General features: G+C 42.5%; 2 protein-coding genes across 3 annotated transcripts; one reads left to right on the top strand and one right to left on the bottom strand.

Moving 5' to 3' along the window:
* Positions 1 to 20,051: 20,051 nt before the first annotated feature.
* On the bottom strand, positions 20,052 to 53,333 carry setd3 (SET domain containing 3, actin histidine methyltransferase). Of its 2 annotated transcripts, none has more exons than XM_034196581.1 (13): positions 53,251 to 53,333; positions 49,770 to 49,889; positions 48,268 to 48,360; positions 47,615 to 47,763; positions 47,440 to 47,512; positions 45,137 to 45,393; positions 31,233 to 31,291; positions 30,077 to 30,191; positions 29,889 to 29,963; positions 25,662 to 25,828; positions 24,171 to 24,256; positions 20,985 to 21,145; positions 20,052 to 20,653 (listed from the first exon to the last, which is right to left on the bottom strand). In XM_034196581.1, exons 2-13 carry the CDS (start codon positions 49,870 to 49,872, stop codon positions 20,207 to 20,209), a joined length of 1,785 nt encoding a protein of 594 aa, XP_034052472.1. In that variant the 5' UTR covers positions 49,873 to 49,889; positions 53,251 to 53,333; the 3' UTR covers positions 20,052 to 20,206. The 2 variants fall into 2 exon arrangements, with proteins under 2 accessions (XP_034052472.1, XP_034052479.1); XM_034196588.1 differs by having other exon boundaries at positions 49,770 to 49,918; positions 53,251 to 53,266.
* Positions 53,334 to 53,756: 423 nt separating this feature from the next.
* On the top strand, positions 53,757 to 74,960 carry LOC117533106 (cyclin-K-like). Its single transcript, XM_034196742.1, has 9 exons — positions 53,757 to 53,768; positions 53,869 to 54,176; positions 60,270 to 60,351; positions 60,478 to 60,609; positions 63,520 to 63,625; positions 63,841 to 63,898; positions 64,948 to 65,117; positions 65,215 to 65,388; positions 74,007 to 74,960. The coding sequence occupies exons 1-9, from the start codon at positions 53,757 to 53,759 to the stop codon at positions 74,438 to 74,440; spliced, it is 1,476 nt and encodes a 491-aa protein (XP_034052633.1). The 3' UTR covers positions 74,441 to 74,960.
* The last annotated feature ends 66,439 nt before the right edge of the window (positions 74,961 to 141,399 follow it).

The raw sequence follows: 141,399 nt of genomic DNA, 5'->3' as shown, positions 1-141,399 counted from the left end.
AAATAAAAATGAGGCAAAGGAAAACTCAGCAGAAAACTCAGCACAGAGAACTGTCAATGCAAGGAAGCTGCATTGTCCATGGTCCTGGAACTACAAATTATAAATGTAACATTTCAGCAATCAGCATTGAAACATGTGGCTATTGTAAATATTTTGCCGATATATTACACTACTTCGTTACCATCTACATAAGTAACTCGTTACTTTACTCGCCGAGCACGTACGAACTGCGCATGCGTGAGTGGCAATAACTTTCCTTACCAGCAGGCGGCCCGATAGTGTGTGTATTTGTCATCAAAACAGGCAACAACCGGAAGACAGAGAAGAAGAACAGACTACGTTATATAAACAAACAACAAATAGCGTGTGCGGTAGCTTCACCTTTAGCATGTGTTTCTTTGCAGGTGCTTGTTGAGGTTTGACGTGATGTTTACAGCAGTGGATAACAGCTTCTGGCCTGGATACAGTTTTGCACCTCACCGTCCACATTCCTGTCTTCTTCGCACAAACTCAAAATAATGGGCATACCTCCACCGCTCGAAAGTTTATCGCTGACTCAGCCATGTTTATGCAGCACTGCACGTGGAGATGTGGACGCACAAGTCGCGCAGATTATGTACATATAAACCTAAAAAGTACTGATATAGTAAATTAAAATGTAATTATTTTTTGTGTAGTTGTATATTGCAATAATAAGGTATGGTTGTCACAAAAATCCACGGCACACCCGGACCTTGCTTCACGGCACACCAGTGTGCCGCGGCACACCGTTTGGGAACCACTGCTCTAGATCAGTGGTTTCTCAAAGTGTGGCCCCCTAGTGGTCCGTGAGTATATGGTAAAATGTACATTTGAAATAAATAAAAGTTTTCCGCACTCTCGTGGTAATATCTCCGCAATGGAGCGAGCTTAAGTTTTTATTGCATGATATAGCCCAGCGCAACATCTTCATCAAACATGTTGCCACTTGTTTGTACCATTTTCAGGCGATTTATAATCTGTTCTAGAAAAACGATGTGTTTTTGGATAATTGTGGAATTAGGTGGTCCGCGAGTGTTTTTCTATTGGTTAAGTGGTCCTTGGTATGAAAAAGTTTGAGAAACACTGCTCTAGATGTACCATGTGGGCTTTCATGTGCCTTTTGCTGAGGAGTGGCTTCCTTCTGGCCACTCTACCATAAAGGCCTGATTGGTGGAGTGCTGCACAGATGGTGGTCCACTGCTCGTATCACTGCCTCATACGTGTGCTTCCTCCTGCAAGTCAAACAAGCCACACAAGGTCTGCTAACGGTTACAGACTAAACAGAGCACCTGTGTCAACCAGCCCATCTTAATAAAGTTCCCCTGTTCCCTCTCTGTAAGGTTCCACATCCAACACAGGACACTTCTTTTGATTCAGACCAGACAAGATATTTTACCATCCTTCTGAAAATCATTTATGGATGCCCTATAAGATTTTCAATCAAACAATGTGGTGTTCGTCCCAGGAACCCCATCACTTGTATTGCAGGGCATCAAACTCAATGCAATACATGGTTCACTGTGGCTGGTCTCTAGCGGTCTTAGCTATTAACTGCTGAGTCTGCCGGAATCCTGGAAGTACCCCTGGGGCGTGTGGATGTGAGGGCCAGGCTAAGTGTTTGCTGCAATCACCAACATTCAGGTGTTGCCTCTCCTTCCATTCATTTGAATGTCTGTGGCCTGTTTTGACTAGATCATAGAAAATGAAGTTGAAACCGAATCAACTTTTACAGAAAGATAACCAGACGTCACGCTGTAAAGACTGAACATGCATCCAGTTAGTCACTCATGTAATCATTCAATCAAATGGGTGTCACACAAATGAGCCATTTAAATGACACTCCCACACCACCACACATTTGGTGTGAATTCAGCCTTAGGCCTGTGCAGGATGGATGCTGCTATTATAAAGCATTAATAAGCAAGGTAAGTGGAGTACTGTAGGACATGGATCCCCCATCCAGTTTACTGCAAGGGCCAACGCAATTTCATAGGGACTATTTCCTCAGTTTAATTTTGGTTGGACTCCAGATGTTTAAGAGGATTTCTGATGAATGCATTTTTTATGAAGAGCTGCAGTAGTCTCCTTGCCATGCCCCAGTAACCGTGCTGCTACCTTCCTCTGAGTGCTGCTGCTATCATTTTTCCTGTTTAAATGTTAAAAAGCAACCAATGTCAGCTGCTTACTTCAAAACCACTTGAGGAGTGTGTTCAGCGGAAGAGGGGGGCCAGCTCTTCCTCCATTCCTCTCCATCTTTATTCACTCCATCTTCTCTGGCGCTCATCTTTATCCCTTTATTCCTCATCTCCTCTGTGATGAAGACCTCTCACGCCAGGCCATCTCTCTCCCATCCACTTACCTCTTCAATAATAAATGGAGGATTCCATTATGAGCTGCTTGTTGAATCAGTCACTAATGCTCTGGAAGGAGGGGGGGCATTGAGGCATTTCCACAGAGAAGTTCATCTGAATGCTAGTGCTACTAGCATGAATGCTCATGTATGATATTTTAGAGTTCAGAAGCTTTCTATTGAGAATTTATGACAGTTAAATAACCATGAGCACATTAGTGAATTTGGGGTACAAGGAAAGGCCATGCAGCTGTATCTGAATGGCTCTAAGACCAGAACAGTATCGCTACATGCTTGTGTTACAGACAGAACACAAGTTAAAATATACAGGTGCTAAATACAGCTGCAGTGACCTTCCTCTGTGTCAGTACAGTTCGGAGGTTTAAACCACATGGGCCATTGTGAAGCAAGTATGTTACTCTTCCGTTAACCTTTATGTAACACTTCCTATTCGTGGACAGCTTGTCACGATCTGTCTGTGTTGTGTTTTTGCCATGTCTAGTTCTGTCTTTGGTTTCCTGTCTCTCTGTTCACCCCCCGTCTTGCCTGTGGCTTCCTGTCTCTGTGTTCCCTCCTACCTGATTACCTGATTGTGTTCACCTGGTGCCCCTGTGTTTTCTCCTCCCTCCTCACCTGTGTCTTGTTTGTGTGATTAGTCTTGTGTGCATTTAGGTTCTGGTTTTTCTGTCTGTCTTTGTGAGATTATTGATGTTGTTGGAAGGTTTTTGTTCAGAGGGATTTTTGTGTTTTGCCTAGCCTAATTTTACTTTGTTGCTAGTTCCGCAATAAAAGTATTTTGGATTTGGATATTCTGCATTTGGGTCCTGTGTACCTTGCCCTCCAGCCGTGACACAGCTGGGCCTGTCATTCACGTGCTAATGCTAAACCACAGTGTGGTTACAGTTAGCTTACTGCAGGCCCTGTTAGGATAGATGGTTTATTACAGAGTTCAAGTGAAGCTCTATGTTAGATGTACATTCACCTGTTCGCTATAACTGCCCTCCTAAGTGGTTTTAGCATGATGTTAATAAGAATCATTCTGGTTTACTTTTTCTTTTCTTTTTATGTCTTAACGAGCTAGGTTTATGCATTATCACTTGGTTTTTTGTCCCCATCAAAATGCTTAAAAGACATCCTCAGTTTGTCTTCTGGGGGACAGAACACTTTTGCCACAAGTGGTTACGAAAGCCCAGTTTGGGTTGGTGATGGCGGGCCGTATGATGCAGCAAGACTTATTGTGCGCAACTGGAAACCAGCTAGAAAACCAGAACTAAAAGAATGGATTCAACTTATGACAGAGACTGCCTCCTTTGAATATTTGATAGCTAAAATGAACAATGGTAAAGGGACATTTAGACAGGTATGGAATCACTTCCTTTTATATTTAAAAGATGTACAACATTGAAAGTGTGTCTGAGAAAACTATAGATTTGCTTACGATTTTGAAAGGTGATGTCTTTAAATGTTTTTGACTGTCTTTGTTAAGGATGTTGACTCACTTTGAGCCATTCCTTTTGGGGGGGTTTCTGTTGTGTCTTTATTTTTTATTTATTTGAAAATGTTTTATTGTAAAAAAAAATGGATTATTGGCGGAAACTATTTCATTATGTATGAAAATAAATTAATAACAACTTAAAGAACAAAAAATAAAATGCTTAAAGGTGGGGTAGGTAAGTTTGAGAAACCGGCTCGAGATACACTTTTTGTTATATTCCATGGAATGCTCTTAACATCCCGATAGCAATGAATATCTGAAGTGCTTTGACAAAAAATCCATTAAAAAATGTCATCTGTGGAAGCCGTAGTAGGCTACTGTAAAAAGCACGACCAATCATCTGAGCCGGCCTGACTAAAATAACTGGATGGCCTACCTGCCTGTCAGCCTTCCATCTGTGCACAAACTTATCTCGTGCCCTCATTGGTCATGTGCGCGTTCGTGTGTGTTGGAGGAGGGGCTCTGTAAGGAAGTGGCAGATTTATTCCGGCTCTGTATTTGCAAATTCTAGCGCACTTGAGCTGGGTCGCGGTCGGTTTAATCCAAAAATCAGCTCCTAACGTCTAATGCTGCGTTCACACCATATACTGTATATATAAATGGACGTAGTGTCCGTGACGTCACCCATAGGATTCTGCAGAGTTGCCGAGAAGCCCTTAGTAGGCGGAGTCGGCCACTAACGGCTCGACAGTGACGTCAGAGTCTAATCCCGCCTGCTCCAAATAAGGGCAAAGAGGCGGAGCCGAGGCGGGACCTTCTGCCTCCGAACTGGAAGTAAACAGAGCTAGCTCAGGCTAAGAAGCTAAGCTAACATGAAATACATGCATACCAAGTTACAGTGTAGTTCCCCTATATAAACGTTACATTCATAATCAAATGAGACAATCTGCAAGAGAATTAGCTATATTTTGTTATTCTTAATGCTTGTCATTCACACGTTGAGAAAAGACGGACTCCACCGCCCGGACCTAACGGAGCCGCAGTGGGCTAGCTCCGGGACGCCGGCTGGAGCTAGCCCCCTGCGGCTCCGGCGGCCACCACTGGGATAATTGGGTCCCCTTTTAACATTTGCTCCCGTTTAGCATTATGGGCGTCATAGCCATAGACTATAAAAGTATTACCCAAGGCTGAATCATAAACTAAAATGTATATGTATTGTAGCGTTCACAAGGTGAGTCGGAAACAGGCTTCTCGTTATTAGGCTTTAATAACTCTTGTTCTTTACAGATGATCACAGGTACATGTACACTTTGTGGGTTCTACCTCACACACCTAACTCCTACCCCTACACATATATATATAGCAGTGTCTACATCACAACTCCCCACCCTCCCCCGTCCGCTCCCCCAACCACAGGCCCGCACCTCAACCAGCATCACTGTGCAGCTCTATGATTGGCAGAGAGACGGGGGATGCCTGAGTGACACCCTGGACATCCTATGCAGGGTCGCTACACTACCCCTCCACTACAAAGTTCCTCGCCCACGAGGAACAAATAAACACAGCACAACACTACATCTACACACTGTACTTTGACTAGGAAGGTCTGGGTGGACTACCATCCCTTCCAGTGAGACCAGGGCGCATTCTTGCCCTCTACAGGAACTGAGGGGTCTCACTATAACTTTACTACCAAACAAAGTCTCTGAAGCGACCCGGGGGTCGTGTCTGCCTTCTCGGCAGGGGGACTGGGGTCAGGAGGACCGGAGTTGCCGGATCTGGCCCAGGCGGCGAAAAAACTCTCAGTCCCTGATGGGGGACTGCTGCTCTGTTCGCCGGGGGGCCTGAGTGGGGATGTCGAGGGGACGGCTGTGGGCCCCGATGTTCCTTGGGTCTGTGCGGAAGCGACTCCTCTGTACGGAGCCAATCTGTCTCTGTGGAGCACCACTTTTCTCCCCTTTGGTGGCAGCTGCACCCTGTAGACCACTTCCCCCACCCTCTCCAGTACTCTGCAGGGACCAACCCACTGACTGTCCAGTTTTGGGCACCGGCCTTTCTTTCGTTGTGGGCTGTACACCCAAACCAGCTCCCTGGCCCGGAAATGCTGCCCTCTGGTCCTGGTGTCGTAGTTCCGCTTCTGTCTCACCGCAGCACTTTTTTGCTGATCGCGGGCAAAGGCGTGAGCGGAATCAAGGCGGTCCTGAAGTCTCCTGGCGTACTCAGGACCTGGAGGCGTGTCTAGGGAATCTGGTGGCCGACCAAACGCCAACACAGCAGGGGTTCGAAGCTCTCTCCCCAACATGAGGAGGGCAGGAGAACAGGCTGAGTACTCCTGGACTGCAGACCGACATGCCATGAGCACAAGGGGCAGATGCTCGTCCCAGTCGCGCTGATGCTGAGACGTGAGGATGGCCAGCTGCTGTCCCATGGTGCGATGGAATCTCTCGACTAGTCCGTCGCTCTGTGGTCGCAAGGGGGAGGTGCGTGTTTTGTGCATGCCCAGTTGTGAGCACATGGAGGCGAACACCCGGGACTCAAAATGTCTCCCCTGGTCACTGTGCAGGGTCTCCGGCACTCCAAAACGGCTGAACATGCGGCCACCAAGGCATCTGCGACTGTCTCTGCTTCTTGATCAGGGAGAGCATACGCCTCCGGCCACTTTGTGAAGTAATCTATGGCCGTGAGAACGTAGCGGTTACCCCTGTTTGACAAGGGTAGAGGCCCCACCACATCAACTGCTACTCTCTCCATCGGGGCCCCGACGGGAAACTGTTGCAGCGGAGCATGGGAACGACCAGGGGGGCCCTTCCGCGCCATACACGGATCACAGTGGCGAAAGAAGTCTTCGACATCCCTCCTGCACTGCCCCCAGTAGCAGCCCTGACGAAGGCGCCGGAGAGTCTTAGTGACGCCAAAGTGCCCAGAGCCTGCCGTTCCATGCATGGCCTTGAGTACGACCTCTTGCAGACCCCTCGGGACCACCACTTGCCACCTCTTCTCCCCCGTTGCTGGCTCCTTCCACGCCCGCTGTAGTACGCCCTGACACAGACGTAGAGTCTCAAACTGAGACCACAGCCCCTTAGTTGCTTTGGAGAGCACTGCCACTTCCTCCCACGGTGGCCGCTGCTGCGACTCAACCCAATGCAGTACAGGCTGTAGAACGGCGTCCCGCTCTTGCTGTTGCTTCCACTCTGTCACATCCACTGTCTGGAGCTCCCGGCAGATAACCTCTTCCACTTGCTGCGCTGCCGCACAGACGATGTCCTCCTCCAGCAGCTCCTTTTCACGAGTCTCTCTCTTCTCGCAGTAGTGGCATCCGCCGGCGGCACACGGGCGGCGGGAGAGAGCGTCTGCATTTGTGTGGTGCACCCCAGCCCGGTGCTCCACCCTGAAGTCGAAAGCTTGGAGCTCTTCTAGCCACCTGGCGACCTGCCCTTCTGGCTCTTTGAACATCATGAGCCACTGTAATGCAGAGTGATCCGTCCTCACCGTGAACGCCTGCCCGCACAGGTAGTACTTAAAGTGCCTGATGGACAGCACCACTGCCAAAAGTTCCCTGCGGGTGACGCAGTATCGTCGCTCCGCTTTGTTGAACGCCCGGCTGAAGTATGCCACCACCCGCTCCCCCTCTGGTGTAGTCTGGGAGAGCACTCCGCCTACCCCAACGCCGCTAGCGTCTGTGTCCAGGGTGAACGGCAGCCTGGGGTTGGCTGGGGCGAGAACCGGGGATTCACTCAAGGCACGCCGAAGGCCGTCAAATGCTGCTTGACATTGCTCAGACCACAGGAAATCCCTGTCCTTCTGCAGCAGCTGGAACAGGGGTGCGGCAGTGCAAGCAAAACCCCGTACAAACTTCCTGTAGTACGAGGCCAGGCCCAGGAAACTCTTCAGCTGTTTCTGGTTGCGAGGATTTGGCCAGCCTGTGACCGCCTGCACTTTCTCGTGCAGGGTGCCGATGCCCTCCCCCCCCACTTTGTGGCCCAGGAAAGTGACCTCTCTCTGCAGGAAATGACACTTATCTGGATGTAGCTTCAAACCAGCGGCTCTGATCCTCTCCAGCACCACTCTCAGAGATCTCAGGGCCGCCTCAAACGAGCTGCCATGCACCAGGATGTCGTCCAGGTAAACCAAACACTGTCGGGGAATCCCAGACAGCACCCTGTCCATCAATCGCACAAAGGTGGCCGGGGCATTACACAGCCCAAAACTGAGGACCTTGAACTGCCATAGTCCCCGGCCGGTGCAGAAAGCCGTTTTTGGTCTGGCCTCTGGGGCAAGAGGGACTTGGTAATACCCGCTGCGGAGGTCCAAGGAAGAGAACCACGACGACCCTGCGACCAGGTCCAGGGACTCATCGATGCGGGGAAGGGGGTATGAATCCTTCTTGGTGACCCCATTCACCGGTCTGTAGTCTGAGCACAGCCACTAGCCACCTGTCTTCTTCGGGACCATGACTACAGGTGCTGCCCGTGCTGTCGGAGGGCTCGATAATGTCTGCCTGCAGCATGCTCTGCACTGCCTCGTCGCAAGCCTGCTGACAAGCCAGGGGAAGTCGGCGCGGGCGACACCTGATGGGACGCGAGTCCCCCGTATCAATCTCGTGTTCCACCAGATGCGTTCGGCCCACCTCCTCCTCCTTCATGGCAAAACCGCCCTGGAACTCTAGCAGAAGCTGCCCCAATTGCTCTTGCTGCTCGGGATTTAGGCCTCCACAGTTCTTCCTCCACACCTCCAATACTGCAGACTGAGCCTCTTCTACCTCCGTCTGGGGTAACTGGGGGGGGGCTGTGCTCGGGTGGCGCAGTCCGGGGGTGACAGGTGGGGAAATGTCCTGAGTGGGCGTCACCGGGGATACCGGAACGGAGGGAGGGTTTTCCTCGGTTTCTAGGGTACTCACGGTGGCTGTAGGGGGTCTCCCCGCAGGCTCAGCAGGGTTGTGGATACGGGTCATAGTAATCACAGGCCCCCCCCGGAAACTCACTGTGCCTGCTTGAAGATCCAGGAGGCAGCCCGTCGCCTTCAAAAAGTCCAAACCCAGAATACACGGTTCCTGTACATCCGCTATCCACACGGGGTGCCGCACTTCAACTCCCCCCACCGACACAGACAGCACGCCTCTTCCTTTCATAGCCGCCAACTCTCCTGTGACTGTGCGTAGACGCACCGATGTCGGCTCGAACATAGTCCCACTGGGCAACACATCTGCTCTCACCAGGGTTACTGTAGAGCCTGTGTCCACCAGTGCAGCGCAGGGCACCCCTTCCACATCGACAGGGACATAGCAGGAGTCCCCACCAGCACGGCCCACCGCGACGACAGGCTCCACGCCTGTGCTGTCATCTTCTTCAGGAGAGCGTAGAGTCTGGCTCCCCCGGCTGTGCTGTCGGGCTCCTTCCTCGGATGTCTGAGTCGGTGGCAATAGAGCTGTGGTTTGGTTGGGGAGTCTTTGGGCTTGGTTCCACATATTCTCCTTTATGCGGGCCCCCCGTCGTTTCCCTGGGCCCGGGGTGCCTTGGGGCAGTCTCTGGCAAAATGTCCTGGCTGACCACACCCCCAGCAGGCCATGGTACTTGGTCTGTGTGTTGGCTGCAGAGAAACAGCCCTTATCATTTCCGTCATCTCGGTAACCCATGCAGGCTTCTCCTCCTCCCTGCAGCTCCTCACAGCCGGTGCTGCCGGCACTCCGCTGCTCCTAGCAGCTCCACTCCACACGTTCTCTCTCTCCACAGCCATCTCCAAGGCCGCCTGCAAGGACTGTGGATGCTGCAGCTATACCTCGACCCTCAAGTCCGCAGGGCGGAGAGCCCTGATGAATTGATCATGTGCCAGCTCACTCTGCACTCCGGGTGGCATGTGTGCATACGCCCGCCGCGTCAGGCTCTCCACGTTGTTAGCCAACGCACACAGCGTCTCTCCACACTCCCTACAGCGGTTACTCAACTCGTTCCGGAGCAGCTCTGGCGGGAAACACTGTCCAAACCGCCTCTTCAAAGCCCCCGCTAACGCTTCATAGCTGAGTCGGTCCACAGGGCTAAGCAGTAGCAGACATGAAAGAGCCTCGTCTGTGATGCACAAAGCTAGCTGTAGTGCTTTAGTCTCTATTGACCACCCCCCGGCATGTGCAAGTATTTCAAATTGGGCATGGAAAGCCTCCCAGTCTGCCTTACCCGAGTATTTGGGTGTTTTCACGGACCCGGCGGCGGCTGCTGCTGGTTGTTGGGCGCCGCCATTGTTGTTTACATCCAGCTTGGAAATGGCGCGAAATGGCGCTGAAGACGGCGACATTCCCGCGTCTCTAGTCATCTTCACCGCCGACTCTCTCAGGCGCTCTCTCGCCTCCCGTGCACTCATGAACTCTCTACTCATGTCCTTCGACCACCCGTATGCTCCATCTTCCTCTTCATCACTACTTTTCTGCTTCACTCCCATCTTGCTGAACTTTTCCATCTCCGCTAGCTTCCCGGCTAGCTCCGTGACGCAGTTACGGACTCCCGTCAGGATAGACGTCCTCCGTTCGAAAAGTCACTTCTGACACCAATGTAGCGTTCACAAGGTGAGTCGGAAACAGGCTTCTCGTTATTAGGCTTTAATAACTCTTGTTCTTTACAGATGATCACAGGTACATGTACACTTTGTGGGTTCTACCTCACACACCTAACTCCTACTCCTACACATATATATATAGCAGTGTCTACGTCACAACTCCCCGCCCTCCCCCGTCCGCTCCCCCAACCACAGGCCCGCAGCTCAACCAGCATCACTGTGCAGCTCTATGATTGGCAGAGAGACGGGGGATGCCTGAGTGACACCCTGGACATCCTATGCAGGGTCGCTACAGTATGTATAAAGGGTTACGTCGTTAGCTGGCTAATAAGTAGCAAGCTAAGCTACCAAGCACACAAACACCTGCGAACGGGGTTAACATGTATAATATTATAATTTTAGACTTCTTGGAAGTTATGTTAGTACATTCAAGCGCACAGCACGACATTTTAATTGTCTGGTATTTGTAACAATATTCCCTAATAGACACAATCACCACGAACACGGCTAAAGGGTCAAGTAACTACAACTAACTAACGTTGTAGCCTCTATGGTTGTAGCCTAGCAGAGTAGACAAGTTGCTGTTAGCTGACAGTGAGGCATGTACGTGTCCATCAAAGTGACCACGCCCTAATTTATGCAAAAGCTTTAAGGCTTAATATTAATTAAACAGATGAGTTGAGAACAAATTCACCCCCCACACAGTAGTCATGAAGGGGGAATCTAACTATACAGAGAATATGTTTTTTTTAACCACGATGTAAACATGTTTATTTCTGCTGTAAAGTTGGGCATTTTAACATGGGGGTCTATGGAAATTGCTCCCTTCTGCAGCGTGCTCCTACTGGCCACTAGATGAACTGCAGTGTGTGGCACTTCCGTATTGGCGTCCCGGCTCTTCTCCAGAGTTTGCCGCTTGGTTCACACCGGACGCGATGCGATGTTTAGGGGCGGCGCGATTACATGTAAAGTCAATGCAGAGACGCGGACAGACGCAAATTTGCTCCGACGGCGAGCATGAAGCGGTGGACGCGGCGCGAATCACGCGATTGAGGCGAATGAACGCGAGAGTTCAATTTTTTCAACTCGAGCGTCAAATTCACGTGACACGTTCTCGCGGAAGCCAATCAGCGGTGAGGATCTCAGCCTGCCGTCACTGACGTTCAACCAGAAAACATCAGCCGTTAGCTGTTAGCACTCAGAGCTCACAGCTCCTCATATCTGTTCAGAAACTAGACAAAAGTTAAACAAGTACAAACCACAGACTGTCTGTGTCATGGCGAATACGCTGGTTTATTTAAGTCTGTAGGCCGTTGTTGTGAGTGTGGACGGAGCATATACAACGTTAGCTTAGCCTGGTCGACCCAATCTCCATTCAGAAAACAAGCATTTTAAAAGGTTTTTCGCCTGCCGTCTTGTCTGCAGACTTAACCGGTATCAGTATGTTATTACTTCGGCATCATTTAGAAACGTGTATTACAATTTAATCGCGGTAAAATATGTTCATTTTGTTGTAGTTAGCTCCCGAGCCAGCGCGTCTTGTTTGAATAATGCGAGTAAACACAGCTGGCAGCCGCGGTGAAACTCGAGCTTTAGAGCGAAGCGAATATTCGCATCGGGTCCGGTGTGAACGCAGCATTAGACTAGAGCGATGCGATAGGAGCGATTAGAGCGAAGCGAATATTCGCATCGCGTCCGGTGTGAACGCAGCATTACCCTATCGTCTATTCCTTGACCTCTGAGTGAAACGTCACGGGGTTAAGTGATAGTGGATAGGAGAATTCAAAAGGACTTAGGAGAAGAGACTGCGGGGTTGCGTTCCGATAATCCAAAAATCAGCTCCTAAGTTCTAACCCTATCTCCTATTCCTTGACCTCTGAGTGAAACGTCACGGGGTTAAGGGAGAGTGGATAGGAGAATTCAAAAGGACTTAGGAGAAGAGACTGCGGTACTTAGAGAATCCGAATGCACTTTCACTATCCCACGTGTTTATGATGCGCCAGCGGACGTCATGAATGTGCGTCTGCTGCTGTGGGGAAACTATGGAAACTACAGTTTTCTATACAGCGGACTACAACATGGATGTTTAATAAGAACGAGGGACTACTGTAAACTCATCTAGAGACTCTGCACCGTGCTCTGATGCTGTTGCTTTATGCTTTATGAACGTGGACAACAGAGAAACATATTCTTCATGACCAAAGTTGTAATTGAAATAAAAAAGGAAAGTGAAACTTATGCTCGTCACCCTCTCCCTCCGGTCCACATTAATACAAATGATCCCAATACGTATGATTGTATGAACAGATCTTAAAATCAATACAAATGTATTTATTATAAACGTTAGTCCTTAACATCTATCACTGTGTATATCACCATTCAAACATCTTTTAAAAGTTGAACAAACCCCACACAGCTCAGTAAAGACTGTGAAATGTTGACTTTATTTGATCATTTCAGTAAAAACTAACATTCATATTTCTCTTTTTGATTATAATACTGATGAACGTTCAAAACAAAGCACTTTGGCAACTTACCACATACGTTTTAAAATGCTTAATAGGCACCGTAACTTTCATGAGATAATTTCTCGGTCATGAACGGCCGAATGTTGTGTGACGGCAAATGCTGCGGATGCAATGCATTGTGGGGCAGCATTTTCTCCTCTCCTTTCGGTTAGGGAGGTCCAGTGGTTCCTAAGCTAAAGGAGGTTATAAAGGAAGTTTGAAACCTCCTTTCCTTTCATTTGGAGAATTGGAACGGCACTTATCATGGCTGCCAGTGACGTACTTCCGGGTCATTTCACTCCGTTAGGAAGGTTCCTAAGCTAAATGGACTATTGGAATGCAACCCAGTACTTTAGAGAATCCGACTGCACTTCCACTATCCCACGTGTTTATGATGCTCCAGCGGACGTCCTGAATGTGCATCTGCTGCTGTGGGGAAACTATGGAAACTACAGTTCTCTATACAGCGGACTACAACATGGATGTTTAATGAGAACGAGGGACTACTGTAAACTCATCTAGAGACTCTGCACCGTGCTCTGATGCTGTTGCGTTATGCTTTATGAACGGGGACAACAGAGAAACATATGCTTCATGACCAATGTAACACCTTGTTATATTTTTGATATATTATTCATGCACTTAAAACTGTTTTTTTCCTAGGAAAGTCTATGACTTTATCAAAAAATATTAAGACTTTACTCTTAAATACATCTAATAGATTATGTTCTGTATATCTGTTTAGACATCTTTGTCACCTTGTAACCTAAACAGTACTGAGACGGTCCTTGATGTTGAAGTCACTTTCTAGGAATCCTGCATATGTGTTAATGCGGTGGACTAGCACAGGCAGAGCAACATAACAATGTGTTTGTCTGTCCATCACGTTCACACACTTCCTTAGATGCTGCTGTCTTTAACATGACCCCCCCCCCCCCCCCCCATCAGCAGCATGGTGCCATAAACATGTGCATGACAATCCACAATGAGCTGCACCCCCCTAGGCCACTGCTATTCTGTATTAATATGGATGGCAGTTTATAATTCATAGGGCAGGATTACTTGGAGCGCTGGTCCCTAACACAGCGAGGACTAACAATACTGGACATGCCTTGCTGCTCATCCCATTGCCCATTATAATAATATATTCAACGATTAAAGGGGTTTTATCTGAGAGCTCAATGAAATATGAATGGGCCATTTCAAAATGTAATTGCCGTGAATTAAATGATTCAAGATAATGTTTATTTTATAAATTGATAATAAGGCCAGGGGCAAGAAAGAGGAAAATACATTAAAATAAACCTTTTTGCCTCCAACAAAAGGAGAACGGAGAGGAATAAGAGACAGTCGATGACCTCCAGTCTCTGGATGAGGAGAGGGCTTGATCCAAAGATTAAGGTTTAGAGCAACACCATACAACAAAAGAGGAGTGGGATGAAGTGTAATCTCCGACAGCTTCAGGCCTGATGTCCTTACTGCACAGGGACCCAGAACGATCCTGCATAAAGTGTGAGGAGGTGACTGCCCAGGAGCTGGTGAGGATCACACACACTCAACACACACAGAAGCAGCAAAAATACATAATGTGTCCAATATTCATACATGATTGAATCCAATATCCACACATTTGTGATGGAAAAGTTCTGGAGCTACGGAAAGACGAACGTGATGTAAATAAAGAGTTTTGCGTTCAAAGTGTCATACACATCGGCATAGTGTCAACGAGAGCTGGTGTTGGACATATTATGTGATGGTTAACTACCACAAACAAGCCTTCAGAACTGACGGGGTTAACTCAGAGCAATTCTGAATTACCAGTCCAAGTTAATGAGCCAAAAGATGCTTTTTTCAAAAGTCAAAAACAACAAGATCTATCTACAAAAGTAGGGGGACCAGGGACAGTTGTAACATTTTTCATATTGTCCAGGATTTCCAAAACCATTTTGAATAGAACTATGGGTCCCGCTTTAACTGAAACACCTCAAATAGTTTGCTATTTTGTTGACTGGCTAATTTATATTTCATTTGAGAAGGAGATGACAAGACTATTACTGCCTTCATGTCTTTGCGTTATTATTATCAACTAAGTGGCACCCTCCTGGGCCTCACAGTGAAGCCCATGCAGAAGGGCAACAAGCTGCAGTTCACGGAGCGGCCACCAGATGCCCATTCTTTTATTAGCAGGGAGCCAAGATAACACCCAGACATTTGTTTGAATAACTCATAGAAATTCAACAAAAATTCATCAGCAAGTTTAAGACAGTTTTGAAGCATAAAGGCCAAACATTAACTTATTTTTTGGTCTTTTGAGCAGTAAAAATAAATTAAATAAAGTCTTGGATTTGAAAAAAAAAATAAAAATAAATGATTAGACGGTCCCCTATTATACTGTTTTCCATCCATATATAATAGTTCTCAGATATATACAAAACATGTCTCTGAAGTGTTTGGCTCTGAATATCAAACAGATCATTGCAGCATCCCATAATCCCCTCTGTTTCAGCCCTGTTTCCAAAGTGCTGATTCTCTGTCTGTTACTTCAGATGAAAATAAGGAGCCCCTCCCCACGCCCCTCTGAGAGACATTTGGTTAGAAATAACTCAATGGTGCTCTAGTAGGAGATTCAGGTGATAAGGGGGGGGGGGGGGGGGGGGGTATTGGCTAATAGAGTGGTGCAGTGACGAGTCCTAAAACCCAGAAGTGAGTTAGCATTTCTCCACTTCCTGTTCCCTCGTCTCAGAGCCAATGGGATTTCTCCATAGGATTTTGGAAAATAGCTGGAAATAAGGTCTGTGGTTGAGACACATTTAAGAGACGGATCACGTTTTGTTCTGCGACATTAAATCCATCAGCAGTGACCCCACTGGTGATTTCTGAAGAGTTGACGTGTCTGAAGAACGATGGTTGTTAACAAGTGGCTGAATAGGACTACAGAAGTTGTCCAGGCCGTTGTGCGTCATTACGCCGAACACGTAAACACTCCTCTAAGTTCGTTTGCCCTGTTCTGCTTGAAAGCAAGTCCCTGCCTCCTGCAAAGTGTTCAAACAAACGCTTCAACTTGTTCCATTTAGAATCTGTATTTTTGAATATGGATCTTAAGTTGGCGTGACGTTGAAGTTGTGCGACCCTGCTGTAGTTCGTTTATAGCATAACGTTAGCATTTTGCTTTTGTTATGATTCGAAAATTATAAAAGTAGGGTAGACATGTGGAGATTATCTGGCTGAACAAAACATGCATTTATCAAACAGGTTCGTTTTCCACAGACCTTATTTCCAGCTATTTTCCAAAATCCTATGGAGAAATCGCATTGCTTTCTGTCGAGGGAACCAGCGGCTTACTTCCGGGTAAATAAGTCATCCCTGCACCACTTAATGGTTACACAAGCCAAAAAATCGTTATGACATCATAAAGTTACCAAAATCTGATCAGCTCATTTTCAGACAGGTTTTTATATAAATGGATCAGGACAAAAAGAGAGAGACTCTTTTTTCGTGAAACTTTCAGAATCTCTTTACAGAGAGGGGACACATGTTGATGTTGAGTAAAAGTAAAAGACATGAAAAAGTGGATTTTACATAATAGGTCCCCTTTAACAATCTGGTCACTGGTTACTGAGCTTTACAGCTGATGGTGAGTGTTTCTTGACTTAATGCACAGACAGGAGATTAATACTGTATAAATCAAATGGTCTCACTCTGTGATACAGCAAATACGCCTAATGCACTTTTCTCAAATGTTGATCTTTGCCTAAAGATATTTTTATAACATATTTCCAAAGTCAAAAGCTGTGTAACCTGAAAAAATACATTTCAACCACATAAAAAAAAAAACAGTTTAGGTAACTGTTTTTGGTGAAAATCCAAAATATAAACAGTTAAACCTGTTCACATCAGGTTTCAGACCCACTCAGCTTTCTGAAGTGTTTCTGATGGAGGAAAACAGCTGAGCCAACTCTCCACTAGAACATCAGCATGGAGTTAAGAGAGCCGACTGTCAACCACTAAACATTATCCGTTCTCTCTGAACAAAGAGATACCATTTACCTTTAATGCCTGCATTTAAGGACGATGAATAGCTAGGCAATGCTTTAGTGACAAGGAAATGATTTGTTAAAATATTAGATATGGCGTTATCTGTGACTTCAATGAAGATTAAGCTTATCCTTTGCATTGCATTTGTTAAATAGGTTTGTGTTTTACCCTACAAGTGTGATACAAATTAATATGAATATGGGATATGAAAATAAATTCATCTGACTGGCTCATGAAAAACTCTTCTAAAGTAACAGTAAAATAAATAGGACCCCAACTAGACAATAATACACAATCTAACTAATAAGGTACAGCATAGAGTGCCACAGTGACGCCTCCTAAAACCCGGAAGTAAACTTCTTCCGGTTCCCTCGACAAAAAAGCAATGCAATTTCTCCATAGGATTTTGGAAATTAGCTCAAAATAAGGTCGGTTGACACACACATTTAAGAGACGGATCACGTTTTGTTCAGTCAGATAATCTCCACATGTCTACCATACCATACTATCGAATCATAAATCTAATCGATAGATTTATGATCGATAGAGCTTACTTCTGCGTTTTAGGACTGTGGCACTCTATAAGGCACGGCACGGGTGTCCAAACATTTTTCAGAGTGCCGGATTTGATAAAGTGAATATGCCTGGGGGCCATTGTCCATTCTGAAAAAAATTTAAACATACAAATAACATACAAATACGCTGTTATATAATAATTTTCATTGTCACAATTATCTTTATTTTCCAAAGGCAGTATAAATAAAAACACTGCCTTTCATTCATATCTGGAGAGTCAGATAACATGGAATACCCTAACTTTGTAGCGGGTTTGACCTATTTTTAATAAAGTGGGTGCTAGTCTGATTCAGGTCTGACATAATCTAAAATATTCAACATAAATTGTTCAGTCCGCTCAGGGCTTTACTGCGGATCCACCCAAGACAAAAATACAGCGTCTTCAACAGCGGCATGAGAACGGCCCCTTAGAGCGGGTGCTGCTGCCATGCGGTGAAAGGAGGAATTACATTTTAAATATTTATTCTGTTTGACAGTGCTACAGGGCCATAAATACTCAATTATGAGAACGGAGCCTACAGTTTGCAGAATTTCCGCATGGGCTTCCTGGCACTGCCCCGGAGTTTGCCGCTTGGCTCCGATAGGCCAGAAGTCGGTTTGATTGCATTCAGGATCGATTGCCTCTATCCTGTCCGGGTAGCCCGGATGTTGCGCCCTCAACATTTTAGATGTCGAATTCGAAGCACCAAATTTGACCATTCAAATTTGTCTTTACTTGAATTTCATCAATCGAATTTGAGCAACCTGAATATATTTTTGTATTACATTTTGAACTTGAATTTTGAGATCTGAATAAATTACATTGAAATTCAGTTTTGGAAATTAAGTACCAAGATATTTCAGATTTTTATTTCACGTAAATTTGGAACAAAAAAATTCAGATACATGGTTTTCAAAGTAAAACATTTCAATTATATAAATTTGGTGGCTGATAACATTCAAATCATTGTCTCTTATTTGCTTCCATAAGTCAGTCCCCTGCTAATCTGCATCAGCCTACATGAGTCTCGTGTTTTCTGGTTTTCAACTGGTAAGAATGGCCAAAACCACTGCAGCGTGTAGTACGGTTTAAGCGTGCCGTGCCAAACCCGACCCGTTTTTTGTTGCGTTTCCACTAGGGGTAGTTCCGGCTAACGGGTACTTTTTCACAGTTTTTCTGGCCCTCCAAAATCGTGGTTCTTTCTGGGCCAACAACCGGGCTGAATGCTAAACTAGTGACGTGAGTGGCTACAAGATGAACATATTTGACCGTGATTTAATTGTAATATACGTTTCTAAATTATGCCGAAGTAACAACATACTGATACCGGTTAGTAAAACCCATGAATTAATGCTTTGACAAGTCTGCAGACAGACGGCAGGCGAAAAACCCTTTTAAAATGCCTGTTTTCTGAATGGAGATCGGCTAAGCTAACGCAGCATTTGTTCCGACCGTCCACTCATAACAACGGCCTATACAGACATAAATAAACCAGCGACTGTATTCGCCATGACACAGGCAGTCTGTGGTTTGTACTTGTTTAACTTTTGTCTAGTTTCTGAACAGATATGAGGAGCTGTGAGCTCTGAGTGCTAAGAGCTAACGGCTGATGTTGGTTTTGTGGTTCGCATTGAAGATGACGTCACAGCTCCACCTACACTACGTTACTATAGTTACTACCCCAGTTCCTAAACTGTAATGGAAACGCAGCATAAAGTGAGCCTGGCCTACCAAGGCCTAACTATACCGTACTAACCGTGCAAGGCCCTGCAGTGGAAATGCGCCATTAGTAAGTTATTATCTTTGTTTCAGTGCACTGAGTTGTTGGGGCCATCCCTGCAGATAACACCAACTACAGAGAGACATCATCTACTGACGGAGTGCGTCCGTGTCTTTCATACAAAGTTTTTCATGTAGAAATTGCCTCATTTTATGGCAGTCAAACTAAAATCTTTCAACAGGAGAACTCTATAATCTGTCCTCTGCTGTCTCAGTGAGTCCCTTCTGGTGACATCAGCAGATCATCACTGCAACATACACCAAGTACACACATAAAGAAACTTCTTAAAAACACAAAATAAAATAAAATTCTTGAATACTGAAACTACATAATTACTGAAATTAACATTTTGATAAAAAAAAAAAGAAGAAATCAAGCAAAAACCATCTTCCATTTTGGCATATCATACCATAACAACTACCATCAATTCAAACAATTGTTCTCAGAGAGACATATGCATGTATGTTTTGCTTGAAATTATTTTAAGCAGGATAAAAGGAGCAGAGGGCAGTGATGGTCTTAACTCAGTAGCACAAAAAGCCCTGGAGAAAACGATTGTCAAATCAAAGCATACAGGACATTTATGGAGACAAACTGCAGTAATAAACCAACCAATTGAGAAGATTAGACATTTTGGCTTTGTGGAAATAACATTCACCTAACTCCTTTTATTATTTTCTCTCACCTAACAATGTGCTGGAACCAGTTTGTGGTGTCCATCCTTCACTTGCTTCATGTGTGCAGGTCTAACACTAGTCACAAGCTGTTCTGCACACAGGGACACACCGGCAGCATTTAAAAAAACGAAGAAAAGCCTCGCTGGATGAACGTGCAATCTGAAAAGTTCTGCAGCTTTGCATTTTTTCAGCTTTAATATTTCAGAGTCATTTAAGAGACACAAAAAAATTATAAATAGCATGGGCTGTGGCAGTAAGTGAAATACATTTATTCACAGTTGTTTTTTGGGACTATCATCAGTTCAACTAGCACTTAGGTTTGCTACCTCCTTTTGGCCCTTCTGGGTTGAACTTCCAATTGAGTCCAAAGCTGAATCAACATCTCCACTGATCCCCTCCAGTGTCAGCCCACCATTAGCCTCTTGATCAAAACCAGCGGCAGCCTTGTCCCCGTTCAGGAAGTGACTGTGCTCCTCCACTTGGATCTCCTGGCCTTCTTCTACCTCCTCCAACTTTCGTAGAATGATCGGAAGCTTTGAATCTGCGTCAGAATTCTCCAGCAAAGCGATATCGCTTTCCTCATATCGAGGCAACGGAGCTCCCTCCTCTAGCTTCTTCTCAAAGTGCAAACGCTTGGCCCGTCCACTGGCCGAAGCCTTCTCCAGGATCTGCTTTTCAGCCAAGCTGAGCTGGACGGCCACGCGAGAATTGAGGGATAGATCTGCTTTCTCAAGCATGGAGCTGTCCTCCTAGAGGAGACACGACCAGGAGGTAATAAGGAAAAGGGGAAGAAAGAAGAATGTGAAGATGACAATACATCATAGGACGGTAAACATTTCTTTTTTAACTTCAAATATTCACTTCCTAAGTGCTTGTCGGACCTTCGTAAAAGCTCCCGCCAAATCTTTATGACCTCAGGATGTGGGGGCAGAATCATCATTCTACCTAACTTGTCAGTGGCCATTCAGAGGTATCGCTGTTTTGAGCCGTCGGACAATCCATTTGGTTTGAAGCATACTTGAACCCTTGACACCTCGTCTATGACAGCTTTTAACAAGACTTAGACACAAGTCCACTGACCTGTGAGGTGGTCTTGTAGGTCTTGAGCAGGAGAGCAGCCCTGGTCTCCAGGAAAGTCCACATCTTGATCTCGTTCTCCCAGCTGACAGGGAACTCGCTGTTGCCCAGGGTGAAGATCTTATTGACGGCACCGTCTCCGAGCAGGTAATCCTTTAGTTCCTCTGAAACCAGAGAGAATAAAAGTGTTCTGATCTCACCTGCACATCTATAACGTTTTCTGAAGTAAATGCAGCCATGGGCATAAAATGAGGAGGTTGAGCAGGAGACAATATTCTTGTGGCCCCCCCATGCTCGGACCATATCAAGTTTCAAACTCAGCCTACATTTGATCTGAACGTTTTTGTGACTGCGTCTTGCAGTGTTGCTATGATGGTAATTTGTCTTGAGGCTGACAGAGAGAAATATAAACAGCTGGCAGAGTTCTCTAAAGCTCCTCTGTGGTACACTTCTGTCTTCTTGATGATACACAGAATCACAAACTCAAAACTATAACAGTACTGCTGTCGAGGCTGGTGAAAGAAACCAAAGCAAAATCACTAGAGAAAAATAGTGAAGGCGATTCTCGGGCTATAAAAGCTAACTTGTGTGTAAGATGTGGAGAAGAACGCAGATAGTTGCTTCTTCCCATAAACAAATCAGTCAAGCCATGTGTTAGTGGAAATGTGTGAGTAGTCAGAGTAGACGTTTCGACATGATTCCAAACCAGACCAATGAAAACACAACCAAAACTGGCACGCAGATATTTACCTTCAAACTAATTAGACCTGGTATGAAGCCGGATGTCCAACAACACCGATTTAAAATAGTTTTAGAAAAAAGGAAATAATAATACCAAAACGCAGTCAATAACAAAGCTCCAGTTACTTTGGAGTCAACACTAAGACTGGCAGCAGCATGATCTCTATCAACAAGAAGCCATAGGATGAAGATTATAAATAGTTCTAAGAATCAATGCACCTCGTATTTCCTCTTAAACATTTTTTAGGAAAAAGGAACAGTACACTTTCAAATGAATCCAAATTTTTTGTTTTATTAAATTGTATCACATTTCAAAAGGAGATGCTGGCTTCCCCTGCTTCTTGTATTTTTGTGAATAATTTGTGAAGTAATACCTCAAGGGCTGGGACAGATGGTTGGATCCCATTTGGATCTGATTCAAAGTAAAAAATATAACCAATAAATGCTTAACTCTTTTGCTAACTAATCTCTCATCCAACATCTCTAATGGCAACATGGAAAACATGCAGGTTGTAGGCTTTCACTTTGTAGTGGGTGTTGACTGTTTGCTCCGGTTCAAATATCAAACACATGCAGGAGAATGGACCGGCTTACTATATAAGGTAGACCCTCCAGAAAAACGCGGGCAAAAATCCTTGATTATGCGATCAAACATGCAGGGTTTTATGTGATTTTATGCGGTGAAATTGCGAAATATGCGGAAAGTTGCGAAATATGCGGAAAAAATAAATATTGGGCTGTCTTATTTATTTATTCTCTCTCACACACAACCTGCCACTAACGTTAAACCCCTTTACTATTCAATTAAACACATTCAATGTTTATTTATTGTAAAAGCAATTGGGCTATTTTTTTTTCACACACACACACACACACACACACACACACACACACACACACACACACACACACACACACACACACACACACACACACACACACACACACACACACACACACACACACACACACACACACACACACACACACACACACACACACACACACACACACACACACACACACACACTTCTCCGCCTCATTATGTTTTCATTTACTTGTTCGTTATCTGACCAGCTTCAATCTTGTAGGCTTCTCACCACGTTTCTTGTAGCCCTCGAAAGGGTTTTGGAGGTTGATGCCTCGGTGAACGTGAGTTGTTTGGCTTTCTTGTCCGCAGCAGCAGAAAGCATTTTCGAATGTTTGAATGAATCAAAGTGGGTCGTCACCGTCGATGTGCTCTTATGCTCCAACACACAGTTGCACGGGGTGCAGAATAGTTTCCCCCCACTTTCGTGCAAGACATCGGGGAACTGCTTTGCCCGGTCTTTAGCAGAAATGTTCGTCGGTAAATGAGATGGATTAGATTTTTTCATCTTGGTGTTTTCTCTCTCGTGTGAGCTCCACACGTTCACTCTACTGTGTTGTTTACCTTCTGTGATGCGCGAGCTGATGACTTCGCGTCATCATCATCATCACTTCACGTCAAGACGAGTTCACTTTTTTTCTCTCAACTTTGTGTGGAAAAATGCAGGGATTATGCGGCCTTTTGATAAATATGCGGCCTTTTAAAAATCTGCGCCATTTTGCTGATTATGCGGTAAATTCTGCGATCGCAGAATTGTGTTTTTCTGGAGGGTCTAATAAGGGCTAACATTAAACATTTAGCTTTTTGCGTTAATGTTCTCTCCATACCTGGACCTAACTGTCTTAGTTTTGGACACATGGAAAGAAACATAGTAATCATCTCATCAGACACTGAAGAACATTAGAATGTGCCGACAATTTATAAAACTATGACTTCTTTTTGTGTCAAAAGGTTGCTAAGGCAGGAATTCCTGACCTTCTAGCAGAGTTGGAGCAGAATGTTGGTGGAGAACAGCAGTTATGCGTGTCATCTAAAATCATTGAGCGTCTTCTCTGCTGCCTCTGATCTACACACTGAAACACAAGTGTTACATGGGGAAGGTGAAAGAAGCTGTTCTTCCCCGGCTGTATGTGCACACTATTCCATCATGTCACATCTGTTAGGACACACACAAGGCACTGGGGCCATTAAAAAAATGAACATGCAGCTAAAGAGTGAATAATATATAAGCGTAATCCTGAAGATGTGTCCCGTGACAGAGCCCTGGTGTGGTCTGGGATTTATGACACCGGTGCCATTGTGCATACATGCTGATGAATATTGTAAATCCTGTGGTGGATCGCTCCCTTCACACATCTGGTGGCCTGCCTTGATCAATTAACCTGCCGAGGAATGGACAGGCCTTGCTCTTCCCTTTTCCTCCACCCCCTCTCCGCCTCTCCCTCTCCACTGATGTACGGAGGAAGCAGTCACTCGACGACCGTCTCCGAGAAGTGGCAGAGACTTTGTGGCTTCCAGGTTCCACAGGGAACGTCCTGCTGGTGTGTGTGTGTGTGTATATGTGTGTGTGTGTTTCTTACGCTCTGTCATGCAGAAGACTCTTAGGAAGGCAAGGAGCTGGGCTGATATCGGGGGTTCATTACAGTGCACTGCAAAGACACAAGATCTGTAAACAACAAACAAAACAAAATATGAATGACAGATCAATAAACGCATAGAATAAGAAATGGAGATTACTTACACATGGAACACGACTGATTCGGTTATAATACTACTTTTATCATGTATACATGTCTCTGCTTCAGTAGTATACATCTTTATCAGGAATATTTGATATTGTGCATTACTTGTGATATATGCCTTTTCTACTGTAGATTTGTTTATATTTGCTGTTTATTTTCTATTTTATTATGTCTATACTTTAATCCACCTTTAACATATTTTAATACCTGAACACACTGCAGCAACACAACAATTTCCAAATTTGGGATCAATAAAAGTACTACCTATCTATCTACTCACATATGTTAAAGAAACATTCTGGGATGGCGTTCCATGCATGCACATTTCCAGAATTGGAGTCAGGACCTGACAGAATCACATTCAACTGCAGTCTTTCTTTTGTCTCTAAACATATATTAATGTTACTATGGAAGTATTCCTCAGGATTCTGAAAGTCAGCAGAGAGGTAGTGTATGATCTAGGACTCAGCTAAATCCATTCACCATCATAACATTACTCTGAGGTTATTTGGAAAGGGACAATATTTCCCCTTATTCCAGCAAAGTGATTGATGTGGTGATCGGTAGCACAGGGTTACATTATTATACTCACAAACACATTAGAGCTGCCTCCCCAACTTATTCAATTATTGCTCTGGCCACCGCTCCAGCAAACAGCACCAGCTCAAGGAAGAAAACTCTTTGTAGGAAATGCTGTGGTCTATTATGCTGTGTGTTTTTGAAGACTTAGGAAAAAGGGCTTATTACAAATTTGCTAATTTAAAGTAAATTGTACTCACTTATTTCCACTTATCAGGCAGGAATGAAGTAGAGCACAGCAGTGATTTCAGAGTGCGAGCAGTGTGCTGATAGCAGCCGCTCAACATCTCTCAGGCCCAACACTCAATCTGCTGCTGCTTCCTTTGAAAATGATCTACGAGCATATCTGTCAGTTTAATGGAACGCCGTGGCAACAACAGGGACCGTTTCATTTAATTTTCACTGTTAAGGTTTAGACTGTCATCAATAAGAGATTAAAAGGAGTCTGATTAAAAATGTCGGGCAGAGAATGCAGCATATTAAGGGGCTAATGATAAACTGATTAAGCTTCTTGGTGATGAAAGTGTTGGGGCGGATGGTAAATTGATACTTGGCTGGATGAGGGGGGGGAGAATTCTCCTGCAACATTTATATAATGTGTTTCTGGATGAAAATATCTACAGTTGGGAGACAAAGAGCACCCAGCTGAGAGGTGCATGGAGTCTGACATGATCCTGAAGCTCTGCTGGAACCACATCGGGAGCTTCAGGAAGTACTCTGTGAAAGAGTAGAGAGAAAAGAGGGACTTACGCAGGAATACCAGCTCGGGCCAGCACCTCGGCCTTCATGGCGTACAGTCGCTCGCTCTTACTGACGCCCAGCTTGATCTTCACTCGGTCGTGGGCGTTGTCTTGAAAGAAGAAGCCATTGTGGATGACAAACTCGGCATTTGATCTCGTGCCATAGAAGATGTAGATCTATAGAAACAGTGAATCATAGGCATTAACACCTTCATCATCTTGTCTGGCAGTGGCTCAGTCAGTAGGGGCTTGGAATGTGAGCCGTAGGGTCACCGGTTCAAGTCCCCGACCAGACCTAAATATGTGTATATGAGTGTGGACTGCTACTTGGCGAGGTCCCAGTTCTCCTGCTGCCCTGCCGTGGTGCCCTTGAGCAAGGCACCGGACATCCCCCTTCCCCCACTCCCATGCTCCCCGGGCGCTGTGCAATAGCTGCTCACTGCTCCTGGTACTAGGATGGGTTAAAGCAGAGAACACATTTCACTGTGTGTGCTGTGTGCTCTGCATGTGTGACCATTAAAGAGGGTTTCATCCCTCTCTATCTGTTTAGATTGTTCTTAATGTATTTGGCTAATACAAATGTCAGAAATGATCATGAAAGCACTGTAAGACATAACATGTTTAAGTTGTTAGTGAATGTCTCTCATATAACAATGTCCGACATTTGGTGGTCAGTTTAACCTCTGGCCCGGGGGCCATTTTTTATTGGCCCGCAGCAAATTATAAAAGTATAATGGAAAATGGCCTGCAACACTCTTAGTAACATAATAATGAAACCCTATGGAGAGCTGTGATGTTTTTTCTGAAATCCTATTCAATTATCAACCAAAATGTACTTACATGACATTTTTCTAACTTATAACTTTATTATTGAACTACAGTACTCTGGGTCAGTCCAACATGTTAATAAACCTCACACCTGAATATATAGGAAAGTAAAAGTGAGGTTTTGGCTTTCTTAGGAGAATATCTATGTGTGCACAATTATTGGGCAACTATTAGTCTGCAGAATTACTATGCAACTAAAGGAAAAACGAACATTTTCCCATTTCACTGGTTTATGTTCCTCTGTGAAAGTGAGAATAATAAACATACAACTCAAAATGTACAGATAAACATGTATAACGTAACAAAAAGACAAGATACCAATATAGCCAGCCCCCCTTCTCTTCAATAACAGTCACAAGCTTTCCATTGATGGAGTCTGTCAGTTTCCACCACAGCCTCCCAGACTCTGTTAAGAGAGGGGTACTGTCTTCCTTTAACGTCAATCTCCAGTTTAAGAAGGGCCCACCAGTTCTCTATAGGGTTTAGGTCAGGTGAGGAAGGGTTTAGGTCAGGTGAGGAAGGGTTTAGGTCAGGTGAGGAAGGGTTTAGGTCAGATGAGGAAGGGTTTAGGTCAGATGAGGAAGGGTTTAGGACAGGTGAGGAAGGGTTTAGGTGAGGTTTAGGTCAGGTGAGGAAGGGTTTAGGTCAGGTGAGGAAGGGTTTAGGTCCGATGAGGAAGGGTTTAGGTCAGGTGAGGAAGGGTTTAGGTCAGATGAGGAAGGGTTTAGGTCAGGTGAGGTTTAGGTCAGGTGAGGTTTAGGTCAGGTGAGGAAGGGTTAAGGTCAGATGAGGAAGGGTTTAGGTCAGGTGAGGTTTAGGTCAGGTGAGGAAGGGTTAAGGTCAGATGAGGAAGGGTTTAGGTCAGGTGAGGAAGGGTTTAGGTCAGGTGAGGAAGGGTTAAGGTCAGGTGAGGAATGGTTTAGGTCAGGTATGGTTTAGGTCAGGTGAGGTTAAGGTCAGGTGACGAAGGGTTTAGGTCAGGTGAGGAAGGGTTTAGGTCAGGTGAGGAAGGGTTAAGGTAAGGAAGGGTTTAGGTCAGGTGAGGAAGGGTTAAGGTCAGGTGAGGAAGGGTTTAGGTCAGGTGAGGAAAGGTTAAGGTCAGGTGAGGAAGGGTTACGGTCAGGTGAGGAAGGGTTTAGGTCAGGTGAGGTTTAGGTCAGATGAGGAAGGGTTTAGGTCAGATGAGGTTTAGGTCAGATGAGGAAGGGTTAAGGTCAGGTGAGGTTTAGGTCAGATGAGGAAGGGTTAAGGTCAGATGAGGAAGGGTTAAGGTCAGATGAGGAAGGGTTTAGGTCAGGTGAGGAAGGGTTTAGGTCAGGTGAGATTTAGGTCAGGTGAGGAAGGGTTTAGGTCAGGTGAGGTTTAGGTCAGGTGAGGAAGGGTTAAGGTCAGGTGAGGAAGGGTTAAGGTCAGGTGAGGAAGGGTTAAGGTCAGGTGAAGGAAGGGTTTAGGGTCAGGTGAGGAAGGGTTAAGGTCAGGTGAGGAAGGGTTTAGGTCAGGTGAGGAAGGGTTAAAGGTCAGGTGAGGAAGGGTTAAGGTCAGGTGAGGAAGGGGTTTAGGGGTCAGGTGAGGAAGGGTTAAGGTCAGGTGAGGAAGGGTTTAGGTCAGGTGAGGAAGGGTTAAGGTCAGGTGAGGAAGGGTTAAGGTCAGGTGAGGAAGGGTTAAGGTGAGGAAGGGTTTAGGTCAGGTGAGGAAGGGTTAAGGTCAGGTGAGGAAGGGTTTAGGTCAGGTGAGGAAGGGTTTAGGTGAGGTTTAGGTCAGGTGAGGAAGGGTTTAGGTCAGGTGAGGAAGGGTTTAGGTCAGGTGAGGAAGGGTTAAGGTCAGATGAGGAAGGGTTTAGGTCAGGTGAGGTTTAGGTCAGGTGAGGAAGGGTTAAGGTCAGATGAGGAAGGGTTTAGGTCAGGTGAGGAAGGGTTTAGGTCAGGTGAGGAAGGGTTAAGGTCAGGTGAGGAATGGTTTAGGTCAGGTATGGTTTAGGTCAGGTGAGGTTAAGGTCAGGTGACGAAGGGTTTAGGTCAGGTGAGGAAGGGTTTAGGTCAGGTGAGGAAGGGTTAAGGTAAGGAAGGGTTTAGGTCAGGTGAGGAAGGGTTAAGGTCAGGTGAGGAAGGGTTTAGGTCAGGTGAGGAAGGGTTAAGGTCAGGTGAGGAAGGGTTAAGGTCAGGTGAGGAAGGGTTAAGGTCAGGTGAGGTTTAGGTCAGATGAGGAAGGGTTTAGGTCAGGTGAGGTTTAGGTCAGATGAGGAAGGGTTAAGGTCAGGTGAGGTTTAGGTCAGATGAGGAAGGGTTAAGGTCAGATGAGGAAGGGTTAAGGTCAGGTGAGGAAGGGTTTAGGTCAGGTGAGGAAGGGTTTAGGTCAGGTGAGGTTTAGGTCAGGTGAGGTTTAGGTCAGGTGAGGAAGGGTTAAGGTCAGGTGAGGAAGGGTTTAGGTCAGGTGAGGAAGGGTTTAGGTCAGGTGAGGAAGGGTTAAGGTCAGGTGAGGAAGGGTTAAGGTCAGGTGAGGAAGGGTTAAGGTGAGGAAGGGTTTAGGTCAGGTGAGGAAGGGTTAAGGTCAGATGAGGAAGGGTTTAGGTTAGGTGAGGTTTAGGTCAGGTGAGGAAGGGTTAAGGTCAGATGAGGAAGGGTTTAGGTCAGGTGAGAAAGGGTTTAGGTCAGGTGAGGAAGGGTTAAGGTCAGGTGAGGAATGGTTTAGGTCAGGTGAGGAAGGGTTAAGGTCAGGTGAGGAAGGGTTAAGGTCAGATGAGGAAGGGTTTAGGTCAGGTGAGGAAGGGTTTAGGTCAGGTGAGGAAGGGTTTAGGTCAGGTGAGGAAGGGTTTAGGTCAGGAAGGGTTTAGGTCAGGTGAGGAAGGGTTTAGGTCAGGTGAGGAAGGGTTAATGTCAGGTGAGGAAGGGTTTAGGTCAGGTGAGGAAGGGTTAAGGTCAGGTGAGGAAGGGTTTAGGTCAGGTGAGGAAGGGTTTAGGTCAGATGAGGAAGGGTTTAGGTCAGGTGAGGAAGGGTTTAGGTCAGGTGAGGTTTAGGTCAGGTGAGGAAGGGTTAAGGTCAGGTGAGGAAGGGTTTAGGTCAGGTGAGGAAGGGTTTAGGTCAGGTGAGGAAGGGTTAAGATCAGGTGAGGAAGGGTTTAGGTCAGGTGAGGAAGGGTTTAGGTCAGGTGAGGAAGGGTTTAGGTCAGGTGAGGAAGGGTCCCAATATCTTAGTCATTTTAAGAGCTCTTAAAATGCAGCTGCATCCCTCTGAAATACTTTTAAAATATGCCACTTACAAGTGAAATACATCATCTGAAAGCTGGGAACCTGAAGATTAACTTGAAATGCAGCTCAGCACTGTGTGTTAACTTTTACAAACATTAACAAATAAACAATTGCATGATTGCATTCCCATGACCAATCAGTCTCATATGTTGCAGTGTGTTCACCTGTTCGTTCTCTTTGTAGTCCTGTAGGGCCACACATTCACAGCGGTCATCCTCAAGGTTGTATCCGGTGGTGATCTGAAGATCAACATCAACTTTTACTCATTCAACCTTTACCAGCGCTCAGTGAAAACATGTTGCTGTTATTTAAAACAACACTGATGTATGGAAGTGTGAGATGAAGACGTTACCAGTCCATTGGTGTGGTTACACATGTCCCACAGGGGGATGAGGGCCAGAGTGATGCGGCCCCCGTCCTCAGTGGGGATCTGGTTCTGCCGTGTCATCACTGAAGACACCGCCCACCTGCACACACATCAACAGTCAGTGTTAAAGGTCAACATTGGTATTGTCAAACAGAGAAGCCTTGCATCAGATGAAGATGGAGAGAAAAGGAGGGAGGATGGAAGGAGAGTGGAGAGTGAACACAATGGAGAAGTAGCAAAACAAGTGGAAGAGAAAAGCAGGAAGGAGGAGAGACTGTGGAAATCTGAGTCAAGCTTACAGTGGAGGCAGTTTATATAAACATGGAGCGGGGGGGAAATCATTCAATTAAGAATCAACATTTTAAATAATAATAATAATAATGCATTAAAAATTGTTATTAGAGCGCTTTTACAGGTGCTCAAAGCGCTTTACAAGTACACATTACACATATTAGACATGTAAGAGTCATTACTGCGGACATTACCCACAGGAGCAAAATGCGAATGCGAAATGAAATGATCTGCACTACGTTGATGGAACACTAAAGGACATCGTACCGCAGGAATTTGAATCCGTTAGTTGTAAACTGTTCCAAAGACGTCCACATGTACAATTTAAAGTATCCTTTTATTTCATTCATCTTTGACAGTAAGAAGACTAACATGTTTCCATATGATTGCGGTTATCTTTTGAAATCAAAAGTGGTGTACTATGCTTTAGCAAGCAGGTTGTGTTATCAGTTGTGTTTACTGCCTGAAGATTGTAGGCCCTTTTAAGAAATGAATTATACCATGAGCAATCAAAATCTAAATCTGTCACTAAGATCATCATCCTAAACTTAATCCTGATTTTGGAGTAAGACTTCATATGGGACATGTCAGTAGTGATCCCTCTGAGTGTACACAAATACAGAGAATAATATGACGTTTATATTTTACTGTTTGCGGTCAGTTTCTCTTCGAAAAAAGTTTGACTTCTTTTTTGTTATGACCAATAGGAATGATGGCCAAACCTATGAATAAAATACCCATGTTATATTCTTCACAGCGACAGATTTGTAGAAACACATGAAGATATAGTCAATGATAAGACCATGTAGAAACAGACTCATTCTGCACACACACTTCTAAACACACTGACCTGTAGTCATCAAACGTGAAGCTGTCCTTCAGGGGCAGCTTGCTGGCAGCAGGGTGAGTCTGGGGAGGGAGGAGAGGGAAAAGGGGGAGAAAGGGAAAAACACAAATCAGAATGAGGAATATTATTAAACAGGTATGATGGGGGGGGGGGGGGGGGGGGGGGCTGCCTGACAGGGACGCCTAACAAGGAGGACTGGGAGTAAGGGTCCAGCACTGTGTGTGTAGTGTGACACTGGCCCCCTCACATAAATCAGTCAACTTAAAGGTCCCATGTCATGGCCATTTCCACTGATCATAATTCCATTGTTGAGGTCTACTAGAATAGATTTATATTGCGCAATGTTCCAAACTCACATTGGTTTCTCAAACAGCATCTATGTAAAGTATGTGTATTCACTGAATTTCACTCTCTGCCTTTAACGGCTCGTTGTAGCTCCAATAGCTCCAGCCCCACCCTCCCTGTGAGCACAGTGTGCTCTGATTGGTCGGGACGTTGTGAATCGCGCTGAGCTCCGTGGAGGTGTGGTTTCCTTGTTTAGCGATACACAGCGAAACACAGCCAAACTCATCCTGAACACACACAAAGTCACAGCCGAAGTAAAAACAATAAGTGTGGCTTGATATTGAGTAAGAAAAAGGTTGATAAACGCTGTGAGAATGGGTCTGCAGAGAGAATGGGTCTGCAGAGAGAATTTCGCCGCGATCCCAACTGTCTGTGATCAGCCTGCAGCCAGGGAGGAGAGATCAGCAGAGCTGCCTGCACTGTGTGTGTGTGTGTGAGGAAGTCCGTGGATTGGTCAATTTGGACCAATTAGCGGGGGCATAACGTAACGGCTCCACGGATTGGTCCATTTGGTTCCGGGTAACGCATGACCGTATCGCGTCATAGCTCTGGGCGAGGCAACTGGCCATTCCTACGTCACAATACCCAGGAAGTAAACAATGGACAATGACGTATCTTCAACGAGGCGTTTTGGGGAGGTATTTTCTGTGTTAGAGTTTTACTCGCTACAGCAGTGACCACCAACTGGCGGCCCGCGGGCCACATCCGGCCCGCCAGACATTCTCATCCGGCCCGCACGACGGGGGTGACTGCGGCGTGGTTACTGCGTTCGCAGTAACCACTGTGTGCAGTACCGGAGTCCAACAGAGAGGCAGCAGCTGCGGGGCAGCAGCTGCGGGACAGTAGACTGCGTACTGCAAAACCTTCCCTGCCTTGAAGAAGAAGTGATCCTTCGTTGTGAAGAGTCTGCTTTGTGCGCTCCGCACCACAGCAGCAGCCCCGCAGCGACAGAGTCCAACAGAGAGGCAGGAGCTGCGGGACAGTAGCCTAGAAGCAGGGTTGGGTTGTAACGGAATACATGTAACGGCGTTACGTAATCAGAATACAACAATCAAGTAGGCTAACTGTATTCAGCTGGCGTTACATTTGAAAAACGAGTAATCTGATTACAGTTACTTTCGTAAACCTGAAGTGAATACATTTTGGAATACTTATTGGAATTATTGGTGGAAAAGTTTCCTCACAAAATGTAATATTCATTACCGGCAGAACTGTGTGCACACTGCACGGCGCTGCAGCATGTCTGTGAACGAGAGAGAGATGCAGCGCGTCTGTGAGGCCCCGCCCCCGCACGCAGATGAGAGAGATCTCTTTTAAAATATATTGAAAGTTAGAAACGGAGATGGTTAGATAAAATGTGCAAGATAACGTTTATGAAGCATTTCTTTATTGTCGAAATGATGACATTTCATAACGGGATCAAATCAAAGTGAATGGCCTGCTGCTGCTGAATGCCTGGGCAAGTGACTGGAAAAAGTTTTAAAAGTTATAACATCATTTCAGATAATAAATAATAATGATAATTCATTCTATTTAGGGGCGCCTTTCAAAGCACCCAAGGACACCTTACAATTCATAACATATTCTAAGGAAAGGTTTTAAGACAGTACAAAGAATGCAGTCCGGGTGGTGTTTTTTATGTGTGGTGCAGATGAGAGGGAGCTGTCCAGAATGACACCAAGATGTTGTGTTTGAGTTCTTGATAAGCCATTAAAACAGTAAAATACGTGTCTCCTGTTCACCAAAACATACCCATCTGTTATGGAAAAAGAAAGTATTCCAAAAGTATTCTAAAAGTAATCTGAATACGTTAAAGTAGACCCGATTCCAACGTTTAAGACACGTAACTGTAACTGTATTCTGATTACTTTCAGAGCCATGTATTCAGTATTTAGTAACTGATTACAGAACACTCAATACCCCCCCCCCCCCCCCCCCCCGGTCCACAACTTCAAAATTCTGGACTATATAAAAATCGCTGGCCCGCGATAGTGTCTATTGGATACATTTTGGCCCTTGGACAAATGTAGTTGGTGATCCCTGCGCTACAGGGTGTACTTGGGTTTTGCACACTGTTTACATGCATAAAAACCTTCATAACACACAAGGGGAGCCAGCAGCCGTCATAAATCTGCCTAATCAATTTAGCCTGAAACAGGTGTGTGTGTGTGTGTGTGTGTGTGTGTGTGTGTGTGTATATATGAGTGTGTGAGTTGGAGAGTGTATTTTTGTCAATGCCACCAGTTTCTCCATTTAAAGCCACAGCCAACACCTACCACAGTTCAGTGGATACATAATGAAGAAAAGGCGGAGAGGAGGGAAATGAAATGGAAGGAAGGAAAAAGAGTTCAAGAGAGAAAAGCAGAGAAATGACAGAGTAGAAGAGAGTGTGAGAGGAAGAGCACAAGCTGTTATTCAGTGTTAGTCAATCAAAGGAAGTGATAATGTGATGTTGATATTGTGATTATATTCCTCAAATGTCAATACATCTGAAAGGGGCTTGTGTTAAGCCCTTCATGTACACATTGTGTTAGCTTTACAATGCTGCCGAGCACCTCTTACCTGAACAATACGTTTTAGAATAAAGGAATTCCTTTTGGAGAGTTGCTCCTTTTTTTGAGTCAGATGTAGAGTTTTGCAATTTATCAGAATAGTTTAAATAATCTTGTGATTTTGCAAACATGTGAAATTGTGAACATTTTGAAAATCAAGTTATAACAATGCACCAATACATTTATTTTAAGTTTAACTTGAACATAAATCATATGTGGCTCTGATGGTAATACTGACTCCCCCAGGTTAGAGCTGACACAGATCTCTGTCCCTCTGAGGGCCAGGGACAGTTCGTGAGGACTAGTGCTGGGGGGAAACGATTATTTTGAAAACCGATTAATCGGGCGATTATTTGATCGATTAGTCGACTAATCTAACGATTATTTTTCTGTTGTTCAATTCATAAAAAACGTAATGTAAAAAAAAATTGTTTCACGATACTGTGTCTCAGGGGATCTTAATATTTAAGAACCTATTAATGTGTTATACCAGATTAACGGAAATAATCTCAGCTAATTGACGATACAAACCATGTTTACCAAAACAAAACACAAGTCTCATAAGAAGCATCTAAATGACCCCTGAGCGAAAAATGCTAACGGACATTGGCACAGAACTCAAGATAAAAGTACCCTTATTACTTATCGTAGCTGCACATACAATATATCCGATTAAAGCTGAGACTCCACAGATTATGTAGGTATATAGTATCATCACTGAGTGATCCGGACTCGCGACAGGGGAAGCAAATACAGTCATCACAACACGTACCTTCACAGAGCTTCTAGGGAGATCGTCTCACCACCGTAATCTGATCAAAAGACGTGTTCAATGGCAATAAAATGAGAAAAAACGCGGCTGAATCGGTTAATCCATAGGTTCTTAACGTCTATGTATAAAAAAATGATTGAATTTATAATCCATAATTCAATTTTATGTAAAAAATCGGAGAGCAAATGCTAGCTGCTAATGGTAGCCACCACAGCTAGCTGCTGCTTCTGCAGCAGTCTCAGTGAGATATACATATATAAATATCTTTGCGTTTTGGACTAACTTTAAAATATTCCCATGCTTTTGAAGACCTAGGGCGAGATGTTTTCGTTTGGGGGCTTCGTGCGCAATCCTGTGAGGAGGAGGTGGTAGCCGTTTCAGTTTCCATTGTGTTTGAAGTGCGATTGCGAACTGCTTGTTGCTTTGGGTGACCCACGTGTGTGTAGCGACGCGTCGACGCGGAAATATGTCGTCGACGATATTTTGAAGTCACAGCACTAGTGAGGACATGGATAGACTAGTCCACACTTCAAAAACTCACCCATTAACACAACATAACATTGTCTGTTTTATCTGTGCATAAATACAAACATTTATTTTAGTCTAGGGGGAATTACATTAATACATCCTCCCAGCAATGATGTGCTCACCACAATAATGTGAAGAAGTGAGCTTCTTAAAAGATTATATTCAAAAAAAGGTCCCCTCTATAAGTGCATATATATATATATATATATTTCAAGGTTCAAGGTTCTTTGAACATATATATGTGTGTGTGTGTGTGTGTGTGTATATATATTATACACAGGGCATCCAGCAGTGACGCTGATAGGAGCCTACAGGTTGTCAGGTTAAACAAAGTGACCAGTGATGGTGAATGTGAGGCGAACTGCCTCAACAATGCTGTGATGCTGTTCATTGGTTTGTTTGTCAGTCTATCTGCTCAACAAAACATTAACAACTATTGGCCCGAGAATGATTTCTAGATGTGGAGTTCCGAAAAGGGAGGAGAGGTTTGTTTTTAACACTCTTATTTCCATTTCAGTTATCTTTTTGATATTTTATGTTATTCAACCGTGGAAGATTCCTGGATAATCCAACAATACCATTAGTTGAAGTCAAGTATTTCTTATCTGTTAGTAAAGACCAGAGATGGGGTCGTTACTAAAAAAATGTAATATATTATATATTACTTTTTAAAAAAGTAATATATGACACTACTTTGTTACTCTCTACATAAAGTAACTCGTTACTTTACTCGCAGGGCCGGCCCGCCCCTCCCTGCAGGCAGATCACGCAGACTGCTAAAGTTTCAAATGTTCTCTTTAGTTCAGTTTCCATTGTCGCATAAGACTGATCCAGATCCTGAATGTTTTCCTATCTGACCGTGGCTGTCCTCGGTCTCCTGATATCTGTATTTTGCGCAGTATATCTCTGCTCACGCTGTTGCGTCGGCGTGTTCTCCTGCGTCTTGCCATGTGTCGCACTGGAACACACCGCAAAGACTTCAGCCGAGCACGTACGAACTGCGCATGCGTGAGTGGCAATTAATAGTGATGTGTCGGTCGCGAACGAGCCGGCTCAAAGAGCCGGCTCTTTTAAGTGAACGACAGGAGCCGGCTCGCACCCGCAAACGATTATGCAATGTGCACATTATCCCGCTTATTACATGGCCACATTCTAAACAAAGTAACGACATGACTCCCAATATTAATTGAAATGCTTTTATCGATTTAGAAAATGCTTTTATTGATTAAAAAAATAGTTGTATGTATTTATAATTGACATGCATCCGCTAAGAAAAATAGTCCGTTGTTACTGTTTGAACTAACGTAGCAACGGCAGGAACTGCTTCGATAGTGTTTTTGAGGAGCTTTTTGATTACAGATTTGAAAACATCGTTGCTTGCTTTAAAAGTAGCACACTTCATGATGTCAGACCTTGGGAAGTATCTAGATATCCCTGCCCTAATGCTAAAGTAACTGCCAACTGAATATGTGTCGCCGTTTGATGTCTATGTCTGGACCGCTGCGTAAAAAGGAGGGTTTCTGCCCCATTACTTCTCTTCTTACTTCTATAAGAATAAAACACGGAGGACGAAGATCTCTTTTTCTCCCCCTCTTCTGAGAGCCCATCAGCTGATCTCAGAGCACCTCCCCTCTCATGCAGTTTTTATGGGTGTTGCTATCTGTTTTGTGTAGCGTGGTTCTACAAGCAAGTCAATGTATTCATTGGGTGGTATCAGAGAGTTACAAGGGTCTGTAAATGCATTGAAAACATTTGGCCACAGCAAATCATTTATATTAAAGGTCAAATGCAAAGCTTCCAAATATGCTACATTTTTATAGAAATGTTTTTAAGACTGCCTGTATTTTTTATTTTATTTAAATCGAGATAATACACCCGAAAAAAAGCTTTTTATTGATACAAAACTCGACCCAAAGCCGTCTGAATTTCTGACATGTCATTCCCAGCAGCCTCCGCGCCCGTGACGTCATTGTGGCCAAACAGTCTCTGGGCCAAATAACCCGACTCGGCAGTCTCGTGCGCTGTTCACATGTCAGCGGTGTTTTTCGCTCATGACTGGTGCAGAAAACTCTGAATTATATCCGCGAAATCACGCAAAACATGGGTTATTGTTGTGCTTTCGGATGTACGAACGGTGCGGGATCTGGGAGAATTTTTCATTCATTTCCCCAAGACAAAATCATCCGCCGAAACTGGATTATTTTAGTGAATCGTGTTGGCTGGCAGCCGACAAAATGGAGCAAGTTGTGCTCTGACCACTTCGCGTCTGATGCATACGATGTTGATCCTGCCATCGTCAAGACTGTTGGTGGAGAAGCATTTAAAGTACATCGGAGGCTGAAACCCGGAGCCGTCCCCTCCATATTTGAGCACAAAAAACAACCGAAAGAACGAAAGAGCCGGGCAATGCAGAAATGCCAAAGAATTGAGGTAAACAAATTTTGATTTGATTTCAAAGCGCACGGAGCACAGAGCGGACAGCAGATAACGGAATTGCAGTTTATTGCTTATAGATTATCAGAACATTTCAAGGGGACACAGCCCCATTGGATATTAACCTATGGATTAACTACATCATCGTTTTTATCGTTTTAATGCCATTTTAGACCAGACAAAGAGGAAGGTAAGCCTAGCTCATGTTTAGTACCTAGCGCCACTTGTTTTGATGTACGTTTTTTGTTGATAACCTCGCGAGTTTGTATCTTTCAGTGTTGAGGTGGGCACCGTTAGATTCTGTGTCTTTACGATCATAAACAATGTGTTGGATGTGGAGCTAGGATAAGTAATAAGGGAGCTAGGAGTGATTTTCGGTGCAGTAATAGGTTAGCATTTTTCGCTCGGGGCTAATTCAGAGGCTCACTGTTAGCATTGTGTTTTTGTTTTTTTAAATAAATGAAAAAGATCAGTTAAATGAGTTTTTTCCCGTTATATGGATATAAAATATTCATAGTTTATTAAATATTAAGGTTCCTTAGACGTCGTTTCCTGCAAATGACGCGATTTCGGGTCCGTGGGGCTAAGAGGATAACAGAGTATGTTTTTGGTTTTTTTCACAACAGTTGTATTTGGATGGAATGAATACCTATAGTGATAATTCAAAGTAATAAAATGATTTTTACAGTGAAAAAGTTCAAATGGAACTGATGGTTCCCAAATTACCCAGAGGTCGCCTGGACTTTATTTTTCTAAACCTCTCTAAAAAGGTCAAATTTCACTTGTTTTGCATCAATCTTGATACAGGGTACTTATTATATGTTATAGTTTGGATTCCTAAAGCTTTTAGTCTATAGTCTACTCAGAATCAGACATGATAACGAAACTAAGTTGTACTATCGGCGGAAGCAGCTGTGAGCGATAAGCCAGGTGGAAATATGTTTGGCCACTCTGACGTCACGCGACGCCATCTTGCGGAGACGAGCGGCTGAGAAATAAATCGTCGGACTTGGTGTTGAACAAAATAAATATTGCACATTGCCAGACGCATATTATCTCCGATTTTAATACTGCAATATCTTAGATAGTGTTGTAGCTATATGATTTCAATTTTACTGGCAATTATAAAAAAAATCTTTGCATTTGATCATTTGTAATTTTCACTTTTGAATACTTCAGTACAAAGGATGTATTGAATAATTTAAGTGATATGTGTACACATATACATCATTAATTAGTCAAAACAGGGCTACATTTGATTTAATTAAAAGGTATAATATGTGGTAAACTGAAGAGCCGTTTGGGAGCCGAAAGAGCCGGCTCTTCTTGGTGAGCCGAGCCAAACGATCCGGCTCACCAAGAAGAGCCGGAATTCCCATCACTATATAACTCTCCTTACCAGCAGGCGGCGGTAGTGTGTATTCGTCATTCAAAACAGGCAACAACCGGAAGACAGAGAAGAAGAACAGACTACGTGATATAAACAAACAACAAATAGCGTGTGTGGTAGCTTCACCTTAGCATGTGTTCTTTGCAGGAGCTTGTTGAGGTTTGACGTGGTGTTTCCAGCAGTGGATAACAGCTTCTGGCCTGGACACAGTTTGCACCTCACCGTCACATTCCTGTCTATTCTTCGGACCAACTCAAAATAATGGGCATACCTCCACCCCTCGAAAGTTATCGCTTACTCAGCCATGTTTATGCAGCACTGCACGTGGAGATGTGGACGCGCGCGCAGATTACGTACATATAAACCTGCGGCGGAAACCCCTCTTGTCTGTCAGTGTGATGATTATGACTGATTTTAGTAAGTAACGAAGTAACGCGTTTCGGGCAATGTTAGTAACTGTAGTGTGATTACTGAATTATAAAAGTAGCGCGTTCCACTACTCCGTTACCGACAAAAGTAATATTATTACAGTAACCCGTTACACCCAACTCTGGTAAAGACGGATGGCTCTAAGGGTGATATCAGAATCTGGGTCATTGCTACGTTGTTTTGCTCTGATATATTTGGAATTATTTAGACATACAGAATGAATATTGATTTTGAAATTGAAGAGATACATGTTATGTAACTGCAAATATTTAATGTAATACAATCATTACATTTCGGCAGGAATGTGAAATAATATATATTAAAAAGGGATGTGCAAATGTTCAAAGTTAGGAAGGGCCACAAAGTACAGACTTTCAAAACTCAAACAATGTATGTATTCAGTTTCGGAATGAATTAGATTCCTCACAATCCTGGTTATAGGAACTCAAGTCTCAGACTCAGAAACCCCTGGTCTGAGCAGAAAGTCACTTTTATCCAGAACCCAGCTAAAGCAACTTGTTCTACCCTGAGTGGTCACAAACACCCCCCCACCACATCTCTGTGTTGGGGGGAATGCAGGAAGTGGCTGTAGCTGTCTGTGTTCATCAACATATACCAGTCTGCGGCTGATCATACATTCCACACACCGGACCGACAGGACAGAGGACAGGGAGGGGAGGGGAGGGGGGGTCTCGAGGAAGGTACATTCAGGTCAATTCAATTCAAAGCCAATGTGACAAGCTAATTTTCCAGCCCGGTCATCTGGAGCGAGGGATACACCAGGAGGGAAGAGAAAGTGTGTGTGTGCGTGGGTTAAGAAAGGAGATGTACCAGAGATGAGGGGACAGGACACACACACACCTCCATGAGCCCTTCTTGCTCAGTCTCCATCTCAAGCAAAGCGCAACATAAAGCTGTGCGTGCGTGCACACTGTTAGTGTGATTACTACGAGTCCAGGTTTTACAACAATGATTTCCATACATTCATTTATTTGTGCCAGACTGCCTCAATACCAACATTAGGCACCAAATATTGATCTTCTATAGTGGATATACTAATTCTAAAAATTAAAATCCTATTTCAATGTAGAGATGCTCGGTGCAATTTATTTGCTTTGCCCCTCCTTGCCCCGCTCTACAGACCGGCCTGTGAACAACACCCACTCTCCTTCCACACATTAAGTTACCATTAGTATTCAGCTCCAAAAGTCAAACCATCTATATGTATAGATAATGGCACACACAAGATCTGAGAACATGTTAGAAAAACCTCTTGATAAAATCTGTATCCATCAATATGCCTATTCATTAGGGGTGTAGAGGTATCCATGTTCGTCCCGAACCATGACTGTTTGCCAGCCGCCCTTAAACAACAAATGAAGAACAAGAAGAAAACACAACAAAACGAACAAAATACAAGAAGAAGAAAAGTTAGTATGGCGATTTCAGATAACACACAGGAGCTAGAACCCACCTGCTTCTTTTAAATCAGCTGTGTGGGAACATTTCGGGTTCCCTGTGGACTACAACAGCGATGGAGTGCGAGTGGTGGATCGGACGAGGACGGTGTGTCGGCGCTGTTCTACAGCGGTGCGGTATGCTAATGGTAACACACGCCAAACATGCTAAATCATATCAGAAGGCATCACCCAGATTTGCCAATCACCGGAGCCCGGCAAAAGACAACAGCAGTTCAGCAGCTGATCCCCGCTGTTTTAAAGAAGCCAATAGACATGAGAGCCGTGAGACCAAAATAAATAACGGAAGCTTTTGGCATATGTTTTTCAACGGCTATGCGCTCTTGAAATACTTTCTTATTATTTATGATGTAATATTTTCAAGACATTCTTTTTAGTTTTACAGCTTGATGAAACCTTTTTGTTATAGCCATAATAGATAATCTGGCCATCTGAGTGTGTGTGGTACTGTTTGTGGTTTGTTTTTAACTGTGTAATACAGTTAATTATTCAAAATGTTGGTTCCTTATTTTTAAACTGAATTGCACTACTGTTCAACAATAAATAACAACAAACCTGGAATTATGCATTTGGGACTTTTTTTTAGCTTTTTCTTGTTGTACCGACCCCGTACCGAACCGTGACCCCCAAACCGAGGTATGTACCGAACCATGAATTCTGTGAACCGTTACACCCCTACTATTCATTAACATCATTAATGGTTTCTGCAGGATGTCCGCTGTGTATGATATGATGTCACAGCTGTGGGTCACTGAGGTCAGCTCCTATAGTTCATTCACATGAGACGCCAAGAAAATATGGGACAGTATGTGACACCCTTCAGGACCATAACACAACATTCAGACCATGCCACAGTGTGTGTGTGTGTGTGTGTGTGTGTGTGTGTGTGTGTGTGTGTGTGTGTGTGTGTGTGTGTGTGTGTGTGTGTGTGTGCTAACACTGCAATCAACATCAATTCGATGGACAGCAGTAGAGCATTTGAACCTGGAGCAGCACTCTTCCTCAGATCTCAGTGAGAGCAATTAATCAGGAACACAACATTGCCACCTAGTGAAGTCCACTCACATCGCATGGTAAAGTCATCTTCAAATAAAATGAGTCTCTAAAAAGCCTAACACGAAATCTGCCCTGATAACTTGTCAGGCAACACATCAATTCCCCTGCCAGTTCATCATCAAATTAAAACAAACACCTTGCAAATAAAAAGCATTGTTATATTAATTTCAGTGCTTTTGTTAACTAGTTAAGCCCGAAGGTCCCCCCAGTGGACCCCTCCCACAGTTTTTTGTTTCTCACATGTCTCAGGGCTTCTTAACATTTATGAAACTATTAATGTTTCAAACCCTTTTAAAAAGGTAAGAAACTCCGCTAACTGACAATAAGAACAATTGTTAGCTAAAAAAAACAAGTGTAATTCCAAGCCTTTGAATTAGCATTGAGCGAAAAAATGCTAACTAATGCTAACGATTTTTTACACAGAACTCACGGTAGAAATGCCCTTATTACTATCTTAACTGCACAAACAAGATATACGATTTAAAGCTGAGACTCCACAGATTCCACACATGTAATGTCATCACTGTACGACCTCGAATTCCTGGAGCTATCAGCCAGAAAAGAGAAAGTAAACAACATCCGGTTCCAAAAATATTACAATAATTACGTCTTACCTTTTTTGATTTGTGATCAAAAGTTGTGTACAATGGAATAAAAATGCATCTCAAGGTTAATCCAATGTCTTTGTGTCACGTAGAATTTTTTACTGATAATCAATCATCATATTTATGGCAATATACTCGGTATAAAGTATTGCCGTCCAGGCTTGCACTTTCAGATATGCTTCGTTTGCTTCTCTATTACGTCCGCTATGGTAATGTTTACGTAGATTTGGGAACTGCCCATCGATTCTATTGGTTCTGATGGTTAAGAAAAAGGTGTAAATCACACGAATCGACCAATGGGTTCCAGAGATATGGTCCTGCGTAAAGTATAAAGAATGCCAGCCAGCTTAAGTACATTACGCAGCCGACTTCATTTATTGTTTACAACGTAACGAAGCAGGAAATGCAGCAGGACCCAGAGCGCACGGAGCACAGAGCGGACAGCAGATAACGGAATTGCAGTTGTATTGCTTATAGATGATCAGAACATTTCAAAGGGGACACATCCCCATTGGATATTAATCTATGGATTAACTACATAATCGTTTTTATCGTTGTAATGCCATTGAAGACCAGTTTAGACCAGACAACGAGGAAGGTAAGTCATTGTTAGCCTAGCGCATGTTAGTACCACTTGTTTTGATGTACGTTTTTGTTGATAACGTCGCGAGTTTGTATCTTTCAGTGTTGAGGTGGGCACCGTTAGATTCTGTGTCTCCTTGCGATCATAAACAATGTGTTGGATGTGCAGCTAGGATAAGTAATAAGGGAGCGAGGAGTGATTTTCGGTGCAGTAATAGGTTAGCATTTTTCGCTCGGGGCTAATTCAGAGGATAACAGAGTAGGCCTATGTTTATTTTATTTTTTATTTTTTTCACAACAGTTGTATTTGGATTAAATGAATACCTATAGTGATAATTCAAAGTAATAAAATGATTTTTACGGTGAAAAAGTTCAAATGGAACCGATGGTTCCCAAATTACCCAGAGGTGAGTCCGCTTGGACTTTATTTTTCTAAATCTCTCTAAAAAGGTCAAATTTAACTTGTTTTGCATCAATCTTGATACAGGGTACTTATTATATGTTATAGTTTGGATTCCTAAAGCTTTTAGTCTACTAACCCATCATTCAAGGGTGGTTTTCACTATAAGTAAAGGGCTTTTTTTAGGTGGACATTATAATTTACATGTTTTTACTATGTTCCATCTGAATTTACTTTAAAATAAAAACATCTATATTGATTCTGACACTTCTACATCCAACTCACAGATGTAACCTTGCTTTGAGAAAAATAATTATTAATTTACCCCTTTTAGAAGTGAAGATATATAATTTGTTGTGTTAGTGGCATTTTCGAGCCTGAAACCTGAAAAACAGGCTCAGGGCTTAACTGGTTAACAGGGCGTCAGAAAATGGAGTTCTGATCAAAGTGGAGCTGTCATTTTACCATGCTGCAGTTTAATAATTGGGACATTAGCATATTTTGAGATTATTATCCCACTATCTGTTGTCTGGTCCTGGTAACCAGTATTTCATCACATACCATAATCACTGTCTTCAGATCTCCATTGTGATGTGTGTCTTTGTTTGATCATGTGAGAAGTTCACAAACTAAATCAAACTGCTGATCTTGATTATGTAAATAGTTTCTCATACATTAAATTAAAATGTTCATATGCCGGGCAAAATCTAAGCAGAGGAAAGATACTGTATCAGTGACCACCATCCTCAGTTTAACAATAACAATATATCAGAGCATCTGTTCAGCTGTGCTCTGCCTCTTCTCCCTTTCTACAACTGAACCTTGCTTTTTTTCACATGTATTATTCCTGTTTCAATGGCCCCCCCCTGGACATGATGGAGAATTTAAGGCACGAGAGAGTACTATTCTCCATCTGTGCTGCTACATAAATGCGGGAGATTAAAGTCCAGGAGATCGCCCTCTACACTGAATCGGTACAATCCGCAACGGCAACCCAATTCAGTGAGGAGGGTGTAGGCCAGCGATGTACCCTGCGGGGTGGATGTAGCTTACACACCCTTTTGTTGTAGTTCGAGATCTAGAGCAACGTAGAGTAGTTCTGGATGTTGATAATAAAACCCAAATATTAGTGCCAGTAACACCCGTGCCAGGGAAAATTGTACTTATATAGTAGCTGGGGTAACAGGACGGCGTATGAACTGCTTATTGTCTTCTTTTGAATATCTCTTTCTGTCAGCTTATTTTCTGGGCTTCCATATGAATGCTCACCCAATAATTGGCTTATATTTCTATTTGATATCATCAAATGACTGAATTTACAGTATTCATGTGCCCACCTGTACCAGTTTGTAGAAGTAGGCGTATTGGCGCGCAGTGTTTTTATACTGGCTCAGGACGTCCTGCACCGCCTGTGTGCCCAGCAGCAGCTGCACCTCGTCCTGCTGGTAGAACAACGGGGTGTCGTACTCCTGAGGAAGACTCCGAATGTATGGCAGCCAGAATGAGTCCGAGTTGGCCCGCTCACACAGCAGGTGGAAGGCCAGCGTCACGTTGCCCATGGCCTGCAGGATCCGGTCCTGGCTATAGAGAGGACCTGAGGCAGAGAGATACAAATCAGTTCCAGGATACACTTTTCTCCAGAGTGCCGTGGTTCATTGTTTATTAATGTGGTTCAGCGGCATTTACCGACCGCTGCAGTGCTGCTCGTCCACGGGAGTTTAGTCTCCCGTTAACTCACGGCAGAGTTTAGTCTCCCGTTAACTCACGGCAGAGTTTAGTCTCCCGTTCACTCACGGCAGAGTTTAGTCTACAGTTAACTCACGTCAGAGTTTAGTCTCCCGTTAACTCACGGCAGAGTTTAGTCTCCCGTTCACTCACGGCAGAGTTTAGTCTCCCGTTCACTCACGGCAGAGTTTAGTCTCCCGTTAACTCACGGCAGAGTTTAGTCTCCCGTTCACTCACGGCAGAGTTTAGTCTACAGTTAACTCACGTCAGAGTTTAGTCTCCCGTTAACTCACGGCAGAGTTTAGTCTCCCGTTCACTCACGGCAGAGTTTAGTCTCCCGTTCACTCACGGCAGAGTTTAGTCTCCCGTTCACTCACGGCAGAGTTTAGTCTCCCGTTCACTCACGGCAGAGTTTATTCTGCCGTTAACTCACGGCAGCGGCCGCTGTAAAGTATTCACTGTCTGACTGTCACACAAGCAGCTGATAAATATCCCCCATCCCCATAAGTGAATTTGTTTCAGTCTGAATTGATGCTGTTTGGCATCACAACGCTGTTATGAAAGTTTCTCTGGTATGAGATGGGTGATGTTAGCATAGCAACCGAAGCTAATCTGACTATCTTGACTACTTGTTGCTATCCTATTGTGCCATAAGCCGTTTTCTACAGGCACATTTTACCTGCGTATTTTTCATTATGATTCTACTTGTGACATGACAACCTGTGAAGCCCATGTATTGATTGATGGCGTAAACGGTGATGTCATGACGCAGCACCAGTCAGGCTCTGGGCGGTTGAAACACAACTTGGGCTAAAAAGAAGAACCGGTTCAGAACCGGAAGAGCCTGAAGCTAGAACTGGAACTGGTTTGGAAAAGGGGCACGAGTGGGGCCAGCTAAGAACCGGTTTACGATGCTTAGAGCCAGCTACACTGCGGTGGAAAAGGGGCCTGTTCCGGGCTAGAGCCTGATTAAGCTCTGGTTCTTCCTGTTTCCATCGCAGCGGAGCCGGGAGGCTGTGGCTCAGTGGTTAGTGCGCTGAACTTGGAATCAGGGGGTAACAAGTTCGAGTCCCACTGCAGTCAGCATGTCGTTGTGTCCCTGGGCAAGACACTTCACCCCAAATTGCTCCTGTGGGGGTCGCCCACAGTACTGAATGTATGTCGCTTTGGATAAAAGCGTCTAACAAGTGAAATGTAATGTGAAATGTATGCAAACCGGTTCTTAGCTGGCCCCACTCGGGTTCCCGGCAAAAACCAAGAACCAATACGTCACGCTTACGTCGGAGGGGGCGAGATTAACCTGAGCAATAAAAGTTCATGACGAGTACGGCAAATAAAAGTTGCAACAAGCAGTAGCGCTGAGCAAAGTGACTAGAACGTGACCACACACTTATAAAAAACACACTTTATAAAGTCAGGCAACACTAACCAGGCTTCGTGTGATTCTGTTTATCTTTACCTTACTTTAATAACCATCCGTTCGCTGTTATTGATCATTGTGCATCAGCACACTGCCTCTTACGTTTTCCTGTTGTTTTGTATTATATTTTGTATTTTAGTGTGTACAGAAGGAAATCTGCACACACTAGAACAACTTTCTTCCTATCTCACAAAACATCTGTACAAGTCATTTGAGCCTCCTACTGGCTACTGTTGTCAAGATGTGCTACAGTAAAATTCCCTGTGTGGTTAGGAGAGTCTTACATTTGAAATATTTACTCAAATGTAGTTATATAAAATGTACCAGTCTAAGATAGTATGTTACAATCATCACAAAATACATCCTTTCATGAAATGTAATCATTATTTTCTTTTGGAGAAGCTATTTTCCCAGTTTTTTCGCTCTGCTTTAAATGGTTTATTTATGGGAGCCAAAATGTTTAGGTTTTCTAATTTAATCATCTCACACGCTTACCCATCACAGAGTTCTGGGCTGACTCCACAGTCATCAGCATCTTCCTGGGAATCCAAAGGAATAGTTCCTCTGCCTGCAACAAACACACACTCTTTATAGTAATGAACTGGTATTTGATGAAGTGTTTGGAGTGCTGGAGAATCTTGAAAAGGTAACCCCACTGAGTGGAGCTCACCTTGATGTCTCTGGTGGCCCGCAGGCCGTAGCCTTCTGTTCCAAAGTTGGCCACTGTGAAACCGTCACAGGACGCCCCGCTCTCCTGAGCCCAGGACATCAAGTCTGGGAAGTAGTCATCTCTGCTGCCGTCAAAGAGTATAGACATACCTGAACACAAACACACAGCAAGGGACAAATTATCTCTTTTTCATTTTCATCACCTCACTGATACATTACTTCAAATTAGGGCTGCCCTCGAATAAAGGTTTTTCTAGTCGACCAATAGTCATAAATTCAGGCGATTAGTCGACTAATCGTTGCGCGTTTATGATATATTATGACCTCAAAATGGTTTCAGTTTCATTGGCTAAGAAAGAAAACATTTTTAACATCATGGTACGTTGTGCTTCAAATCCAATCAAACTGTAATAAGGAACCTTTGAAATATCATCCCTTACACACTCAGAAAGATCCCTTCTGAGGAAAAATGTGTCAAGTAGGTTTTTCAGCCGACTAACGTTTAGTCGACTATTTGGGGGCAGCCCTACTTTAAATGACTTGAAATATAATATTGCTGATTACTTAATATTGATAAAATCCTGTGGAATAAGGTTTTCAAAACATTCATTTGAAATAAATAGTGTGTGCACAGCTGCATGCACATGTTCTCACCCTTCTGTTTCTTGCGGATCTTCTCCACCAGGCCTCTGATCTGGGTGTACTCCTCCCACTCTTTACCAGCAGAGGGGGCTGCACTGCTGCATTCTGGGGAATTAACAAAACAACTGCATGTTTAAATTAATAGTACAGCCAACACACATCTTAACAAGGACATGTAAACATGAAAATACCGTACATAATGTATCCAAACCATGATAACGTTAGGAGCAAATCAATACTAAATCATAAACTGTACAGATTTACACTGGCTCTGGTTTGTATGGGCCTCTGGTGAAAGTCGTCTCACTGTGATGAAACCTCAGCTGTACTGTTTAAGAAGACTGATGCACAACACCTGGATATGACCGCTGACTGCGAAACTACGTTTAGGGTACAAAACTACGGCACAATTCCAAACCGCCACCTACCCACTTCCACTCGGTGACGGAGTGAACTCCAGCTGTCGGGACACTCACAGCTAAACGAGGCACCATTATTTCAGAAATCTTTGGAACAAACTCCCCTCCCTCTGGCAGAAACAGGAATAATTTATCAAATAATATAATAATTTATAAAAAGGAAACGCCATTTGAATTATTCTGAATAAAAATTTGAAATTAGAAATGTTTTGAAAAAATCTTAAATGGTGTTTCCTTTTTGTAAACCTCTTTCTATTTTTTTTTTTTTTTTTTTAAATCTGATAAGCTGCTTGTTTTTTTTAATCAGTCTGTAAATATACAAAACGTTAGTATCAAATACACACCTTTACCTTTTTTCTAGACTAGACAAGGGGATATGATTTAAAGTAAAACAAATAAAAGTTATCCATCAGGTTGTTTACATCTGTATGACGATATTAAATGTCTATCTGGTTTCGCGGATTACCAGTAAATGTTTGTTGGAACTGTTTGTAACGGCGTGTTTCCTGACGGACACACACAGCGTGGGTCGGTCAGGTAGGACTGATGCAGATCCTTTGAGGGCTTGATAACCCACTCCCCCTCCCCAATAGTTGAATTGGAACGGCAATTAATGTGGCGGACCCTCCACGCGTACGTGGAGTGGAAGTGTGGAGGGGTAGGGTGCAAGAGGTAGTTTGGAATTGGGCCTTTGTTTAGGTGAGTGTGCTTTCAGCTGCCAATATCTTTACGGGCCTCCTTGCAAACTGCCTCCCTGATTTCTGTGCGACAGGTCATTTCTGGTGCAGACTGTCACTTTGGACCTGAGCAGCTGATTGACCAGTCAAATGGATGGATTCCTATCCCCACTGCGCCCGTACACATGAATCACTGAAAAAAGTAAACCACATATATAATTGAAACCAGAAACGTTATTATTATGTGGGTGTGCAGGAACATAATCCAAAATAGAACAAATTGTGTTATTGAGTAAGATTACAATCTACTCGAAGAAAAATTGGTGTAACTTAATGTTCCATATGTGCTGACTTTTTATTTTATTTTATATGATCAGAGTGAAAGAAAAGAAGGTTTCCTGGATGCAGGAGAACATACTCTGCAGCAGTTCAGCGATCAGGTTCATCATCTCCTTGGGGGTCACCACCGGGGTGGCTCCTGAGCCCGACTTCTGAATCTTCACTCGACTCTTCTTTCCCATGGTGCTGATGTACTGGTCTGAAAAGACACACCATCATTACTGTTGGCTGTGAACATGAGAAAGTAGATACAGGCTGAGAGGAAATCAACTAGGTATATAGCACACAGAAAAGTAAACACAGAAGCTCACTTTTTTCTAAATCATTTTTTGTGCCAAATACTATTTTTCATGGTTTCCCCTTATTAACTATGATACACCCACGCAGGTTATACTGTCCCCGTTATGTAGCTACAGGTACCGCCTGCCTTTACCTGTGTGACCTGACGCTACCTCTCTCATGTGAAGTGCTACACTCCCAGCCCTCAACATTTATTTTTTCTCTTGATTTATTTTTGAAGAACCAGGTGTGTCCAGGGGAAAAGTGTTGGAGTTTTATTTGAGTTATTAATTTACATTTTTTGTCTAAGAGATGCTGATTTGAAACCGTTGTTACATACAGTTACGGCATTTCCTGTTTCTGCCGGAGAGAGGGGAGGCCGTCCCAAAGCTTGCTGCTGTATTTACTCCCTCCATCTGACGGGAGGGAGCCTCGTTGAGCTGCGAGTGTGGCTACAGACGGAGTTCACTCCGTCACGGAGGGGTAGGGTCGAGGGAGTGGTTTGGGATTGGGCCGAAAAGTCATTTCTTGACTGGCAGCAAAAACAACCAATCACAGCAGTGCTTCTCTGGCTGGCTCTGTCCAATCACAAACAAGAAGTGTTCTCCCTAAAGGAATACCCTTTCCGTCCAATGTGAAATGCTGTGGTGTTTTCTGAAATGCTGAAGAGTTTTCTGAAATGCTGTGGTGTCTTGCACTTCAGGGCCACCGTAATTATCATTTATATTTATCTGCAACAATGGATATCAGGAAGTGGTTCATGAACAAAAAGAGCTCACAAAAGGAATATGGCAACTCAGCGCTAGATGCAGGCACATTAGAAGAAATCAGTTACGTTACCAACAAGCTAGCAAGCCAGCCAGGGACAAGGGAGGCTGGCAATCAATTCTATTTTGAAGAGAAATTGACTCTCAAGTCCTCTCTCACAAACTCCTGCTCTGTGCGCAAGCAGACCGCTGTACACGTTCTCTCCCTCGCTCAATCTCTCTCTCCCTTTCTCTCCATCGCTTAACCTCTCTCTTTCTCTCTCTCATCTCTGATAATAAGACCGTCAACAGCATGGCAACCTAAAACCCCTCTTTTTCCGTAACAACAATTCACGAGCGCCTCCCCACACCCATTGACAAATCACGAGCGTCTAACTACTTCTGATTGATTCTGATAAAACAACAGTAAACAGTGAAAAAGCGTTTAGCCCCTGAATATAATTATTGCGCCGATTTAGACTCCTTAGCACTAGAGTTCACTCACTACTACCGCATGGCTGTTAACTGCAAATGAATCACTCTACATTAGCATATTATTACCTTATTGTATTCCTATTGTTATGGTGAGCAAATAAACACAAAGGCTGGCCACAAAGATTGTCCAATCTTTTGGTCCCTGAACAGGACTGTCACCAACATCACACAGAGAATTCTGACAGTAACAGCATACAAGGCATGTGACCTAATGTAATGGCTGGATCAATAACCAATATCAGGTGGATGTTGGTTTAGTGTACTCAATGAGTTCTGTTACATTTTGGTAGTATTGCTTGCTGCTCTATTTGGCACAAATAATACAAAAACTGATATTTTTGCTAGCAAGTGTACACAGCTCTGGGATACTACATCAAGTGTGTCTAATATCATCACCTTTGACCTTTTAAACAACACATAATGACCCTTTTTCTTTCTTTAAACCAGATAAGTCATTCTTCAACTGTTGAACATAAAGTAGGCTACAGCAAGAAGGAACAGTGTGCTGATGAGGTCGGACCCAGGAACAGCCTACTGCCAGCACAGTGTTCTCATACGGGTTGATGGGGATGTAAATATTGATAGGTAGGTATATTGTTAAATATTGATAGGTAGGTATATTGTTAAATATTGATAGGTAGGTATATTGTTAAATGTGTTGGTATTAAATGTGTTGGTATTAAATATTGATAGGTAGGTATATTGTTAAATGTGTTGGTATTTTGTATTAACAGCGTGTTTCCTGACGGACACACACAGTATTGGTCGGTCAGGTAGGGCAGCAGGTGAAGTCAGGACTGATGCAGATCCTTTTGGAGGGCTTGATAACCCACTCCCCTCCCCAATAGTTGAATTGGAACGGCACTTTATGTGGCAGACCCTCCACACATACGTGGAGTGGAAGTGTGGAGGGTTAGGGTGCAAGAGGCAGTTTGGCTGGCTGTTTCTTTGTAAGACACTTTAACAGAAAGAAAATGCAATAGTGCAAAGTAATTTGATTTGGTGACAGTAAAATAATCTAAGTGTATTTCACTCTGAGAAGCTGCCTCTGATTCAGATTGAGAACAAAGATTGCCGGACATAAAACTAAAGAGCTAAAGGGGCTAAAAAGCTCCACTTCCACCTTTAAGATTGCACTTAAATATTCAAACTATAGCTAATATGAAAATGTTGATACATGCAGCTTTACCTATTTTTATGCAAAATGAATTCCGTCTGAGTAAAAGCTGGAAAACCCAAACGGTGGCAGTATGGAGTAATTAAAGATAACAATGTTAGTACTATTTTGTATTAATTATCAGGCAAATCCGCAATGAGGCAATACGTTTTTAGAAGACAGCCATGGATATATTGCAAAACCATCTTTATTTGTTTCTGAAAACTGTAAAATCATATAAGCAAATACAAATAATGTCTTTAGACTGTTTTGTTATTGTCGTGTGTTCCAGTACAAGACTCAGCTAGACAAAAGAGCTAAATATTGATAGACTTGCGGGACAAACAGCAGTACAGCTCTCAGACCTCCTCCATGACACCGTTACAGCCTCACATAGCTAACTTCACATGTCAGCAAACTAACAACTTAAGCAAAGTAACGCCTTTTGTCAGGCCTTTATTTCGGACGTAGCATAGGTAATGGATTACCATGGTTTATCCTCCAATTTAGAGTTAGGTTTACTAACGTTACAAGTTAGCACCTCGGGTCATTTATAGCTTTTCTACTAGGCCAGCAGCTAGCATTAGCATTGAGGAATCACGCCCATCCGAGCAGAGCCGCAATTGGAGCGCAGAGCGAGGCGGGTACCGTACACTGGCTGTCTGAAGCAGGCTAGCTGTTAGCTGCTCAGCTGTCAAGTGATACAAGGATCAGCCTGAGTTTTAGAAGGGGCTAATCTACTGGATTGGCTGGCTAGTTAGTCATGTCTGCTCAAATACAACTGCCTCCATACAATATGCACGCGTCATTACAGAATAACACTCAACACCAAGTCTGGACTATACTTAACCAAACCAAAAGCTATTTCTAAAATTCAGTCATACCTTTTTTTAAGTGACAGCAGTAGTTCCTCTGTTCCTGCAATGAACCCAACCTTGATTATATCGCGCGTGTGATTGGAGTAGTGTAAACTACGCCCACATTCACGTCAGAGCATTCTGGGATTCTCATTGGTTGTAGGGTAAGTAATGTAAGGAAGCAACTCGCGGAACATGGCATTGACTGGTTGAAATGCTGATCTATGTAAATGTTTTGCTATTTCCCTCTCCCTGCGCATTATACAATTGGACGAATACTTTTAGACTGATTAAAATGACCATAAATGGTCATGTTTGAGCTTCGATGATTGGTTGAAAGACGTGTCAATCACTAATCTTTCTCAGTGTATTCCGCTGGTCTTTGTTTGGATGGATTGGTTCGCTTGCATCAGAACTAAACCCACAAAGGAATAAGGTCGGATATTCAACTTTTTATACAACAATGGGATTTCTCTGGTAGACATTTCACACGTGTTTACTACTGTCATTATTGTGTAAAGGCAGCAGCCATTATGTTCAACACAGTGGGTCGTGTTATGAGTAATAGGTTCGGTACTTCCATTGCCGTACAGTGGATGTGTTATCAGCAGCTTCTAGCATCTGTCGTCCGCCAACTGGCCATAGTTGTGGCTAGCTAGGTTAGATGCTGTTTTCTCTCACACAATTACAAGAAGAATATTCAATCCGAGCCTAAAGTCCTGCAGTGAGCGGGACCGAAAGGATCTGTCCACCCTGGACCTCTTCACGCCCCTGTTATTCTGGGACAGGAATGACCCGGACACCCTGGAACACATCAAACCATGCTGGTACTGGGACAAGAAGGACTTAGCCCACACCCCGTCCCAGTCCGACGGGCTGGACCCTGCTACTGATGCCCGGTACCGCAGAGAGGGGGCTCGCTACATCTTTGATGTGGGCACACGGCTCGGACTGTATCCTTATGTGGCAAATATAGTTAAAGTAGGAGAACCTAGCACCTACTAAATAGACAGATACGAGTTGTTTAAATCATACCATCAGCTGTATACTATTACTCAGTATTTCACATGCATTTCATTGGGTGGTTCAGGCCCGGCTCCAGGATGAAATGACTGAGGGGGCTGTTAACAAATCAGAGGGGGCCATTTTTTTTTCACAACAACGAAAAATACTGGCAATTTAATGAATTGACACACCGAGCTTTTTTCCTTCTCACTGCTCTACAATCTCTTTGCTTCTTTATTTTTATTCTGGATTTACCCCTCTCGTTCCGTTCTTTTCCTCTGATCTTTAATAATATATAGTAGATAGTTGATAGATAGATGGCTGCACTTTGGTTAACAGACTAACATTGATTTCCTCAATTTATAAATGGATAGGCTCTGTAATTATACCATAACCTTTTCTCCTCTATCCCTTAACTCGTCTTCCTATACAGATTTACTTACCTCTAGTTAAAGAAACATTAATCTGGTTGATTTTTTATTTCCAGGATTGAATGTTCAAATCAAGGCCTAAAACCTGGCATTTCATAAGAAAGTGACTAATATATAAACCAAATGTAATATTGGATCAAATACTACACCAAATGGACAGACACAGATTAAAAATAAAGTCCCCTGGTTTGTCTCTAGAGTCTAACTGCCATGAGAAAAAATCAAATCAATGTTCCAAAATCCGTCACTAGATGTCGCTCATTGTACCAATACGGTTGATATAATACATAACATTATTATTCTAGTAAAAGGGCTCGCTTTGGCAAAAACCTGATCCATACAGGCAGCCCTAAATAATAACAAGTAACCATCATGTGTGGTGCTATCTGTAGTTGTCGGTCTTATTTTTTGTTGATGTCATATTGTGTTCACAGTGCTGTGAAAATGAATTTCCCCCTGGGGACAAATCAATGTTCCAAAATCCGTCACTAGATATCGCTCATTGTACCAATACGGTTTATATAATACAGATTACCACAACAGTGCTGTGGAAATGAATTCCCCCCTGGGGACAATAAATCTAATCTAAACTAATTTAATATTAAATCCCACACTTAGCGATTGAGAACATACATTCGTAACTTACCTCGTTTAAAGCACTTTTGCTGTAATACTATGGATTTAGTTGACACTACTAGCCGAGTTTCTTTTGTCCAATATTTCGCGGGCAGGTACATTGAATTAGAAGTAGAAGAAGTAGAAGAAGAAGTTACAAGAACTAAAGAAAGTGAAGACATTTACATTTCTGGGAATATGGTTGGACGAGAGAGTCACATGGAGTACTCTCATTGATAAAGTAGTAGATGAATGTAAAAAGGTTTTAAATGTTATGAGGTGCTAAGTGGGGGGCTGATAAAGCTGCTTTGAGGAACGTATACACAGCCTTAATTAGATCAGTCATAGAATACGGACTAATAGTGTATGGTTCAGCTGCATACTCTTCTCTTCAAAAATTAGATAGAGTCCAGGCACAAGCACTAAGGATATGCTGTGGGGCAGTCAGATCTACACCAGTGTCGGCACTTCAGGTAGAAGTCGGAGAAATACCAATTTATTTTAGGAGAAAACAGTTCATTGTTCATTACTGGGCAAATCTACAGGGCCAGAAAGATGCTCACCCTACCAAACAAACTGTACAAACAAGTTGGGAAAGTAACAAAATTAAAAAAGAACGTTTTTGTGTTTGTGTTTCAGAAATATGTAAGGAATTCAAAGTTAAAGAATAGAATATTAGTCTGACAGTGTTGTTATCAGCTGTTCCACCATGGTTGCTACCTCAACCTATAGTAGATTTATCCTTATTGAAACGGTTACATTCAATGAAAAGTCAAATCAATGTGCAGGCTTACGTGAACAATATGGGCAGTTTATACAAATATTTACTGATGGATCCAAAAATCCAGAAAATGGTCAAACTAGTTGTGCATTTTATGTTCCTGAATTAAAGGTCAAAGTGGGAAAGCGTGCGAGTGATCACATTGCAGTATATACAGTAGAGATGATGGCTATCTCACTAGCACTTCAGTGGGTAGAGGAAACACAGCCAATGTGAGTGGTCATTTGCTCTGACTCCAGCGCAGCTCTGGAGAGTATAAACAACTTCTCTTCAGAATGTCGTCATGTTTAGGTTAGTTCATTTGGGAATTGTTGTTCAATTTGTGTGGGTTCCAGCGCATGTGGATATTAGAGGGAATGAAGCAGTGGATCAACTGGCAAAATGTGGTTTGAAAGCAAACCAGATTGATATAATTGTACCCATCAGTCGAGCAGAAGTCAAATCTGTTACAAAAGTTGTTATCAAGCAACAATGGCAAAAGTTATGGGACAGTAACATCAAAGGAAGACATTTATACCAGATACAAAGGGAAGTAGGAACGGGAAGCACTTGGGGGAGTAGTAGAAGAGAACCGAACATTAACAGCAGGATAACATTGGGTCACTCTGGATTAAATTCAACACTGCATCTGATTGGAAAACATCCAAATGGCAATTGTGATGGTTGCCAACAACCAGAGACAATACATCATGTATTTTTTAGCTGCCGGGATTATAACAGACAAAGACTCATTCTGAAAACTGCACTGGAACAACATAACATCAAGGACATGGATTTCAAGTCAATATACGAAAGTAAATCAAGAAATGAAGTAAACAAGCTGATCTTCAAGTTCCTAAAAAACACTGGTCTGAGGACGAGCATTTAATATAAACATTTAATAAATCAACAGTAGATGGCGATATATGCTCCAAGTGGAAGCGATTCGCCATTAAAGAAGAAGAAGTAGTAGAAGAAGAAATACGCTAACGCTACAAACAGGCACAACACTGTTACTCTGTTTTTACTGACATATAACATTTGATTTCACCTTGCTCTATTTTTTTTAATGCACGTTCAAAAATGGGAACATATTCGGGAGTTTCAACCGGGTACCAGCCACTGAAAATGGGGACGTTTTGGTCACCCACCCGACCGTGTTTACAGCTAAGCACACACGCTAACATTAAGACTACAAGCTCACTTGGGGTTGAGGCTTTTTTACACGTTGCTTGACTGCCTGCCCCAACATATCTGATCTAAACATAGTAACGTGTATTGGGGAAAATAATTATTTAAAGTTATTTAATAATTGTGACATTTATTGTACTTTTTTGATGGATGAATGATGCTCAAAGTGAGGGGGCAAAGAATACAACTGAGGGGGCAATGCCCCCTTTTGCCCCCTCGTGGCGCCGGGCCCGGGGTGGTTCTTGATACTGGCTTGCATTGTGCTTACAGTTTGTGGCTTTCAATACACACATTCTACGGCCCGTCCACACAGCGGCGTGCGTTGAAGCTTGCCGGTGGGCGTGTCTGAAACTCGACCAACAACCAATCACATTTTTGATTGGCTAGAGCTTATACTGGCATATGATTAGATTGGCTGACGCTTCTGCCGAGGCTTCAAAAGTTGAACATTGCTCAACTTTTGCAGCGAGCCACGCCAGCAAAGCTCCGCGTCGCTTCCCACAATGCAGTTCGGCAAAAAGTGACGTCACCCCATTCAAAGTGAATGGTGAAGCTTTCAACGCACGCCACTGTGTGGACAGGCGTTAGTCCTGCATTCAAAATGTTACTCAAGAAAAGTAGAAAAGTATTAGCATCAAAATATAGTGAAAGTTGCGACAGTAAAAGTAGTCATTGTGCAGATTGTTCCATTTCAGAATAATATATATGATATGTTTTATAATGATTGATCATGAAAGTGTTCTCAAAGCTGGTAAAGGTGCAGCTAGTTTGAATGACTTTGTATACTGCAGGGTAGGGCTGGGCGATATATCGATTAACTCGAGTGTGTAGTTCACGTCGACTTGTTAAAATGAAAATCGGTTTTCTCTTCAACTTCCGCCAACTTTTCCCTCTGGGCTCCCGTAGTTCGCCTCAGCCCTCCCCCCGCACAGTGCGCGCATTTACCAAATAGAGTGATACACATTACACAAACAACATGACAACGAGCAGGTAAGAACTTGTTCCAAAGAAAGGCACGGTGTCATCCGTTATTTGGAATTGGTTTGCGTTCGCGAGGTCAGATTTAGACCAGACAACACCCCGCTGCAAAGTATGTTTGAAGTCTGTTGCTAGCAAAGGCAGCAGTACGACACATTTACTGCAGCACCTCAAACAAAAGCATCCTGCTGAATGGGAGAAATGTTCCGCGCAGCGGAATGAAAAATACCGCGGCACTACAAGCACCTCACGCACAGCCGCCAAAATACAGTCTACCGTAACACAGACATTTTCAAACTGCATCCCATATAGTGCTGCGTACCGGTACGCCGAACCGGTACTGGACTTGTAAAAGGTTTCGGTTCAAGTCCGGTTAAAACCGGAACGTCGGGAACCGGTACTTGGACTCGCAAAAAAAACTAGCACTTACGTATATTCTGGTGTCTGTGGTTATTTAAACATTCCCTGATAAACGTTATTCAGCGTCAATAAATGAGTGCTAATCCCAGTGTGCTCAGTGTACAACATCACATGTCATTTCACCTTCGATTCACGGTTTGAAGACGTAGCATTTTACCACATGCTAATGCTAACCGGAAGTGAATAATATTCAGAATAAAAGTATTAAATTAATAGTGTCAACTTCCGGTTTTTTTCAGAATAAAACTGATTTAAATTAAATAGTGTATTTAATTCAAAATTACGCCATATCAACATTGATTTTAATTTCTAAAAGCATGTATGTACATCACTATGTATGTAGTATACACTGTATAATGTACACATGTAGAGTTGTAGATAATACATGGTGTACAGACAGTACAGTACACTCTGACTGTACAGTCAGTCACTACAGTGTAGCCTATACTGTATAGTAGGTGTGTAACAGTGTAATGCGTATAGTCTACTCTACACTACCTTTCAGCAACGTTTTAGGGATTTAGGCTCAGTCAGCTCAGGGACTGTTTGGTTACTTTAGTTTGGTAAATGAAATAAATGTTTGAACTTTGTAGTAGTTGCTGTCATAAGTCATTTGTAGACTAAGTGGCAAAAAGTGTTTTTTTTACATTTGTACTTTGTAGAGAAATGTAGACACAAGTTGGAAGGGAGCACAATAAACCTGATGAGTTCGAATTTGAGTTCATTTTTAATTGATAATTAGCTCACAATAAGTTCATTTTAGTTACTCACACAACTTGACACAAGCCATGGGTTCAGGTCCGGATTTATAAGTCCGGACCTGAACCTGAACCTCTGGACTTGAGTCCGGACCTGAACCTGAATGTGAGTCCTGTCCAGGTACGCAGCACTAATCCCATATGACAAGAATTCGGCCCGCTTGAAAGCCATTACAGATGCGGTCGGTATGTATATAGCAAAGGATATGGTGCCAATATATCCTCCTGGGACCCAGCCCATTGAAAATGTCCACTGTAGTGGACATTTTGTTAACATGCATCTCCTTTTACTCTTTTGAGCTACTCTATCAATCCCTGATGTGCTGTACAGAAGACATCCTGGTCTTTCCAGTGATATGTCATTGGTTAAAATTGGAACAATTACTTTCATCTGCATATGAATTGGGGGGGGGGGGAGAAAATCAATTTAAATCGGATTTCTTGTGAAAAAATCGGGGATTTCTTTTTTTTGGCCATATCGCCCAGCCCTACTGCAGGGTAGCTTGTGGATTTACTCCAGGTGGAACTAAAGTCTGATTTAACGCTTGATTATATTTCACATCATTCATCCACATCTGTGAAGTAACTAAAGGTATTACATACATGTAGTGGAGGAGAAGTACACCATGTACCTCTGAATTGTAGTGCAGTAGAAGAACCACATAGCAAAACATTTAAATTCTCAGGTAAAGTACAAGTATCTCAAAATTGTACTTAAGTACAGTACTTGAGTAAATGTACTCAGTTACTTTACACCACTGGTGTGGGGTTGGGGGCTCTGTTAAACACCTGTCCACATGTGAACCTCCCTTCTTCACTGACTGATGAATAACAACTGTTCAAATGTTGAAACTCCTCCGTCAGACTTCTTAACCTCTACGGTTACAGGCACTATGACACACTGGCTACTGGGATTGTTTACTTCCACCGCTTCTACATGTTCCACTCCTTCAAGCAGTTTCCTAGATATGTAAGTATGGAATTCCTGGTGGGTGTATGGTGAAATATCTCCATATTCATGTTATTAAGTCTTCCATAGCATCATTTGTACATGTGTTGTACAGCTTGGTTCCTAACCTGGTGCACGTGCCTGCAGGTGACGGGAGGATGCTGTCTTTTCCTGGCAGGCAAAGTGGAGGAAACTCCAAAGAAGTGCAAAGACATCATCAAGACCGCTCGCAGCCTGCTAAATGACATCCAGTTTGCACAGTTTGGAGATGATCCCAAGGTCTGTCCAAGTAAATGCTTTTATTAGCAGTCTTTTCTCTAAAAGTGCTGACAAATAACCTGCTATGAGTTTTATTCATTTTTCTGGGCTCTATTTTTCTCAAGCCTTTCAACTTAGAGGTGGACAGTATTTTGTTAGTCAAATTGGACAAATCTTAAATGAGTACATCCATCCATCAGTGTCTTAATGTCTTAGGCCCAATCCCAAACCACTCCCTCGACCCTACCCCTCCGTGACGGAGTGAACTCCGTCTGTAGCCACACTCGCAGCTCAACGAGGCTCCCTCCTGTCAGATGGAGGGAGTAAATACAGCAGCAAGCTTTGGGACAAACTCCCCTCTCTCCGGCAGAAACAGGAAGTGCCGTAACTGTATGTAACAACGGTTTCAAATCAGCATCTCTTAGACAAAAAATATAAATTAATAACTCAAATAAAACTCCAAACATCTTTCATTGTGTTTCAAAGCTCTTTTAGTTTTAAACCTGATGTTTATAAGCTTCTTAGTTTTTGAAACAGTCTGTAAATATACACAACTTTATAATAAAATGCACACATTTACCTTTTTCAAGACTAAACACAGGTACGATCCTAAGTTAAAACATATGAGGTTATCATGAGGTTGTTAACATGCAGTTTATCAGTGGATGTTTGCTGGAACTACTTGTAAACAGTACCTGACGGACACACACAGCGTTGAGACCGGTCAGGTAGAGACCGGTCTCAAGTCAGCACCGCTGCAGACTCGCTGTTTGAGGGCTTGATAGCCCACTCCCCCTCCACACCGCTCCACACTCGTTGGTTTGGAACAGCACTTAAAATAGCGGACCCTCCGCGCGAACGGAGGGGTAGTGTGTAGGGGGCGGTTTGGGATTGGGCCTGAGTGTCTTAATGTTACTGTCCATGGTGCTGGAAACATTTTGTTGGCGCAACTAGCTCATTTACACTAACTGTGTGCAGCCTTGGTCTATGTGGAATAAGGATACACGTACACAACAAAACATGACCAATTTATTTAAGTAACATTAAAACAAAAAGTCTTTTCTTGCATGAGGTTTCCTTCTTGGTTCTATTATTTGAGGATCATTTATAAACATTAATTAACGTGAGTTAATATAGTGAATCTATAATCTGTAATATGGTGTCAGATTCCAGCCAATAAAGTTAGATTATATTAGTCCCCTCTTTCTACCCCAATGTAAACAATGTTTGAAAAAAAAAAACGAAAAACAACCAAACAAATTTGAGCACAAGAGTGGATTTGTAAACCAGCAGTCTAAAGTTTAAATTGGACCTATCATGCTATATTTGAAACTTTGTCGAGAATGTGGCCGTGTAATAAGCGGGATAATGTGCACATTGCATAATGTGCCTTCATGCCGATCTAGATCCCTCCGCTTGGCATCGGGCTCCTGATCAGCCTGTCGGTGTTCTTTTCCCCATAATGACCGCGTCGCTGCACATTATCCCTTACATATGATTATATAGAGTCATTATTCATTTGTTTTAAAGCAGCAGGCGCAAACGCTTGCCTCGGGGAGGGAGAAAAAGAGCCACAGCGGAGAATAAACAGAAGGGCAACCATGGCAACCATGCAAGGGAAGTCTTCTTCGCTGCTTTTGTGGCACACTACAGCGCCACTTACAGGCGTGGCATATGTACTACAGCGTCTCCAGCGCTTTCCAGCAGCAATGGCCGGCCGTGGCCCAACCTCTCATTCCCCTGATAGGTGGAGAATTGACCAATAGCTGTAGCATCACCGTCCTGACGTCAGGACAGTGTTCAAATCTGGATCAGTCTGTATCAGATCCGTTGCAGCCCCGTTTTTAGAGATTTGGCTAAGGAGGAAAAGAGAGAGGGTTGTGTTTTCTGACACTTGGTGAGTTCCCTGGAACACCGGGGACACATATTCATGTATAAAAGACGTACAAAAGTGCATTTTGCATGATAGGTCCCCTTTAAAGTCCTTGGACATTTACATAAATAGTCAGTGGTCACGATGAAATCACAAAACGTCAAAGCGCTATAAACCTTATAAAACAGCTTGGTCAGCAGGTTTTATAATAGGCGCGTTCACACCGGAGTACTTTTCCCCGTACTTTTCCCGTTTAGTTCTGTTAGTACCCCTTATGTCGCATTCACACCAAAAAGAGTACTTAGTGCCGGGAACTTTTACCCCAATTTTAAGTGCCTGCTGAGGCTGAAAAAAAGTGCCCCAGTTCTGATTGGCTGGGCGAATTGCAAACCACGCCCCGTAAAACTCTGAAATGTTTTGTGAAGCCGCCATTTGATTATCCTTGCATTAGCATTATTAGCATTAGCATTCGCCCAGCGCACAATAGCAGAGAGACTAACTTATGGCAACACAAAAGAAAACATGGGAGCGGTGGAGATGAGGAGGTGTCGGCGTTCTGGCGATTTACTCGGAAGGCTTCAGTAGAAGCTGCTGGGAGTCCCAGCAGCTTCTACTGAAGCCAGTCCCCAACTCTGGGGAGTTCAAGTGGCAGTATACGCCGTGAAGTAGTTTGCGGCCTGACAGTAAACCCAAAGCAGAAGAAGAAGAAGTGACGTCAGCGGCTTCATTTGCGTAATCTTCCCTCAGGGAACTTATTCCGGTGTGAACGCGATCGGCTCTTAGTTCCATGGCGGGAACTAAGTGCTGGAAACTAAGTACGGCAAAGTACTTGGTGTGAACGCGGCTAATGAGTTTGATATTATTTGACTTGCAGTGCTTTGGGGAAACAGGCACCCCTATCTGCATTTCAAGCTTTCACACTACAGACCTGTTCTTCCTCATTCTACGTTTTGGCTGACAACCTGCAGAATGTAACTCTTCTTATCCTTTGAGTGCTGGATAGCTATTTCTTATAAAGTGTTTCACCATTTTCTTAAGGAAGAATCATTTTCTAACAGGAGGAGGTGATGGTGTTGGAGCGCATTCTGCTGCAGACCATCAAGTTCGACCTGCAGGTGGAGCACCCCTACCAGTTCCTGCTGCGCTATGCCAAGCAGCTGAAAGGTACCTATGTTTCCCTTTGCCTCTTTAGGTTTTTTTCACAAAGACTAAATAAAGACAAATATATTGAGAAGAGTTGTTGGACCAGAAATTGAAATGAGAACTTGACTGTAGTGTGTGGTTAGAAAAAAGTCAGTCATTGAGGAAGTGCCTGATGGGGTGTCCGGGAGGGCTGGGGGTTGTAAGAAGCTGATGTTAATAATTCCTGTGTTGTTCAGGGGACAAAAACAAGGTGCAGAAGCTGGTTCAGATGGCCTGGACCTTTGTGAACGACAGGTGAGCCCACAGACGGTGACTTAAGTGAATAAGGAATAATAGGTTGACAAAGGTAAAGATATTTGTTTCAATATTTATTATATAATTACTGTTTCAAGGGTATGGAAGCAGGCCAAAATGATTAACACAATTATGTTTAATCAATATTGAACTCACAATTATTTATCATGTTTATTCATTTATTTTAGCATCAGTGTTTTTTTGCATTTTAACATCTTAATAAAAGAGTGCTGTCACTTCCATGTTGTGCTATATTGTAATATACCATACTGTATATTGCAATATACAAACATCTATATTCTATAGACTACAATTTAAAGTTAAATGCATACATCTGGTGCAAGAACCAAAGTAGGAGGCCAGATAAACATAAAACACTTAATTTAACCAAAGCAATCTACAATACGTGCAGTTAACCATCAGGACACAAACTCATTCAATACATGACATGTCAGTGTTCTTCACCTGTAACACAACCTATAGTATTCTGTTTCTAATTTGTTTAATTAAAGGGGAAAAGCCCTAAAAGAAAGGTGCTCACACAAACAATGTTGTACTCTAGTAAACAATTTAAATATGAAAACAATGGTTCTATAGATTTGATGGTGATAGGTGAAAACACAGCAAAAAAGGAATTGCCATTAAAAATGGATTCATTCTGCAGCTGTGAAAAAGCCTCGATATTTAGCACATCTAAGGATCAGGTAGCATTGTAAGACACCTAACTTTGACCCTAACCTTTAATCGATCCTAACTAGCTACGCTCCTTTCTGATGACTTATTTTAAAAGAGGGGCCTCTTCTTCCTTCCTCCATCACATTATCATGCTCTGATTTAAGAGAGCGCATGTTTGTAAGATACAGTGCGGGGCCTCAGCCAATCAACGTGCTGCTCACAGCTCTACAATAAATTACAATTTTTAACCATTTTAATTGAAAGAAGAAATAGAAAATCAATATGTGACTGTCAATTATGTTATTATGGTGGCCCGCCATAAATCATTTTAATCAATACTAGGCAGTCATGAATACTCTTCATGCGGCCCCCAGCCTGTGCACCATGGTGGCCCTGCAGTGGGAGCCGCAGATCATCGCCGTGGCCGTTATGTATCTGGCTGGACGCCTCTCTAAGTTTGACGTCCAGGACTGGACCTCCAAGCAGTTGTCCCGGCGCTGGTGGGAGCAGTTTGTCCACGATGTGCCTGTTGAGGTGCTTGAAGGTGAAGAGAACTATCACACTATCCACAGTACATCAAACATATATATTAATAATCCGTTTTCCTCCACTGATCTCTCATGCTGTCCTCCATCACAAAGATATCTGCCACCAGATCCTGGACCTGTATTCTCAGGCCAAGCAGAACATTCCTGATGGAGGGATAGGGACAGCTGGAACCCCCCCCCAGCTTTCCCTCCTATCCCCCCCCTGCCCCACCGCAGGCCAAGAAGGCCTCCCCTCAGACCAGCCCCCGATTACCAAGACCAGCCCAGGTGAGTGGGTGTGTTACATCTCATTTTATGCCCAACATGTTTTTCTGACTCAGACTGAGACTGTACTTTTGTATTTTAGCCCTCGCCAAAAGATGATGGCAAGCCCAGCAGTGAGTACAAACCCAGACCTAACCCTGAGCTCCATCTATTTTCATTTTACATTGTTTTTCTTTATCGGCACCTTTTGTTTTCCAGAGCTGTCAAATCTAGAACCTCCCCCCCCCTCCTCCTCCAGTCTCCATAAACCCAGGTCAGTGTCTTCTGCTCTTATCCTCCTTTGACACCATTAGTTTTAAAACTGGAATCAATTGCATGAAATAAGAGGTTCACCACAGTATTAACATTTTGCAACCATATTCCTGTTTATTCTTCCTTAATTCAATTCAAAACCTTTATTTATCCAGGTGAAATCCCATTGAGATCAATGATCTCTTTTTCAAGGGAGACCTACTCTTGCATGGTAATAAAGGGGGTCATTTGTATTCTTGTGACAGTAAAACGGCTTCACCCTTCACCATGTGTCTTGTGAGGATGAGGAAATAGAGAGCTGCCTTTTTTAAGTAGCATTTAACTCGACTCAAAAGTAACAGCATTATTATTATTTTACCAATTACTATATAAGAAAACATTATTAGTTACAAGGGAAAGTTAATTATGTTGTAGTTATTATTATTATTTTTCATTTGTATTTTTAAAATTATTATTTGAAGAATCTTAACATACCTTAATGTGTTACTTATGTCACTTAGTTGTTTGTTTTTAAACTGCTGCTACTAATTTTAAAGGTGGGGTAGGTCATTTTGGAGAAACCAGCTTGAGTGCGCTAGAATTTGAAAATACACAACCGGAACAAATCTGCCACTTCCTCACAGAGCCCCTCCTCCAACACACACGAACGCGCACATGACCAATGAGGGCATGAGATACGTTTGTGCACAGATGGAAGGCTGACAGGCAGGTAGGCCATCCAGTTACTTTAGCCGGGCCGGCTAACATGATTGGTCGTGCTTTTTACAGCGCCACGGCTTCCACAGATGACATTTTTTTATGGATTTTTTGTCAAAGCACTTAAAGGTTCCATGTCATGGCCATTTCTACTGATCATTGTTCAGGTCTACTAAAATAGATTTATACTGTGCAATTTTCCAAACCCAATTGGTTTCTCATACAGCATCTCTGTAAAGTATGTGCATTCACCGGTATTCACTCTCTGTCCTAAACGGCTTGTTGGAGCTCCTGCCCCCCCCCCCCCCCGTGAGCCCAGTGCTCTGATTGGTCTCTGACTGGAGGCTCGTCTGTCTGCTGATCAGACAGGCTTCCGTGTCTGCGATACACAGAGAACAAGCGAAACTCATCCTGAGCACACACAAACACTCACAGTATTGAGTAAGAAAGAGGTTTATAACGCTGTGAGCATGGGTCTGCGTAGAGCATTTCTCCGCGATCCCAACGTAGTAGTCCGAAAAACGTTGACCCATTTAAACAGTCGTGGTAGATACCTTGTTTGTTTTAAACATCATAAATACACAAACAACAATGAATACTGTTGGAGATTTAAAGGGATATCTGATCCGCTTTTCAAATCTCCGCGCGTTCCTATGAAGCTGGTTATAATACAGGAAGGAATCCATATCTACAAAGTAACCGTTAACAATAATCTACTTTAATGGCAATATGACAATGCAATACAATCATTACAATACAACATGATATATTACAGTTATATTGTAATGCTTAAGGAGTAATGCCGGCTTACTCCTGCCCTGGTCCGCATACTGCAGAGCTACTTTCACCCGAGGGCAGCATGTGAAGAAGAGGCCGAACGCCAGGGATCCACCGGATATATACCAGAGTAAGAAGGAGGGGTTTGGTGTTAGGTCAGCTGGTCATCTTTTCAGGTCATCTCATTGGGAGACGCAACGCAGCAGGAAACGCAGCAGGAAACCAAACAAGCTCACTTTCCAACAAAAGGTCTCAAGGCCTGCATACCTACACCTCCCCCACAGAGCAATAAAACCCTGTTTACTCCAACCAGCCCAGAATGTTTATAGCCATTTGTAGTCCTTACATTTATGAAAGGATAAAACAGAGAAATCAATATAAAACACAAACACAGGTATTGTTTGAACAGTATTCACTTAACTGCTACTGTTGATAAGCACCAGAGAAACCCAAGAGACCTCTCTTAATAGCACAACCACTGTAGCTCGTTCTAAGTTGAATGCAAATCAGGACATGCTCTCACCTTCCCCCATCTTCCTTTGTCCTCAAAAACACATGTCAACAGGCCCCAAATGCAGCTCACAGTTTTACCCAAATTATTCTCATTTTAAGCTTATCCATAGTTTGCTAACATGAATAAATACAAATATAACTCTACAAATCCCCCTTTTTATCTCCTTCTCCAGAGATAAACTTAGACAAGGCATTTTGAAATATACCCACTGTCATTATTTTCTACTGTGTCCGTAAATCCATCCGAAGCTGGTATTTAGAGCACTTGAAACCTTCATGGAGACCGAACACCACTTTCCATGGCAGTGAAGGAACCATGAGGGGGTAGCTGAGTGCTAGAATCATCAGCCCCCCCCCCCGAGGAATAGCCCACAAGGACAGCTAATAGGGAGGGGGAGATGCAGCTTGCCCTTCACGGGTAGAACTGATCAGAGCAAAGTAGACTCCTCTGCTGCGCCGTCCCGGCTTGCCGTGTCTTTGTCTCCCAATCCGCTGACAGCAGCTTCTGGGCTGCCTGCTAGAGAGATGTCTTCCTCCTCCTCGTCCTCCGGCCCGCTGATGGCGGCTTCCGGGTCGATGCTGTAGAGATGTCTCCAGGGTCCTCCTTCTCCGGCCCGCTGATGATGCCTCCCGGGTCGTCTGCTGTAAGGATGTCTCCAGGGTCCTGCTCCTCCAGTCTGCTGCTTCCGAGTAGTCCACGTCTGCCCGGGCCACGTCCGTCCTGATGTCGTCCCCTGGTCCTAGTAGGTGGTTTCCCCGCCGCACACTGGCTCCCGTGGTACGAGCTGTCCCCCTTTTCTCCCAGGCAGACGGCATAAGAGGTCCGCTGGGTCACTCGGTCGGGGTCGGAGAGCCTGGGGTTGAGCCACTTTGTCCTCGTGCTTCTCGGGTCCCCCTTTTGGCGCCAGTGACCTGTGTGGAGAAATCTGATACAACTCCCTCAAGCCTACGCTCAGCTGTTTTGACCCACTTGGAGCCTCTTGGTGGGGTGTCTTGAAACAACAGCCGTCTGTGAACAGGTTTTCCAAATTAATTGTAGACCTCCTATCTGCCAGTGCAGCTTCAGAATCTTAATACTTGGATTGTGCCAACTAAATAAGAACCCCAACATCTTTAGGTAAACTAAATAACATATTTCAATAGCTCTGAATTTCTGACAAGCATCTGTGTTTATCTTTAAATGAAATCCTATTTAAAATCCAAATATAATATGAACTGCTAATGTTTCTGGTAAAGAAACACACTAATGTTATGGATTCAAAAACAACCAAAATCACGATGCTAACAAAGTGAATGATTTCCTGGTGATTCTGCTTTTACCTGTCAGTGCAAATGTCTTTCTATTATAAATTTAGATGAAATGTATATCCCTATAATGACCTAAACAATAAAGTCTATGGCTTTTACTCCTCTACCAGGCTAGTTACATGATGTTGTCTAAATTAAATTCTGTCTCAATACACTACTATGTTTTAGCTTTAACTGTAATATGTTCTTTCTACATTTCAAACCTCAGTTACTCTAATGTCTGTTAAAATATTACAAAATTGTTTAAATGTAAATTGTGAATTTTACAGCCATGTTGACATTTATACATTATACTCACTCCCCCCTTTTACACATGAAATAATGTGTAACAAAAGCCTGTAATGGGAGGGGAACAAAAACTGTCAGGTAATTGGTTAGGGACATAACGAACATTATTATCATTATTTCCACAGTGAACACTTCAGTGAAAAGAAGTGTTCCTCTCCGTCCTTCAGGCCTAAAAGAAACAGAATCTTCAGCTTTTACATTTGCAAACCGCCAACTCATGTGAGAGGAAAATATCACATGTGCGGTTTCCCCTTTTTGTGGAATTTTTAGGAAACCTCTCGTTTCCCTTGGAGCTCCAAAATAATATGTTAGTCCAAAAACATGCTTGGTTAGTTATTGTTTTAGAATCATGCAGTTACACTGATCACATGCCGGCATACATTCACACTCACACTGTCTGGTTGTCATGTCAAGTTTGGTCAGGTTCACCCCAGAGTCAGTCATCCACAGTGCCTTGTCAAGTTACACTGTCGGTCAGGGTCAAAGGTCAGTTGGTCTCCGTCTTTTTTGGCCATGTGTCGTGCTCTGCAGAGACTTTGACATTTCAGCATAGGCCAGTATCCTTTGTCTACAAAAATATGTCACGATTTCAACTATAATTTTCAAGATGATTCTCACTTGTCATTGGGACTTCCGCCTCCCACTTTTCCTGAAACTTGGTACAAAACTCACTTCCTTCGAGTACCACTACTAATTAAAATGTCTAATGATCTATTTCAGAAACTTTTGTACAATAACTATTATCTTGAGTCAAAACATTACTAGGATCTGTGTCGCTCTGCATTTCATAGCTCATTATAATTCTGGTCTACTTAAAAAACGATGTTAAACTCTTTAGCAGTGTGTGGAACCTTGGGTGTCCGAACATGCAACAATTACTCCCTCCTTTATCAAGGATTTAAAACCGAAGTCTGGTAATAACTATGCCACAATGGTGAAATCAACACTTTAGATTGGAATTTAATATGTGGCTTGGCACTAGCCATTAATACAAACAAAGATTTGTCCTATAGAGTGGTTCCTAAAACTATCCTTTTAATGGTGATCAATATTGTAACCAATGAGACCGCTACTTTATTCACACGTGAATAAAAATGTCTTAAAGAATGAATTGTTAACATGATGAAAATATTGAAGAATATGGTTCTACTCTGTCAGTGTGTTTTAGGATGATTATCATTTTACTTTAATAGTTTCCTCTTTACTGCTATTTTTAATTTACCAAATGATTAATAAATCTTTCTGTCTTTACGTATTTATGAAGTTAATTCAAGTTATTTAAATGTGCGTTTCGTGAATAAGTGTGTTTATGTGTAACTCACTCATTCCCGTTCTCCTTTTCTCCTCCCCTGGTTTTCTCAAGCCGTGACCCCGGCCTCCTCACTTCTAATCGACCATGCCAACTCCTCTGATTCTGTCTTCTCTTCAGTCCATCAGCTGTTGAATCCATCCGCTGTAACTTTTGTAGGCAGCCATTGGCCCAGTCACATCTGCAGCCCCATCATGCCACTGTTGTTGCACTCCTCCTTTACAGTCTCTCTGCTGTTTTTATGGAGGGCGGATTCTGCTCTCATGTCTATTGTGCCAAATCTCGCGGCGCAGTTTGGAACTTCATGTCCTGTTTGAGGGACCGATGAGAGTTTGCCTCTTTGTCAGCATGCTGGTTTGGTTCTGGATGCCACAGGTGGAGATAGTTCTGGCTGCAGTCTTGATGTAGTCTTGTTGTTGTTGTTGGTTCAGCTCTGGTTCTCTGTCTGTACGATGGAGAAGGAGGAGTCTCCTGTTGGGTTAGGTCTTTTATCTGCTTGGAGGGTCGGGATCAAAGCCTTTCTAACTCAGAGGGGGAGTCCAGGTCCCGGTACACATTACCTATAAGAAGTCTAGCCCACTGATGTTAAATAAATCCAACCCTTTCCACTCTGTCTCTTTCTAATCATACTATCTGTCTTAGTTGTTAAATGCCATGTAATCAACATAATTAATGTCTACTTATGATATTACAAAAACTCACTCCAAAAATTGTTTCATCCATTGCTACATATTTACCCAACACAACTCTGAAATACTTACATGTTTCCAGCATCACATATTCCACACACTATGAAAGAACATCTCCATATCTTCTCTCATTTTACATCCCACTGTTACTTCGAACAATAGTAAACCTGCAGAGCACACCAATCGGATCACAGTAATGAAATTTGAATCAAGTGTAGGCCTATGTCTTCTTTCTGAACATTTATTTATATTGTCTAAATTTGCAAACAGTTCGAGTGTAAAATGTGTTTTGCACAATGTATTTACACTCTACAGATTCTTGAGTTTACTCATCTCCTGGTGCTGTCGTTGTAAAAAATGTTCAATCCCTTATTGTTTTGTACCAGTTTACCAAAATCAGTTATAATATACTGGGAACGTGCTTCCCGTCTTCAATACCGGCCAGCAATGTAATGATTAAACTCTAAGCTCGCATAAGTTTCAAGGGTGTGATACCCCCTTTCAGCCACTAGATGGCAGCAGCAGAAGTTTCAAGGGTGTGATACCCCCTTTCAGCCACTAGATGGCAGCAGCAGAAGTTTCCAGACAAAGGGAAACGCTCTACCTTGGTTTAATATATAACAGACCTCTGGCTTTAAGCTTTTAGCATTGGTCTGTTATTTAAACCCCAGTTTTAAACGGCGACTCGATCTGATTTATCGAGTTTCCAGGTTTTGTCGTGCAGGAATCAAACCTCGCATAACAAACTGCACCATCTCTACGCCACTCAGGAATAATCTACCTGCAGATCCGCGCCAAACTGCTCTATTTTACGTCACGCAGGACTTTCGTCTACCTGTCGATCAACGTTTACGTTTTGTATATAACTTTCCTAACATAGTAAAATATGCATTGTATATTCCATTTAAACTATAAAAACACTGTGAAACGCCTACAGACAATCCTAAAGTTTTAGCGTATCCAATTACAGACAGGCGACTTTCATCGTCTGCTTACCTTATTTGCAAAGTTGCAGAGTCCTGCTGATTGTCTGAGATGTTTGAAAGCGTCTGAATTCTTCCTCAGCTTCGTTATAGACGTCGGGTCACCATTTTGTTGGAGATTTAAAGGGATATCTGATCCGCTTTTCAAATCTCCGCGCGTTCCTATGAAGCTGGTTATAATACAGGAAGGAATCCATATCTACAAAGTAACCGTTAACAATAATCTACTTTAATGGCAATATGACAATGCAATACAATCATTACAATACAACATGATATATTACAGTTATATTGTAATGCTTAAGGAGTAATGCCGGCTTACTCCTGCCCTAGTCCGCATACTGCAGAGCTACTTTCACCCGAGGGCAGCATGTGAAGAAGAGGCCGAACGCCAGGGATCCACCGGATATATACCAGAGTAAGAAGGAGGGGTTTGGTGTTAGGTCAGCTGGTCATCTTTTCAGGTCATCTCATTGGGAGACGCAACGCAGCAGGAAACGCAGCAGGAAACCAAACAGGCTCACTTTCCAACAAAAGGTCTCAAGGCCTGCATACCTACACCTCCCCCACAGAGCAATAAAACCCTGTTTACTCCAACCAGCCCAGAATGTTTATAGCCATTTGTAGTCCTTACATTTATGAAAGGATAAAACAGAGAAATCAATATAAAACACAAACACAGGTATTGTTTGAACAGTATTCACTTAACTGCTACTGTTGATAAGCACCAGAGAACCCAAGAGACCTCTCTTAATAGCACAACCACTGTAGCTCGTTCTAAGTTGAATGCAAATCAGGACATGCTCTCACCTTCCCCCATCTTCCTTTGTCCTCAAAAAACACATGTCAACAGGCCCCAAATGCAGCTCACAGTTTTACCCAAATTATTCTCATTTTAAGCTTATCCATAGTTTGCTAACATGAATAAATACAAATATAACTCTACAATACTTACAGGTTGTGTACCTGAATCTCCCGCTGGTCCGAACAAAGTAGGAACAGCATCGCTCTTCAGTGCCCTACGCTGTGCATATCCGGCATGAATCCTGAAAGGTTTGGGAAGCTTTGTTCCGTGAAAGGCTGGCAGAGGGTGCGGCCATAGCTCTGGGCGTGGCTACTGGGTATCTCTACGTAGTGATACCCAGGAAGTAAATGAGAAATCTCCAACGAGGTGTTTTGGGGAGGTATTTTCTGTGTTAGATTTGTACTCGCTACATGGTGTACTTTGAGGGTTTTTGACTCTGCAGACCGTTACATGCATAAAAAGCTACATAACACACAAGGGGACGGGTAATAACCGGAAAAGCATGACATGGGACCTTTAAGATATTCATTGCTATCAGGATGTTAAGAGCATTTCATGGAATATAACAAAAAGTGTATCTTGACTCGAGCCGGTTTCTCTAACTTACCTACCCCACCTTTAAGCCATGGTTGTGTACTTATTTGTCTTAATTTTGTAATTTCGATACTGTGATTTTCTTCTCTATATTTAACAAGTTAGCTTACTTTTTGTATTGCTTGCCTTTCTTACTGCTCTGCCACTCTTGCTGTAACGCTGTACATTTTCCCGGTGTGGATTAATTAAGGGATTTTGATTCTGATAATAACTGAAGTTGTATCTTGTTATTTGTGATTCCGCTCCGTCTCCTCTCTGGTTGTTTTTCCACAGCCACCCTGTATTACTTTACTAATTTGGTTCCTCCCTTTTTGTCTTGCATTGTGCTAACAAAGGTCATTCCTCCACGCGTTGTACAAACCTTTTTGATGTATTGACATTCACTTCATCTCTTTTCTCTTTTACAGACCATAAACCCCCTTCCTCCTATCCACCAGCCTCAGATCTCTCATCCAGACCACCCCCCCCACCTTTACCCCATTGCCCACCACCACATCATCCTCCTCCCATGGACCTCCCCACCTCCAGCTCCCTGCTGTCCAGTGAAGGCTATCAGAAGCTCCAGTCCATGATGAGGACAGAGGCCTCCTGTTACACCACTGCCCCCCCGGCCTGTGGTCCACCACTGGGCTTCCACCACTTCCCCCCTGGCACCACCCCCTTCCACACCCCCCCACTCTCAGCCTATAGCTACCTGCTGGCTCCTCCTCCCTCAGTCATTGGGATGGCACCTATTTTAAATAGTGGGTACCCCCCCCCACCAACAACTGCTGGACACAATCAGCTGCCTCCTGGGATGCCCCCAGTCAGTGGGCTGAGTCGGGGTACCTGGATGAGATGAGGATCACTAAAATCCCTGTAAAGGCAGCTTTAGTGATATGAATGCTCTGTGTTAAACAAGACATGGAGGATTGTAAAATACATGTGTTGCTTTAGCTCTCTTTTTTGAACATTATGTCATTACATTCTGTCATGTTTTAATGTAGACAGTTTACACATCTGTTTTATCTTCTAAAATGTCTATAATCGCCTGGTGTCCTATTGACATATTTTGGATGTTCAATAGCACAAGACTTTCACTGTTATCTTTCCATACGCCTAATTAAGAGAACGCAGTACTGTAACAACAGCTTTCCCCCTATGTTCTGTCTGTAAACGGCTTTGCATTTAACAACTGCCAATTCAATTCAAACAGATTAGTTTCCTTTGTCAAATATCTTTCTACTGGTATATGATGAAAAGGAAACTCTGGAAAAGATAATTTTTGTAAGGATGTAATGTTGTGAATACATAGGCACACTTTTTCGAAAATGCTTCTATTTAAACTTGTTTTTTGTTCATAATAAAAACCTGAAAAACCAGTAGCTGAAGATACAATATTTTTTTTAAAAATCCTGTTAATGTAGTAGATATATATGATGTAGTCTCTATAGGTCAGTTATATATAGGGATGGGTATCGTTTGAAATTTATCGATTCCGGTTCTGCTTATGGATTCCAGTTCTTATCGATTCCCCGTTTAAATTGTAAAAGAAAGAGGTCAAACGTTTAGATAACAAAAATATCTTTATTCTTTTAAGCTTTAACTGACATTTTTACAAATAAAAAAAAATACATCCAATACAAATGTATTGCATAATAGCTGTGCTTTATTTTAACTGAGCTATGCCTGTGGCAAGCAATTAGCAGGCATTACACTGTGCCTTGTCTTTTTCTTTTTTAGTGTAGTGGAGCCTCACTTCAGAGCGTTTACCGCGACCCATCTTTGGTGTTATGAAGTGACTGAGCTCGTGAACTGTCTACGGGAGGGCGGGGGAGCCTCGCTGCAGGGGCGGGGCAACTGTGGACCTCTGTCGCTGATGCCGTTTAAAAAAATTAAGGGTGGTGCCGGCGTCAGCGTATCGAGCCGGCTGTCAACGGCCCGCTGACGACCGGCCGTTCTGTGATTCTCTGAACCCAGGGCTCGCTACAATACTGTATACACAAACTATACAAAAACGCCTTTACGCTTTGGAGCTTGTTTATCCATCTGTAAGCAACTGCCAGCTAGGTCTCTCAGTCACTCACTCCTGATCGTACACTGCACAGTGACAGCTGCTACGGGCCTGATGTGTGAAAGTGAAACTATCTGATAGATAGAACATAGGTAGCCTATCAAAACGGCCCAGCCCATGGGGTGTGGGCCACACCCCTCCAGGGAGTGTGGAGTAACACTTACAAATGTGGGCCAGTAGGATTTAGGCAAAGAAAAAAAAAAAACATTTTTTTTTTTGGCCCTCCGGCCCACGCACAGCACCGGCCCACCGGGAAAACTCCCGGTATTCCCAATGGCCAGTCCGCCCCTGCTCCATCCCATATACCTCCTTTAATTTGAGTTTCCATTGTGCCAGTGTAGGTGGTTGTGGCTTCCTCCAGTTCAATGTGACAATTTTCCTAGCAGTCATCAGGAGTAGATGCAACAGGTAGCCTACTTCTGGTTTCTATTACATACATCCTCTGCAACCAGATCAAGTATTTAAAGTGACTAGGGTTGAGCGGTAGATCAATTCCCATAATTCTGTCTATCTCCTCCTTTACCCCATGCCAGAAAGAGACCATCTTTGGGCAGTCCCAGAGAGAGGGGTCTGCCTTCAGACCTTCACTCTCAGGACAGTTCCGGTGCAGACCTCCACTCAGGACACCTCCACTCTCAGGACAGGAAGTGCACGCTAAGAATTCCAAAATAAAATCACCACTATCAGTACAGTGCCACTTTCCAAACAAGAAATGCACGCAAATACAAAATAAAATCGGATCGTGACGGATCGTGACACTTATTATATACATATGTATATATATATAGATATATACGGACACCTTGTATTGTTGTTACTATCAGTACAGCCGCAGCGCCACTTTCCGAACAGGAAATGCACGCAAATACAAAATAAAATCCTACTGACACTTATTATCTATATATATATATATATATAATTTATATATATTAGGGGTGTAACGGTTCACAGAAGTCACGGTTCGGTTCGTACCTCGGTTTGGGGGTCACGGTTCGGTACGGTTCGGTACAACAAGAAAAAGCAAAAAAAAAGTCCCAAATGCATAATTCCAGGTTTGTTGTTATTTATGTTTGAACAGTAGTGCAAGTTTCAGTTGTTTTTTTTAAATAACTCTTTTTTGAATAATTAACTGTATTAAACAGTTAAAAACAAACCTTACACAGTACACTCAGATGGCCATATTATCTATAATGGCTGATGTCAAACAAAAAGGTTTCATCAAGCTGTAAAGCTAAAAATAATGTCTTGAAAATATGACATCATAAATAATAAGAAAGTGTTTCAAGAGTGCAAAGTCGTTGAAAAACATATGCCAAAAGCTTCCGTTATTTATTTTTGGTCTCATGGCGGGGATCAGCTGTTGAACTGCTGCTGTCACTGTAGAACAACGGCGACACACCGTCCTCGTCCGATCCACCACTCGCACACTTCATCCTTATTGTAGTCCACAGGGAACCCGAAATGTTCCCACACAGCTGATTTAAAAGAAGCAGGTGGGTTCTAGCTCCTGTGTGTTTTCTGAAATCGCCATACTAACTTTTCTTCTTCTTGTATTTTGTTCGTTTTGTTGTTGTGTTTCTTCTTGTTCTTCATTTGTTGTTTAAGGGCGGCTGGCAAACAGCTTTTAGGCGCAATACCGCCCCCTGGACTATAAATAGTGTAGTGGATACTGCCCTGAATGATGCTTTTTTCCCACTCGTAAAAAAAATGCGTATTCGTCGTGTGACTGTGTGTGCCGAACCGTGACGTCCGAACCGTGACGGTACGGGACGAATACGGATACCGTTACACCCCTAATATATATATATATAAATACATCTTGTATTTTAGTTACACCCGCTAGACAACAGTGGAAGGTTCGAGAAACAACCGTGTTTGCCGGGTGCACCGCGGCGGAGGTTCCAGCTGGGAACCTCCACCCCGCTGCGGGACCCCTGGACGGTGCGTCTTGATCACGCTTCATATCGGCCGGCCCGGGAAGGAAGAGACACGCAGAGTGGGGGAAGTCCCCCACCCCAACGCAGCACACCCTCCCGTTCATCAGAGTCGAACCCGCAGTTCGGAGGACCCGACCGCCAGAGCACCGGCACTAGGCCGGGCCGGCGTGGAGGCCCTCCGACAGTGGGTCGCGTTTGCCTTTCGACCAGTGAGAGGAGAGGAGAAATATGCAACAAAAATTGTCAAAATCCGTTAATATATGGATGAGTGGGGGGGGGCTAGACACAGGCCATGGGGGGACACCCGAGACCAGGCAATGTCCCCGGTAGAAACCGGGTGAAATAGCCAAAGAAATAATAAAACCGGGGAAAAGTGAAAAAAAGTGTCCGAAAATAGGCACTCGTGAGGCGGGCAGAGTCCCCTGTCAACTCCCGTTACATTCCTCCATGGTGTTATTTGAGCGGGGGGGTCAAAAGGGCTTGACCAAGGCCGACCCAAAGTGCACGGTGGGCGGACTCATCACCTCCGTGATGAGTCTCCAATAGCCGCTTTCACACCGCAGGACTTGCCGTACTTTAGTGCCGGCACTAAAGTACCACAGCACTGAATCCGCCAGGGGGCTAGTGCCAATCGCATTCACACCGCAGTACTTTCCCTGAGGCAAGATTACGCTGACGTCACTTCGTCTTCTTCTTCTCTGGGTTTACTGGCAGGCCACAAAACCACTTCACGGCGAGTACAAAAAAAAACGAGAGAAGAAGAACTACACGGGGGAGGGGGTATAAAGCCCACCCGCTGTATGAGGCGTTTGTTTACTTTCCGACCTCAGACATGATGGAGTTCATAAGGGTAATTTACAAATAAAATACCCCATTATAACAATGGACTTTATCTTTATGTATTTATTATATATTACCCCCTCAGGCTGATTTTGGAAAAGGACATTAACACTTGTTTGGTGTTTTCCCCTTATTTATCTAAAACAAATGACATGATAAATTACTTGTGTTTATGTGTGTAAGACTTGTGTTTCTGCCCCTGCCATTGCTGCACAAGGTTGCAACATTGTAGATACATTCAACCACAGACACCTGTCTGCTCTCACATTCTTCTATTCTGCAAATTTGGGGTGGGACACAATAAATAAAGCTTCGCCAGTTTGTTTGTTTTATTGCACAGTCAAGACATAACAATAACGGCATCACGCTGTTCCAGGTGTGTCGTATGCATGTAAATTGAAGTTAAATAAAAGTGTGAAATGTAAAATAAAGTGTAAGTAGTTTCAAAACAATGTAACAGTGGCAATATATATATATATATATATATATATATATATATATATATATATATAATAACAATAGAAAATCGTTACCACTCTTATTATTGTGGTCTTTAATTTTGTTATAGTCCTGCCTGAGTTTCTTTATTTTTACCCGGCATCCGTGTGCACTGTGCACGATTCCCAGCTCAAGTAGCTTTTGCGAACATCGCTCAAAACATTTGGAGTTGGGAACTGCTTTCTGTAGAAGCTGCTGCATCCCGTCCTCAGAGTAAATTGCCAGAAGCGCCGACGCTTCCTCATCATTCCACCGCTCCGGTGTTGCAGTACGTGTGGTCATAACTGCTTTATAGTACAAAAAAACTACTCGCTCAGGTGTGGATGTGGTTTTGTAGCGAGGAAAAAAATGGCTGCCTAACAAAAAAAATTCAGAGTCTAACGGGGCGTGGTTTGCAATTCGCCCAGCCAATAGAAATAGAATAGAAATTGGCACTCTTTTATCACCAGGTTCGTACCACCTCTCTAGCAGGGACTGAAAATGGCCAAAAGAGTTCCCGGCACTGAGTAGTCCCGGCAGTGTGAACTCGACATTATTGGTACTAACGGAACTAAAGAACGAAAGTACCAGGGAAAGTCCTGCGGTGTGAATGCGGCTATTGTGATTTGAAAACTTCCATCAAACGAGTCCTTCGGTGGGCGGGAAAGAAAACGCGACAGAATCGTCACTTCCTGTCCTGAGAGTGGAGGTCTGCAGGCAGGCTCCCATGGTCCCAGAATATGTGTTAAAGTAAACCGATATTGTTCTAAACTGTATTAAAGTAAACGGGTATTATCTTGAACTGTATTGAAGTAAACATGTATTATTTTGGACTGTTTTAACTAATCCTATATATATATAACCTTCTCACTTACACTCAATGACCCAGATACCAGCACACACACACATACACCTCCTCCCACCAGCACACACACATATTCTTTTCAAGGTTCTTTCTGGGGCAAATATAATCTCAAGAACCAATATATCTGTGTACAATGTTTGATTGTCTCGGAAGGAATAGTTTGTGTGAAATATTCCTTGGGAAAGTAAAGGAGTGAAGTCAGGTGCAAGATAAAGATTGACTCTGTTCTTGTCTACTCACGCTCTGTTCAGAAGTAATGCACCAATATATCTGTGTACAATGTTTGATTTGTCTGGGAAATAATAGAGTTTGTGTGAAATATTCCTTGGGAAAGTAAAGGAGTGAACCCAGGTGTAAGATAAAAAGTGACTCTGTCCTTGTTTACTTCCGAGGCTCTCACGCTCTGTTCAGAAGAAAAATACTTTTTCCCAGACCTCTGATTCGCTGTATTGGGCCCGACCCAAAGTGAATCCAACCAGTAAGAACACCTAGGGGAGTGAGCAACCAACCCAACTCCTCCCCACGGACTCTCTGATTCGCTTAGGAGTAAAATGGGACGGAAGAGCCGACAAACATCTCCGCCCCAAATATGTCTATATATACTGTTGTTTATTCATGCAAAATGCCCCCTGTTTCTGACTGGCTGGTCCCGATATATGTATCGCACGGCAGTAGAGCGGGGAGCCTGGAGTGCTCTGTTACAGGGCACTCTGTATTTCGTATTGTGTTTTTTACCATTAAAATAAGATTATTGTTATAACTTTTATGCCGGTGTTTTGAACTCCTTCTTTTATTAATCTGACCAGGCTCAACTAACGGACGGCGCGGAGCAGAGGTGGGCTTTAAGCCACCACTACTGTGTTTGCTCCTACAGTGTGAGTGGTCACCAATCAGGCCGCACTCCCTCCAGCAATACTTTGCTGTGGGGGTGTCTACAAATCTGGAAATTATCAAGGGTGTCCTAAATAACCGTGTCTTTGTCTTCCAGTCAAACTCCTTCCACGTATTACTGTTTATACCTTTGTGATATGGGGGTTATTCCCTATCTTTATTCAAGAGCGTAGTATTTAAATTTGAGAGCATACTTTATGTATTTATTTCCCTCAAACCTTGTCCTCGCACTCAAATAGTGCCTGCTTGCACTTAGATTTGCTCTGCTTCTGCTCAAACTGTACGCTTGCACTCAGATATATTGCTGTTTACAGATTTGTTCTGCTCTCAGATTTATTCTGTGTGCGCTCGAAACTTTTGTGCAACAATCCTGTCAAAATCCCTCAACCAATAGGAGGCCAGGTGTCCTTGCGGGTGCGTTCGCTTTACTTATTACAGCGTCCCGTAAGGGCGGTTACTCTTTGGTTTATAAACTACCGCCCTCCACGGCTTTATAACATAGCATGTACTGCACTTGTTTGATTTACAACTACCTTACATAATAGCTACGTTCAGTGGCGGACTGGGACTAAAAATCAGCCCGGGAATAAAATAAAGTAGGCCAATAACCTACTACTCGCTTACCCATTTCATAATACTTTATTTTTACAAATCTAAGCGCTCCCTCTGCCTTATAGGTAAGTAGATAATCTAATTTTTGTTTTTCATGTTTTAACAAATCCAGTGTGATCCTGTCCCTCGATACTTTGTGTTCCCTTTCAAGTCTAGTTATGTCAGTCTCTAATTTAACTTGCCTCTCTTTGTTTTTTTAATCTAGAGGAAATTTGAATGATTTTTCCCCTCATTACAGCTTTATAACCATCCCATAAAATAGAAGGAGTAACCTCACCATTATCATTTATATCAATATACTCCTTTAGGCCGTCACGTAATTCCTGTTGGATCAGGGGATCATTTAATATTTTTGTTTTGTTTTGTTTGTATACCCCCCCTCCCAAATGTAAAGCGTCTTTGGGTCCAGAAAAGCGCTATATAAAATTAATATATTATTATTATTATTAATATTGAGACATTAAGCCTCCAATGTCTGAATTGTCTATCCTGACCTAGATTCATTTTCATTGTGATGGGGCCATGGTCAGACAGTGTAATTGGTTCTATCTTACATTAAGTTACTCTATGCTTAGATATCCAAAACATGTCTATTCTAGAGTAACTCCCATGAACTAGAGATCTGTATACTGTATAATCTTTATCTTTGGGATGGAGACATCGCCAGACATCTACCAAACCCAGTCCATCTACCAAACCCAGTCCATCTACCAAACCCAGTCCATCTACCAAACCCAGTCCATCTACCAAACCCAGTCCATCTACCAAACCCAGTCCATCTAACATCCCCAGGGCAGTGGTTGTTTTCCTAGATCCGAGTCCCTTCTTAGCAGGCAATCTGTCCATGCTCGAATTTAATACACAACTGAAGTCCCCCCCTATCACAATAGTTCCCTCCCCCTCCTCTGCCAATTTTGAAGCAATTTTCTTGAAAAAATAAGGACAGTCCTCATTCGGGGCATATACATTTAGAAATGTGAATTTATCTTCCCCAATCGTGCCTATCACCATGACATATCTGCCTTCCTCGTTCTGAATTACTCTTTCACTGGTAAAGAACACAGACCTACTGAATAAGATCGCAACCCCCCTCTTCCTCCCATCCTTATACGATGCACTGTAAACCCGTTACACCCAGTCTCTCCTCAACTTTAAATGCTCAACGTCAGACATATGGGTCTCTTGTAACATCGCAATTGAACATTTCAAAACCTTAAGCTGAGAAAGTATTTGTTTCCTCTTAATAGGATTTCCCAATCCCTTAATGTTGTAACTAACTACAGTTATACTATCCAATATAGGTCTACCTTTAGTCCTTGCTGTCATTGCAGGGCCTTCTAATTAAACTGAAGATGTGAAGTGCAGGGTCATACATTGTAACGGTCCTATCAGCTGTAAAGGAGTAAAGAGTAACAAAAACGATAAACACAGTGTTAGAAACAAAACACTTCAAACTGGCTTCCAATTCCTCAACTGGCCTATGCAAAGCGACCAGTCCCCGTGTGGAACTGGGCAGAGAGTGGCGGCATCTCTCTGGGATAAACACACAACGTGTAAGTGCAGCAGACCCAGCGCGTTGGCTATACTGCTGCGGCCGTAGGGCTGAGTGTGAGTCACTCATTTTGTTAGTCAGTCGCAACTGCGGATCCTAACCCAAACGATCATTATGCTAGTAACGTAACATTCTTTACTCGGCAAAATTCAAACATAGACATAGTGTAGGCTAATGTAAAATAAAAATAAATGAAACATATATAATGAGCCCTTCAAGAAAACGTTATTCAGAAATGTTCATCTCTGACTGAATTATCAATATTACTTCATTGTGCCTGTCAGCCGTTTCCAGGGAAGAAAACCCTACAGTCCTCCTCCGACAGCAAGTTCCCATTTTTCCCTCTGCGGTTGTCCTGTCTCTCCCATCGGCGCCTGGTCAGCTCACTCTGAAGTTTGTCCCGCTCATCAACTCGGATATGAATGTTCATTTTCTGAAGCGCCGGAGCGGCTTCCATCAGTGTCGGAAATGTTTTTTCCACCGAGCCCACCATCATCCTCAGCCGAGCTGGGTATAGGCACTTCGCTTTGACATTCTTCTGCTTGAGTTCTTTGATGACATATCTAACCTGGGCACGTTTTCTCTGCAGTTCAGGTGAGTAGTCATTGTCGAAGTAAGTTTGCCTGTCACCCATCTTCACTTGGCCCTGTGTCCAGGCCTGCCGTATAGGATCTGTTCCTTTACTGTGTAGTCAGCTAATCCTACCAAAATGGGGCGAGCGGGGTCATTCTCTTTCGATCTCGGGGTAAGTGTCCTATGGGCACGGTCAATTCTGATGTCATCTTCCTTCAGCGGTAGTGAGGGCAACACGGTTGGAAGTAGCTTCTTAATAAAGGCCACCATATCCCTTCCCTCCGAGCCTTCGGGGATCTGATATAGTCGCAGATTTTGTCTTCTCGCCCGGTTCTGGAGGTCCTCACATCTTTCCATGAGCTCAGCTTCTTATTGCAGTAGAAAGCTAATGGCTCTGCCATGGGTCGCGGCCTTCTCCTCCATGGCACCGATATGCCCTTCCGCGTCAACAACCCTCTTCTCCAGTTTTGTTAGCTGTGTACTTAGACCGCCGACCGATGTTTCCAGTCTATTAAATGACTCACTAATTTGACCTTTGAATTATTTTACATCTTCTCTCATCAGTTGAATTTCCCCTCGTATTTCTTGGTTCGATTTCTCTAATGATCGTAAAATGTCCTCCATGCTTGTCCCAGCAGCACCCTCTGCTTTGCTTGCTACGACAGATGCTAGGCACGCTAATGCTAGCGGCAGTTGTTTTCACTGATTTATTCTCGTTTTTAGATGATTTCTGATTTCTAGTTGTTCTTTCACTAGGGCTCATGCTCAGAGTGTAGTTGGGCGTTCATTTGCCGAGTTTTGATACATATATCGTTTGGTAGGGCACTAAAGCACAAAACCTTGCGTTTTACGTGGGCATGGTGCCACCGGAAGTCTCCGGCACCAGATTTTTAAGAGTCAGATCCAATGATAAGGTCCGCTCCCTCCCTTATTCCACAAAGTTGGATACAGTGAGGGGGGCGGAGGACTTCAGAGTTCTGCACAATCGCCAGGTTCCTGTCTGCAGGTTGTGTATCAAGCCTGGTCACATTTTCAGAGTGCCCGGAATTTAAGTGCTTTAAGTATGGCGAGAGACAGGACACTATGTCAGAGAGTGCAGGTTTGGGGCGGAGAGAGAGGAGGAAGAGGAAGACGAGGAGGAAGATGAGGAGGAAGACGAGGAGGAAGGCAAGGAGGACGAGGAAGAGGTGGAGGGAGCAAAGAAAAGACCCTTTGAGGAGGTCAGTGGTGGAGATGGAGGGCCGAGTGGTGGAGGAGTGGCGGGAGGTGGGGATGGAGCTAAGAGAAGTGCCAAGCGGAGCAGCAGAGACGCCGAAGGAAGCAGCATAGGTGCCGATGGGAGCAGCGGCGGGGGGGGGGGAAAGCACCAGAGTCCTGGAGTGGTGGAAGACATCTCGGAGGCTTCAGAGATGGAGGAGGGAGAGCCTGACGTGGGGGAGGGTCCTATGGGCGCCATGGGTCTTTGGGTGCTCTAATGGAAAGCCGAGGGGCCCGGGGCATGAGGAGAGGCAGAGATGAGGAGAAGAGGACCTCATCAGAGAACGCCAGGCTGACTGTGAAACGCAAAGCGGACAAGGAGAGGGAGACAGAGAAAAGGAGTGAGTTCAACAGAAGGGGAGGTCGGAAAATACATCAGTTGAAGGTAATGATCCAAAGGACTGTTATATTAATAACATCCCTTTTAATGGCAACTATTTCCTCCTTTATTGGCCATGGTCTCAAAAGTAAGATCAAAAGAGACCGGGCGCTAATTTGATGTGAGGCCAGTATCATATTGTCAAGATCTGTCTTTGGTTTTCTGTCTGTGTTGTGTTTTGTCTTGTCTATATCTGTCTTTGGTTTTCTGTCTGCGTTGTGTTTTGTCTTGTTTAGATCTGTCTTTGGTTTCCTGTCTGTGTGTTCCCTCCTACCTATTCCCTCCTGTTTTCCTGATTGTGTTCACCTGGTGCCCCTGTGTTTTCTCCTCCCTCCTCACCTGTCTCTTGTTTCCTTGATTAGTCCTGTGTGTATTTTAGTTCTGGTTTTTCTGTCTGTCTTTGTTAGATCGTTGTTTGTCTGTGACTGTGTTCACAGGGTAGTGTTCTGTTTTGTTACCTAAACCTTGAAATAAAGGTATGTTTCTGTTCAATCTGCATTTGGGTCCTGCCTGCTTCACTCACCCTAACAGAACAATCTAACCAAAGATGGGCCCAGCAGATCCATTTGAGGTGGATTTATTTAATTTTACTTTTTCATTGGCTTGCTGCTATGTTAGGTGGAGGGGAGCGTCCAGTGTTCTGCAGAAAGAGGCTGCTCTGGCAGAGGCTCACAAGGTGGAAAGAGTGGATCCATGTTTAGTGAAGTTCTTACCTGATTTTGGACTTCCTGTAGACATGTGATTCCCGGCCTGCTAGCCCCAGGCATGCTAGCCCCCTGCCTCCCAATTCCCAACCTGACACCATACGTCTCGGTGTGTTCCGTCCGGAGTCAACCCCTGCTTCTTCCCCATTTCCTGCTCCTGTCCAGGAGCCGTTCTCGGGTACTCGTCTTGCTTTTGGAGGTCCACGGAGCCTCCAAAAGGCTCCTAAGAGAAGGAGTCGCAAGCCCAGGCTAGCAGCCCGAGCCCCAGAAGCCATGTTTTGGGCTCCAGTACAGGCCCCAGCAGCCATGGTTCCGGCTCCAGTACCGGCCCACACAGCCATGGTTCCGGCTCCAGTACTGGCCCACACAGCCATGGTTCCGGCTCCAGAACCGGACCACACAGCCATGGTTCCAGCCCCAGTTCTGGCCCCAGCAGCCATGGTTCCGGCCCCAGTTCTGGCTGCAGCAGCCATGTTTCCAGCCCCAGTTCTGGCCCCAGCAGCCAAGGTTCCGGCCCCAGCAGCCATGGTTCCAGCCCCAGTTCTGGTCCCAGCAGCCATGGTTCCAGCCCCAGTTCTGGCCCCGGCAGCCATGGTTCAGGCTCCAGAACCGGCCCACAAAGCCCCCTCTCCAGTCCCTACTCAAGTCCCTTCTCTTGTCCCTACTCAAGTCCCTACTCAAGTGCCGTTGGAGGTTCCGCTGGAGGTCCTGCCAACTCGATGTCCTGTCCCGTTGGGGGTCCCGCCGACTGCTCTTCTGCCGGGGGTCCTGCCAACCCTGTGTCATGTGCCGTTGATTGATTGATTGTTGGGGGTCTTGCCGACTACTCTTCTGCCGGGGGTCCTGCCAACCCTGTGTCCTGTGCCGTTGGAGGCCCCGCCGACTACTCTTCTGCCGGGGGTCCTGCCAACTCCATGTCCTGTCCCGTTGGAGGTCCAGCCGACACCTGTTACGTCAGGGGTCCTGCCAACTCCATGTCCTGTCCCATTGGGGGTCCCGCCGACTACTCTTCTGCCGGGGGTCCTTCCAACCCTATGTCCTGTCCCGTTGGGGGTCACGCCGACTACTCTTCTGCCGGGGGTCCTGCCAACCCTATGTCCTGTCCCGTTGGGGGTCCCGCCGACTGCTCTTCTGCCGGGGGTCCTGCCAACCCTATGTCCTGTCCCGTTGGGGTTCCCGCCGACTGCTCTTCTGCCAGGGGTCCTGCCAACCCTGTCCTGTGCCGTTGGAGGCCCCGCCGACTACTCTTCTGCCGGGGGTCCTGCCAACTCCATGTCCTGTCCCGTTGGGGGTCCCGCCGCCGACTCTTCTGCCGGGGGTCCTGCCAACCCTATGTCCTGTGCCGTTGGAGGTTCCGCTGGGGATCCTGCCAACTCCATGTCCTGTCCCGTTGGGGGTCCCGCTGACTATTCTTCTGTCGGGGGTCCTGCCAACCCTATGTCCTGTGCCGTTTGGAGGTTGGAGGGGTTTCGTTGGGAGTCCTGCCTGTAAGGGAAACTTCTGCAGCAATGGAGAGTTAGGACTCAGAGAGACACGAGGATAATTGGATCTTTGATGTCAAACACGGATCTTTAATACTATGGGATTAGTTTTGTATCATAAAGATAAAGCAACACTTTTTCAGAATAAAGCAAAACTATGAGTTTAAAAGAAAAAAAAACTGAGTCAAGCAAAATAACATTAATTTCAAAAATAAAACTATAAGTTGCAAACAAATACTTTGTGTAATCATGTAAACTATAAGTCTTTTTTCTTTGTTTTAACATAGGTTTTTGTTTGCAGTTGTTGTTTCTTCTTTCTCAATGTTCAGACTTTTGCTCTGGCTGCAGCTTTCTCTTTGGCGCTCCCTCATTTTTTGTTTGAGATTCTGACACAAACCTCCCAGGTGGGCGGGACTTTCAAGGGTGCATCCCCATTGGCTACTCAGTTTATAGAGATAAATTGATACTGATTGATACTCACAGGATATAGAATGAAACAACACCAGTTTTATCCATTGTGTATGAATGCTTCAGCTCTTCAGACCAACATAGTAGCTTAAGATGTGAGCATGTTCCTAATTGTGTTGGTATGCAGCCTAGGTCTGGTCTGTTTAATAAAGCAAATCTGCCACTTTTATATTGCAGAATTTGTTCAATTAAAGCAGTCTTTAATTGTTTGTCCTAAACATAGCAATATATGCTTTTGAAATGTAACATGTCTTTGAAAAATAATAGTAGGCCTATACAGTTTATATTGTGTATTGTAGTGCCGTGAAAAGAGAGTCGGAGGCGGTGTATTAAGAATGGAGTTCCAATCTTTATTATCCATTACTTTCAGAGAGGTTAACACATGCACTGCTCTGCCTGATGAGCTAGCAGGAATGGCAGCTAAAGCTACAGGTGTTCCCCACTAAAGGGTCCGTGTGGCAACACAATAAGCAAGGTGAATTATGTCCAATAACGTGTCACCACACAAGCCCCCCCAGAATTCACACATAAACAAAATCAGCATGGCGGGGAGGAACGACACGCCGACCCCCACGACTCCTGAGCACGGGAGTCGGAAAAGTGACTCCCGCCTGTGCGGCCCCCGGAAGGGGAGGGACCGGAACAACAGGTCTTAAACCCGTGACAGGGGACGAGGCCGGGGGGCGGCCCCGTCGCAGAGGTCGAGCCAGCACCACAGGCTGGTCCAAGTCCAGGTGAGCAGCCTTCACCCGGTCTACCGAGACGTGCTCGGCCTTGCCACCCAGGTTGACCACCAGGTGCTTGTCCCCGTGCTCCAAGACCCGGAAAGGCCCATCATAAGGGGGCTGCAGGGGGCCTCTGTGCGCATCGTGCCGGATGAACACGTGCTCCGCCAAACGGAGCTCTGCGGGAACCTGGGACACCTGAGTACCGTGCTGAGTAGTAGGGATCGGAACAAAGGCCTCAGCGGCGTCACGCAGGAAAGCCCGCTGGGCCGACGCCGACCAGGGAGCCGATGCATTTGGGAGGAAATCCCCCGGAACTCTCAGCGGCTGACCGTAGACCATCTCCGCTGTAGAACACTGCAGATCTTCCTTAGGTGCGGTCCTCAGGCCCAGCATCACCCAGGGCAGCTTGTCGACCCAGTTACCGTCCGTAAGGCCGGCCTTGAGGGCCGCCTTCATGGAGCGATGAAAGCGCTCGCAGAGACCGTTAGCCTGAGGGTGGTAAGCGGTAGTCCTGTGCAGCTTAACCCCCAAACCGCCTGCCACAGCGTTCCAGAGCTCGGACGTGAACTGAGAGCCCCTGTCTGAGGAAATGTCTGACGGGGTGCCAAAACGACACACCCACGTTGCAATGAAGGCCCGGGCAACGTCTGCGGCTGATGTCGAAACGAGCGGAACCGCCTCCGGCCAACGGGTCGTCCTGTCCACCATGGTGAGGAGGTAGGAAAACCCCTGAGAGGAAGGCAACGGACCAACCAGGTCAATGTTGACGTGATCAAACCTCCTCTCAGGCACCAGGAAACGCTCCAACGGGGCCTTCGTGTGGCGGTGCACCTTAGCGCGTTGACAAGCCACGCACTCCCTGGCCCAAGTCCTCACGTCCCTTTTCAGTCCTTGCCAAACGAACTTCGCCGCTACCAAACGGACCGAAGGTTTAACGCCGGGGTGTGACAGGCCGTGCACAGCCTCGAACACAGGACGCCTCCAGCTGGCAGGGACGACAGGCCGCGCCAGGCCCGTAGAGACGTCACACAGGAGAGTAATGCCCGCGTCGCCGAACACCACGTCCTCCAAGCGCAGCCCCGCGCTCTCCACCTTCAGGGCCTGGACGCCGGGATCTGTGACCTGGTCTGCCGCCATGCGAGTATAGTCCAGGCCCAACTGGACGGCACCGATGACGACCCTGGAGAGGCAATCAGCAACCAGGTTCGACTTGCCAGCCACGTGCTTAATGTCCGTAGTGAACTCCGATATGTAGGACAGCTGCCGCTGCTGACGCGCCGACCAAGGCTCCGCCACTTTTGACATGGCAAAGGTGAGCGGCTTGTGGTCGACAAACGCCGTAAATTCACGGCCTTCCAGCATGAAACGGAAGTGCCGCACGGCCAAATAAAGTCCGAGGAGCTCCCGGTCAAAGGCGCTGTATTTGCGTTCTCTAGGCGTCAGCTGGCGGCTGAAAAAAGGCGAGCGGCTGCCAAGCGCCCTCCACCCACTGCTCGTGCACTGCGCCAACCGCGTAGTCTGACGCGTCCGTGGTGATGGAGATGGGAGCCGTAGATGATGGGTGTGCCAGCAAAGCCGCCTGAGCCAACGCGGTCTTGACCTCAGCAAAAGCGCCGTCCGCCTCTGCTGTCCAGTCGATCTCCTGGACGGGGGTCTTGCCTTTCAACGCTTCATACAGCGGCCGCATGATGTGTGCGGCCCGGGCGATGAAACGGTGGTAGAAAGTCACCATCCCCAGAAACTCACGGAGCGACCGGGCTGTGAGCGGGCGGAGGAAACGCCGCAACAGCCTCCACCTTCGCTGGCAGAGGTGTCGCACCGCCCTTGGTGACGCGGTGCCCCAGGAAATCGATGTCCGACACCCCGAACTGGCACTTTGCAGGATTGATGATTAATCCGTGTTCGTTGAGCCGTGTGAAAAGGGCTCGGAGGTGGGACAGGTGCTCCTGCACTGAAGCGCTGGCGACGAGTATGTCGTCGAGGTAAACAAACACAAACGGCAGGTCCCGCAGCACCGAATCCATCAGGCGCTGGAACGTCTGAGCGGCATTCTTGAGTCCAAAAGGCATCCGCAGGAACTCAAAAAGTCCAAAAGGCGTTATCACTGCTGTCTTGGGAATGTCCAGGGGGTGCATGGGCACCTGGTGGTATCCACGCACCAGGTCCACCTTGGAAAACACCCCCGTACCGGCCAGATGCGCCGAAAAGTCCTGAATGTGCGGCACCGGATAGCGGTCAGGCGTAGTGGCGTCGTTGAGTCGGCGGTAATCCCCGCACGGGCGGAACCCGCCGTTCGATTTGGGAACGACGTGCAGGGGGGAAACCCAAGGACTGTCGGAGCGGCGGACAATGCCCAGGCGCTCCATGGTTGCGAACTCCGCCCTCGCTACAGCCAGCTTAGAAGGGTTCAACCGCCGGGCCCTGGCGTAGACAGGAGGCCCTCCGGTAGTGACGTGGTGTTCCACGCCATGCTTAGTGGTAAGCGCAGAGAAGGTGGGTAGCGACAGGTCTGGAAACTCGGCCAACAGTCTGAGAAACGTGTCTGCACCTGACAGCGAGCCTGACAGCCCGTCGTACGCTGCGCTGCCAAGTGTGCACACGGGGGAAGAAAACGTTAAGGCATCAACCAAACGCCTATTCTTAACGTCCACTAAGAGTCCATGAGCACACAAAAAATCCGCTCCGAGGAGGGGAAAAGAAATGTCCGCTGTCACAAAATCCCAGCTGAAACGCTGTCCTCCGATGCACAAACACATAGGCCTCACGCCGTACGTGCGAATGGGACTGCCGTTAGCCGTCGTCAATCGCGGTCCGTGCGCCCCACGGGCGACGTCTTCACTCGACGCTGGAACTACGCTCCGTTGAGCGCCCGTGTCACACAGAAACAGGCTCCCCGAAACGCTGTCGCTGACGAAGAGGAGCCTGCACGTGCCGCCGACGCTCAGAGCCACTACTGAGCGCCGGCCCCCTCCGTTTCCCGGGGGTTTGTAGCTGCACGGAGCGATGCATCTCTTCGCCCTTGTCCCGAAACGTGCGTGGTAAACGCACTCTCCGGCGTCTCCACGCCGGCTAGCCACAGCCGTGTCCGGCCTCCGCCACGCTTTCTTGACTGCCGGTGGGCCGCTGAGCGTCGCGGCTAACGTCTCTGCCCCGGGCTGTTGCGTAGCCAGGAAAAAAAACGATCCGCTTCCTCAGCCAAAGCACGGGGCTCCGTGACAGGCGTGTTGGCCAGTGCCGTCTGTACCCGGGGAGGCAAGTGACGCAGGAAAATCTCCGTGAATAAAATACGGGGATCTTCCCCCCCTAGCAGATTTAGCATTTTCTCCATTAGCTGGGATGGCTTGCTGTCTCCTAGGCCTTGAATGTCAAGTATCTGGCGGGCCCTCTCCTTAGCAGATAAGCTAATGTCTTAAGGAGAAGGGCCTTAATCGCCTCATATTTGCCATGATGTGGGGGGGGCTGCGATGAATCCCACCAACCTGGACGACGTGGAGCTCCCCAGCGCTGCTACCACATGGTAGTATTTTAGGTCCCCGTCACGGACCTGTCGGCAGGCGAAATGTGCCTCCACGTGTGCGAACCATGCCTCCGCGGTGTGCTCCCAGAATTCCGGCAGCTTTATGAAAACATCGCGCTCAGCCATGTTCGTTAATTTTCCGGAAACTTTCTCGGAAAAGTCAGGGTCACCAGTGTAGTGCCGTGAAAAGAGAGTCGGAGGCGGTGTATTAAGAATGGAGTTCCAATCTTTATTTTCCATTACTTTCAGAGAGGTTAACACATGCACTGCTCTGCCTGATGAGCTAGCAGGAATGGCAGCTAAAGCTACAGGTGTTCCCCACTAAAGGGTCCGTGTGGCAACACAATAAGCAAGGTGAATTATGTCCAATAACGTGTCACCACAGTATCACCTTTAGCTTAAAAATAATGTATGTGTTTTTTTAATCTAAAATAAATAGACAGACACTTTATCAATCCCAAATTGGGAAATTATTTAACAGCAGCAGTGTGTTCAGGTATTAAAATATTTAAAGTTGGAATAAAGTATAAACTACACATCACAAGTATAAAGCAGAGCAATCCATAACATAAGTCCGATATGATCATGAAAACTCCCCAGGAGACACCGACACTAACGTGGCCGAGTGGACTCCGGAATTTGCTGCATGAGTTGCACTGTATGATCTGTGGTGTAGTGGGCTGTCACTCAAAAGCTGAGTAGCCAATGGGGACACACCCCTGAAAGTCCCGCCCACCTGGGATGTTTGTCAAAATCTCAAACAAAAAATGAGGGAGCGCAAAAGAGAGAGCTGCAGCGAGAGCAAAAGTCTGATCATTGAGAAAGAAGAAACAAGAACTGCAAACAAAAACCTATGTTAAAACAAAGAAAAAAGACTTATAGTTTACATGATTACACAAATGATTTGTTTGCAACTTATAGTTTTATTTTTGAAATTTATTTTATTTTGCTTGACTTAGATTTTTTCTTCTTTTAAACTCATAGTTTTGCTTTATTCTGAGAAAGTGTTGCTTTATCTTTATGATACAAAATTAATCCCATATAATACAAGCATCGGCCAGAGAGATTCACATCACTAGTCACACAGTCAAAGGTTCCGACTGCACGGGTGGGTTGTCATGTCAAATTTGCCCAGTATCTCTCTCGATAGACCATTTAACTAGTTTACAGAGAGTTAAACCACATATTGGGGGATGGGGCGTTAACACCTGGAGACACTGAATCATTTATCTGACTCTTAGGCTCTGTGACCGAGAGTTGACCGGTCATAAAACTGAGACTGACCCCCTAATCCCACCAGGAGCGTCTGCGCTGCGTTGCGCTGCGTTGCGCTGCGTTGCGCTGCGTTGCGCTGCGTTGCGCTGCGTTGCGCTGCGTTGCGCTGCGTTGCGCTGCGTTGCGCTGCGTTGCGCTGCGTTGCGCTGCGTTGCGCTGCGTTGCGCTGCGTTGCGCTGCGTTGCGCTGCGGCGTTTTTAGCGATCGCGGCCACTTTAGCCAATGGGTGCTATTCCACCAGACCTGCTGCGCCGCGCTGCGCCGCGGCTCGAAGCGTCCCAGAAGCTCCTCGCCACAGCGCAGGCAAGAAGTGGAACGTTCATCCAACAACTGCGAGGCTGCACACATGACGCTCCGCTTCCGCAACGTTTTGAAACGCGCCTGGTGGGTTATGACGCAGGAGGAGGTCGCAGGAGGAGGTCGCAGGAGGAGGTCGCAGCGCGACGCAGCCGCAGCGCAGACGCTTCCGGTGGGATCAGGGGGTGAGTGCTGGAGCACATTCCTTAAAGCTGGCGTCACAGATCAGGGTTAGTCGTAAACGTCAACAGGCAATAAGGTTAAATATCTAAAGTAAAGACAGAAATATTCTTTGACAGTTTCTCCCTTTTTATCATCTTTGATAACCTGAAAACATTAGTAATAATAATTTGGTCAATACTTAAATCAATAGGCGTCTTCAGATTTGAGTGTGGTCTCATCGTACATCAATTACATCACAAAGTAGAATAAGATTGAAACATTCAACCACAATGATTGATACAGACAACCACAATAGAAAAATCATCTCCTCAATGTTTGATCATCTTTTGTCAAAAGCACAATAATGAACACACATAAAACACAGATGCATAATAGCAAAAACATCTACTTTAAAATAATATGTTTTAACATTTACTTATTAGTTAATCTCACTTATCAAACTATAAAATCAAAACCAGCTTGCAGTTTAAAGATTTACTTTAAGGCAATTACTAGTCAAAAGCATTTAAACTCAGGATCATAAGAGATCCAGCTAAGGCAGGGGTAGCCAACACGGTGCCCGCGGGCACTCAGTCGCCCGCAGGGGCAACGTGAGTCGCCCGTGGAGCATGTTCTAAAAATAGCTCGCCAAGCAAATCCAAAATGTATAAAATACACAAAACAAAAAAGGAAATGTAATTAAAAGAATCTACCCTATGCATAAACAAAACCTAAATCATAGCGAACTCTATCTACTGACTACAACTCTATATCTATCTAACACCCCTCCTCCCCCACAATGAATATCGACCTATCACATTCTTGCTTGATTTGCGGGACCAGCGTCAGCCCCATTGAACACAGCCTAGTCATGCCAGCCTATACTGCACATGAGGGGCAGAGTTTTACTCTGTGTGTTGTAACTTGCATATATATATTTATTGCACTTGGCGCACACACACGCATGGTGTAATCTCGACTGGGGACATGTCCCCAGCACTTTTCGAAATCCCGTTTGTGTCCCCCAACTTTACAAATATGTTTATTATTATTTTTTAACACAAGCCGCCATCTCCACGGAGGAGCACACAGCCTCTGTGAGCGAGCGAGACAGAGGAAGAGAGAGAGAGAGAGCGAGGGAGCTAGGGAGAGAGGGAGAGAGAGCGAGAGAGGTAGGGAAAGCACACTTTTATCTATTTAATATAAAGTAAGAAATCATTCCAATGTGTACTATAGGACAGTACAAAAAACAGTTTAAAAGTGATCAGTAAAATATGCATAAAGAAAAAGATAGAATGCTAACTAGGTAACAAGATAAGAATAAACAAGTTTAAATGATTTGTTATTGGTTGTGATCATATTCTAAAGATGTTTGGATTATTGAAAAGTATACAGCTCCCTTTCATCTGAGAGTTGAGAGCTGTATCCATAAATTCATTTTGTGCTCAAAGTGCACCAGATTGATGCATTTCACTTCAACATTTAAAAAAACATCTTCCAGGACCCCCCTAGAGGAGGTGAGGACCCCCCTAGAGGATGTGAGGTCCCCCCTAGAGGATGTGAGCCCCCCCCCCTCCCAAATAAAGCAGGTTAAAATAATTAAATTGCATACATGTTATTTGAGTAAACACTAAAAACGGGTCCCACAGACCCAAACAGCACACACAGGTTAAAGGCATATAATAATGTTAAAATGTGCTAAATATATACACTGAAAAAAAAATGAAAAAAAGAGGAGTAAAAGTAGCCCCCGACTTGTTTTATTTTTTTAAAGTAGCCCTCATCCTAAAAAAGGTTGGTGACCCCTGAGCTAAGGTATACCAACCCAGTCTCATAAAAAAACGTGTAATAACTACGTTGGTCCACAACGTAGGACGTAGTATTTCTACAAAAACGCCTCTGAAATTGCAAGATCCCTACGTTTTTTTCACCATTCATTCCAATGGCTGGCGTCTATGTCACGTGATCTTCACATTTCTCCCTGCAGAAAAAAAAAACATGGCCGAACTTCGTTTTATTCTCGGTGTAAAATGCCTATTTTAAAGTTAGTTTGGCCATTAAAATGCGTTTTGATGTCATTTGATGCGAGAGATATGAGTTGTTATTTCAGATTATGTGTGCAGTTGATGCACATGAACTTTAGTTTGCTAGTTATTACGAAGATTACTTCAGGAAATTGTGTCGATACAACGTTTTCATTGTTACCAAGGTGGTTGCTAGGGACGCTGCTATCGATATTATTTCTGTTATGTTGTGAACTGTTTGATGGTGTAATCTTTATTGCTACCCCCTTCCCCGTCAATGTATAGTGTTGGTCCACAGCGCAAACGTATTAGTTTAACAAAATCCGCATCTAAAATTGTGGCATAGATACGTTATTTTCCCCTGTGCAATTCCAGTCTCACATCTCACATCACATCGTCATAAACAAATACCGGAAACAGACCGAAAACACTTTATTCCGAGTGCGCTTGCTTTTCTCTTTGGAGGTCATCACATAACGGCATTGTAATACACGGTTCGGCTGCATTACATATTACATATCTGCCGTAGTTCTCTATTTATAGAGCCCTGATGAGAAGACTTCTAGACAAACATGAGGAACTGCCGCCAACACTGAAAACATGACATGGATCATAAATATATCAGCCATTAAACAACATCTTACATTTATTTTCATACAATACGTCTCCTTGCAGTATCAACACTAATTCGGCTGACTTTTATATTTGATCCAATTGGTAGATAGGCTGTATTTACACCATAAAGGTGCACAGCTGATAAAAGGGACACCTAGTGTTTAAAGTATGTTATTGAATTTCATTATTTTTATTATTAGATATTAATAGGATTCCTATAAGTATATTCATTACTCGTTATTCTCTACTAATAGTTAATTAAAGACTGTATATAATGACTATTTTGCACATCCCTTTCAAGATTTCAAGATTTTCTAAGGTTTATTGACATCATATACACAACTACGGTGTAGTTACAGTATGCAATGAATGAAAAACTTTGTGTATACCTCCAGCAATGTTAACTATGTTGAAGCACTTATTTTAACTGATATTATACATATGCATTAAACTCTTATATAAGATGTATGTAGATAGTATAAGAAATGTGCAGAATACGACAGTTTAATGGTGGAGGTACACACATATTGATAGATGTCTTGTAATGCACTGTTGAGGAACCTGCGACCAAAGTTTTTCAGGTATTGAACATTCAATAAATAAAGAACACAGAATTATTAAATATAAAACACAGAATTTGTGTGATTATACTAAATGATTTACAAATAAACACCACTGCATATTTACAACTGTTACACATGCTGATGTAACGCAAATGTTTCCAACTTGGGATCAATAAAGTATATCTTATCTTAAGATGATCGATGGCTACTGCCATATTTGCAAAATGTGCCTCTGAACCTTGACAAGTGCATGTTTCAGGCTTATCAATGAACAACAGGAGGGGTCACAGACATAAGACCAGCTGTTAAATAAAGCTCTTCTGACCTTAGCTGGCATGTGGGTAATGCTACCCATTATGGGCACAAGCAATTTTCACCCATTTATTAATTATATGTTTTACATTTGAGTGTTTCCTATCCCCTAAACCTCCAGGGATGTACACAGTTTAATACTGGCCACTTCTTATTATGGGAAATACGAAAACGTCTTTTAAAACTACAACTCCCAGTAGAGACGTGCCATAGAACATGTTGCGAACGGTTGTGAAACACAATAGCCAGCATGTGTAGTTCTGGGGACGGGGAGGGCGAGGGGGGGGACGGGGTGGGCCCGTTCAAATCCAGTTTTGGACAGTCTGCCGTGGTTCCATCCCATTTCAAGTACTGTTCGACGCTCGGCACACTCTCCAATCACAGAGCTTGAGGACTATCACGGGGTTTGTCAAGTGAAGCGGAGAGAATACTTACTTCCGGGTGTAATATTCTGTAAAGCAAATGAGCTGCTCCGACCCTCGGTCCTGACGGACTCCAACTTGTGTTTATTAATCAAACAAATAAATAAACACAAGGATAATTATGTGTTATTGTTGAGTAAATGGAGAATTGCACAGGGGAAAATAACGTATCTATGCCACAATTTTAGATGCGGATTTTGTTAATACAAAATATAAATATATGCTAATACGTTTGCGCTGTGGACCAACACTATACATTGACGGGGAAGGGGGTAGCAATAAAGATAACACCATTAAACAGTTACACAACATAACAGAAATAATATCGATAGCAGCATCCCTAGCAACCACCTTGGTGACAATGAAAACGTTGTATAGACACAATTTCCTGAAGTAATCTTCGTAATAACTAGCAAACTAAAGATCATGTACATCCACTGCACACATAATCTGAAATAACAACTCATATTTCTCGCATCAAATGACATCAAAACGCATTTTAATGGCCAAACTAACTTTAAAATAGGCATTTTACACAGAGAATAAAACGAAGTTCGGCCATGTTTTTTTTTTCTGCAGGGAGAAATGTGAAGATCACGTGACATAGACGCCTACCATTGGAATGAATGGTGAACGTTTTTGTAGAAATACTACGTCCTACGTTGTGGACCAACGTAGTTATTACACGTTTTTTTGTGAGACTGGGTTGGGTATACACTTCACAGTTGTGATTTGATCAATCTGGAATCTGCAACATTGCAGTGTCTTCAATTTTAGGATTACTTTACGTTTACTTCATCACATATTAAATCGAAATACTATGGCATGATAACATAATTACATTACTTCAACTATCAATCATTATGTCATTTCAAAATCTGAAGGGAAAATCAAACAATTCTCAAAATGTTTAACAATCTGAAAAGGAAAAGTTAGGCAAATATTCAAAGACTTTTGTAAAAACCTGGAAAGGAAGGATTAAACATTGTTAATACTTGAAACATCATTTTAGGTCTGTCTGTGCATGGGTAACACGTTGAAGAGTAGTGTTGATTGCTGGACAATTAAGGATATTAACATTATCTGTTATAATATTAGAAATATCTTATTATTCAATACTGTTAGAAATTAAAATCAATGTTTTGATGGCATAATGTACCTTAAATGTACCTTTAGTTTAAATGCTGTTTTATACTGAAAAACCAGAAGTTCTTGTGCACAACCAGTTAGACTTTTATTCTGAAAATCCTTCACCTCCGGTTAGCATTTAGCATGAGGCTAATATACCATTTCCTATAGAGGTGAATTTAGCAGCGATATGATATGATGTTGCACACCGAAACCTACTCATTTCAACACTACAACTATAGACGTCGAGATATTATTATTGTTGGATATTAAATGAAGGTACAGTTTATTTGAGTAAGTTATCGTTTACAGATGTGGGTAGCATGTCACAACATTCGGAGCGACCGGAAATCGAATTGCTGTGAAGGATTTCCTGTATTTTTTGGAGTGTTGATTACAGCGTTTGGAATGTGTTGAATGGAAAGTCATAAAAGAGTTAAGGAGGAGAAAAGGAGTGTTTAGATATATATTGAATGTACAATGTCTGTATACTGTGATATGTGTAACAACGGACATTAAATAGTCGGAGAGCCGGCCCCCAGGGAGGAGCCAGGAGAGGCTATATAAACAACGAAACCTGAGCGGTTCGGCCTCTTTTCTCTGCTAGCGAGGGCCAGAGGCAGCTGCTTTTCTGTCTGACAATATCCTGTTTGTGACTTTACCGCGCCTTTTTTATTAATTAAAGTACCAATTTGAAAACATCTCAGAGACTCCATTTAGTCTCCTTTTTAAGCTTCTCTTTCCTGGACGCGAGAATAACCATCACAGTTAACAATTGGAATGACCCCGACGTGATTCTCGTTGCACCGGGAGAGACTATACACGCGGCTGTTCTCCGGAGCCGCTGGCAAACCCGTTCGACACACATAGAGCTCAAACTACGGTAAAGAAGAAGCCTGTTACGTCAAAATTCTTCAATAGTTTATGCAGAACAATCTTAGGACTGTGTGTTGGACGGCTGCTTCCGGTTCCTGAAAATAGCTGGGAAATTAATGTTAAAACAAACCAAATTTATAACAATAACAATCATAACACGTGGCGTTGCATTTTCACAAGTAGGGTGAGTTCAAATGACTTATTTGTCTTATATTTAACCCTGCATGCGATTTGTTTGTCTGTTATTACATGTCGGCGAGGCTAATCATTTCAATTGTTTCTTGTTACGTCTCAATTTAAACGTGAATGGTTTTAGGCCATTAATCAGTGAGGGACTGGTTGAGACAAGAACAAAGTGGAGTGAGTGTTTGTGTTAAGGACAGTGTGAGGCTGTTTTTACTTTTTACAAGTTCTTTGTGTGATGATGGCAATCATTTAAAGTGTTTCTTGTTACGTCCTAATTTAAACGTGAATGGTTCTAGGCCATTAATCAGTGAGGGACTGGTTGAGACAAGAACACAGTTGAGTGAGTGTTTTAATTACAGCAAGGGGCTTTCTTATTAAAAAAGTCCTTTTTGAGGAAAAGGCCTGAAAAGTTTGAAGCTTTAAGTGGTTGTTTTTTCTGTTTTCTAACAGACATTGCGCGTGGATTACGACGAGGGATGCGACATTCGTGCGTTAGACAGACGATATTCTCCTGATTGTGTTTGTTTGGCGCCTTACTTTGTCCCATGATGGCGTGTTTAAACAGAGGAGATAACCATACTGGCTCTTAAAGTCAAAACATTACGTACACAGGTTGAAGGCTGTGACGTAAGGGTATAAGGCCCATTTATAATTGTAAATTACATAGAAATGTTATTTTAAACTGCAGTGTTGTTTTGTGTTGAGAATTAAAAGATCACCCTCATTATTTCAACTCGGCTCTGAGAGCCACGAGGTGTTTTCAAATCCCTTTGTTCTTCAGGTCAAAGGTTGGAAAATCAGTTGCCATCTTGTCTTGTCCTCGTATTTACAATGAGCAATGGCAGTCGCCATTTCGTGAAATGCTAATTTGAAAGTACTCAGTCCTACTCACATGAGCCTAGGCACTCCATCTTGAGAAGGACAAATCATATTTCTTGGCAGAGTTGGAACTATAAAATAGACAGGTTATCTTACCGTGGGAAGTTTGGTATTTGTAGGAGTCTGTATTTGAGATATTCTTGTTTGCAAGTGCGTATTGGCGGTTTATTTGAGATATTCTTGTATGCAAATGTGTTTTGGCGGTTATGTGCTGTGTTGTTTAACCATATTCTAATTTTCTTCCCATTTTTAAGGAAATAAGCTTCTCCTTGTTAAAAAGAGGTCAGTTTTGCAACAGCTATCCCTAGTGGATTGAGCTGGAAATTACAACAGCGCACTCTGCTGGTAATACAGAATTATTACAAAGATACTATAACATTTTGAAGCTTGATTTTGAGTATTATGAATGAACACATGCGCAAATTGCCAGGACAGAATTACAAAGTGGTTTCTAATTAAAAGATGAGAAACTTTCAAACTAGGCTGTAGAATATTCAAACACCAATTGATTAAAGCTAACACAAATTATGACATTTACATAATTTCATGCACTGTACACAGTAGATTTAGATTTTCACCAGATTTCTAATTTTCATATTTTAAAGTCAAAACCATACACTGTACAATTTTTATTTTTATCATTTCAGATTTTAAAATTTGCATAATTTGTATCTTTTAATTAACTTTATTATTTAAAAAAAAAAATCATATAAAATAAAAAATCTATAAAAAAAAAAACTTAAAAAGCCCAGATTTAAAGTTAGGTTCGGATGACATAGGATATTACTGATCAGGAACGACGGTGCTAGTCAGAAGATTGGTGCTTAATCTTTGATAACTTAATAATATTCATTCGAATAGGAAGAGAGCATGTCACCAAAACAAACTAAACTGGGACTAGACGCAGAGCCAGGCTCAACTGCAGATATCAAGGAAAGGGTAATAATCTGATCAGATGCTTTAACCTTTCCAATTAAAAGAACTATATGGAGTGAAGATGAAGAAAGATTTATAAGAGTTACAAGTCTGATACTCCATCTGGAATATGCCAGCCTATTGGCACACAGCATAAATGTGGTCCGAGTAGCAGACCTGCCAGTGAGGGAAGACATAGCAGAAAAAACAAGACACCGTAGCTTGTAGGAACAAGACAAGGAGAAGGGAGGGGAAACTTCCAGAGAAGGCAGGGCAGACACCTCCAACAATTCAAGCTCAGGAAGAACCAGAGAATGCAGGGCAGACACCTCAAACTGTTAAATCTCAGATAGTGCCAGAAAATCAGAAGCAGAACCAACAACCAGGAGGTTTCCATGATGACAACGGAGGCAGGGGGTCTCAGGGATGTCAAAGACGAACAGCATTGCCAAACATGACCCAAATGCCACTGACACCCTGGTATCAACCACAACAACGAGGAAGCTCAGAGGGCCAGACCACCAGGTGATGCATCTTCAGCACAAGGGTATTTTGAAATCCAGCTACATTGAGCCATATCTGTCACCACAGAAGGGAGAGGTTTAATGTTTAATGTAAAAACAAAATCGAGAGTAGCATTTGCATTTACACATAAAGCATCCACAGAATAGAACATTTAGCAGACTATTTTTGTAATTATGAGAAGGAAAGAGATTACGAGTGATGTTGTTCCCCCACACAGAAAACTATTGTGTCCACACAGCTAGTGAGGTCAAGACAACGGGTTTCCACCCAAAAATATGAAGACGGAAGCCTAGTACTCGCCCAAGACGGAGGATCCATACCAAATCCTCCTGTTTACACCGACTGCAGTTCAAGGGGCGGTGATACACCTGACGTGGAGCTGTTGAGACCTAAAAACAGAAACTCGATTCTGCTGTGGTGAAGTCTGGCTACAAAGGGAGGTGTCCGATAGGGTCGCTTGTCTCAAACCAGTGAAGAAGTCAACAAGAACCCAGCAGAACTAGAGAGTGACTGTTAGCGGGAGAACAGTGACGGAGCGACAGAGACTGGCACAACATTTTCCAGCCAGTACATAGATAGACCCCGTCAGAAGACCGGGGCTGTGTTTAAAGGGGAACTTCATTTATTGTTAGTGGAAGTGTAGTTTTTTAGTCAAACAATTATGTGATTTATGGATTCAGATTACATTTTTCTCATAAACACCATTTTATAATCGGTCTGAAGTATCTGTTTTAAGGCAATGAGCTGCAGATTAAATAACCTAACACTGATTGAGAGCTTGGATGAAGAAGTTGTAGGGTTTTAACAACAGTTTCAAGAATCAGTTTTTATTTATTTATTCTTGAGTAATTTTACTGATTTATAATGTAGTGCGTAAGGCACTATCTCATTTTGAGTGAGGGGCACCAGCCCTTCATGCATGTCACCCTCTGTGAGAATGGTTCGTATGTTTCCCTCTAGTTTAGATATACATTATTTTATTATATCTTTGTACAGCAGTATCAAACAATCCTCTAATCCTAGAATTATTGAGACGCATTAGCGACACCAGGGGTATTGTTTTTCGCAGCAACAATGATGCATAATACCAGGACAAAAGCCATTATTGCAACAAGTAAACCATTTTTTGTGCTAATGGCAGATTTTAGTGAATATGTTTTTATACCATCAGAAAGCCATACATCATACGATATTTTGTACGCCTTATGGGTACACGGAGAAGTTATATTTATTTAATGCAACGTTATGGGTTTTACATGTCCTGTTCAGAATAGGGTAATCATTGCAATATTAATTGAGCATGTTCTGCTCAAAGGAGGGAGTGTCATGATTATACAGATATGTTGATTTCAGTGACGTTGTAGTTAGTAAATAATAACATGTAGTTCATAATAGGTCTCATACCGACAAAAGGTATGCCAAAGCTTGGGCCTCCTCCAAGGAGGGAGTGGTCCAGTTTTGGATATTAGACGAATAAAAGTAATGAATATGTCAGAACGCTGAGTAATATTATCCAAGTTTTGTCTACACAGGCTAAGAAAGCTACAGAGATACAAGACGAGACACCAGAAGAGACTCCTGTTCGGCCAGGTGATTGGGTGAGGGTGAAAGTTCACAAAAGACAGTGAGCTGATCCCCGGTGGACGGAACAGTGAGAAGTTGTAACGAACTTCACACGCGCTCCGGTTTAAAGGTAAAGAAAAAGGAGCAAATTGACACCACCTCACACATTGTCACCCTTCACTGGCAACTTCCAGAACATTATTGGGAGTTAGGACTGATTTGGCAGAGCTGGAACAAAACAATAAATATAAATAAGATAAAGATAGAAACAGCTCAAAAGACGAATTGTCTTTAGATTTTTATAGATAGTACACTAAAGTGAAAACCTATTTTTGTTTTACATCTGAAAAAGAGTCCAATTTTTGTATACGTTATTATAGTACTCATTATTTAAATTCTGTAACTGACACCAAGGGAGAAAATAGAGATGATGTCAAGAACAAAGCCAAAGCAATTGTGGGGTCCCCTAGGGATAAGAGTCAGAATAGCATTGTTGATTGTGCTCATTACACCTGGCACCTTTCTGGTTGGATGGGGAGTACAATATCAAGTAAGATATGGATCCATTAGTCCACTCATAGAGAATGCCCACATCACTAACAAAACTCCAGCTGTGTTTCAGAGAGTTTCACTTATCCCTAGAGCCAAAAGATCAGCTGAGCAACAAGAGGAGGAGTTAGAAATATTCGGTCCCAAAGGTGAGGAGATTACAATCAAGATGATTCACCCCCCATATATGCAGTTCTTGTATCAAATGATGAGATGGGTTTAAGTGATTGGGATATGTAGGTGATGGGAATTTACAGATTAGGGGAATCTAAAAATACACTGGATCCATGTTTTAGTCTGTGCCAGAAACACCCCTGTTAAGTTTATGGACAACCAACCGGTGACCTGAGCACAGTTATTGAAAATGATTAAACAGGCTACTAACCCACAAGTACAGCTTTGTACGTACAAACTCTATGAACAAAATTCCCCAGCAGATTGTGGCGACATTGCAGATATGTCCAGTCACAAAAGTTACTTATGTTCTAAATAACAGTAAGATTTAAAGTGATGGAGAAAATATGGGGACGTTCTTTTATAGTGTGTGAAATATGTGGTGCTTGAAACATGTAGGTATTTTTAATTTATAGAAGAAAATGGTTTCCTGAAAGAGTTATTTGGAGTAGTCATGTTAACAGTGGGTGGAAACAATGTTTAGGGATATGGCACAACCATTAGTAGACATTAATTGGGTTTAGATGACATTTAACATCTAAGACAGATAGTAAGATTAGGAAAATAGAGTGGAAAGGATTGGATATATTTTACCTCAGTGTGTTAGAATTAACTATAGGTAATGCGGCCCGAGATCTCTCTCTCTCTCTCTGCCTGTCAGAATGCTACGACCCCATCTTCAGACAAATGACCTCACCACAGGAGACTCCTCCTCCTCCGGTTTAAAGACAGACAACCCGAGCTGAACCAACAACGACCTGAGGCATCCAGAACCATCTCCACCTGAGGCATCCAGAACCAAACCAGCATGCTGACAAAGAGGCAAACTCTCATCGGTCCCTCAAACAGGACATGAAGTTCCAAACTGAGCCGCGACATTTGGCACAATAGCAGAGTGTGGGACATGAGACCAGAATACACCACTCCATGCAACAGCGTAGAGACTGAAAAGGAGGAGATGAAATGCAAAGCAGTTGGGCCACTGAAAGAATTACAGCGGGAAGATCCAAGTGCGGATGGACTGAGGAGAAGACAGGACGGAGGAGAAGACAGAACCAGAGGAGTTTGCATGGGTCAGCAGAACGTGAGGGGGTCGTGGCTTGACGACCAGAGGGGGAGAGAAGGAACACAGGAGTGAGTGAGTTTACACATAAACACACTTATTAGAAAATAATCCTAAAAACACACTGAGGGTGGAACATATTATTCAATATTTTCATAATATAAACAAATTATTCTTATAGAGATTCTTATTCATGTGAGAATTTGGGGAAGATTTAATTTGTTACAATATAGATAGCAGGCAAATCTTTATTTGAATGGAAAATGTTAAAGGTAGAGCTGGAACCAAGCCAAAGAAAGTATTCCAATCTAGAGTATTGTTTTCACCATTGTAGCATGGTTATTACCATAGGAGAACTGTTAAGGTGGAAACAACATTTGTTTGTCGTCCAAGATGTAGAGTTTTAAAAAGACACTAGGCAAAGAGCGATTGAAGATTTTAATTTTGAAAAAACTAGTACAATTGGGAGTAATACATGCGGGGCCTTGGATCACTCATTTTAATGGTGCATATTTTCAGCAACAAATATCGTTCAGGGAGAAGGGGTTGCTCAACCCACCCTGCAGATGTTTTAAATCTTACTTACAACTTCAGAGGGAGCGCACGGCACCAGAGTATGAGTTTTAAAAGACAAGTGCCACCACCTCCTAATGCTCCTCCATTTAATCAGTGATGACCTGACATTTAGAGATGTTATTTAAAAGGAGAAACATATCTGCCATGAGTGAAAATTCCTGAATTGAACTACAAACCATTAATGAAATGACTTCTGTTTTTGAAGTCCTTGTTAAAGCACCCAAGGTTCCACACACTGTTTAAAGGGGGTTAGCATAGTTATTTAAGTAGACCAGAAATGAAAATAAATTAGTATAATGAGTTATTGATATTCCACCGGTTTTCACACCATTTCAGGGACTTTATCACTGTATTAGAACAGACCACCCCAAAGCCAGTAGGGCTAAGAGACCAGTCCCAGGGGGAGTTTAGGCTCCAGGGTACAAGGATAGCATAGGGGCGCCCAGGGGAGGCCTAGATGTTGCACTAATTCCATGTCCTAAAATACCGATTGATCACGACGGCCTCTTCTAGAGAACATATTACTTTCATACCTTAAATGATATGAAAGGAGGGAGGGTACATTTCTCATGAGGAGACAGTTACAAATGCTAGTAGAACAAGACGGCCCACCCCAATACAGATGTTGATGAAAATGATGAGTTAGTTTGAATGATGTTAAACGATATGGATGTTCAGAGATGAGGTTGTTCAATGAATGTCCAGCCGATGTGATTCTTTAAATGATGAAATCATGTGAAGAAGTGAGCAAAATAAAATGCTAAAATGGAGTGAATCCATTTCAATTTACTTATACTATTACAAGATAGTGTATTTTTATTTCAATTTACTCTATACTATTCCAAGATAGTTTATTTCATTTTTATTATTTTTCACTGTTCTATATGGTAGATTTAATGTATTTTCGAATCATTGCTATTCTAAAATGGGTAGTTTATTTTCACTTTGTAAAAACAAGTGCCTTAACACTGAGCGTGGTATGAGAACGGTTTCTGTGAAAGGAGGGAGGAAGAAATGTTCTGATACCAAGCCATTGCTGCTATTTTGAAGAACCATATTGAATGTTAACACTAGAAGTTAAGCACAAGGGAAAACTTTTATGTTTGAACACAGTCAAAGTATTTTTGTATTTTTGTAAAGTTGAGGATATTCGAACTATTCCATTTTGATTGTATGTTTTTGATATGAGTTATGTACTATGCAGAGTTCAGATGAATAACTCATTGATTTCAGTATTATACACACCTTTTAGGTGTGTAAGGAGGGACTGTTAGAAATTAAAATCAATGTTTTGATGGCATAATGTACCTTAAATGTACCTTTAGTTTAAATGCTGTTTTATACTGAAAAACCAGAAGTTCTTGTGCACAACCAGTTAGACTTTTATTCTGAAAATCCTTCACCTCCGGTTAGCATTTAGCATGAGGCTAATATACCATTTCCTATAGAGGTGAATTTAGCAGCGATATGATATGATGTTGCACACCGAAACCTACTCATTTCAACACTACAACTATAGACGTTGAGATATTATTATTGTTGGATATTAAATGAAGGTACAGTTTATTTGAGTAAGTTATCGTTTACAGATGTGGGTAGCATGTCACAACATTCGGAGCGACCGGAAATCGAATTGCTGTGAAGGATTTCCTGTATTTTTTGGAGTGTTGATTACAGCGTTTGGAATGTGTTGAATGGAAAGTCATGAAAGAGTTAAGGAGGAGAAAAGGAGTGTTTAGATATATATTGAATGTACAATGTCTGTATACTGTGATATGGGGAACAATGGACATTAAATAGTCGGAGAGCCGGCCCCCAGGGAGGAGCCAGGAGAGGCTATATAAACAACGAAACCTGAGCGGTTCGGCCTCTTTTCTCTGCTAGCGAGGGCCAGAGGCAGCTGCTTTTCTGTCGGACAATATCCTGTTTGTGACTTTACCGCGCCTTTTTTATTAATTAAAGTACCAATTTGAAAACATCTCAGAGACTCCATTTAGTCTCCTTTTTAAGCTTCTCTTTCCTGAACGCGAGAATAACCATCACAGTTAACAATACCTTATAATCTGAAAATATCAATTTATTTATTTAGTTTAGTGTGAAAGTGTAATCTGGTCTGACAAAATATATTTATCACCACTATTTAACACATGTCTGTTCATTGGAAATATAAAAACAATCATTAATTGTACATCTGTAAACATCTGGTCATTCAATTCAAATGTTATCTTTGTACGAGAGCTGGAAAAACATGTCCTCCTGACTCGTTCTCCTCCTCTCTTTATGACACAGAGTGTCTGGTGTGTAAAGGCATCCTGATACTGTAGAGTAGCACTGAGGTGCTGATTGGCTCAAACTCTTCTTCATCAGAGCGCCATATTTCAACCCCCCCCCGCCCCCCCAATTGCTCTGCTTTTGTGTGGCTCATTCAGTGAGCACTGTAGTTGATCCCCCAAGTGAAATGGAGGCTCATCTGCCTGCATTCCTTATGCTATCTGTTTGAGAGCAGTGCAACTGCGTATTCCAAGTGGCGCATCCAGGTGTCCCCCCCCCCCCCCGTGATGGGAGAGGTTAGGAAGACATCTGCTCCTCCAAGAAACATGGAACTAGTGTTAATTTCGTTGACTAAAACTATGACGAAATATGTTCGTCAACGACCTTTTTTTCCATGACGAAAACGAAACGATGACGAGACGGCACCGACGGCAGTAAACAATAACTGTAACGAAATCATCATGCAATATCGTTGACGAAAAGTGACGAGACGAAAATGTAAATGTAAATAAAGACTATGCCAAAATCTCTCTTTACTTTCGTTGACGAAAAATGAGGAAACGAAATATTATCAAAGATAACGTTACATCTCTGATAGTCGGTTTTTCTCCCAGCAGTTCCATTTCCGGTGCTGCGGCAGGGCAGCAGCTGTGTGTCTGCGGTGCACGTGGCAGTAGAGTGTTTGATAAATTGTGCACTCGACGGATAATAATGGATTATGACGGAAATGTTATGATCCTGTCCGTCAAAATTACTGACAACGAAAAAGTCTAAAGCCACCACTGCTTGGGAGAAAGAAACAATGTGATATTTGGGCCCATTTTCGCTTCAATGAGGCGGAGAAAAAAAGCGAATGCATTGTTTTATCAGAAGGGAAGCAATGTGGCCATAACACAGCTGGTAAAAACACCAGATACTCTCTTCAAAGCTTCTTAATCATTCAACCTGTGGTTTTCATCAAATAAGGACAAGATATAATCTTATTGTGAAATACGTTTGACTAAAATCACAAATTATTGGTTTTGGCTAGACTAGTTTGACTGAAATGTTCTATATAATCTGATGACTAAAAAAGACTCAACAGTTTTCATTGACAAAAAGTAGACTAAAATAATTAGTTTTCTTTGACTAAAATAAGACTAAAATGCTCAGACTTTTAGTCGACTAAATCTTGACTAAAATGTTTACTGTTTTAGTCGACTAAAATAAGACTAAAATGCTCAGACTTTTAGTCGACTAAAACTTGACTAAATAAAAACAGGATGAAGGTGACTAAATATGACTAAAACTAAAAAGGAAATTTAACACAGGACTAAGACTTAAAAAAAAAAAAAATAGCTGACGAAATTAACACTACATGGAACCTTGTATTATAGAAGCCTCTGAAACCCTCGCTCGTCCTGCAGGGTTGTCTGCTTGAGCCCAGCGAGCAGAAAGATGAAGAAGCATCCCATCTCCTCAGAAAGTTGAAGATTAGAATCCTCATCTCGAACGACCTCGTGCCTCTTTGCCCGTGGCTGGGGTGCCCTCTGCAGCCGGAGAGTGTGACCCTCTCTCTCTGACCCTTGGCCTTCAGAGCTGTCCTAGTTATTGGGTTAACACCTGATAGGGATGTTTTCCTGAGTGAAGACAACTCAAGGTAATGAATTAGCACATTATCATTTAATTACAAAAATAGGATAGGCCCCTCAGAATTATTTGGGAGCCTTCCTGACACATGCACATGCATAAATGTAAGGTTTGTGTTAGTCATTTAACATGCAAGAATCATATACTCATCAGTCCAAAGCAGAGAAATGTTATTTTAAGTTAAATGTGAGCTAGTCCCTGTGGATATCACCCTTTCTCAATGATTCTAAATGTTATATTAATTCACTATTTACCGTTTGATAAAATATTAGTTTATCAGAAATACATTTCTTCTTCCATAAAACATAGGTTTGAGAAATAAATGTTCCAATATGAAATCAATTACTCAATATAATTGACTCTCCCCTCCCTTTTCTTATTATGTCACATATGTAATAATAATTTAGGAGTCTATTCCTCATCTCTCTCTTTTCTCACTTCCCCATCTCTTTCTTCTCTCACTTCCCCATCTCTCTCTCTTCTCACTTTCCCAACTGTCTCTCTCTTCCTCATCTCTCTCTCATCCTCTTCTCCCTCTTTCCTCACTTCCCCATCTCCGTCTTCTCTCACTTCCACATCCCACATATGAAAACAATGAAACAATAACGTAGGAGTCTATTTAAGCATGGTATAGTTTACAATCTATCAATCGAGAAGACTCCGTATAAGATTTGCAGCTTACAAAAAAAACAATTGTGAGAAACATATTATGCAGGAAATGCATACCTTTGTTGAAAAACAAAGCATATCAGATTTGGGAGGAAAAGCTTCATCCCCTTAACATCTGAGTCACTACTGATGGCATAGCATGAATGCTAGTGGGTGTCTGAGGGTGCCATTACTGAGAAATGTCAAACAAACTCAAAACCTCACATTTGAAAACAGGTTTGCATTCCTCCACTTAAGGTGACGATATCATTGGAAACAATAAAAACTAATTGTTTTGATGTAGAATCTATAAATTAAATTGTTAGAGCAGAACAGAACGGTTGTATTGTAGCCTGAGTTTCGTGCAGCCTCTAGTTTTACCAGGTGGAAACATTGTCCATATAATGTGAATACATGCAGAATTAGACAGTAAGAGGCCCCTGACATTAGGCCTATACTAAAATAGTAGGGGCTTTTAACAGCTTGCCAACTTACAGGCATCCTCTGCATAGCAGTATGAATAGCCTTAAAAAATAAAAATAAAACACTCTGTGGTAACGAGAGTCATGTATCTGACCCAAATGCCCCAAGTGAAGCCGTTAGTCTCATCTGACTGACCCAAGGGTTGGTCCTGATGTGACAGGGAGGCTTCCAAGTGTTCAAAGCAGATGTCAAGCTTTCAGTTCATGGCTCGGTGGGGGGGAGCAGACCCACGTGAGACAGTATATATTAGGGATCGACCGATATGGCTTTTTCAAGGCCGATACGGATACCGATTATTAGTAATCAAGGAGACCGATAACCGATATTTGGAACCGATATACATTGCAGTAAAATCAGAAAATCTTGGTGTCAAAATGTAGAATAACACAAACTCCAACACAACTCAACACAACTTCTTTGAAATGCATTTAAGCATATATTATGTTTAATTAACTTTTAAACATCTAACAACTGGTTTCCCTCTCTGTGCCCTTTTCTTAGTGCACTGCAGTCAGGGGCGGACTGGCCATTGGGAATACCGGGAGTTTCCCCGGTGGGCCGGTGCTGTGTGTGTTTTTTTTGCCTAAATCCTACCGGCCCACATTTGTAAGTGTTCCGGCCACTCCCCTTTTTTTTTTTGCTTACCTAAATCCTACCGGCCCACATTTGTAAGTGTTCCGGCCCAGCCCAGCCTAGTGGGGTGTGGCCAGGGTTGGGTTGTAACGGAATACAGGTAACGGTGTTACTTAATCAGAATACAAAACTCAAGTAACTGTATTCAGCTCGTGTTACATTTGAAAAACGAGTAATCTGATTACAGTTACTTTCGTAAACCTGAAGTGAATACATTTTGGATTACTTATTGGAATTATTGGTGGAAAGATTTCCTCTCAACATTTAATATTCATTACTAAAGGTACAGCCGAATCATCACAGCACACAAAACCGCGCAGATGGACCAAAAAGGGGAGCGTTTGAAAAAAATGTGCGGGTCCGCTCAGTGAAACAATAACAACGTAACATGGAGGAACAAAAGTCTGCGTTTAAATCGTGTGTGTGTGTGTGTGTGTGTGTGTAGAGGTGTGTGTGGTTAAAACACATCAGCCACACCGCTCTTTAGCCTTTCTAATGATTCTGAAGGTAAACACAGTGAAGGCGGTGCGTGAAAGGCGGTGCGTGAAAGGCACTGCGCGCTCCTCTTCTCAGAGGCTGAGTTAACCCTCCCGCTGCCTCCTGGTGCTGCAGAGATTTCATGAAGTGAAGGAGGTGTTCCTTCTATAAAACAGCTGTGGGCAGCAGATACTGTGAGAGTCACAGACATGAATACATAGATCAAGGCAGACTGGTGCACACACTCTCCTGTTTTGCCAATCCGGTGCTTAAACAAATATAGCTCTACACCCCTGGCCGACATGTCCTTAAAATGAAGTCCGAGTTCGACATTTTAATTCATGTCCTGCCAACACTGGCAGGACAGAAGGCGACACGCCCTTTCTAAGCCATGTCCTCACATCCCAAGCTGCATCCCCAAAACGTTTATTATGTTGTTACAACAGGGTTCAGGGGGAGTGGCTGTACGGCTGCTGTACCCGTAGGATAGAAAAGGGGGAAGTGACGTCTGACTCAGAGGTCGCGCGGCTGTGGAGAAGAACGTGTTGCCCACATTCTGTTACTGAGTTTAGGCTAGTTAGCTAGCAGGTTTATTGGTAACACTTTATTTTGATAGTCCATAGTTAACAATCTATAAGTCATCAGTTGACATTCAACAACACTGTTTCAACAGACAACTAACATGCATTCAACTAACTGCCAGTAGAATATACATTAAGCATTAGTTGATGATCAACAGATAAGCAACTAAAGTTCAGTTGACTATTACATTAAGCATTAGTTGATGATCAACAGATAAGCAACTTTAGAGTTTAGTTGACTATTACATTAAGCATTAGTTGATGATCAACAGATAAGCAACTAAAGTTCAGTTGACTATTACATTAAGCATTAGTTGATGATCAACAGATAAGCAACTAGAGTTTAGTTGACTATTACATTAAGCATTAGTTGATGATCAACAGATAAGCAACTAAAGTTTAGTTGACTATTACATTAAGCATTAGTTGATGATCAACAGATAAGTAACTAAAGTTTAGTTGACTATTACATTAAGCATTAGTTGATGATCAACAGATAAGCAACTAAAGTTTAGTTGACTATTACATTAAGCATTAGTTGATGATCAACAGATAAGTAACTAAAGTTTAGTTGACTATTACATTAAGCATTAGTTGATGATCAACAGATAAGCAACTTTAGAGTTTAGTTGACTATTACATTAAGCATTAGTTGATGATCAACAGATAAGCAACTTTAGAGTTTAGTTGACTATTACATTAAGCATTAGTTGATGATCAACAGATAAGCAACTAAAGTTTAGTTGACTATTACATTAAGCATTAGTTGATGATCAACAGATAATTAACTAAAGTTTAGTTGACTATTACATTAAGCATTAGTTGATGATCAACAGATAAGCAACTAAAGTTCAGTTGACTATTACATTAAGCATTAGTTGATGATCAACAGATAAGCAACTAGAGTTTAGTTGACTATTACATTAAGCATTAGTTGATGATCAACAGATAAGCAACTAAAGTTTAGTTGACTATTACATTAAGCATTAGTTGATGATCAACAGATAAGCAACTAAAGTTTAGTTGACTATTACATTAAGCATTAGTTGATGATCAACAGATAAGCAACTAAAGTTCAGTTGACTATTACATTAAGCATTAGTTGATGATCAACAGATAAGCAACTAAAGTTTAGTTGACTATTACATTAAGCATTAGTTGATGATCAACAGATAAGGCAACTAAAGTTCAGTTGACTATTACATTAAGCATTAGTTGATGATCAACAGATAATTAACTAAAGTTTAGTTGACTATTACATTAAGCATTAGTTGATGATCAACAGATAAGCAACTAAAGTTCAGTTGACTATTACATTAAGCATTAGTTGATGATCAACAGATAAGCAACTAAAGTTTAGTTGACTATTACATTAAGCATTAGTTGATGATCAACAGATAAGCAACTAAAGTTTAGTTGACTATTACATTAAGCATTAGTTGATGATCAACAGATAAGTAACTAAAGTTTAGTTGACTATTACATTAAGCATTAGTTGATGATCAACAGATAAGCAACTAAAGTTTAGTTGACTATTACATTAAGGCATTAGTTGATGATCAACAGATAAGCAACTAAAGTTCAGTTGACTATTACATTAAGCATTAGTTGATGATCAACAGATAAGCAACTAAAGTTTAGTTGACTATTACATTAAGCATTAGTTGATGATCAACAGATAAGCAACTAAAGTTCAGTTGACTATTACATTAAGCATTAGTTGATGATCAACAGATAAGCAACTAAAGTTTAGTTGACTATTACATTAAGCATTAGTTGATGATCAACAGATAAGTAACTAAAGTTCAGTTGACTATTACATTAAGCATTAGTTGATGATCAACAGATAAGCAACTTTAGAGTTTAGTTGACTATTACATTAAGCATTAGTTGATGATCAACAGATAATTAACTAAAGTTTAGTTGACTATTACATTAAGCATTAGTTGATGATCAACAGATAAGTAACTAAAGTTTAGTTGACTATTACATTAAGCATTAGTTGATGATCAACAGATAAGCAACTAAAGTTCAGTTGACTATTACATTAAGCATTAGTTGATGATCAACAGATAGCAACTAAAGTTTAGTTGACTATTACATTAAGCATTAGTTGATGATCAACAGATAAGGCAACTAAAGTTTAGTGACTATTACATTAAGCATTAGTTGATGATCAACAGATCAGTAACTAAAGTTAGTTGACTATTACATTAAGCATTAGTTGATGATCAACAGATAAGCAACTAAAGTTTAGTTGACTATTACATTAAGCATTAGTTGATGATCAACAGATAATTAACTAAAGTTTAGTTGACTATTACATTAAGCATTAGTTGATGATCAACAGATAAGTAACTAAAGAGTTTAGTTGACTATTACATTAAGCATTAGTTGATGATCAACAGATAAGTAACTAAAGTTTAGTTGACTATTACATTAAGCATTAGTTGATGATCAACAGATAAGCAACTAAAGTTCAGTTGACTATTACATTAAGCATTAGTTGATGATCAACAGATAAGCAACTAAAGTTTAGTTGACTATTACATTAAGCATTAGTTGATGATCAACAGATAAGCAACTAAAGTTTAGTTGACTATTACAATTAAGCATTAGTTGATGATACAACAGATAATTAACTAAAGTTTAGTTGACTATTACATTAAGCATTAGTTGATGATCAACAGATAAGTAACTGAAAGTTCAGTTGACTATTACATTAAGCATTAGTTGATGATCAACAGATAAGCAACTAAAGTTTAGTTGACTATTACATTAAGCATTAGTTGATGATCAACAGATAAGCAACTAAAGTTTAGTTGACTATTACATTAAGCATTAGTTGATGATCAACAGATAATTAACTAAAGTTTAGTTGACTATTACATTAAGCATTAGTTGATGATCAACAGATAAGTAACTAAAGTTCAGTTGACTATTACATTAAGCATTAGTTGATGATCAACAGATAAGCAACTAAAGTTTAGTTGACTATTACATTAAGCATTAGGTTGATGATCAACAGATAAGCAACTAAAGTTCAGTTGACTATTACATTAAGCATTAGTTGAATGAATCAAACAGATAAGCAACTAAAGTTTAGTTGACTATTACATTAAGCATTAGTTGATGATCAACAGATAATTAACTAAAGTTTAGTTGACTATTACATTAAGCATTAGTTGATGATCACAGATAAGCAACTAAAGTTTAGTTGACTATTACATTAAGCATTAGTTGATGATCAACAGATAAGCAACTAAAGTTAGTTGACTATTACATTAAGCATTAGTTGATGATCAACAGATAAGTAACTAAAGTTTAGTTGACTATTACATTAAGCATTAGTTGATGATCAACAGATAAGTAACTAAAGTTCAGTTGACTATTACATTAAGCATTAGTTGATGATCAACAGATAAGTAGACTAAAGTTTAGTTGACTATTACATTAAGCATTAGTTGATGATCAACAATAAGTAACTAAAGTTTAGTTGACTATTACATTAAGCATTAGTTGATGATCACAGATAAGTAACTAAAGTTCAGTTGACTATTACATTAAGCTTAGTTGATGATCAACAGATAAGTAACTAGAGTTTAGTTGACTATTACATTAAGCATTAGTTATGATCAACAGATAAGTAACTAAAGTTTCAGTTGACTATTACATTAAGCATTAGTTGATGATCAACAGATAAGTAACTAAAGTTTATTGACTAAATTACATTAAGCATTAGTTGATGATCAACAGATAAGTAACTAAAGTTTAGTTGACTATTACATTAAGCATTAGTTGATGATCAACAGATAAGTAACTAAAGTTTCAGTTGACTATTACATTAAGCATTAGTTGATGATCAACAGATAAGCAACTAAAGTTTAGTTGACTATTACATTAAAGCATTAGTTGATGATCAACAGATAAGTAACTAAAGTTTAGTTGACTATTACTTAAGCATTATGTGATGATCAACAGATAAGTCAACTAAAGTTTAGTTGACTATTACATTAAGCATTAGTTGATGATCAACAGATAAGTAACTAAAGTTTAGTTGACTATTACATTAAGCATTAGTTGATGATCAACAGATAAGTAACTAAAGTTCAGTTGACTATTACATTAAGCATTAGTTGATGATCAACAGATAAGTAACTAAAGTTTAGTTGACTATTACATTAAGCATTAGTTGATGATCAACAGATAAGTAACTAAGTTTAGTTGACTATTACATTAAGCATTAGTTGATGATCAACAGATAAGCAACTAAGTTTAGTTGACTATTACATTAAGCATTAGTTGATGATCAACAGATAAGCAACTAAAGTTTAGTTGACTATTACATTAAGCATTAGTTGATGATCAACAGATAAGCAACTAAAGTTTAGTTGACTATTACATTAAGCATTAGTTGATGATCAACAGATAAGCAACTAAAGTTTAGTTGACTATTACATTAAGCATTAGTTGATGATCAACAGATAAGTAACTAAAGTTTAGTTGACTATTACATTAAGCATTAGTTGATGATCAACAGATAAGCAACTAAAGTTTAGTTGACTATTACATTAAGCATTAGTTGATGATCAACAGATAAGTAACTAACGTTTAGTTGACTATTACATTAAGCATTAGTTGATGATCAACAGATAAGTAACTAAAGTTTATTGACTATTACATTAAGCATTAGTTGATGATCAACAGATAAGTAACTAAAGTTTAGTTGACTATTACATTAAGCATTAGTTGATGATCAACAGATAAGCAACTAAAGTTTAGTTGACTATTACATTAAGCATTAGTTGATGATCAACAGATAAGCAATCTAAAGTTCAGTTGACTATTACATTATTAGCATTAGTTGATGATCAACAGATAAGCAAAAACTAGACGTTCAGGTTGACTATTACATTAAGCATTAGTTGATGATCAACAGATAAGGCAACTAACGTTTAGTTGACTATATACAGTAAGCATTAGTTTGATGATCAACATATAAAGCAACTAAAACGTTCAGTTGACTATTACATTAAAGCAGTACGTTGATGATCAACAGATTAGCAACTAAAGTTTAGGTTGCACTATTACATTAAGCATTAGTTGATGATCAACAGATAAGTAACTAAAGTTCAGTTGACTATTACATTAAAGCATGAGTTGATGATCAACAGATAACAAGCAACTAAAGTTCAGTTGACTATTACATTAATAGCATTAGTTGATGATCCAACAGATAAGCAACTTTAGAGTTTAGTTGACTATCTGTTGATCGTCAACTAATCTAGAGTTGACTATTATATACTTTTAGTAGGTTCTCCACTAAGTCGTTTGTAGGCATGTGTTAGGACTATCCAATTAAAGTGAAAAAACAGTTGAGAACAGTAGAAAGTCTATAACCTATCAACAGAACACATACATTCATCCACTAATTATATGCAACAGACATGGGGAATAAAGCGAAATGTTTTGCACAACTGATCACGAACACTGGATAACTGAAGTCAATACCAGGTTATAAAGCACAGTAGAACAAACACTATACACAGCATATCAGAGAAAGAAAGCTTTTTTATTTTAATAATATACTACAAGTAAAAGCACTGAACAGTTGTGAAATGGTAAAAAAATAAAGTTTGAAACACATTATCTACCAGCTGGTAGTCAATACCAGGCAAACGGGAAAAAATCACTACACTGCAGATTTGTACAGTTTAATAACTATAAATACAATTTTATTTTGCTGTGTTCAGGACGTTTATGGGCGTCAGCAAAGAGCCTTTGGGCCCAATGTGTGGGTCTAACCCCCTGCTAATTACCAGGGTGTGCAGCTCGATCAGTTAACAACAATAATCTGCCTACAGAAAGGTCCTAAACTTATCTGTGGTTAGCATTCCTTATGTCCTTGATAAGTCTTCCAAGTACACCATGTTTATAGGTTCTTGCTAACCAGTAGGTCCACTCTATGAAGGAGAGCTGTTTTTTTACAGTTTTCTCAGAACGATTCCCCCGCATACGCCAAACTTCCCTCTTGTATGTCTGCCATGCTCTCTCAATATTTTGTGTATGTAGTCCTGTTTGTGGATCAACATAATTCTGGCTGTGGTTGACCCTGACATGCCTGTAGCCCTCCTGGGAAAGACTGGCATATGCTCTCCACTCATCACTCACAACAAGACTTTGAGGCTTGACATGCTTCTTGATGATGGGAACAAGGGTCTCCTTGTTTCTTCTCTTTACAAGGCGAAGAACGTGACGTCTGCTTGCAGCTTTGATCTCTAGTATACCAAACACCCAAGATCTCTTTCTTCTCCAGGTGTTACCAAAGCGTCCTCTTCCATACTACCAAAAAACAGTATAAAAAAGTTTTTTTTAAAACAGTGTGAACATTATTACAACATGAATTTGTGCTTTTATTTTTGTCACTATGACCACATTAGGAACCAGAAAATCTTGACTGAAATTGATTGAAAACAATTACCAAATCTTGTGACACTGCAATGCAATTCAATCAATCAATCAATCAATGTTTATTTATATAGCCCAATATCACAAATGTTACATTTGTCTAAGTGGACTTCACAGTTTGTACAGAATATCAGTATGACAATACGACACCCTCTGTCCTTAGACCCTCACATCGTACAAGGAAACACTTCCAGAGAAAACCCACAATTTAGTCTTGACTCTGGCTTTGTGTGAATATTGAATTATTTATTCATTATGTATGTAATGTTTGAGTTAGGAACACCTGTTCCTGTTTTATTTGACTAATATATAAGATAAATACAGAAGCCTAATGCATTCACCCGAGAAAAAGAGGTTTTTCACGAGAACTTTTCCTGGAATTCTGAGATAATAATCTTGTAAATTAATAAAAACAGAAACATTTTATTTCTCACGTGTATGCATTACGCTTCCGTATATAAACCTTCTTTAGGTTAAACAAATACAATAAAATAAACTTTCCTAAAATGAGTATTTCACATAATCACATTTTTCATCAATGTTTTTTATTAACTGATTGACAACTTTAGGGAGAGTGATATTCATTTCTGCCATTTATTTTGTATATCCCATCTATGACTCTCCCCTCCCACCCACTCTCTATATCTATCCTAATGATTCACATAATGATGTAAGCTCTTTGAGGTTATAGAAAATGTAACACATTTAGTCAAGTGTATTGCACATTTAAATTATATGCGTTTGTGGCAGAATTTGCTCTCATCAATGTGGACAAGGACATTAACTCCACCGACTTTCTGCTTCTTTTTCTTTGGTGCTTTCCCAGGCTTTTTACACAGATTCTTCTGAGTTTCTTTGACATCATGGAAAGTGTTGCTGAGCTCTTTGCAATGCCATCTTGAAGCATGTCAACTTGCCGTAGATGCAAACCCTGGGCAAATCTATCAAGGATTAACACAAATAATGAAATAAGGACAGTGCATTTCCAAAAGAAGAAAACATTTATTTGATCAAGCTATAAGTCACGAAGCATCATTTATACCGAGTATATTGTATTTGGGCCATTAGTTTTTTAACTAGCATCAATAACAAGCCAGCCTGTCAATCAACCATCCTGTACATGGCTGACTAAAACTGATGCTCATTGCAACACAGTGTCACATCTGGTTGTATAGATATAATCACCACCATACTCTTCTGTCAGAAGCCCAAACTTATGATTTATAAGAAATCCTAATGCTTGAAAGCAGAACAAAATAATACTTAAGAGCAGAAAAACTAAATATGGTCAACTTACAACATGATGAAATTAGCAAGAGCCAAAAGTAACGTCAGAGAGTTTTTTTGTTACTGTAACATATCTGGCCAATCAAGGCAGGTTATATGACAGGATATGCTCTTGTAATATTCTTTCAGATTGACCATAAATCCATGCCACCATAAATTATGATAACAGCAATCTATCAAATACTGTAATAAGATAATACCTTTGCATTGCTTACCTATGGATGTACTTCATCCATGCGAATAAACTGCTGTGTGATTGTGAGAAAAGTGACTTTGTCCTAACACTTCTCCTCAAACGTCCACATATTTTACGTCGGCATTCCCTGTAAATTGCAGGACATCAAATTGTATGATAAACTGAACATTTTCTATGTGTGTGTTACGCACACATACACACACTAAATTGGATATATAATGTATTCAAATAACAGCAGATGATGTAAAAACCATGATGTTTATGCAAGTAAGCCTAGTTCATGTCAGTGTCATTATCTATACTATACGCTGAAATAAATATGTTGTAACATTAGCTAGCTGGCTACTTGTCTAAATTGTATCTTGCCTCCATGGGTAGCTGAGGGAGAGAGAACAAAACTGTACATCCTAGAGGCCTCCTCACACTTGATATCTTCATTTTGTCCATACACAATCCCCACATGTTACTATTTGGTATTACAAGCACTTGAAGTTAATTGACAAGGGCATTGACATTTGTGCATATTTCTTGTAGGTGTGTTACAAAATAACAAACATGTGCCAAGAAAACAACGTACCGTCATAGACATTAATTTGTGAATTGCTTATCCAGGCCTTCTGGTTCCTTCCTATAGCAATCCATGGTTCTGTGTGAACATGCCCTCTAGTTAAGCTAACTTAATGCTTAATATTAGCAAACAATGTAGCAGAAGAATGTCCTATTCCTACCTACAGCAGATTGCATAACAAAATATGGGGCCCTTTAGTTTGCAAGCATTTATTCTTACCAGATGTGATGGTCCTTGGTCTGGGAGGAGACCATCTTCATTTTGTGGCGGCAGTTTTTGCATTTCAATTTGCGTTTCATCAAGCCAATTGTTTGCAATCATTTTATTAATTTTAAAGTTGATTTTTTTGTTTCTTTAACATAAACTGTTCTCATAAGTTTTCTCTCCAGTGAAGCCATCGGACCGAGCTAGTCAATGTATATATTTATCTACCAGACATCCCAAAAATGCAAAACTGGCGCACTTTAATTTCATTGGCTGGAGAACTTATGGGATACGCTTGATTTATATATAAACACCTCCCGGGACCAGCGTTATATGTATAGTCTATCTATGGTGTTGGCAGAGTTGACACGTGACTAAATTATATTCACCAAGCACTTCTACCAGCGCCATACTTCTACTGCCTGATTGGTCTACTGCGCAAGTGCGCCCTTGGATTTCAGATGTTTTGGTCGTCGAGATGGTAAGTGTCAACTTCCTTAACATTGTCCTTTTTTAGAAAGCATTCCTTATTACTTGCATGTGAACCAATATTGCTATCTCACTTTTATTTTCAGCATCGACATGGCATTTTTGCTCAGGTGCATTCAGTAACCCGCCCCTCATCTGACAACGGGAGCAGTGCCGTTGGTCCCGTGCATTGTACCCGCGCAAAGTCACGGAGAGAGATTAATGAGGCAGTAGAAGGAGGCGATACCATACAGGAAAGTGGTAATAGTTGGGTTTATAAATGTGAAAGTAGTTGACGTTTGTGTGCTAACTTCACACTCTAGATATGCGAACTATCCTGACAAACTACCACTAACTTTATTAGCTATGTTAAATAACCGATATGCATGTTTAAGTTAACATGCATATCGGTAAGGTTAACATTGTTAACCTTTCCTACCAGCAAAGCTAACGACGTATAGCCATAGACACGGTCTTAGGAAAAAGCTAATATAACAACTAAAGTTATCCTTACTGGAGCAGCAGGGCTAGCGGTTCATATAGAAGGTTCCTTGGTAGCTCAAACAGAATGCTAGCTAAAATGCTTAGTTTGAATCTTCTCCTTAATGAGACCCGCAGGATCGCGGCCGACTTTACTGTCTTTAAGCGGCTGTACCGGGCTCGGTTTTGAAGATGGTAATGATGATATCATATGAAAGTAGATGACCTAATGGCATACAATGGTACCAACCACGTGATGCTAGCTTGTCGGCAATGGGGCTAAAAAACATTCTACATTTTGGAGTGAAAAACTGACATGGCAATTTCCACAGGGGTTTCCTTGACATCTAACTTCAAGATACCTGTATGAAAATGGGTTCTGTGAGTACCAACGAGTCTCCCCTTTACAGACATAGGCCTACCCACTTTATGATAATCACATGCAGTTTTGGGCAAAAAACGTTTTTTACATGCAGTATAATGTGTTAATTACGCCTTTTCATAATGGTGTATTTCAATATTTCTGCATATTGGGGGCCCTATACAGTCTTGGAATTGCATTAATTGGGTTAGACTGTAAAGCGGAGACTCTTGTGGATCCAATGAGCTCAATTGTATGAATGTGTGATGATGTTAGTCCCCATACTAGTCATTTCATAGTGAGACTATGTTTTGAAACTTGACATCAATGTATAAAATGAGATGTTGTGACATCTAGGATAATCACAGCCTCATGAAACTGTTCAACCACGAACTAGAGACATTTAGAGAATGTGTAGCTTTCCTAGGTATATTGACAATAAGGGGGTTTCTGAGCAGTTCCAGAACAGAAGTACTCAAACATGTGAAACGTTTTTCATATCAAATCATCCCCTTAGCCTTCTGACATGTATTCCTAATTTCTCATGTCCTATTTTGCAGCTGGTAACGTGGAAAGTAGTATGCCTGTCAAGCAGCATATTGCATGGAGAAAGAAGGCTGAGATGCTCCAGTCTCGGGTGGATGAGCTAGAGGAGGAAAATGGCATACTCAAGCAGCAGCTTGAGGACAATAACTAGAGCAAGGTTTGTACAGGTGGAGCAAAGTTTTACATTAGGGCTCTCCAGAACCTGTGTGGCTTCAAAAATAATTATGGCGCAGTATACCACAACAGTATTTCAGCTATTATTGAATATTATTGGCAGCCTTTCAATATTATTTTTTCTCAAGTAACTATTTTTGATTTGGCCTTATATTTTTACATTTAGTGCATGTAGATATTTAGCTGGACAATGTGTAGGATCACTAATGGCATATAGCGTTTTTCACTGAAAGAAAACTGCTGGCAGGGCGCTTGGGAGCACTTCATTTGTTTTTATGACAGTATCTTGACAGCATATCATCGCCCCTTTGCTTTTACCTATTTGGGCTACTATCAATTGCATTTAAAACTGTATAGCCTCCTATTGGCTGCTGCTTTATGTGCATATTTTGAATTGCAAACAAAAATGGCTGCCAAGCCATCTATTTATTTATTTATTTATCAGGGACAGTGCACATTGATAAACATTACTGTAAATATGCCAGAGTTAGCCAAGAGGCTATTTTTCATCCGTAGTCCCTGGACATGTACTTTCTACATTTATAGGTCTCTGCTCAGTGTTATACAAAGGGGTTTGTAGTTTGTTCTTGATATTCAGGCAGAGTACTGCAAATGTATTTTGCGTTATAAATCATACTCTTGAAATGTTCAACAAAAATATTAAAAACAATTTAACAGAGAAAATAAAAATTCCCAGGGAATTCAAGTCTCTTATTTAAATATGTATTAAAATATTTACAATATTTCAGCTATTGTTGTCATTTTTAAGGAATTCCTTTAGGAATTTAATTAACTTCACTTGTGTATAGGCTGTTGACTGCTGCCTTGTCATAGCATATTGGCTCTCCATTTAAAGATGAATTGGCTTAGACCACATGAGCACTAATTGATTGGAATTCATGGGAATACACTAATAGTGATAGAAACATTCTACACAATGCAGTTTGAAAGTAGCATTTTCTCATACACAACTCCTTTTTGTATATATAAAACATAAGACATCCCATCTAAAGTTTTGTGCACATTATTTGTACTTCTGCAATGTTTCTTCATACCCAATCTAACCTCCACCGCATCAATTAGTATGCACTTCATGTACAACCTCAAACCACCTTAGGTTATCAGTTGCTCAAGCTCAGTCACACCAATGTAATTCTGTAATGTTGTATATTGTGATAAAAGCAGACTCCTCTGGGCTTTAGGCAAATCCTTTGTGGGGACTCACACTTAAAGTTTATTTCTGTTTGTCATTTATCGTTCATCAACAGATGGGAACTTGGAAGTAATAGCCACTGGAGATAAGGAGCCGGAGCCCATGAGGTTGGACTCCAGCACGGATTCCAGCAACAATTCCAGCACTGACTCCAGCACTGACTCAAGCTCTGACTCAAGCTCTACCTCTGACTCTTCTGATGAGGGAAAGAAGAAAAAGAAGCAGAAGAAGAAAGGCAAGAAGAGAAGCAAAAAAGGGAAGAAGGAAAGCAAAAAAAGGAAGAAGGAAAACAAAAAGGCGAAGACTTCAAAAGGAAAAGGAGAGCGAGGTATAATAAACTAAGACACCTGCTGAATGTATTTAGGTGTTAGGTAATTAGGTTATTATTGTGAGCTTAGTGCTTTATACTGGGTTTGGGTTGGGGCATACAATCCCATTGACCAATCATCATCACTCTTATCACCAATGTACTCTTCATCGTGCCGGAGTGGTTGGGGTGTAGGTTGAATGAACTAAAATAGAGACACACCACACGCTTACTAGAGGTGTGAATCTTCACTGGCCTCACGATTCGATGTGAATACGATTCACCTGTCAACGATTCAAATTCCCAACGATCCTCGATGCATCTCAATGTATTGCATCCTCAATTTTCTATATTACTGCACATAGCAAAACATGTTATCAATTAATACAAGCAGTCAGATAAATCTGAACTCCCTTTTTTATTTAGAACGTGCTTTCAAAGATCTGACTGTACAGACTTTAATATAAAAGCTTCTTTTCAATACCAGTATCTGTGTGAGCCACCTCACATAAACTTAATAAAAACAAAACTTAAATAATTCTACAGTGCATTACAAGAGTGCTGTAATCTACAAAAATAAGGTTTTCACATAGAAGCTCAGTGTTTCCCTAGGCTGACTGCTTTGGGGGGGTGAATGGGCAGGGAGATAACTGTTCAGATTATTCCGACATCATGTGAATGCAGCACAAAGTCGATGGCATTTACACTGCCTAGCAGCTACGGACCTTCCCTTACTCATAGTTCTTCTACTATGCGATATCTATGAGCGCACAGCGGACGTTTGATTCTGCGAGGAAGTGCAACCAAACAAAAAGTTGGGGATATTTAAACTTTTAGTGGCGAAGCGCAGCCAGAGAGTACCCGCAGCCAATCAGTAAACAGAGTCCTGACATGTTGACCTATGTTATAAAGAATTTCTTGTCGCCTGAAACTAGTGTTGTCACGATACCAACATTTTGGTTTCGATACCGATACCAAGTCAAGAATTGCGATTCCGATTATTTTTCGATACTTTTCTTTAAAAAAGGAAAACAGTCTTAAATGTAATTATTGTGCTTTATTTCACACCAGAACCATAACCATAACACACACTTTTAAACAATGAGAACAATAAACAAAATAAATGACAATAATTCGCATTAAATAAAATTAAGCATCATCTCAAACAACTGTTTTGTTTTATAAAATATAATTTGTTTTATATTTTATTAATATGTACAGTAATATAAATAATTATTGACAAAATGTATATTGCAGATGTTATCATTGCCATTAATTGCCTCGTTTGTCACAAAACAAATTACACTGGTTTGACTTAGATTTGAGGGCATGGGCATATTACACATTCGCTAACCTGTCTGTCTTTAAATTCTTTAAACAGCTCTGGATTCCGGTCGGCGGGTGCTTAGCCAAGTCTGATGTGTTGGCTCCCTTGGTTTGCAGGGATCTAAAACATGTCTCACAAACAGTCCTCGTGGTGTCCGTAGGCTTGCCCTCACTGTCAGAGAGATAGCTAAAATACTTCCAAATTTCGCTTCTGGCGTCTTTTTTGTCAACAAGCCGAGGCGCAGCGGCAGTTGCACTCCCACTTGCAGCCATGCTTCTAGTTTTCTCACTTGCTCTGGCAGCTAGCGCGTGGCCGCGTGCACGAGAGAGGGGAGGGACTTAGAACGTGTTTGAGAGGGGCGGGACTGCACGGCAGTGCAGGGAGTGGAAGCAGAGCGCTGAACACACACGGCTCTTATTAAAACGGCGCTTTCTCACCGGAGTACTTTTCCCCATCATTCTTAAAGTACCGATACTAATGAAACGGAGGAATCGTACCGTTTTTAATGGCAGGGTATCGCGGTACCTTTCAAGTATCGGTACACCGTGCAACACTACCTGAAACACATGAACACGCCTCAGAAAAATGTCATCATTGTGGCGATCTGCTCTTCGCAGCTGCCTGATGTGAATTTGGCATAACAGAGCAGCTGTTATTGGTAGTGAGAGCAACAAGTTAGTGGACTGCAGATCCTTTGAATGCCGCCTCACACCTCCGCACACACAGACACCCCGTGTGTGCGGAGGTGAGAGGCGGCATTCAAAGTGTAAAGCTCTGCCCTCGTTAAAACAGAGATCAGAGGAGAGGAGAGAAAATAGCGCAACAGAAAATGACAGCAGAACGCTGTAAGACTCTCACTAAACTGATATGAAACCAAACTCCTGATTATGTTCCGTCACTGCATCGATGCAGAATTGTACATCGCGATGCATCTTATAAATGGAGAAATGTCCACACCTCTAATGCTCATCTACTATGGCTGTTTGAGCTGAACCTGTAATGAATAATGAAATATAAATTATGTTCTCACCAGTTTTTACCACCAATATGTTTTTTATCAATAAATAGCCAATTATCTAACTAGATTTGCACACTGCACATACAGGCACACTACCTAGTACCTACTATAAAATACAACACATGTTCTAAAACAAACAATAAGTCACACACATTCATCCAAGTTGTAGTCCCTTTTCAAGAGAAAATATGTGAGAAACACTATGGCTCACCCTGCAACTAAGACATTGCACACAATACACACCACAACAATTATTGGGGGGCCATAACATTTATTGACATTAATGTATTCTTTATTTTTCAGTGTCTTCCATCTCAGATGTGGTGGGAAGATATCGGCGTGTCCTTAGACTGGTGCAGAGAGGCTTCAGGATGACCAAAGCTTTTAAGAAAGCTCATGTTTCCAGGAATGCTGTGAAAAACACTGCAGCAATTGCTGAAGTATTCCTGGTGGACAAAAGTGTCCTCGACCAGTTTAAGGGTAAAACCACACTTTTAAAATGAGCCCAACTCTGTCAGAAGAAAATAGTCGGTGAACTGGCAGAAAAGATTGCTGAAATGAAAAGCAACAAACAGCTCATCCCCTTTTCTGTCAGGTAATTCTGAATGTGGGTTGAGCGTTGTTGTGGGGGGTGTCACTACCCGATCTGCAGCTCTGCCCGATCTGCAGTGCGCATGTGCGAGATGGTCCACCATATTGGATAACTCCGGATGGCAACCGACGGCAACCCAAGTAGGACAACATTGACACAGTGGCTTTTGGCAAAGCTCAAAAGGAAAACGAGAGAGAGAGAGAGAGAGAGAGAGAGAGAGAGGAGGAGAGAGAGAGAGAGAGAGAGATGAGGCAGAGAGAGAGAGAGAGAAGAGGAGATGAGAGAGAGTGGAGGAGGAGAGAGGAGATCAGGAGGATGAGCGCGAGAGAGACAGAGAGAGAGAGAGAGAAGAAGAGGAGAGAGACAGACAGAGAGACAGAGAAGAGAGAGAGAGAGAGAGAGAGAGAGAGAGAGAGAGAGAGAGAGATGAGTTATTGTTATTACAACGTGACTTCACTATTATTTAACAACTCTTTTTATTGGGTTCTTTTATTTGGTGTAAGCACATTGTCAGAATAAGTGAGGAATGAATTTAACTTCTGTTAGACAGCTATCATACTGAATACATATTGACTGTGAATGTATGCAAACATGTTTGGCATATAGCTGTCTAACAGAAGTTAAATTAACTTCTCACTTATTCTGACAATGTACTTAACCCCAAATAAAAGAACCCAATAAAAAGAGTTGTTAAATAATAGTGAAGTCACGTTGTAATAACAATAACTCATCTCTCGAGTTTTATTTTTGAGCTTTGCAAAAAGCCACTGTGTCAAGTGTCCATCTTGGGTTGCCGTCCGGAGTTGTTCAATATGGCGGACCATCTGGCACATGCGCACTGCAGATCGGGTAGTGACAGGGGGGACTTTTTTTCATTTTGGGAAGCTACTTTGGGGAAGTGTTTTGGCGACCTGTTAATGATTATGTTTAGATGTCCTTTAGTAGGATTGAATGTGGTTCACAACTGTTCAGTGTTTTTACTTGTAGTATATTATTAAAATAAAAAAGCTTTCTTTCTCTGATATGCTGTGTATAGTGTTTGTTCTACTGTGCTTTATAACGTGGTATTGACTTCAGTTATCCAGTGTTCGTGATCAGTTGTGCAAAACATTTCGCTTTATTCCCATGTCTGTTGCATATAATTAGTGGATGAATGTATGTGTTCTGTTGATAGGTTATAGACTTTCTACTGTTCTCAACTGTTTTTCACTTTAATTGGATAGTCCTAACACATGCCTACAAACGCTTAGTGGAGAACCTACTAAAAGTATACTAATAGTCAACTCTAGATTAGTTGACGATCAACAGATAGTCAACTAAACTCTAAAGTTGCTTATCTGTTGATCATCAACTAATGCTTAATGTAATAGTCAACTAAACTTTAGTTGCTTATCTGTTGATCATCAACTAATGCTTAGTTACTTGTCGGTTTGAACGGTGCTGTTGAATGTCAACTGACACATGTCAACTGATGCACTGTTGACATGCTACTAAATGTCAACTGATGACTTATAGAGTGTTAACTGTGGACTATCAAAATAAAGTGTTACCAAATCTTTAAACTGCAAGCTGGTTTTGATTTTATAGTTTGATAAGTGAGATCAGCTAATGGTTACATGTTAAAACATATTATTTTAAAGAAGATGTTTTTGCTATAATGCGTCTGTGTTTTATGTGCGTTCATTATTGTGCTTTTGACAACAGACGATCCAAACATTGATGAGAGATGATTTTCTATCGTGATTGTCTGTATCAATCATTGTGGTTGAATGTTTCAGTCTTATTCTACTTTGTGATGTAATTGATGTTGTGTAAGACCACACTCAAATCTGAAGACGCTTATTGATTTAAGTATTGACCAAATTATTATTAGACTAATGTTTTCAGGTTATCAAAGATGATAAAAAGAGTGGACTGTGAGGGATTAATGTTGTCTTTACTCCTAAGTGTCAAAGAATAATTCTCCTTACTCCTAAGATATTTGACCTTTCGGCCTGTTGACGTTTTACGACGAAGCCGAAGTCTGTTATCTGTCTTAAGGAATGGGAACTGTCAGCTATTGCTGACATTATGAGTTTTATGACCGGTCAACTCTCGGTCACGTACACCTTCCCCCCAATATGTGAGTTGACTCTGACTGAAGCTAATTAAAGGTCTGCCAAGATGAGAAGGGATTCAGAATTGACATGGCAACCCACCGGTGCAGTCAGAACTTTCTGATGCTGTGACTTGTGATATGAATTCTCCGGCCGATGCTTCTAATAAACTGCCAGTGTTTGACATCAGAACTCCTGCTCGTCCCGTGTCTCTCTGAGTCCTGACTCTCCATTGCTACAGAAGTTTCCCTTACACAAGGGATAGAGGTGCCTTTCTCTGACTCACCATTGCTAGGATCTGTTATTCAAGTAGCAGGTGATAATCTGGGTTTACACGGTCTGTTTGGTTTTGTTGAGTGTTTCAGCGCAACATATTGTTGTAGATTTTGTTTAACTACTAAAGAAGATTTACAGTCCATCTTCACTGAAGATGAACCTGGTATGGTTTTTCGTAATAAAGAAATCCATGCAGAACATTGTGCAGCTCTACAGGAAAATCCTACTTTAGGGTCAACATTTGGTGTCAAGAAGATATGCTTGCTCAATACACTAACATTTTTCCACACCTCTGATAACTATGCGGTGGACATCATGCACGATTTGCTTGAAGGTGTAGTGCAGTACGAACTGAAACTTGTATTTCAGTACCTTGTCAATAAGAAATGTCTATCTCTGGAAACACTGTCAATGAGGATCCAAAGTTTCAACTATGGATACTGAGAGACGGAATAGGCCAAGTGGTTTAAAAATGGATGAGAGTAGCAAAAATCTTGGATTGAATGCAATTCAGTCATGGTGTCTCTTGTGAAATGCTCCCCTTATTCTTGGTGATGTTGTTGAAAGAAACAACAATTGTTGGAATCTGCTCCTCTTGATTCAGATTGTGAATATTGTTTTTTCACCAATTATTACAAATGGTATGACATACAGTATTATTTGAAGCATTTAATCATTGATCACCACAAGCTGTTCAAATATTTGATTCCTGACAGAAGACTTATTCCAAAGTATCATTTTATGATACATTACCAAAGGTGTATTCGAAAAATAGGTCCACTCCTCCATGAATGGTGCATGAGATTTGAGGCCAAACATAATTTTTTTTAAAGATCAGTGAAGAATTTCAAAAAGCTTAGTAAAACAACACCAAAGACAGTTGGCTTATCACTGGGAGAATTTACATTTTCAGAGGTTCGAGTTTGGTCCAGTCAGGAAGGAAATTATTGACAGCTGGTGGGGAGGCTTTAAGTGCCGCATTTAATGTGTAACAAGACCACAGTGTAACACAAATACAGTTCAATGTTAATGGCAAACATTGAAACTTGGCTTGTGTCTTTCTTTTATATCGTTTTTTAAAATAATGTTGCATTGTGTGTAGGTGAGATTATAAATGTACACCCTACAGTGCTTTTAAAATATGAATCAACTCTAAAGAGTTGAGTTACATTGTATATCCTTAATAGTGTTAATATGACTTTAACTCTATTTCAAACCGGAGAGACGTGATGTAAGAATTACATATTTATTGTTTACACGTCATATGAATGAAATGATTGCCACGATAATACAACAGGAGAATGTAATGGTGTTTGGCGATTAGGCCCCGGTTTGCAGGATAATCATTCAGGAGGGAAAGAACCGCTCCGATGAAATCCCCGGGGTCTAGACACTGGTGGTGGTGATGAGTAGGTGAGACCGGTCTGAAGGAGGAAGGTTTAGCTTTGTCCTGAAGGAGACGGGAGGCGAGAGGGGTGGAGGCGGGTTGCGTGTGATCATCTGCAATGACAACTGACAGGGAGGAAGAGCAGGCATTTAAGGAATTTAGCGTGTGCAGCGATTGGCTGCTGAGGGGTGACGCCCTCGTATTTAATGAGGGGGGAAGGGAGCCATAGAGTGACGTGTAAGTGACTCGTGTTAGGTCTTCCTTATTGAACTTGCGCTAAAGCTTTCATTTCAAACCGGAGAGACGTGATGTAAGAATTACATATTTATTGTTTACACGTCATATGAATGAAATGATTGCCACGATAATACAACAGGAGAATGTAATGGTGTTTGGCGATTAGGCCCCCGGTTTGCAGGATAATCATTCAGGAGGGAAAGAACCGCTCCGATGAAATCCCCAAAACCAGTGAAGTATGAAATACTGAGATGAACTGAGTTGCTTACCTTGTGGGGTGACTGTGGTGATCTGGGAATGAAAGATAATAGATTAACATATGTAAGCGGCATTGGGCCGGAATCACTGCCGGAGCTTACGGGTCATGCTGAGACTGACTGCCGAAATCAGTGCCGGTCTTATCTGAAAACGACCTGCGGGTCGCCTGCCTGGCTAGCAGGGCTTGACTACGCCGCCCGAAGGTCGAACGGTTTTGTTTTGTAACTGACACCGAAGTGTACGGTGGCCCAACGTCCACGACACCGAAGTGTACGGTAGCCCGAAGCTACGACACCGAAGTGTACGGTGGCCCTCAGCCACGCCTGACTTCGCAGGATATATTATTTTTTTCTTTTTCTTCTTTACTCTTTTTCTCTTTCTTTATTCTGTAACTGACACCGAAGTGTACGGTGGCCCGAAGCCACGACACCGAAGTGTACGGTGGCCCGAGTCCACGCCTGACTTCGCAGGATATATCTTTTTATTTTCCTTCTTTACTCTTTCTTTATTTCCTTTGTTTTGTAACTGACACCGAAGTGTACGGTGGCCCAACGTCCACGACACCGAAGTGTACGGTGGCCCGAAGCCACGACACCGAAGTGTACGGTGGCCCGAAGCCACGACACCGAAGTGTACGGTGGCCCGAAGCCACGACACCGAAGTGTACGGTGGCCCGAGTCCACGCCTGACTTCGCAGGATATACATTTTACACTGACACATTTGAGCAAGGGCCTGGGATTTGGATACCTGCGTGCAGGAGATGAAGCCTGTTACAGGTAGGTGCAGCGTGAGACGAGACATTGTTCCCTCCGATACCATGATGAGACATGTATACGTGTTATGAACCACCACCAGTTATATGCATAGATACCATAGTTAGGGTCTGAGAGATCTTTGGGAAGCCCGTACGGCGCTGATGTCTGGACGAATGAAGGTTGTGAAGGCGGAGGAGGACCACCGTCCTAGTTGTTGTAGGGATGAGGTAGAGAGACCTTGATTAGCAGCAGAGGTGGCTGCACCTATCCTGAAGGAATGCCCCGGGTATGATATGGGTGATATGCCGGATTTAATGAGAACTTGCTTGAGGTAGAAATTGACGGGGCCATGACCCTGCGAACCACTCTCCCTGGAAGAAACCCCCAAAACCCATGGATGGGCGGCATCCGTGAAGAACCTCATTGAGTCAGAGGAACGCACAAGGCCATCGTAAAAGAAAGTAACTCCGTTCCAGTGGGCGAGCAGGAGGGACCAGGACCGTAGGTCTGAGCGGCAGCCTTCGTCTAAGAAAACGCAGTCATGGAGGTTGTCGACCGCTGATGCTGCGTCAAGGAGGCGGGAGATGAACGAGCGCCCCTGGGGGATGACGTGCATGGCGAAGTTGAGATGTCCGAGAAGGGAGAGCAACTGTTGTTTTGTGATAACTTGTTGCTCGCAGTATGACTTGGTGATGTCCCGGATGCGCTGCAATTTGTCGGAGGGGAGAGACGCCTTCATGTCTATGGAGTCGAGGATGATGCCTAAGAACTCTAAGCGTGTGTCGGGACCTAACGTTTTCTCTTTGGAGAGAGGGACACCTCACTCCTGAAGCAGTGTTTAAGCTTGGCCAGTGAGATCCCTGAGCTGTCCTGTGGCGGGTCTATGGGGAGGAAGTTGTCCGGTAGGTGAAGGACGGAGGGGATTCTGACGATGTTCAGCAGGATCCAATAGAGCGCTTCCGAGAAGGAATTGAAGATGCGGGGGCTGCTTCTGCACCCGAAGGTCAGGCGAACGGCGAAGATAGAGTTTGGACTCCCACTTAATACCGAACAAGTTCCACTGAGACGGATGAATGGGGATGATTTGAAGGCATCGGTAATGTCCGCTTTGGAGAGCCGAGCTCCGTGCCCTGTGAACTTGATCATCTTTATTGCATTATCCACTGAGGCATGGTGAAGGGAGAACTGATCTGGAGGGATGATGCTATTGACGCTGCAGAATGGGCCGGAGCAGGGAGCGGACAGATCGAAAATCAGCCTTTTATTTACGTGTGGCTATTCCGATGGGATTTGAACGGAAGGGGGAGGAGCTAAAAGGACCGATTATATATCCTTTGAGAAGTTCTTTGTCAATGAGCTGGGAAACTATGTTGGGCTCTTTAGCGGCTGACTGTAAGTTTCTTGCTACGAAAGTCACTGTGGGAGATGGGAGGACCCCTACTCTGAAGCCTTGGGAGAGCCCTGACAGGAGATAGTCAACAAACACGGAATCTGGGTGAGTAGATAGCGCAGCTGCTAGCTGAGGGATGTTAATGGGAGTGGAGGGGTGATATTCCAGAATGTTTTTAGTTATTTATTTATTTATTGATGTTTCTGGCGCAGAGCCACTGTGACGGCCCGTCCACACGGTGGCGTGCGTTACAGCTTCCAAACGCTTCTGCCCATTCACTTTGAATGGGGTGACGTCACTTTTAGCAGAACTGTATTTTGGGAAGCGACGTGGAGCGTTTGCTGGCGTTGCTCGCTTCAAAAAGTTGAGCAATGTTCAACTTTTGGCGCCTCGGCAGAAGCGTCAGCCAATGAAATCCCGTTTATGCAAATCTGCCAGTACAAGCGCTAGCCAATCAGACCGCGTGTATGCTGGGAGAGACTACGCAGGTAATTCCTCATATTCCAAACATTTGAGGGAAAATTCATTATAGCGGTAGTAAATCACCCGGTGCTGTATGATCAGTCTCTGTTCATCTACCGGGATACAAACCAGAGGAGCGAGGCATGGAGGGAGGTGGCAGAGACAGTGGGTGAAACTGGTAGGTTTTCGCTTGTTGGGGATTTTTTTTAATTTTTTTTTTTCCAGTTTACTTCGTTTTAACATTGCTATTGCTTTGTGTGTCGGGGGCAAGAGATTCATGTGATTGGTTGTTGCTGCTGTGCGGACCAGTAGCGTAGGCAGAAATGTACTTTAGGGTGGGCCTGTAAAAATATAGGGTGGGCCAGATTTTTCTTCTGCGCATCAGAAACTAACCACAATCCCGCCGGTACCGGTGGCAGATTACTTTTAGAATACTTCCTTTCTTCTCTTTTTTCTTTTTCTTTCCTCTTCTTTTTATCTTTTCTTTTTATCTTTTCTTTTTCTTTCCTCTTCTTTTTATCTTTTCTTTTTCTTTCCTCTTCTTTTTATCTTTTATTTTTCTTCTTTCCTCTTCTTTTTATCTTTTCTTTCTTCTTTCTCTTTAGAATACTTTATTTTCCATAACAGATGGGTATGTTTTGGTGAACGGGAAACACGTATTTTACTGTTTTAATGGCTTATGAAGAGCACAAACACAACATTTTAGTGTCATTCTGGACAGCTCTCTCATCTGCACTGCACATACAAAGAAAAACTCACCCAGACTGCATTCTTTGTACTGTCTTAAAACCTTTCCTTGGAATAGTTTATGCATTGTAAGGTGTCCTTGTGTGCTTTGAAAGGCGCCCCTAAATAGAATGCATTATCATTATTATTTATTATCTGAAACGATGTAATAACTTTTAAAACTGTTCCCAGTTACTTGCCCCATGCATTCGGCAGCAGCAGGCCATTCAGTTAGATTTGATCCCGTTATAAATGTCATCATTTCGACAATAAATAAATGCTACATAAACGTTATCTTCCACGTTTTATCTAAACATCTCCGTTTCTACGGGCGGGGCCTCACGGACACGCTACATCTCTCGCTCACAGATACGCTGCAGCGCTGTGCACACGGTTCTGCCGGTAATGAATATTACATATTGTGAGGAAACTTTCCACCAATAATTCCAATAAGTATTCACTTCAGGTTTACGAAAGTAACTGCACTCAGATTACTCGTTTTTCAAATGTAACACCAGCTGAATATACTGATTTTTTTCTGATTACGTAACACCGTTACATGTATTCCGTTACAACCCAACCCTGTGTAAGGGTGAGTGCAAACATTTTCGTTAAAACTAGTACCTGAGTGCAACGGAAGTTGAAGCTCCTGTGGCGGAGTCTTCCAGAGCCTGGAGGCGAGCATCAATAGCTATCATGGAGCTAGCCAGGGATTGCAGGGAGCCGGCCGCGCTACTCTCCATAAGGGGTGTGACACTCCCTGCCTGGCGAGCCTGAGAAGGGGTGGATTTTTGGAGGGGGACGGGATCCTGGAGGGCTCGACTTCCTGCCCTTTTTTACCTCTGCGGCTGCGGCCTCGTCCTCGCCCTGCTCTCTGGGGAGCTGACTGGAGCTGCTGCCCCGGACTGGGGAGCTACGCTGGAGACCTGGTCCGAGAGCTCTCGCAGCTGAGAGAGAGTGAGGCCTGGGGCTGTGGGAAAGCCCTGCTGCAGGAGCCGGGCGATGAGGAAGTCTGCCTCTGTTGATAAGCCGCTCTGGGGAGCCGAACCGGGATCGGAGACTTCCAGAGAAGGTTCGTGTTCCGAATTGTCCGAGTTGGACATCTTGAGCTAGTTGTTTCTTAGGGTTTTTCTCACGAGAAGGAGTATTGTATTGCAACTACCATTGCGTGTGATCATCTGCAATGACAACTGACAGGGAGGAAGAGCAGGCATTTAAGGAATTTAGCATGTGCAGCGATTGGCTGCTGAGGGGTGACGACCTCGTATTTAATGAGGGGGGAAGGGAGCCATAGAGTGACGTGTAAGTGACTCGTGTTAGGTCTTCCTTATTGAACTTGCGCTAAAGCTTTCATTTAGTGTTAAAAAAAAATTACACTTGTGGTGTTAACTTTTGACTCTGCACGCTAGTGTTGCGTACATGTAACACTGACCGGTGTTGACCAGAGTTACATTTTAACTATAGAGAGAGTTGCTGGAACTCTGTCCTAGTGTAAACTTTTTTGTTACGGTTGAGTGAAGGAAGCAGGACCCAAATGCAGATAACTCAGATTAACCTTTATTTCAAGGATATTGAAAAATAACTTGGACAAAACAGAACACTCACCGGTGAACTCAGTCACAGACAAAAGACGAGCCAACACTGAACACAGGAAGAGACAAGACTAAATACAGGGAGGGGTAATCACGAGACGAGAAACAGCCGGGCAGGGGAGGAGAAACACAAGGGCAACAGGTGAACACAATCAGACAATTAGACACAACAGGGAAACTAACGACAGGAGGAAAACACAGAGAGAGGGACCAGACAATACACAAGGGAGACAGGGAGAACCGAACAGCAAAATAAACCCAAACCTAGACATACAAAACTAAAAACGTGACATAACATGAGAATCGTGACACTTTTTAACACTTTCAAAAGTGTAGTTTTAACTCAAAACAGTTTGGACCAATATAGACTTTAAAAGTGTTGTATTTGACTATAACAGTTACATTAGCACTGCTGATTTTGTTGTGTGAAATACAACAATTAATCACCTAAGTCAGGGGTGTCCAACCTTTTTTGAACCGAGAGCTACTTTTAAAATTGCCAGTCTGCCGAGATCTACCAGTCCAAATAGAGAGGCGTAGCCATTACTGACAGCCTACTACCAGGTAAATACACACTTCTACTTGTATAAAACTGACCTTCGTACGATTAATACTCCATAAACTACTGCAGATCCTTTATTTTACCTCTTTCTAATCTACACACATACAAGTATTTAACTGAAGTTACACAACAGTGTTGTTGATACAGAGTTGGTGTTTATTCACACGTCACTACAGTGGGTAATGTTTTCAAGAAACATTGAACAGTGCTGCCACATATGACACATGGAAAAAAGAAAAGACTCTGAACCCTTTCTTTGCCATTATATAAAAATAGTGTTGCTACAAAAGTATAAATTAGGCTTACTAATAAGACAACCCAGATCTGAAGCTACACAGGAATCTGCTGCAACAGTGCAATAAAAAAGACAAAATTAATAGAATCAAACCCTTTTTTTGTTGCATTTTAGTAGATTATAAAAATAAATGCCTTTAAAATAGGATGCAAGCAACACTAGTTTCTTAACCTGAATTGATAATAGACTATAATCAATTTAAGTTTGCATTCTTATACCATTTTGTACAATAATTATAATGAATAAGTTCAAACAAACTCAAACTTACAGCTGATTAATAACGGTATCTAACTTGAGTTTGTATCATATCAAAAACCTGTTGAAATGCTACTGTTATTTTTATTACGCATCGGCAGCCTCCAGGAATGCTTCTTTCACAACTTCGCCGTCTTTGAAAGACTTCATGTGTTTCTCAAGAACGTGACTGACCCGATAAGATGCTATGGTAGCAGCCTTGCTCTTGTTGTTGACCTGGTGAAAATGGACTGCTGTGCATTTAGCTGTCCTTTCAGGCCCCTCCCCTTTTGGAGCGTAGGGCAGAATTAGGAGGGAATTCCGTCTCGTAGCGTTTGTGCACTGTTTTGAAATGCCGCTCCTAAATGACCCTTCTTCGATAAAGCCACGCTCGCATTGCAGATGAGACAGATGGACTTTGAATTGGAATAGATACAAAAATAATCATCCTCCCACTCGGAGTGAAATTTATATATGTTTTGCTTCTGCCATAATTGCGGTCTTGTGTGTGTGTGCGGACTGTCACTCCTGTTGACACGGACAACGTTAGCGAACTAGTGCACTGCCCACTGCTCACCAGCCACGCCCCGACACATGGGGTCACGCCGGCCAATCACAAAGCTTTGATGCGTTCAAGTGCATTATTCTGGCACAGGAAGATTATGTTACAGGACATTAACGATAAAACAGAATATTGTTGTTCTATTTTTAGACACATCTCGCGATCGACTGGGAATCTCCCCGCGATCGACCGGTCGATCGCGATCGACTGGTTGGGCACCCCTGACCTAAGTCAAAACAGCATCGGTTAAAAAATCCTGACTTTTGGTCCTTAGATCAAGCTCCAAAAACACTGTATCCTACATATCCCATGATGCAACTCAATTGCTTCCTTTGTTAGAGCCTCCCTGCCTAAAAGTAATAGGGGGTTATTTTATCAGATCTGACAAAGACTTCCAAAAGCCATTATTTAGCAGTTTTGAAAAATGTATGAGTATTTATTGGTAAATAGGTCTGAGGTTGACCAATAAACCGAGCCTCATTCAGGCGAAAGAGTTCAAACAGGTTTATTTTTTACTATGAAAACGGGCAGCAAAGTTGTATTTGGAGCAGATTTATGGAGGACTGCTCTGTGCATTACACTCACAGAATGGTTTTCAAAAAAAGGGTTAGGGTTAGTACAAGTGTCAGCTTATGCATTTTCTTAATATTGCGCATTGCACCTGCCGCGTTGTCCAAAGCTCTTTGGATTTGATGTGGCTCAATTGTCTAAGACTTGTTTGTCAGGCTATACAGAGAAATGCAATAGTATAATTATAATTGATTATCATTTGTACGCTCAGGCTACAAAGTGTTTTCTCTTCTAACTTCTGGTGGGAGCTGGCTTATAGTTCAAGGGAAAGGCTGAGCATATTGGCTTTAGAAGGTTTCTCTGTTTGACTGTGTTGTTGCAAACTGTTCTGAAGCTAATGCACCAGCACTTTAAATGTGTTGGTTTATTGAGAGCTATTGAACTTGCAGAGTTCTTGCTGTTCTCAATTTGTATCCTCGTGATTGATTGACCTTATTATAAGTCGCATTGCATAAAAGCATCAGCTAAATGTCGTGTTGCTCCACTAGTTGGACGTCGATAGTCAATGGACTTTAATGGGTAGATCTAGACTTTTATTTATTAATCAGACTACATTTGAACTGATCTACTTTATCCAAGTAAAGGTCACGTATTATACTGTTTTCATCAATATAATATAGGTCTCAGATATATACAAAACATGTATCAACGTGTTTTGCTCAAAATACTGAACAGTTCATGAATTATAGCAGTGATTCCCAACCTTTTTTCCCAAGAGCCCCCCCAAATGACTCCTGTTGGAAAGGCCGCCCCCCCCCCCCCCCCCCACACACACACTCACGGGAGGGGGGGCGCAACAGCGGTAATTAAAGTTGAAAAGTCTCAAAAATGCTACAACTACTGTCACAAACGGGATGAATGTGAAGTATTTTGTTAAATCAAAGCAAATCAAGTTTTATTTATATAGCACATTTATAAACGATTTTTGGTCGAGCCAAAGTGCTGTACATATAATAAAAATAGCCTACAGTAGAGACACTTTACAGCAAATACAACAGCACAGATTGTTCAGAATATCAATATGAGAAAAACGACACCCTCTATCCTTAGACCCTCACATCGTACAAGGAAAAACTTCCAGAGAAAACCCACAGTTTAAGGGGAACATGGAAGAAACCTCAGGGAGAGCAACAGAGGAGGGATCCCTCTCCCAGGACGGACAGATAGATGCCGTGTGTAAATCGAAAAGATAATACATTTTACAGCATATAGACCGAATGTTAGGAAATGCGTGTGTCTGTAATAAGAAGATGAATCCACGAGGATGTCAGATGTTAAAGGAGGATGAAAGCGTAATTAAGGAGCACTATTGGAGTGACTTTGATGGTTATTGGACTCAGGATTAATTAATTTGGATTCCCGCTGTATGAAGAAATGAAAGGACGGCACAAGTGGAAATAATTCACAAAGGGATTAAGCTGTTTAAAACACATGCTCAAAGTAAGCCGGATTTTGACGATGTGTTTATGTGGATTCAAAAGAGACCGATCTGATCGGAGCAACTGTGACAAATAATCCAACTGAAACCGGCATGGACAATGGCTATGTTTTAAAAATGCGCTTATCCAGCAAAGCCTGGTTTGGACACTTTACGGGCAGAAGAAACATTTCTATCAAAGAAAAAATTATACATTTTTGTATTTGTATGCCTTTAATAGCTACTAACTTGAAATGTTATTCAAATGAATTAATCAATTATTTGTTATATTGTATTGTAATGAAGAGACAAGGCTTTTAGTTACAATCATGAATTGAGTTACAATTATATGTAAACATTTTAAAAAAAAGTCTAAATATGATATTTGGCCTCAAATCATCTGAGGCCTTGCGCCCCCCCTGCGTTATTTGGCGCGCTCTATTTTATGCACTGAAATTCAAGATCTTATGACCTTGTTGAACTGAATGAACCGGATGTTGAACAGGGATTTTGGCCGCCTGTTTAATAGGATTGTGCAACACAATGAGACACTAAGTGTTATGAAGTCAGCCCACATACTGTATCATGGGTAAAGGATGCTAATGAATAAT

Source organism: Gymnodraco acuticeps, unplaced genomic scaffold, assembly GCF_902827175.1.
Source record: "Gymnodraco acuticeps unplaced genomic scaffold, fGymAcu1.1, whole genome shotgun sequence".
Taxonomy (NCBI): domain Eukaryota; kingdom Metazoa; phylum Chordata; class Actinopteri; order Perciformes; family Bathydraconidae; genus Gymnodraco; species Gymnodraco acuticeps.
Note: the sequence above shows the minus strand (reverse complement) of the source record. Positions and strands in the feature narration are given on the sequence as shown.

Excerpts from the sequence above, each read along its gene's own strand:
- setd3 (XM_034196581.1), bottom strand. The coding sequence starts at position 49,872 with ATGGGAAAGAAGAGTCGAGTGAAGATTCAGAAGTCGGGCTCAGGAGCC. Across the intron at positions 48,361-49,769 it reads GATCGCTGAACTGCTGCAGA|AATGCAGCAGTGCAGCCCCC; the intron begins GTATGTTCTCCT and ends TTAATTCCCCAG. Across the intron at positions 30,192-31,232 it reads TTCACGTTTGATGACTACAG|GTGGGCGGTGTCTTCAGTGA; the intron begins GTCAGTGTGTTT and ends ATGTGTGTGCAG.
- LOC117533106 (XM_034196742.1), top strand. Across the intron at positions 60,352-60,477 it reads TCAAGCAGTTTCCTAGATAT|GTGACGGGAGGATGCTGTCT; the intron begins GTAAGTATGGAA and ends ACGTGCCTGCAG. Across the intron at positions 63,899-64,947 it reads TGGACCTTTGTGAACGACAG|CCTGTGCACCATGGTGGCCC; the intron begins GTGAGCCCACAG and ends TGCGGCCCCCAG.